The 144179-nt window shown below is 44.6% G+C and overlaps 1 protein-coding gene across 1 annotated transcript; it reads left to right on the forward strand.

The window, feature by feature from the left end:
- Nucleotides 1-50041: 50041 nt before the first annotated feature.
- Nucleotides 50042-95701, forward strand: FAM174B (family with sequence similarity 174 member B). Its single transcript, XM_010593848.3, has 3 exons — nucleotides 50042-50382; nucleotides 83564-83695; nucleotides 93598-95701. Exons 1-3 carry the CDS (start codon nucleotides 50042-50044, stop codon nucleotides 93599-93601), a joined length of 477 nt encoding a protein of 158 aa, XP_010592150.2. The 3' UTR covers nucleotides 93602-95701.
- The last annotated feature ends 48478 nt before the right edge of the window (nucleotides 95702-144179 follow it).

Genomic DNA, 144179 nt, shown 5'->3' on the forward strand with positions numbered 1-144179 from the left:
TATGACTGAGAAGGAGGACAAGGTCAGTCCTGAGAGGCTGTCTCATAACCAGGGGAAGCATTAAGAGGCAGAGGAGTAAAGTGCAAATCAGGACACAATGAACCATGTCAGGAAGAAGATAGTGTAGAGCATCCGACCTTAACAAGGTCTGCCCAGTGGGCTTACAGGCAGTTCCCATTGAATAACTGGACAAGTGGTTACAAGTGCAAATGATTAAGTAGTCAGTTTACATTAAGTCATTGAGAAAATCCAGTAAAATGGAAGCCAATCAATCAAGAAGGTTGTTAATAAATAACTAATATATGTTTAATATGTAGTGCTCTTTCTCACTGATAGCCTGTTTGACTATCTTTTCTTACAAATGTCCAGTGGAAAAATCACATACTCATAAATCATACTCAGTCAAATGAGAATATTTTGTGGTAGGTTCCCCCAGTGATTTTTATTACATAAAAATTTTTCCCTGTTGGACCACATCTCTGAAATGGCAATGGAAGTCAGTGAGAAAATGTGATGGTTTACAAACATTTGTTTTACAAAAAATTTCAACCGATAATCTAAAAAACCCCAGTGATGATGAAGTCAAAAACAAAGCTGAAATGATGATACATTGTTTGTCTTTATAAAGAAAAGTGCCAGCACAGAACAAGACATAACATGACATGGGACCTATGAAGAAGTAGGGCCTTGTGATGGAGAGAATAGAGCAGAGAAGTGAGAGATATAGACAGTAATCCAGACTTATTAAATGAATAACACTACAGTCAGCCCTCTGTATTCATGAATTCTGCACCCATGGATTCAGCCAGCTGAAGACTGAAAATATTCGGGGAAAAAAAAACAAAGTTCCGAAAAGCAAAACTTGAATTTGCCAAACACCAACCACTACGCTAAATACATGTAAATGAAGGGGTGTGTAGGCATCCCCTGCTGTAGACTCCCCATTTCACAAAATCTTCAGTCTCTCTCCAGCACTCCTTGTTTGAGCATTGTTTGCCTCGTGTCTCGTTCCTTCACTACTTGTGCTGTGTACACCCTTTGTTTCTGTGAAAAAATGTCTCCTAAAAAGCAGTGAAGTGGTCAAAGCAATTCCGCCAAGGCTACGTGTGGGGGGTGGGGAGAGCGAGAGGAAGGAGTTTCAGCCTACTAAGGGATGGCTGGCTGGCTAGTTCTGGAAAGTGCTACAGCCTCAAGAACTTCAAGGTCACAGGTGAATCGGCATTGGTGATGCCCAGGCAGCATCAGCGCTCCCAGAAGAGCTCAAGAAACTCATAGAAGAGAAAGGCTACCTTCCAGAGCAAGTCTTCAATCTTGCTGAAACAACTATTTACATAGGACTTATGTTGAATTAGGTATGATAAGTAAGTAACCTAGAGATGATTTAAAGTGTACGGGAAGAAGTGCATAGGTTATATGCAAATACTATGCCATCTTACATAAGGGACTTGAGCATCTACAGACTTTGGTACCCAAGGGCATCCTGGAACCAATCCCCTGCAGGTACTGGGAGACGACTGTGTTTATTTGTTTAAATAAATATCACTAAATATTTCCGTTTTTTCCAGTTTCTCTCAAGTCAACTCTGAGTCCTGGTGACCCCCATGTGTGTCTGAGTAGAACTGTGCTCCACAGGGTTTTCAATGACTGGTTTTTCAGAAGTAGATCGTCAGGTCTTTCTTCTACAGTGCCTCTGGGTGGACTTGAGCCTCCAATCTTTATGTGAGCAGCTGAGTGCATTAACTGATTTCATGTATATTATTTTTACTCTTTAGATGTCAAACCTGCTCAGAGCTCTTACTGAAAGGATAGTGGTGTTGCTGGCCACATTTGTGCACATGACCCATGATATCAACATTTTCTCCTCCAAAATGTTTTTCCTCCCTGTGTTGACCCTCTGGCTGCCTTCCCTTCCTGTTACTACACTGAGCTCTTGAGATGATGATGGTGGAGCTGAACCAGGAGAAGGCCGTGGTCATAGTTGGACTGGTCTCTCCAGTGGGAGGTGGAGGGATGGTGGGCAGGGAACTGTCAAGTCAAAAACAATGACAAACAAAAAGCAAGGACTGTTATGTAATGGGAAGCTCCTGGGAGAAATACCAGCCCACATGCTGACTGGTTACAAAATGCACTAGCCATTAGCACCCATATCCACACCCTCTCGCTCTTTCTTAGTTTTTGGAGTTACCATTGATGGGCTTTGAGGAGTGGGAGCCCCTTGAAGATGTACCAGTAGACAGCTGGTGTTTGCCTCTTAGGGGATGTGCTAAGGACAGAAATATCTCCACAGAGATGTGCCTGCCTCTCTGTCTCCCCTTGTCCCACTAGCCACAAAGTTGCAACATGCCTTTATTAATAAGCTACAGGAAAATGAGATAAAAGGTAACCATTATTACAGCATTTGAGTCAAACATTCTGCAAAGGAAGGTGCATGTGTTAAGAGACAGAGCTTTACATGGGCATTACCCCAATGCTACAAAACCAGAAGTCCTAAGGAGCCAACCCCAGCTGGTCTTGGCTACGGACCAGTGGCCTTCTGGGGCTAGTGGCCGGTGGGACACATGGTAACTAAATTGCACATCTGCTTAACAAAACTTTGCAATACCCAGCAGAGAGATTTCAGTGGTGTATGTCAGGACTTCAGCTCGATTGGCCTCTGAGTTGTAAATTGTATAGTAGTGCTGTCAAGAGTGTGCAAATTTCTCAGAGCTTCTTAGAGGGCTATCCAGTGGTGGCTTCGAAATTTCTGTATTGGAGACAACAATCAGGTTGGAAGGGTTTTGTTTTGAAGCTGTATTTTGTAGGTCTTACAGACTGGGAAAACCTCAGTTTCCCATGTCAAAGTGGTAGTAGTGGGTTGAGGGAGAATAGAGGTGTTTTTGACTAAGGCACTTCCACTTCCCAGACACACTTTGCTTTTCCCAGTAGTCACCCTGGGGAGAGCCCCAATACCTAGATGAAACAAGCAAACAAATAACAAACCATTGCCGTGGAGTTGATTCAGGCTCATAGCGACCTCGTGCGTTACAGAGTAGAATTGTCCCATAGGGTCTTCTTGGCTATAATCTTTATGGAAGTGGATTGCCAAGTGTTTTCTTCCATGTTACCACTGGGTGGGCTCAAACTGCCAACCTTTCGGTTAGTAGTTGAGTGCAAACTATTTGTGCTGCCCAGAAAATTTACGTTCAGATGTAAACCCCTTACCCATTGCTGTCAAGTAGATTCCGAACTCAAAGCGACCCAATAGGACAGGGTAGAACTGACCCCATGGTATTTCCTAGACTGTAAATCTTTACTGAAGCAGACTGCCACATCTTTCTCCCGCTGAGTGGCTGGTGAATTCGAACCGCCCACTTTTTGGTTAGCAGTTCAAGAGCAAGTTTCAGAGTCTCTTCTAACATTCACTTTGTCTTTTTCTTTCCTTCCTGTCTTTTTAATGACCTTTTACTTTCTTCAGGTATAATGCCTTTGATGCCTTCCACAACTCTCTTGGTCTTTGGTTATTAATGTTCAATGCCTCAAATCTGTTCTTGAGGCGGTCTCTAAATTCAGGTGGGATATACTTAAGGATGTATTTTGGCTCTCGTGGACTTGCTCTAATTTTCTTCAGCTTCAACTTGAACTTGCATAGGAACAATTGATGGTCTGTTCGGCAGTTGGCCCCTGGACTTGTTCTGACTGATGATATTGAGCTTCTCTGTCGTCTCTTTCCACAGATGTAGTCTATTTGATTCCTTTGCAGTCCATCTGGCGAGGTCCACGTTTATGTTGTTGAAAAAAGGTATTTGCAACGAATAAGTTGTTGGTCTTGCGAAATTCTGTCATGCAATTTCCGACATCGCTTCTACCACCAAGGCTGTATTTTCCAATTACTGATCCTTCCTCTTTGTTTCCAGTGAAGCTGGACATAGGGATGGGAAAAACTCCTGATTACCTGAGGGAGGATTATGGCCAGTGTGCTGCCTCATATTAAAAAGAGTTCTGCCTCAAAGTTTTCTCTGTTTGCTCTCTTCTTTAGCACTACATTCTTTGGGAGGTGTGCCCTTGTATGATTAGGGTTGTCCGTTCTCCCAGATTTTTACTATAATCTGGCCAATGGTATTTTTCTAATTCTCTTCACACAAGAACAATACTGATGACTGAGCATGGTCTTCAGCCAACTTTTGTCACTATCCTTGTGTCTTCAGCCACTGTGCGGGCACTCACCCTGACCCTCAGCATCCTTTGTAATTAAGCCCTCTGACCAATTACATTGAGTTTTATATTAGTTTCCTAGGGCTGTCGTGGTTCCTTCTGAGGCTTTGAAGGATAATTTTTCTATGCCTCTCTCCTAGCTTCTGGTGACAGCTGACAATGTTTGATGATCCTTGGTTGCAGATCCAATCTCTGCCAGTGTCTTCACATGGCCGTTTTCCCTCTGTCTCTTTCTGTGTCTCTTCTCTTTTATAAGGACACGAGTAATGTTAGATTAGGACCCACCCTACTCTAGTATGATCTCCTGTTAACCTAACTCTTAACATCTTTAAAGACTATTTCCAAACAAGTTCATATTCACAAGTACTGGGGGTTAGTACTTCAACACAACGTTCTGGGAGACACAATTCAATCCTTAACAGGTTTATAATCAATACTTACACCAATAGCATTTGTTCTTGCCGGAGACACTTACAGTTGGCAAATTCTCATCAAGTTCGACTTTCTCATTGTAAGGGAGGAAGCTGATTCTCAGGTGGGTGAAGTGACTTTCTCTCTGAAGCAGTCATTTAGGGAGGACATCCGTTTATATTAACCCCACAGGTCATGGGAATGTACTCTGGGGCCTCATTATTCTCCATTGCGTGGAATTTGCTGAGGTGGTAAACTGGGTGTCTGTTTGCCCACCCAACTTCCTTCCCCCTTCTTTTGGTAATGGTGCCCAGATTGCCTTTGGGGGGACTTCCTTTTTCCCCAGTGAGTGCTGGATTCTTGGGGCTGTCAGTCAAAATGCTCCACCCAATCCTGGACAAGGGGTAGGTGGGCACGTGCCCCAGGTTGGGCAATCAAATACTCTCTCTGGGAACCTTGAATTTTAGTGGCAGTGACACATGATAGGGAAATGGTTGGGGGCACTGCAGAGGTGGGACCCTGATGAGGCTCTTAGCCCCAGCTCCTCAGATCCCTAAAGAGGCTCTGGTCCCGACCTTTCTGAGATTTATTTTTCAGCTCTACTTTGTACCCAGGAGTCCCTGGATGGTGCAAACGGTTAAGCACTTGACTACTAGCTGGAAGGTTGCCTGTTCAAATCCAACCAGAGATGCCTTGGAAGAAAGGACTGGCCATCTGTTTCTGAAAGTTCAGTCTGGAAAACTCCATAGAGCACAGTTCTACTCTGTACACGTGGGGTCACCATGAGTCAGAGGCAATATGACACCAACTAATAACAACAACAACTTCTATCTTATGAGCCATCCCATATCTTTTCAACAGATTCCCATTTTGCTTAAGAGAGGCAATTTTGTTTGCTTGCAACCAAATACCTTAACTGGTGCGGTGGTTATTGTTAGTAAAGGACTTTTAAAGCAATAGTTTTCCCTGGGTTATGCTTCATCATGGCGTTCAAGGGTAAGATGGCCGAGAGCGGGTGATAGAAAGGTTTGTGGTCTGTGTCATACACACATGCTACCAAAACCAAAACCAAACTTGTTGCCGTTGAGTTAATTCTGACTCATAGTGACCCCAGAGGACAGAGTAGAACTGCCCTGTAGGGTTTCCAAGGAGCACCTGGTAGATTTGAACAGCCGACCTTATGGTTAGCAGCCATAGCTCTTAACCTAAATCCCGTCAGCGTTCACCTTCTCCAGAGACTGCTCCACCCAGGAGTCTAAGCCTCTTTTAGCTTACGCAGAGCCCTTGATACATGAAAAATACTTAAATTAACATTCTTAGCATCTGCCCTCCGCTTTCTCAGATTGAGTCCAGCTCCTTTTGCTTTTAAATTCAAATTTCAGCTTTTATTTTGTTTGCTTCTAACCTTTTCTGGTCAGTTTGGTTAGGCAACTCAATCACTTAGGGCTGAAAGCCTTCATTTACTTGCTCAGAAGGCTTGGCATGAGGACAGAGAAGGATGAGTGCAGGAACAGGTTGTGACAGATATGAGACCTTTGTGCTGCTGATTCTGACATCGTTCCCAGCAACACAAATGTGGCAGAGTGCTCCAGACGCAGCAGAATCTGATCTGAAACCACCGGAGGGAGGATTAATGACTCTGAATGTAGTCACGGTTTGGCTGGTATAAGGAAAAGCTTCTAGCCTGTCTTCCTGGATGACTTTGTCAATTACTTGCTCCTGTCAGTGCTCCTGAAGTTGTTTTGATAATGGGCAGAGGGGCGCCTACTCAAAAGAATACTGGGCTAAAGAAACAAGGAGGTGGGGCGGGAACTTCACCTAGCTTCCCACCCGCAATGTAGAGACTCCCACACGCCACCTCGACTCCTCACTCAGCTTTCTAACACGTGAGGGATCTGCCGAGGGTAGACAGCTGGCTCCTGTCCCTGAGTGGTGGTGGGCTGAGCCAGAGGGCAGGTGAGTTGTGGGGGTCCCAGATTGCTACAACGATGGGCTGAAACATACCAGTGATTGTCAGCAATATTTTGTTACGCATGAGGTCGCTAAGAGTTGGAGCTGACTCCATGGCAACTTACAACAAGAACAACAAGTTGCTACCTTGGAGGGATCAGACGGAAAAGAGAGCACCAAGATTTGCTGCTGGAGAAGGATTCTGTGAAGGCAGCGGCATTCGGGCTGGGCCTGAATGACAGACAGAATTCAGACCTGTGATAAAGGTGGGAAAAGTTATTCCAGACAGAGGTGGTTGCCAGGCGGTTGTATCGTTACTTAGATGTACTGTTGTACATTGTCCTATAGAATTTTTTTTTTAATTTAAAATATTTTAATGGTTGATCTTTGTTGTTGAGAATACACACAGCCAAAACACACACCAATTCAACAGTTTCTACATGTATAATTCAGTGACACTGATCGCAGTCTTGGGGTTGTGTAGCCATTCTCGCCCTCCTTTTCTGAGTTGTTCCTCCCTCATTAACATAACCTCACTGCCCTCTGAGGTTCCTACCTCATCTTTTGAGTCGCGGTTGTCAATTTGATCCCATATAGATAGATCTTAAAAAAGCACAATGCTCAAGGCAGACATTCTTCATGAGCTCAGCTAAACTATTGTTTGGTTTTAAGAAGCCTTTAGGGGATTGTAGAGCTTCTCTTATCCCTCACAAGATTATTAAAAATATGAAAGCAGGAGTCTCTGAGTGACTCTTTCACAGTGTCTTCTAGCACCGTGATGGACAGATGCGACATGCTAGGTAAAGACTCGTATATTGATCTCTGGGTTTTATTCAAATGATGAAATGTCTTTCTGCTTACAGTTGACCTTAACTCTGACTCGCTGGGGCCAAGCTGTTGCCAGGAACACTCTGACTGATTGCTTTTCACTCCAATAGCTCCTGTGAGATGAACTGGGACCATTTATTACAAATCAAGGTAGAATCCTGCTCCTTTTCCTCTTCAGCCTCTGAGCAGCCGTCAGGCGCCACAGACTCCAGTCAGTTGCTGGGCCTCAAATTTATCAGGTGAGTCATTGGCAAAGTGAACAATTTCCAGGGATCCTAGAACCTGGAATGCAATTTTAAATTAAAAGTTCATATATTTCTTGGAAAGAACATGGCAGTCATGGCTAAAGAGGAAGAGAGGAGGAAATAGTAGAGGTTGCTGTGTGGGGTAGACATGAAGTGGAAATCTTCCCAGCTAGGTGGAAGAGCAAAGCTCAGGACATAAATATTTCACTTTGATGTTCTTCTAAGATTAAGTTGCAACCCAGAGTTCTCTGATTCTGGAGATAAGCTAGCAGGTGGTATGCTTTTTAGTGCTGATATATTTGGTTTAGAAGAAGAGAGATGGAAACAACCCCAAACTGCTATGCTGAAGAGTTGTGGGCTGGCAGGCAGGCCTGAACCCTCCTAAAATCACTCTTGCAGTGGACACTATTGGCCCTGTTAGTGCTCGACTACTAACAGGAAGGTTGGCGGTTTGAACACACCCACAGGGACCTTGGAAGAATGGCCCGGCCACCTAGTTCCAAAAGGTCACACACAGCCTTGAAAACCCCATGGAGTACAATTCTACTCTGCATCACATGGGATCACCACGAGTTGGGATTGACTCAATGGCAACTGGTTTGGTTTTTAATTTTTACTTTCCTTTAAGTGAAACTTTACAAATCAAGTCAGTCTCTCATATAAAAACTTTTACACATCTTGCTATATACTCCTAGTTGCTCTCCACATAAAGAGACAGCACACACCTTCCCTCCACTCTCTGTTTTCGTGTCCATTTGGCCAGCTTTTGAACTTCTCTGCCCTCTCATCTCCCCTCCAGACAGGAGCTGCCCACATAGTCTCATATGTCTACTTGATCCAAGAAGCTCACTCCTCACAAGTATCATTTTCTATCCCATAAAAAAATTTTTTTTTCATAGTGCGGTCCAATCCCTGTCTGAAGAGTTGGCTTTGGGAATGGTTCCTGTCTTGGGCTAACAGAAGGTCTGGGGACCATGACCCTAAGGGTCCTTCTAGTCTCAGTCAGACCATTAAGTCTGTTGTTTTTACCAGAATTTGAGGTCTGCATCCCACTGATTTCCTGCTCCCTGTCAGGGCAGTCATCTGTTGTAGCCGGGCACCATCTAGTTCTTCTGGTCTCAGGATGATGTAGTCTCCGGTTCATGTTGCCCTTTCTGTCTCTTGGGCTCGTAATCGCCTTGTGTCCTTGTTGTTCTTCATTTTCCTTTGATCCAGGTGGGTTGAGACCAATTGATGCATCTTAGATGGCTGCTTGCTACTGTTTAAGACCCCAGATGCCACTCTTCAAAGTGGGATGCAGAATGTTTTCTTAATACATTTTATTTTGCCAATTGACTTAGATGTCCCCTGAAACCATGGCCCCCAACCCCCTGCCCCTGTTACGCTGGCCTTCGAAGCATTCAGTTTATTCAGGAAACTTCTTTGCTTTTGGTTTAGTCCAGTTATGCTGACCTCTCCTGTATTGTGCGTTGTCTTTCTCTTCACCTAAAGTAGTTCTTATCTACTATCTAATTAGTGAAAACTCCTCTCCCTCCCTCCCACTCTCGTAACCATCAACTTCTTATAAAAGTGGTCTCATACAATATTTGTCCTTTTGCAACTGTCTAATTTCACTCAGCATAATGCCTTCCAGATTCCTCCATGTTATGAAATGTTTCAGGAATTCATCATTGTCCTTTATTGATGCGTAGTATTCCATTGTGTGAATATACCATAATTTATTTATCCATTCATCCACTGATGGGCACCTTGGTTGCTTCCATCTTTTTGCTATCATAAACAGTGCTGCAATGAACATGGGTGTCAACATATCTGTTCATGTAAAGGCTCTTATTTCTCTAGGATATATTCCAAGAAGTGGGATTGCTGGATTGTATGGTAGTTCTATTTCTAGTTTTTAAAGGAAGCACCAAATCGATTTCCAAAGTGGTTGTACCATTTTACATTCCCACCAGCAGTGTGTAAGTGTTCCAGTCTCTCCACAATCTCTTCAACATTTATTATTTTGTGTTTTTTGGGTTAATGCCAGCCTTGTTGGAGTGCGATGGAATCTCACTGTAGTTCTGATTTGCATTTCTCTAATGGCTAATGATCGTGAGCATTGCCTCTTGTATCTGTTAGCTACCTGAATGTCTTCTTTAGTGATGCGCCTGTTCATATCCTTTGCCCATTTTTTAATTGGGTTATTTGTCTTTTTGTAGTTGAGTTTTTGTGGCTTTTTACTGAGGAGGTGGAAATTTCAACTGGAGTGCCGGAATTTCATGTATTAGAAATTCATTTCTTTGGTTTAAGTACAGCTTAAATTCTCTGGTAATTCTCTGCTGAGGAGACGGGAGGGTAAAGTTATCAGTGCTTAATACCTTAAAGTGAATTAAGTTATCAGATCACTTTTATTCCTTAATAAGGCTGAAAGACAGTGAAAAGTGGAGGGAATTAACATTTATTGAGGGCCTCTGATGTGAAATGAGCCCTGGTGGAGCAGTGGTTAAAGCACTCAGCTGCTAACAGAAAGGTCAGTGGTTTGAACCCACCAACCACTCTGCAGGAGAAAGATGTGGCAGTTTGCTTCCATAAAGATTTACAGCCTTGGAAACCTTATGAGGCAGTTCCACTCTGTCCTATAGGGTCATTATGAGTTGGAATCAACTCGATGGCATGGTTTTTTTTTTTTTTTGGTTGATGATGTGCCAGGTACTGTGTCAGGGAATGTATCTACATATCTCATTTAATCTTTACAATTCTGTGAAAGAATTTTGACCTCAAAGGAAGAGGGTTGAATTATTAGCAACAGTAATCCCCTAATATCATCAAGTATTCAGCATTTCCCAATTTTCTCAAAAAAATTTTTTTGGCAGTTGTTTCAATAAAAATTCAAGTAAGATTTATACATTGTGATTAGCTGATATATCTCTGAAGTCTCTTTTAACCTATGGGTTTGCTCTCCATTTCTTTTTATCGTGCAATTTATTTATTGAGGACCAGGTCATTTTTCTTCATGGGGTTTTCCATTATGTGGGTTTTGCTGATGACATCCCTGTGGTGTTGTTTAACATGTTCCTCTGGCCTCTATATTTCCTGTTATTTGATAGTTTGGCCTAGAGGCTTGATCACATTCAGGTCAAATTTTTTTTTGCAAGAAATACTTAATAGGTAGTGCCTTGATTTCCATCAAGAGACACCTAATGTCTGGTTGTCTCATTTTGTGATCTTAGTAGCCATTGATGATCAATGCCTAGATCCATTAATTCATTAGGGGTACACAGTGGTGATGAAATAATTCTGTCATTCCTCCTTTATTTATTAGCTGGAATACTTCTATAAACTCTTTGGTTACCTTGAGGTATAACTTGTATAAAAAAGGCAAGATAAGTGTCTGATTCCTTTTATCAATTTTCAAAATAATGAGTTGATTCCTTAGCATCCTCCAAAGATAATCAGTAAGATTTTAAACATAAAACTGTAATCTGATGAATATATTTGATATATTTCAATCTATTTTAATTATTACCCATATTGATGCTCAAATAGACCTATCTTTGGCTGGTGGGAGCGTCTACAAGTTGTTTTTTTAGCCCTTTTGACATCACCCCAGTAGTCTTTGATAGTCTTCTTGCTGCCTGATATCATAAAATATTCCTGGTTCATCTTGTGCATTTCTTGCCCAAGACCTGAAGCCAGCCATTTCTTTAAAGAGCTCTAGTTTGGATTAGTGGGACATGTACTTAGAGGCCACAGCTTGGGGGCTAGGAGCACTATGCTTTTATATTTCACCCATGTTGCTATGTGTACACATAGGCTGCTTTTTCTAAGTGTTGCACAAATCCCTCTCCCACCCTCCCTTCCTCCCCACCTCTCGTAACCGCAAAAGAATGTTTTCTTCTCAATTTAAACTATTTCTCAAGTTCTTATAATAGTGGTCTTATACAATATTTGTCATTTTGCAACTTATTCCACTCAGCATACTGCCTTCCAGGTTCCACTATGTTATGAAATGTTTCACAGATTCCTCACTGTCCTTTATCGATGCGTAGTATTCTGTTGTGTGAACATACCATGATTTATTTATCCATTCATCCGTTGATGGGCACCTTGGTTGCTTCCATCTTTTTGCTATTGTAAACAGTGCTGCAATAAACATGGGTGTGAATATATCTGTTCGTGTAAAGCTCTTATTTCTCTAGGATATATTCCAAGGAGTGGGATTGCTGGGTTGTATGGTAGTTCTATTTCTAGCTTTTTAAGAAAGTGCCAAATCGATTTCCAAAGTGATTGTACCATTTTACACTCCCATCAGCAATGTATAAGTGTTCTAATTTCTCCACAGCGTCTCCAACATTTATTATTTTGTGTTTTTTGGATTAATGCCAGCCTTGTTGGAGTGAGATGAAAGCTCATTGTAGTGTCTATTTGCATTTCTCTAATGGCTAATGATCGTGAACATTTCCTCATGTTTTTGTTAGCTACCTGAATGTCTTCTTTAGTGAAGTGTCTTCATATCTTTTGCCCATTTTTTAATTGGGTTATTTGTGTTTTTGTAGTTGAGTTTTTGCAGTATCATGTAGATTAAAAAAATTTTTTTTATTATTGTACCTTAGGTGAAGGTTTACAGAACAAACTAGCTGCTCGTTAAGCAATTAGTACACGCATTGTTTTGTGACATTGGTTACCAACCCCACAACATGTCAACACTCTTCCTTCTCACCTTGAGTTCCTTATTACCAGCTTTCCTGTCCCCTCCTGCCTTCTAGTCCTTGCCCCTGGGCTGGTGTGGCCCTTTAGTATCATTTGGCTTTATGGGCCCGTCCAGTCTTTGGCTGAAGGGTGAACCCCAGGAGCGACTTCATTACCGAGTCAAAAGGATGTCCGGGGGCCATACTCTTGGGGTTTCTCCAGTCTCTGCCAGACCAGTAAATCTGGTCTTTTTTTGTGAGAGTTTTGTTCTACACTTTTCTCCAGCTCTGTTGGGGATCGTCCACTGTGACCCCCACCAGAACAGTTGGCCGTGGCAGCTGGGCACCACACAGCCGTACTGAACTCAGTCTGGTAGTCTACCAGAACCATCTTGATCATGCGAGCTTATTTAAAAATGTATTGATAACATGTTTGCAGACACATAAATTATGAAATTATTATCAAGCGCTGGGGTGAGCTATGCATCTGCTGCTATTGCTAATTTACTGTGTTTATCCTTAGCTGAGGAGCCCTGGTGGCGCAGGGGTTAAGAGCTATGGCTGCTAACCAAAAGTTGGAATCCACCAGCTGCTCCTTCGAAACCCTATAGGGCAGTTCTACTCTGTCCTACAGAGTTGCTATATGTCGGAATTGACTCGATGGTGACGAGTTTGGTTTTTACTTTTCGTTTGATCCTTGGCTAAAGGAGACTTGGTGGTACAATGGTTAAGTGCTCGGTTGGTAACGGAAAGGTCGGCAGTTCCAATCCATCAGCTGCTCCACCAGTGGCTTTGCCAAAGAAAAGACCTGGCGATCTGCCCCGATTAAGATTACAGCCTAGGAAATTCTATATGGCAGTTTTACTGTCATACAGGGTTGCTATGAGTCGGAATCAACTCGACAGCACACAACAACATCCTTTGCCAATCCTTTTGATGAGCAATGATTTAGAGTTAGCAAGGTCTGAAATCCTTTCCACTAGTCTTATAAATTACCCACTGGGGATTAAACTAATAGTTACCATCCCTCCACTTTAATCTTTTGAGTTGCTGTTACCAATTTGATCCCACATAGATAGTTGTAAAAAGAGCGTGATACTCAAGGTAGACCTTTTTTACTAGTTAACCCTGATGGTGTAGTGGTTAAGCGCTGTGGCTGCTAACCAAAGGGTTGGCAGTTCGAATCCTCCAGGTGCTCCTTAGAAACTCTATGTGGCAGTTCTACTCTGTCCTGTAGGGTCACTATGAGTCGGAATTGACTTGATGGCACTGGGTTTGGTTTTTTTTTTTGGATTGTTCAGTTTTAAGAAGACTTCAGGAGATATTTTTGGTTTAGGATTTAAATATTATCTCAGGGCAATAGTTTCAGGGGTTCATCCACCCTCCATGGCTCCAGAAAGTCTTGAGTCCAGGAGAATGTGTAATTCGGAACTGCATTTCCCCCACTTTGATCAGGATTCTTCTATCGAATCTTTGATCAATATGTTCGGTAATGGTAGCCAGGCACAATCCAGTTCTACTGGCCTCATGGCAAAGGAGATAGTTGTTCCTGGAGGCAATTAGCCACGCATTCCATATCCTCCTCCTATTCCTGACTCTCCTTCCTCTGTTGCTCCAAGAGAATAGAGACCAATTGTGCCTTGGATGGCCACCTGCAAACTTTTAAGACTCCAGGCACTACCCAACGAATTAGGAGGAATTAGAAGAGAAGCACTAAATACATTATCAGGCCAATCAACTGGGGTGTCCCGTGAAACCATGACTCTAAACCTCCCAACCAAGGAACCAAATCCCATTTGGTGTTTGCTTGTACATAATGAGCCTCAGCAGCTAGTCTTTTTTTTTTTTTTTGTCATTGTTGTAAATGTATCTATCACACACAACTTTTGCCAATTAAACTTTTTACAGGTGTACAACTTATTGACAGCAATTACAATAATTGGCTGTGCAACATTACCTTAACGTGATTTTCTCATCACCTTTAATTCCCCTTTTCTCCCTCCTTTCTGCCCCTGGCAACCACAGATAAACTTGGTTCTCCATGCATTTGCCTTTTCTTGTCTTTTCATATAAGCAGGGTCATACAATATTTGTCTTTTTGAGATTGGCTTATTTCACTCAGCATAATGCCTTCAAGCTCCATCCATGCTGGAGCGTGTGTCATGACTTAATTTCTCCTACTGGCTGAGTAGTATTCCATTGTATGTATGTACCACCTTTCGATTATCCATTCATTTGTTGATGGGCGTTTAGGTTGTTACTACCTTTTGGCTATTGTGAATAGTGCTGCAATGAACATTGGTGTACAAGTCTCTGAGTCTCTGCTTTCAGTTCTTTTGGGTATATACCTAGGAGTGAAATTGATGGGTCATATGGTAGTTCTATTTTTATTTTTTTGAGGAACTGCCACACTGTTTTCCACAATGGCTGTACCATTTTGCGTTGCCACCAGCAATAGATAAGAGTTCCGATTTCCCCACATCCTCATCAACATTTGTTATTGTTATTTTTTTATATTAGCCATCCTAGTGGAAGTGAAACGGAATCTCATTGTGGTTTTGGTTTGCATTTCTCTGATGACTAATGATGCTGAGCATCTTTTCATGTGTTTGGTGGTCATTTGAATGTCCTCTTCGGTGAAATGTCTATTCAAGTCCATTGCCCTTTTTATGATTGAGTTGTCTTTTTGTTGTTAAATTGTTGAAGTTTTATAAATATTTTGGTTGTTAAATTCTTGTCACATATATGGTTTCCAAAGATATTCTCCCAGTCAGTAGCTTATCTTTTCACTTTTTTGATAAAAATCTTTTGATGAACAAAAGTTTTTAATTTTTATGAGGTCTTGTTTATTTATTGAAGCCTTGGTGGTGCAGTGGTTAAGAGCTTGGCTGCTAATGAAAGGCTGGCAGTTCAAATCCACCAGCTGCTCCTTGGAGACCCTATTGGGCAGTTCTACTCTGTCCTATACAGTTGCTATGAGTTGGAATTGACTAGATAGCAGCGGGTTTTTATTTATTTATTTTGTCTTTTGCTGTTTGTGCTTTTGTTATTATATTAGATAATCCATTGTTGAAAGCTAGGCCTGATAACGTTGCCCTTGCTTGTTCTTCTAAGAATTTTATGATTTGAGTTTTCAAACCTAGGTCGTTAATCAATTTTGAATTTGTTTTTTCGTATGGTCTAAGGCATAGATCCTATTTCATTTTTCTGCACATGGAAATCCAATTTTCCCAACATTGTAAATTGAAGAGACTCTTCTTTCCCCATTAAATGGTTTTAGCAGTCTTGTCAAAAATCAGTTGACCATAGATGTGTGGGTTCATTTCTGGGATCTCAATTCTATTCCATTGGTCCATGTGTCTATTGTTACACCAGTACCAGGTTGTTTCGGTTATTGTAGCTGTATAGTATGTTTTAAAATCAGAAAGTGTGAGTTCTACTTTGTTCTTGTCTTTCACTAGTGCTTTAGCTGTCTGAGACCTCTTGTCGTTCCAAATAAAGTTGAGGATTAGTTTTTCTATTTCTGTAAAGAAGGCTGTTGGAATTTTGATTGTGTTGAATCTATAGCTCACTTTGGGTAGTGTTGACACCTTAACAATATTAAGTCTTCCAATCCATGAACATGGAACATCTTTCTATTTGTTGAAACCTTCTTTTATCTTTTCCAGAAGTGTTATATAACACTTATTGCACAAGTCCTTCACATCCCTGGTTAGATTTATTCCTAGGTATTCATCCCTCCACTTTAGATATCCTACATATTTTATATAGTACAGCTCCTCATAACAGTGGGAATGGAGTACCAAGGAAATGCGTTGCAAGTTTCTTTACTAGGAGAATTAGCACAACCACATTCTATGATATGAGCACCCACAGCATACCAGAACTTTGGGATTATTATCGCAATCATCAAAACAACCCTATGAGAAATGTATATCCGTCAGGGAAACTAAGACTCAGGGTGGCGAAGAAATGTGCTCAAGGTTTCACAGTTAAGAAGTGCCAGGGTCCGGATTTGAACTGGGGTCAACCTTTCTCCAAAGATCAGACTTGCTCCATACTGCCTTTCAAAACAGTGCAAAGCATTACTGTATCTCTAAGTAAAATTATTATTATTATTATTTTTAATCTAAATCTTTCTTGTAGGGTTTTTGTAAGAATTATATGAGTTAAACAAGAAGTGATTAAAAGAACCTAGTATAGTGCCATAAACATTGGTGGTACAGTGGTAGAATCCTCATCTTCCATGAGAGAGATCCAGGTTACATTCCTGCCAATGTATCTCAGGTGTAGCCACCACCCATCTGTCAGTGGAAGCTTGCATGTTGCTGAAGAGGTTTCGGCAGAGCTTCCAGACTGTGATGGTTAAGGTTGTGTGTCAGTTTGGCTTAGGCCACGATTCCCAACTGTTTGGCAGCTATGATGTAGTTTGGCAGTTAAGCAATATAATGTAATCACCTCCCTGATGTGATCTGATATTATCAGCCAGTCAGTTGTAAAGGGAGTTTCCTTGGGGGTGTGGCCTGCATCCAATGTATTTGTGGATGCTTGGGCAAAGCTTGCTCTTGCTCTGGATCCTGCATCTGGCTTGTCGTCATCTGATCTCTGGTTCTTGGGACTTGAATCAGTTGCCTGCCATATTGCCTGCCAATCTTGGTATTTATCAGCCTCTGCAGTCTGTAAGCCAGCAGCCTGCCATCTTACCTGCTGATCTTGGGTCCGTCAGCCCCTGCAGCTATGTAAGTCAGGAGAAGCCTCCAGCCTGGCACCTGACCCAGGGACTTGGTATTTGCCAGCTTTTACAACCATGTGAGCCATTTCCTTGAGATAAATCTTTCTCTCTATATATGTATATGCTTCACTGATTTTGCTTCTCTAGAGCACCCAGCCTAAGACACAGACTAACACAGCCTAGGACAAAAGGCCTGGTAATCCACTTCTGAATATTTGCTGATGAAAAACCCCGTGGATCATAATGGTCCTATTTGCAACTGACTGTGGGAATGGTGCAGGACCGGGCAGTGTTTTGTTCCATTGTGCATGGGGTCGCCATGATTTGGGGGCCTACTAGACAGCAGGAAACAATAACAATAACAACAGTATAGTGCCAAAACTTGTAGCAGACACTGAAATAAAAAAGAACAAGGCCATTCTATAGGCTTCAGAGTGTGTTGATTTGTACCCTGGCTTCACCATGTCCCAGCTACGTGAGCTTGAGCAAATTGTTTAACTTTTCCCTACCTCGGTTTCCTCTTCTGTAAGTCAGGGATGATAATAACAGTACCCACTTCCTGGGGCTGCTGTCAGAATTAAATGAGATAAAAGTAAAGAGCTTAGAATAGCTCTTTAGCTGCCCCAGAATAGGCTTTTAATGATTAACTATTAAATGTAAAATTATACATAAATTATTAAACATTAAATTATTAAAAGATAATTTAATAAATATTAACTATTATCACCATAAAATTCTTAAAAAAAAATTTCCCTATAAATAAGAATCATAGCATGGCAGGCATTCAGCGATATTTATTAATGGTAGTCATGGTGATGTTCATACCAAAACTGTTGATTTCCTTAAGCTAATTCAAATCAACTCTGCAATTTAAAAAATAATATCAGCTATCATTTATTGGGAAACACTGGTGACATAATGGTTAAGTGCTATGGCTGCTAAGCAAAGGGTCGGCAGTTCGAATCCGCCAGGCGCTCCTTGGAAACTCTATGGGGCAGTTCTAACTCTGTCCTACAGGGTCACTATGAGTCGGAATCGACTCAACGGCACTGGGTTTTTGTTTTTTTTTTTTGGATCATTTATTGAGAGCCTGCTATGTGCTAGGCACATCGTATGCATTTCCGCATTTACTTTTCACAACTCCTGCACTATGAATGATGTGTGGTTATTATCCCCAATTTCAAAATGTGGTTCACAGAGTTTATGGTCTTGTTCAAGGCCACCCAGCTGGCCAGTGACAATGCTGAGATTTGAACCCAGGCCGTCTGGCTTTAAAAGGCCTCTGCTAATTCCAGTGACCATTCCATCCACCTCTCACCATTAACAATTCTTCCCTGCCAGAACGAACACATCCAAATGCATGCTGCCCTGATCTTTAAGGAGGCTCACTCACAGGTCAGCATTGGGACCAAGTGAGGATACACTTCACCTTCTCAAGCCATGCTGAAGCAGCTTTATGAAAGTCCCTGGTGGTATCCTGACTCTGTACTTTGTGTACATGATGACCTGTGATGATTAAGGTTGTGTGTTAACTTGGATGGGCCATGATTCTCAGTGCTTTGGCTGTTATGATGTAGTTTGGCAGCTGTATAATGATGTGTTGTTGTTAGGTGCTGTTGAGTTGGCTCAGACTCATAGTGACCCTATGTACAACAGAATGAAACACTGCCTGGTCCTGTGCCATCCTCATAATCGTTGCTATGCTTGAGCCCCTTGTTGCAGCCATTGTGTCAACCCATCTCATTGAGGGTCTTCCTCTTTTTCGCTGACCCCTTTACCAAGCATGGTGTCCTTCTCCAGGGTCTGGTCTCTCCTGATAACATGTCCAAAGTATGTAAGGATGTAATCATCTCCATAATGAGATCTGATGTGATGTACTCACCTCTATGATAAGATCTGCCATGAGTTGCTGATCAGTTGAAAAGGAGTTTCCTTGGGGGTGTGGGCTGCATTCAATATATGTGGGCTTTCTGGCAAAACTTGCTGGCTTTTGTTTGCTCTGGATCCTGTAGCTGCCTCCTCACTTGACCTCCAGTTCTTGGGACTTGAGCTAGCAACTTGCATGGTGATCTTGAGATTCATTGGCTTCCACAGCCTGTTAGCCAGAGGCCTGCTGTCTGATCTGCCAATCTTGGGTTCACCAGCCCTTCTAGCTTCACGAGTCAGGAGAAGGCTCCAGCCTGACCAAGAGACTTGGGACTTTACAGCCTTTACAACTGCGTGAGCCATTTCCTTGATATAAATCTGTCTCTGTTTGTGTGTGTGTGTGTGTGTGTGTATATATATATATATATATATACATGCTTCACTGATTTTGCTTCTCTAGAGAATCCAGTCTAAGACAGGGCCCATGCTGCCCTAAGTCCTTGTTCTCTGACTATGCTGCCAGCCATGAACTACAAGGGCAATTGCCTTCTAACAAGAGGGTGCCCATCCTGTTCTTGCCACCTTTGTAGCTTTCTGTTGCTTGTATCCCACTCACTGCCAGAGCTAGAACTGATGGGGCCGGGGCCCCTTGTCCTACCACAGCCCCTCAGTGCTACCTGTGAACCACCTTTCTGCAGTAGACTTCTTCTTACCATCTCTTCTTCTCCTCTGGACTTTGACCCTGAAGCTGCTCAGATTCAGGACAGCTCGAGAGGGCTGAGGTGTAGATATTGATATCGGTTGGAGGAGTAAATTGACATTTGCAGTATCTCCTAGGAAACCAACCAAATGCTGCCCAGGAGAAGGCTGGCTGATCCCCAAATCATGGATTTACAAGGGACACAGAGACATGCTGCCCATCTGGAAGCCAAGGACTGGCTGAACTTCCCTTGCCACCAACTGCCCAAAGTTGATAGAGTCTCAAGCCCAACTTAAAACCATGTCAAGTCAAACCAAGCCAATTGTCATCAAGTTGGTACTGACTCATGGTAACGCCTTGTGTTTCAGAGTAAAACTTCACTTCATAGGGTTTTCGATGGTTGTGACCTTTCTGAAGTGCATTGCCAGGTCTTTCTTCTGACATGCCTCTGGGTGGATTCAAACTACCTACCTTTTGGTTAATACTGAGTGCTTAACCGTTTGCACCATCCAGGGTCTCAAAATAATGTTACATATTCTTTAACCTCAGCTTCAAAATTTCAGACTTGGGAGGAAGCTCTGCTTCTGGGTAGGTACTATTTTTCTTAGTTTGAAGAAAATGGAAGCAAAAGCATCATGTTTTAACATTCTCAAGTATGATTTCTAACTATTTGACGCAATAGTTTCATGCTACAGTTTCTTGTCTAGTATCTGTAAAAATCAAAAATGAAACTTGTTGAGTTGATTCCAACTCATAGCAACCCTATAGGACAGAGTAGAGCTGCCCCACAGGGTTTCCAAGGAGCAACTGATGGATTTGAACTGCCAACCTTTTGGTTAGCAGCTAAGCTCCTAACCACTGTGCCACCAGGGCACACACCATTAATATATACGGGTACTTCCTAACTTACAATGGGGTTTTGTTCCAATAACTCCTTTGTAAGTCAGTTCTGATGGAAGTCTAATACCTCTTTTTTTTTTTAGTTTTCTTTATTATTGCCTTTTATCATCAGTATCTCTATCAATTTGATCTTTATTTGTCTTTGGGGGTTGGCACGAGAATGATAATATCAGCAAATTATGTGCTACAACGTTGCATGTAGTACGTGTTACTAGGATAAGATGTACCAAAACAAAACAAACAAACAAATGAACAAACAAACAAACAAAAAATCGATAGTTATGAGTCTGGCTTATTGTAACTCAAATATGTCAGAAGTTGGGGACTACATGTATCTCTAATTTAATATTAATAGTTTTTGGTTTTCCAAGTACTTTCATCTCCTTTGATTCTCACAATTATCCCAGGAAGTAGGCAGTGTCTTTTTTTTTTTTTTTTTAATGTGAGAGAAACTGAGGCCCAGACTGGTGAACTCACTTGCCCTAAGTCACACAGCCAGTAAGTAGCAGAGCCAGAACTTGAAGGCAAGTCTCTCTATTAGAAACGCACTATTATAGTTTATTTGAAATATATTGCTATCTTTGATCTACACAATAAATCTGGGAGGTAGACTCCATTTACAGTCAACAAAATTGAGGCTTAGACAAGGTAAGCAGGAGACGGTTTAGTGAACTTTGGAATCAGACTTAGTCTGATTCTTTATCCTGCCACTTTCTAGCAGGGTTACCTTGACCTTGAGGAAGTTAATTGATTTTTCTGAGCCTTATTTTCAATAACTTTAAAATTGGAGAAAAAAATCTATCTCGCAAGGCCGTAGTGGTAATATAATGCAATAATATTTAGGAATGCAGGGATGGTTTAACATCAGAAAATCTATCATGTGCTTAACTTAATAACCCAGTGTCCTTGAGTCGATGGCTTAACTTAATAGATACAGCAAAAGCAGCTGATGTAATTTGGTACCTCAAAACTCTCAGTACACCAGGAATGGATGGAAACTTCCTTAACTTAACAAAGATTATATGCCAAAAAACAGCAACAAAAATACGATATGAGGACATCTTTAGAGACATTACTTTGTGATACTTCTATTACTGCTACTGTTTATCACAGACTAGAGCTACTGGCTCATGTGAAAAGAGATTTTCACATAAACAATGAATAATTATGTTAAAAATTATTACTTATACTAAAGGCTATTCATTGTTTACCTGAAATTCAAATTTAGCTAGCTATTCCGTATTTTTTATTTTATCTGGCAACCTAAATTTAGAAAAACGTATAAAATAAGTCACATAAAAGCTATTAGTATGGTTGTCTAAGAGTGGCGGGTATGTGTGGGCAAGGGGAGAATGTAAGTAGGGAAAGGAATAAACGGGGAAAAATAAAACAAGGCAAGGTCTTGCACTAATCAGTGATGATTACCAGTTGATTATCAGTTCTGACTCATGGCACCCCTATGTGTTGCACAGTAGAACTGTGCTTCACAAGGCTTTCATGGCTGTGACTTTTCAGAAGCAGATCACCAGGGCTTTCTTCCTCGGTGCCTAGTAGCCAAGTGCTTAATTAACCATTTGCACCACCCAGGGACCTATCAATGTTGTTGTTGTCGTCGTGTGCTGTCGAGTCTATTCTGACTCATAACAGCCCTATAGGACAGAGTAGAACTGCCCCATAAAGTTTCCTAGGCTAAAATCTTTTTTTTTTAAATTGTACTTTAGATAAAGGTCTACAGTACAAACTAGCTTCTCATTAAACAATACATGTACTGTTTTATGACATTGGTTAACACCCCCACAACATGTCAACCCCCTCCTGACTTGACCTTGGTTTCCCTATTACCAGTTTTTCTACTCCCTCCTGCCTTCTAGCCCTTGCCCCTGGGCTGGTGTGCCCCTTTAGTCTTGTTTTGATTTATGGGCTTGTCCAACCTTTGGCTGAAGGGTGAACCTCAGGAGTGACTTCATTACAGAGCTAAAAGGGAGTCTGGGGGGCCACACTCACGGAATTTCTCCAATCTTTGTCAGGCCAGTAAGTCTGCTTTTTTTGTGTGTGTGTGAGTTAGAACTTTGTTCTACATCTTTCACCAGCTCTGTCTGGGACTTTCTATTGTGATCCCTGTCACAGGAGTCAGTGGGTGGTAGCTGGGCACCATCTAGTTGTGCTAGACTCAGTTTGGTGAAGTCTGATGGTAGTTGTGGTCCATTAGTCTTTTGAACTAATCTTTCCCTTGTATCTTTAGTTTTCTTCATTCTCCTTTGCTCCCAAAGGGGTGAGACCAGTAGAGTATCTTACACGGTCACTCACAGGCTTTTAAGACCCCAGACACTACTCACCAAAGTAGAATGTAGAACATTTTCTTTATAAACTATGTTATGCCAATTGAGCTAGATGTTCCCCGAGACCATGGTCCCCACATTAGGCTGAAATCTTAACGAGAGCAGATTGCCGGATCTTTTCTCCTCCAGAGCTGCTGGTTGGTTTAAATAGCCAACCTTTCGGTTAGCAGCTGAGTGCTTAGCACTGTATCAGCGGGGCTCCTTATCAGTCACCATAATTGAGGAGTGTGATGAATTCAACCCCCTATACCTCAGGTCCAACTTTTAAGAGAGTAGCCCAAGAAACTGGCAGCTATTTTTCTAGTTACCAGCTTATGTCTTTGAGGCCAGATGGAAGGAGAAGCACTTTGAGTCAGATGAGTAGGGAACCAACTGCTCTGGAAAGGAGAAGCTCATCAATTTAATTTGTGAGCCAAGAAGTTCCTACAAAAACAATTAGTCCATCAGTCAATTGGACAGAGTGTAAAATTTGAAAGAGCCAGAGGAATTGGGCATGGGAAATGAGAGGAAGGGAGTAAAACTGAAGTTTCTCGATTGTCTACTAAGTGCCAGACATTATTTCATTTACTCCTAACACCAACTGCACAAGGTGCACTTTTTAAAAAATTTTTATTGTGCTTGAGTTGAAAGTTTACAGCTCAGCTAGTTTCTCATTCAAAAATTTATACACATAGTATTTTGTGACACTGATTGCAATCCCCACAATGTGACAGCATGCTGCCCCTTTCCACCCTGGGTTCCTGGGTCCATTTGTCCAAGTTTCCTGTCCCTTCCTGCCTTCTCATCTTGCTTTAGGGCAGAAGTTGCCCGATTGGTCTTGTATATTTGATTAGAACTAAGAAGCACATTCCTCATGTGTGTTATGGTTTGTTTCATAGGCCTGTTTAATCTTAGTCTGAAAAGTGGGCTTTGGGAGTGGTTTCAGTTCCGAGTTGCAGTGTCTGGGGGCCATAGTCTCGGGGGTTCCTCCAGTCTCTGTCAGACCAGTAAGTCTGGTCTGTCTTGTGAATTTGAGTTTTCTTATTTTTCTCCTGCTCTGTCTAGGACCTTCTATTGTAATCCCTATCAGAGCCATCAGTGGTGGTAGCCGCTCACTATCTAGTTCTTCTGGGCTCAGGCTGGTGGAGGCTGTTGTTCATGTGGTTCTTTAGTCCTTTGGACTAATATTTTCCTTGTGTCTTTGGTTTTCTTCATTCTCCTTTGCTTTGGATGGGATGGGACCAATAGATGTGTCTTAGGTGGCCGCTCACAAGCTTTTAAGGCTCCAGACACTACTCACTAAAGTAGGATGTAGAACATTTTCTTTATGAACTGTGTTATGCCAATTGACCCAAATGTCCTCCAAGACTATGGCCCCTGGCTCAGTGCCAGCAACTTGGTCCCTCAAAGTGTTTGGATGTGTAAGGTGCACATTTTTATCCCTATTTTATAAATAAAGAAATTTAGCTTTGGAATGTCTTTATTCATTAGGAATGCTTTTGGCTGCATGCATCAGTGGTTTGAACACATAAGGACATTTCTAATTTAATTAACAAGAAGTCCAGAAGTAGGCGATCTGCAGATTGTTTAGCAGTTCAACAACATCATTAAGGACCAAGGCTATTTCTATCCTTCACTCTTATCCTCAGCATGTGGGCTTTTGTCCCCCGGCTGGTCTCCTGTTGTAGCTTCTAGATATCCCATCCTCACCTGGTAGCCTCCAGAGCAGGGAGGGAAAGAAGAGGTCAAAGAACTTTTTTTCTCACAAGTCCCTGTCTCATTCTGGAGGGGAAACAATCATTCCTAAAAATCCTCAGCAGCTCTTTCCTATGTCTCATTGGCCAGAACTAAGTCTCATGGCCAATTGTAAACCACTTATTGGCAAAGGAGAACATTTGCTATGATCGGTTCACGAACGGCATGTGACCTAAGTTTATCTAATGGATCCAAATGAGGACTTTAAAAAAAAGTTTTTTTTTAATTGTGCTTTAAGTGAAAGTTTACAAATCAAGTCAGCCTCTCATACAGAAATTTAGATACACCTTGCTATATACTCCTAGTTGCTCTCCCCCTAATGAGACAGCACACTCCTTCCCTCCACTCTATTTTTGTGTCTATTTGGCCAGCTTCTGACCCCCTCTGCCCTCTCATCTCCCCTCCAGACAGGAGCTGCCCACATAGTCTTATGTGTCTACTTTATCCAAGAAGCCCACTCCTCACCAGTATCCTTTTCTAGCCCATAGTCCAGTCCAATCCCTGCCTGAGGAGTTGGCTTTGGGAATGGTTCCTGTCTTGGGCTAACAGAAGGTCTGGGGACTATGACCTCCAGGGTCCTTCCAGTCTCAGTCAGACCATCAGGTCTGGTCTTTTTATGAGAATTTGAGGTCTGCGTCCCACTGCTCTTCTGCTCCCTCAGGGGTTCTCTGTTGTGTTCCCTGTCAGGGCAGTCATTGGTTGTAACCGGGCACCATCTAGTTCGTCTGGTCTCAGGCTGATGTAGTCTCTGGTTTATGTGGCCCTTTCTGTCCCTTGGGCTCATAATTATCTTGTGTCTTTCGTGTTCTTCATTCTCCTTTGTTCCAGGTGGGTTGAGACCAATTGATGCATCTTGGATGGCTGCTTGGTAGCGTTTAAGACCCCAGACGCCAGTCTCCAAAGTGGGAAGCAGAATGTTTTCTTAATAGATCTCACTATGCCAACTGACCTAGATGTCCCCTGAAACCATGGCCCCCAACCCCCTGCCCCCGCTACGCTGGCCTTTGAAGCATTTAGTTTATTCAGGAAACTTCTTTGCTTTTGGTTTAGTCCTGTTGTGCTGACCTCCAAATGAGGACCTTATTGGAGCTGTTGGGAGAGAGAATCACTATTTCTACTAGGGTTGGTGAAAGAGTAGGATCTCCCAGCCTGGGGCTGGGGCTCTGCCCACCATCTTGCTACCGTGATGGCAGGGGGAACCTGCCAGAGAGTGAGTCCAGTGGGGAGAAAAGCAGAGCTAGGAGACAGAGCAAGACTGCAATGGTGACATTGTTTGGCCTCCTGGATCCAGATATGTCCAGTCATATTTTCTTCTGGAGTTCCCAGTTGTTTGAGTCAATGAAATCCCTTTGTGCTCAAACCTCCTTGAGGTGAACATCTGCCACCTGCTACGGGACAAGCACTACTACCACTGCTCTAAGTGAGTATCAAGGGTGAAGACCAAGACTGTAAGAACAGGACTTGATGTTTTTGTAAAAGAAAACTTACATCAAAATTGACCCCACACTAACTTAATGATAGTTATTGCAATACCCAGAAGAATTGGAAGTAAATATCTTACACACAAATGGGTAGAACTGACTTGACTTTTATGTGGCATTTCTGAGAGTAGCTGGGAGGAGATGAAAAGGAAATAAAATGGGACCCAGTATCCCAGACTCCTGGATCTCTTGGCTCAGTACTGGGGGTTCAGGTATCAAGAACTCTCTCATTGGCATGGAGGAGGGTTATAGCCTGGGGAGTCTGTGAACCCTGGCTGTCCAAGAAGCCCTGTCTTCCGCACTCCTCAGGTGTTAGGAACCAGGGCTCAGAGAACTCTGGAGCCCGTGGGCTTAGGGCTGGGACAGCCTACTTCTCTCTGATGTGGGACATGTCTCTCTTCATTGAGAATGTTGGAGCAAGGCGCTGCTTTCCTATTGCAAGGCTGAACTTCCCTGGATGAAGGATAAAGTAAATACTGCCCTCCCTGCCCACGTTTTTCCTACATCAGACCTGAAGTCCCATAATTAGTTTCAAATTGGTAAGCAAGCATTACAGATGTGTGTTTGAAACTCTCAGTCACTCATACTTTACTAAGATTAAAACAAAACAAAAAGTTTGCTTAGGGATCCCTGGTGGCTCAGTGGTTAAGTGCTCGGCTGCTAACCGAAAGGTCAGTAGTTGGAACCTACCATTCACTCCATGGGAGAAAAATGTGGCAGTTTGCTTCCATAAAGACTACATACAGCCTCGGGAACCCTATGGGGCTGTTCTGCTGTCTTATAGGGTCACTGTGAGTTGGAATTGACTGGAGGGCAATGGCAATGGGTTAATCACACCTAGCTGAAAATTGCACAGGAAACAGGCACCTCATTTCAGATGGGCCTGGGATGGGTCAAGTACAAACCTTCTTCCTAGTCTGCCCTCTGTGGACCAAGAGGAGTAGCAGCTGCCCTCCCCACCGCCCCAGATTCAGCCTAAGCCCCCATGGGGGTCTCCCCTATCTCCCTTTATTCATAGGGGAGAGGCACCACCTCCTATGCCTGAATGTTAGAAATCAAGGGAAGTTTTGGGAAGACCTCATTTGGGTGAAAGGAGGTTATGGACTGAGGTTAAAAAACAAACCAACAAAAAACAGATACAAAAAGCTGGTCTCCTTCCAGACGGGCACAAGGGCCCCTCCGGGTGACTGGTAGGAGCTCTCACAGAGGCAGCACGGACCATTCACTGAAAACTCACTCCCAGGCATTTCTTCTCTCATCTAATTCACGTAAGCACAGGATGAGAACAGCATTATTTCCTTCATTTTAATTGTGCAGTTAAGGAATACAAGGCTCAGAGAGGCTAATTACTGATCAGAGTTGGCACCAAGGTCTGACCTCAAAGCTTGGCCTGTGCTTTACTCTCCCTCGAGTTACTATCACAGAAGCTGAGAGAATCACAGAACGGTTGAGACTGGGAAACTGAGGACCAGTGGGGGGCGCAGGGGGGAGGGGAGACGGTGGTGAAATGACTTGGCCCGGGGTTCACTGCCATCAGGGGCAGAGTCACCCATCTCCACTGACAAAGTAGACACAGGGAAGTGTACTCTACCCTAAACCCGTGTTTCTCATCTGTGGTTGACCAGGGCCAGCACCTGGGAACCTGCATTTCTGACAGCAACCCACTGATCCTGACCTACAGCCAGAACAAGTGTTTCTGGATCCATTTTTAAGGGAAAAGATAATGGAGGACTGACAACAACAATTTAAATTATTTTTATTCTCTCTTAATTATGGAAAAAGATAAGACGAGGCATCAATCCTTTATACTTATAGCTCTTATGCACCTATGAAAACACACACATACACACACACGCACACCCTAAATTTACAAATTCAAGCAAAAGAAAGTCTATGAGCACAAGATCTAAATAAACAACGTTATTTTGATGGGACTTATGATGGGGCACTACTAAGACTAAATGACCATTGCTGGTTTCATAATGGTAAGATGTAGCCTCGGGTCTAGTTCTATCGTCTGTTTCCGCATTTTGACTTTAATAATGCCAATGCAGAAACTGTCCTCTTCAGACTGAGGCCCAGATGATATTAACCACGTCAAGGCTGTATTTGCTAATGCTGGACAATCAGACACTACACATGATCAAAATGTTATTAGGGCGGCCAGTGAACAATTCCAATTGCTGACTTCAATGAAGTGTCACTTGGTAAATCTATAGATCGTTCATGTTCTCTTGAAGATGAAGTTTGCATTACAGCCTCATTAAAATCTGCTTTAAGTGGCATTTCTCTTCCAATTATTTTTGGAATGGGAAAAGGAAAAGTCTTAAAAGTATATTTACTCCTTGCTGCTAACGAGCTGCTGCAAACGGATACGTACAAAGACAAGGTTTATAAACCGCATTTGATTGTGCAGCTAATTTGACACTAAGGGCTACTTGCTGGTCGTTTTGCATCTGTTTTGCATCTAGTACCCTTCACCACGAGAGGACTTAGTTTCCTCCTTGTTCCTTTTATTTAAACTACTTCAGCTATCTACGAGCACTGTCGCTGCTTTACACGGCCACTCAGACCTCACAAAGGGGCAACCAGATAATGTAGAACAGTCATATTTAGAAATTATCAGCAAATTGAAAATGCAAACAAAAGAATTCTTTGAGAACATGCCTGTGACCCCAGTATGAGAAACACTGGTTAGAAAATGAAACCATTTGGCCCCTTAGGGAAAGTCCTTGAGTGGCACAAACAGCTTGCTCTCGGCTGCTAGCCCAAAGTTAGAACCCACCCAGTGGCACCATGGAAGAAAGGCCCGGTGACCTGCTTCCATAAAGATTACAGCCAAGAAAATCTTATGGAGCTCAGTTCTACTCTTTAACATATGGGGTCTCCATGAGTCAGAATCAGCTCAAAGGCAACAGGCTCAGTTTGGTTTTGGTCCCCTTACGGAAGACACAGATGAACACATGATGTCTTTTTCATTCTGCCAAATTCCTCTGAGACTATCGAGACTCTGAATGGAAAAGAGGAGCTAGGGCCAGTGTAAGGGCTGTTAGGAACTTGGGTGGCAGCCAGGAAGGGTTAAGAGGAGAGATGAGCCCTAGCTCTCCTAAGGTCAGTCTAGAATCCTCCAGTTCTAGCCCTGAAGGCACTTTAGCAGGGTAGAGGGAGTTAAGCACTTGTGTAGGTAACAGCTAGATTAGAGATAACTATTGAGATAAACTCAGTGCAGCAATTAAGAATTAAAGAGCAGCTAACCCAGTGCCCCAAGGCAGAGGTTTCCAACCCCGGTTGCCTATTAGAATTGCCAGGGGAGCTCTTTAAACTGCTGATGCATGGGCCCTTCACCAGAGGTTTGATTTAATTGGCCTGGGGTTGAGCATCAGTGTTTGCAAAAGTTCCCCAGGGGATTCTAATGTGCAGCCAAGGTTGTGGCCCACTGTTCTGAGGGATGCCTTTGCTATGGTAAAATTCCGTCTAAGACCACCTGTATTCGTTTATCTATTGGAGGCAAGGGAACCAACTCACAGTGAACACACGGTAACAATTCTCTGAATAATAATAATGATATAACATAGTCATAGCAGCTGACATTTACTGAAAGCTTGTTAAATGCCAGGTGTTCTGTTAACCATTTTACGTGATTTGGTCCTCACAACATCCTTATGAAGTGGGTATTATTATCTCCACTGTGCAGTTGAGGAAACAGAGGCTCAGTGAGATCAAGAAATTTGCCTTAATCCATTTGTTGTGGTTGGGTGCCAACTCATAGCGACCCCACGTGACAGAGTAGAACTGCTCGCTGGGGCGTTCTAGTCTGTAATCTTTATGAGAGCAGATTGCCAGGTCTTTCTCTTGCAGTGCCACAGAGTGGGTTTGAGCCACCAACCTTTCGGTGAGCAGCCAACCACTTAATCGTTGCGCCACCAGGGCCCCTTTAAATCACTTAAGAGCAAACAAATAAGTATATAAATCAATGTAGGATCTTGCCCAAGGTCATACAGTAAGGGGCACCGAAGTAAAGGAACCAAAGCTTTAGGTCTTCCACTGCCTCATCCCAGCTCATGCGTTCGGCAAGGGATTATTCGGCCTGGGCCAATATATGTGCCTGACATCCTACTAGGTGTCTGGGGCTGTAAAGACCAACCCAACAAAGGTACATGTTTGGCTCTCTAATCTAATCAGAAAGACAGGTGATTCCAAAACAACGTGATAAGTGCTATCAGGGTGACCAACTTCCTGTTTCGCCCAGAGCAATTTCTGTTTATGCACCGTGAGTCCTGCATCCCAGGTGACTCTGCTTCCTGGGCAGGCCAGGACAGTGGGTTGGTCACCCCAGCTGTAATAAAGGCCTGCATGTGGCTGGGGCAGGCTTGCATGGGGCAAGGGTACAGGTGTGTAGAAAAGCTTCACGAAGGAGCTTGTGTCTTATTTGGAGAATGGTTAGTTCATCAGGCAGAAAATGGAGGGGGATGGGCAGGAAAGAGCATTCTTGGAGAAGAAACAGGGAAGGACTTAGGCAAAGGCTTGGAGGAGAGAGATAGCGAGTAGTGCAGGAAGGTTAGAGTTTGGGGTGCCTGGAGGGGTAAAGGTAGATGAAGCTGGAGATGGGGAAGTTGAGGCTCCACTAAGAAATCTGTGCCTCTGTGTGGACTCGAACTCTCAACCTTTTCGCTAACAGCCGAGGGTGTTTTGTTAACTCTTTCCACCACTCAGGGACTTCTATGAGTGGGGTATAGGAGACATCAACAAAGTAGTAAAGACTGGCACTCACATTGTGGTGAATGGGAGAAGGTTCCACCTGGGGCCATCTCAAAACTTACCTTTTCTGTGTCCCAAACCCTCCAAGTCCTGTACTCTGCCTGGGGATTAAAAAAATGAATTCAAACCAATGTGAAATATTTTTCAGGCCTTCCCTGTGAGCATGACGATGCCAGCCATGGGAATCACAGCAGGGACAGGCAGGGGCGGGGGATATTTCTGGACATGGGGTGGCTCCCAGTTGGAAACACAGACCCCGAAACACGTGGAGCCAACAGCTGGTGCATTTTCATCAAGCATGCTGGGGGCCGCCTTGCAATCAGTGTTTGTTTTACAAACAACCATCGGAGGGTGAAACGTCCCGTTTCCCCACCGTCAGCTTTTCTGGGGAGAGCAATCTGTAACAGTGTTTAGTTCTGCCCAGCTGGTGTTTGCCACTCAGAATGCAGCGACTTTGATGTACATGAGAAAAATACTGAACTGCAGGAGGAGCTGTGGACAGATGGTCCGCCTTAGCTCCGAAGTGGCAGCCCCTCCCCACGTTATGCACCTCAGGACTTTGTGTCCTATGGAAATCCCATAACAAGCTTCTCTGTGGGTGGCACTTTTTGCTGCAGCATGATTGGCTGTGAGGGCTCCGTGAGCCAACATTGTGTCATCACTGGCTCTTGGCGGGCTCTCCTAGGGGACACTTGAGAAACTTTGATAGAAATATTTCTCTTTGGCAACAGCCTGCTGTTTCCACTGTTGGACAATACTAGCCAGCTGTAAAGTAGGCCACTAAAGGAGCGGCCTGCCCTAGGGAGAGGAGGCCCCACCACATCCTTGGGTCTAACCCTGAGTAAGCCAGATAACCTAGGTAGGCCTCCACTTCCCAGTCTTCAACGTGGAATGACAATATGGCCCCAATTACCTTTGGGTATTCTGAGCATGAGTGTTAAGAAACCTTCTAGGATCTTGAGTTCTTTTCACAAATAGTTGTAAAGTCCTTTGGAGGACACAGATACATAAAGAGTATTTTAGAAAAGAATGTAATAATAAAGCAGAACTTAAATGTGGTGCTATTAATTTTGCGTAGGTCTAATCCCTGGGTAAGGAGCTCTAGTGGCCCAGTGGTTAAGTGCTTGGCTGCTAGCCAAGAGGTCAGTGATTCAAACCCACCCAGCGTCTCCACGGGAGAAAGGCCTGGCCATCTGCTCCTGTAAAGATTACAGCCTTGGAAACCCTGTTCTGTAGGGTTGCTCTGAGTCGGAATTGACTTGACGGCACACAATAACAACAATCCCTCTAAGGGGGCATAAATGATTTGGACTCTAACTTAAAGGCTGACATGACAGTTCAAACCCACCTGGCGGTGCTGCAGGAGAAAGGCCGGGTGATTTACTTCTGTTAAGTTTACAGGCTTGACGGCAATAGGTTAGGATTTTTTTTGGTTACCTTTTTTTTAGAAATTTATTAAAAGTAAATAGTCCTCTCACAGCACATTTTTAACCTAATTTTAAAAATAGCTAATAAGCTCACGTGATTTAATATCTAAAGTCGTGAAAGGGTAGAATTACTATTCTCTCTCCTGCCCCTGCCCCTGCCTTAACGATCCAGATTCCCTCCCTGTAGGTGGGGTGACCTACATGCCCTGGTTTGCCTGGGACTTCCTGGTTTAACACTAAAGGTTCTGCATCCTAGGATATCCCTCAGTCCTAGCGAACAGGGATGGTTGGTTCCCCTCTGCCATAGCAAACCCAAAACCTGGAAACCGGTGGCTGTCGAGGTGATTCTGAGTCATAGCGACCCTACAGGACAGAGTAGAACTGCCCCATGGGATTTCCAATGCTGTAATGTTTACTGAAGCAGAGTGCCACATCTTTCTCCCTCAGAGTGGCTGGTGGATTTGAACCACTGACCTTTGGGTTAGCAGCCAAGTACTTAACCACTGCGTCACCAGGGCTCCTAGGTTTCTTACTACCCCATAACCAAACCCATGGCCATTAGAGTCAATGCTGACTCATAGCGACCCTATAGGACAGAAGAGAACTGCCCCACAGGGTTTCCAAGGAGCGGCTGGTGGATTCTAACTGCTGACCTTTTGGTTAGCAAACCAAGCTCTTAGAGGTTTCTTAATGGCCATTCTGACTCCTAGCAACCACACAGGATAGAGTGGAACAGCTCCATAGGGTTTCTGATATGTTGTAATCTTTACGGAAGTAGACTGCCACATCATTCTCCCTTGGAGTAGCTAGTGGGTTTGAACCACTGACCTTTTGGTTAGCAGCCAGACACTTAACCACTGCACCACCAGGGCTCTTCCCTATGCTATAACCGACTCTGTTGCCGTCAAGTTGATTCCAATTTATAGCGACCCTATAGGCAACCACTATTATGAATTTGTTTTATGTCCTTCTGGAGGTATTTTGACAATCCCAGCAAAAACCAACTAGTATTTTTAAAATCATCTCAGGGGACGAAATAACTTCACTAAACTATTGTAAAACACCAGTGCCTGATATTTGGGGAGACAGGGTTACGGGGGACCATAATAACACGGAGGCCAAAATCTTACCATCTATCATCAAGGTTTTAAAGCATTTCCATCTAGCTCTGGAACTGCTTATTCCTGTGCAAAAGAAACTCCCCGTCAGACTTGGGAAAAAGGCTTACGTAAATGTTGACAATCCGTGGGCCTGTTTCCCATGGCCACGGATAACCATAGACTTCGTTACCCTTTGTTTATAATTCATTTTTGTGGAGCAAAAAAAAAAAAAAAAAAAATTGTGTATTTGGGCTTCGAATCTCATAAATATAAGTATTTTGCAAGTTGTCTTTTAGGCGTCCCTACGTGGCTCTAACTGATTTGGGAAAGCCCAGTTTCAGAGAAAGCATAACACTGCCCTTATCAAGTGTGAACTGAGAAAGAGTCCGGGTGGCCTTTTCCAGGCTAAAAATAGTTCGAGAACGCAGTGTATTTTAGCTCCAGGACTTTCACAAGCTGTTTGGCAAAGTAGCACATTATTATTTTATGAATAAGGCACCAACGTTCCTTTTAAATGTTCTCGCTGCAGGCTATTTTACTTTCGTGCAAAAGAGGATGAATTATTTATGAAAATGGGCATGAATATCATATGATAATATCCTCATTTCTAGCAGAGCAGAGAGTAAAATGAGCTGCAGCTGGCGCTACGTGCAGGGTCGCTCCGAGAGGGAATCGACTTGACGGCGATGGGTTTGGTTTGGTTTTTGACGGCGATGGGTTTGGTTTGGTTTTTGGTGCTATGTCAGCTCCACAGGTGAGCCGACTGGGGAGCCAGAGAGGGTGGGGCTGGGTCCTTCGGAAGGGGCTGGAATCTGAGATGCACCAGCGGGAGAACGTTTACCTCTCCCCTCTCATGCTCTCTTGCTCTCATACTGTTCCCATCTCTCTATTTCTCTCTCTCTCTGGACAAACTTTAGAAAGCAGAGTATGGAGGCCCTTTATAAACTCAAGTCTGGGCAGAACCTGGTTTTATGGAAGTTTTGTGTGCAAGTTACATAACGTCTTTAAGCCTCAATTTCTTTATCTGTAACGGGAGGGCAATGATCATATTTTCATCCCAGGCCTGTGTTGAGGATTAAATGAGACATACATGCAAACTGCCTGCCACCGAGTGAAAAACCCCAAAGCAAACCAGTTGCCATCAACTTGATTCTGGTTCATGGCGACACCATGTGTTGCAGAGTAGAACTGTGCTACATAGAGTTTTCATGGCTGCAACTGTTCGAAAGCAGACCATCAGGCCTTTCTTCTGAGGTGCCTCTGGGTGAGTTCAAACCACCAAGCTTTCAACATTTTTGGTTAGCAGCCCAGTGCTTAACCAGTTGCCACCCAGGTACTCCTTGACACTGAGTAAATACTCAATAAATACAGTTGTTAGCTACCACTGAGTCAGCCCTCCACTCATGGCTACCCAAACACAATGGCATCGGAGCATTGTTGATCCATAGGGTTTTCATTGGCCGATTTTTGGAAGTAGATCACCAGGCCTTTCTTCCTAGTCTTAGTCTGCAAGCTTTGCTGAAGCTTGTTCATCATTATAGCAACACACAGGTCTCCACTGACAGATGAGGCCCACTGGCTGGGAATCGATCCCAGGTTTCCTTCATGGAAGGGGAGAATTCTACCACTGCACCACGTTGTCCCCAATGAATATTAGCTGTCACTAAAGCCCACCTACTCAGAACACAGAGGGGTGGGGTGGGGCCAGGGCACTGTAGCAGGTGTGCATGTGGCTGAGAAAGGACAAAAGATTATAAAGGCCACGTGTTACCCTAGGGTGGAGAGGTTAGGGAGAGTGAATACCTCATTTTAGTTTGTTGGGGACTACCCCGTATCCTAGGAAATCTTTCAGTCTCAGGCAAACTGGAAGGGTTGGTCACCCTAATGCCAGGTAGAATTTGCCCTCTTTTTCTCGTCTTCTCATCTGAATGCTGTTTGTAGGCTGAGCGTTTCCACATACACGCAGTTCTTTGTCTCCCCTCTGCTCATGTCCCCCCTTTCCAATTTACCTGGCACTCCCAGAAAGGGAAGGCAGAAGTCACCCTAAATATCCTTGAACCAGTTTTGGGTATTATGGATTGAATTGTGAGCCCCAAAAAGATACGTTCAAGTTTTAACCCCTGTACCAGTGAACGTGACCTTATCAGAGGAAATAGGGTTTTTCTTTGCAGGTATTGTCAGTTAAGTTAATGAGGTCATACCAGACTAGGGTGGGTCCTAGTCCTAATCCATTCTGAGTGGTATCTTACAAATGAGGAGAACAGACACAGAGACAGAGTCACACGCGGGAAGACACTATGTGAAGATACATCTACAAGCAGCAAAGAAACGCCAAGGATTGCTGGCAGAGAGAGGCATGGAACAATTCCTCTCTCAAAGCCCTCAGAAGGAATTGATATGGCTGACACTCTGAATTTGGACTGCTAGCTTCCAGAACTGTCAGACAATAAATTTCTGTTCTTTAAAGCCACTTACCTTGTGGTATTTTGTTATGGCATCCCTAAGAAACTGAGACCCAATGTGGCTCTTTTTGCCCACCTGGTGATTTCCTGACAGAGTGTTGCGGCAGAATACCTGTAGAACTTCCCCTACTCTGCTGCCATCACCCCAGTGGGATTACTCTGAGCCTCCCCTCCAACCCAGTAGAAGTGGGAGGAAGTTGCATAAGGACTTAAGAAAAATGAGAGAAATGCAATTCCTTTATTATATGGGTGATTAAAAAAAAATGTGCATTGTTGTTAGGTGCTGTTTGAGTCAATTTCAGTTCATAGCAACCCTATGTACAACAGAACAAAACACTGCCCAGTCCTGTGCCATCCTCACAATCGTTGTTATGCTTGAAGCCACTGTTGAAGCCACTGTGTCAATCCATTTTGTTAAGGATCTTCTTCTTTTTCAATGACCCTCTACCTTATTAAGCATGATATCCTTCTCCAAGGGACTGGTCCTTCCCAATAACATGTTCAAAACACATGAGACAAAGTCTTGCCATCCTCACTTCTAAGGAGTATTCTGGCTGTATTTCTTCCAAGGTAGATTTGTTTGTTCTTCTGGCCGTCCTCAGTATATTCAATATTCTTTGCCAACACCATAATTCAAAGGCATCAATTCTTCTTTGGTCTTCCTTATTCATTATCCAGCTTTTACCTGCATATAAGATGATCGAAAATATAATGGTTTGGGTCAGGTGCACCTTAGTCCCTAAGCAGACATCTTTAAAGAGATCTTTTGCAGCAGATTTGCCCAATGCAATATGGCATTTAATTTCTTGACTGCTGTTTCCATGGGCGTTGATTGTAGATCCAAGTAAAACGAAATCTTTGATAACTTTGGTCTTTTCTCCATTTATCATGATGTTGCTTATTGGTCTAGTTGTGAGGATTTCTGTTTTCTTTACGTTGTGGTGTAATCCATACAGAAGGCTACATCAGTAAGTGTTTCAAGTCCTTTTCACTTTCAGCAAGCAAGGTTGTGTCATCTGCATATCACAGGTTGTTAATGAATCTTCCTCCAAACCTGGTCCTGCATTCGTTTTCATATAGTTCAACTTCTTGGAGTATTCGCTCAGCATTCAGATTGAATAAGTATGGTGAAAGGATACGACCCTGACACACCCCCTTCCTGACTTTAAACCAGGCAGTATCCCTTTGTTCTTTTTGAACAACTGCCTTTTGGTCTATGTACAGGTTCCTCATGAGCACGATTAAGTGTTCTGGAATTCCCACTCTTCACAACATTATCCATGAGTTGTTATGATCCATACAGTCAAATGCCTTTGCATAGTCAATAAAACATAGGTAAACATCCTTCTGGTATTCACTACTTTCAGCCAGGATCCATCTAACATCAGCAGTGATATCCCTGGTTCCATGTCCTCTTCTGAATCCAGCTTGAATTTCTGGCAGTTCCCTGTCGATATCCTGCTACAGATTCTTTTTCCACTTCCAAACCCATGTGTCCTCTCAAGTTCCTAAATTGATGAGCCTCAGTTTCCTCGTCTGTAAAATAGGGATACTAGTGCTGATTTTCCAAAGGTTGGAAGTTTAAGTGTGGTTGTGTATGTAAAGCTCAATAAATAGTGACAGATTTTATCTGGAACTTCTTTGTTTTCTTTAATTCTATCCTTTAAGAACTGTCTCTGTGGGATCAGATTGACAACAGTAACTCAAAGGATTAGATAGGAACTTTAGGGGGCAGTGAGTTTATTTTAATGGAGGAAGAACAATTTGGAAAAGGAGGGTGAAGATGGTTGCACAACTTGAGGAATATAATCAATGGCACTAAATTGCACATGTAGAAATTGTTGAATTGGTGAATTTCCTGTTGTGTATATTCTCAACAACAGCAGCAACAACAACAAAAAAGTGTCGAAGTGTGAGAGGGGAGCCTTGGTGGCACAGTGGTCAAACGCTCAGCTGACCAAAAGGTCAGCGGTTTTAACCCACCAGCCACTTCAAGGGAGAAAGATGTGGCAGTCTGCTTCCATAAAGATTTACAGTCTTGCAAACCCTATGGGGTAGTTCTACTCTCTCCTATTGGGTGGCTACAAGTTAGAATCGACTCAATGGCAATGGGTTTACAGGGTTATGAGGTAGAGCAGGAAGTGAAAGTGTAAGCTTAAAGTGCCCAGTCTGCCTTTCACATTTTCTTTTGAGAACCCAAAGAGCTTTGGCTATGTTGGTTATAGCTATTGATATTTACTGCATTAGAAAGAAAAATGGAGAAATCTTTAAAATATGTATTAATTGATTTAACAACAAATGACCATATTAACATAATTAACATACTGTTATAAAAAATACCTATAAAGCCAACATGGCCCTATAGACAGAAGCACCACCCCATTCCTCTGCAGCAAAAACCCGAAAAACTAAGTAAAACAGAGACAAACGTCAGTGCCATTTGTTTGCTGCTTATATTGCTTTTTTCGGCTTCTTTTTATTTCCTCCCTGCCTCTCACCACCTCCCCCTCCTTTCTCTCGAACACCTGGCTCTGTGTCACAGCTTTGCTTCTTCTTGAAAGGCTGTGAAGTACCGCTCAGCTGGAGAACTGCTTCCCTGGACCATGCCACCACACTGGTGGGATCCCTGGGGCCTTTTTTGTTTTGTTTGTTTCTTTTCTTTTTGAGGCTTGGGAGTGCCTTCTAGCTGAGCTGTACTGCCCAGCTTGGAAGCCACTTCCCTGGTCTGTCCAGTTGCATCACTGGGATCCCTGGGGGCATTTCCTTTTTATTGGTTTTTTTTTCATTTCATGGCTTGGAAGCCCCTTCTAACCAGGCTGTACTATGGGCCTGGGAGCCACTACCCTGGTCTCGTGGCCACACCAGTGGGATCCCTAGAGACGCTTTTTTTTTCCCTCTAGTTTTTATTTATCTTATTATTATTTTTTTCTCTTTTTCCTTTTTGTTTTTCTCCATTTTGTGGTTTCTCATCTCTTCACTCCAATGGCAAGCTCCCTTAGTACTCTTTTTTTGTTTGTTTTTGGCTCCTGTTTCTCACTCCTCTCTCTCTTCTTTCCCATACCCATCTTAACTCTACACATCACAACCTCCCCCCTCCTTCCTGCCTACCTGCACCATGCGCTGAACATCACACCCCTGAGCAACACAGGCTTGGACTACTGGAACCTACCCTGCACTGATATCTGGCTCGACCTATTGGCCCTACTACGTGCCACAAACAACCCACCCCAGCCCTCACCTTCAGCTGGACCTGCTCTGCTGCACCATAGCTGAGTGACTGGCGCTGACCATTGGACAAGGAGGTGAAAACTATCATGACCACTGATGAGCAAACAACAAAGAATGCACAGCCTGCCTGCTCAGACATAACCAAATAAAACAAAAAAGCAGGACAAAACAAATAAATCTACAATCAGTAAATGAAGAAAATACTGAATGTCCTGAAGACAGCAGACAATATTAAACATATTAAAAAACAGGACAGGATGGTACCAGTAGGTGTCCAAAATAAAACACCAGGTGACTTTAGAGTAGAAGAAAAGGCACTAGAACTACCTGATAAAGAACTGAAATCTCAAATATTCAGAGGCATTCAAGAGTTGAAGCAAAAAGCAGACAAAAGAGAGGGAAAAATAAAAAAATTTCAGGGAAAAGGCAGACAAATTCATGGGAAATATAGACAAAAAATGGAATAATTCAGGAAAATAATACAGGAACAAAATGCCAAAATAATTCACAACTAGAAGTCATACAAAAACAACAACTAGAAATCCAAAAGATAAACAACAAGATTTCAGAAATGAACAGTGTCACAGAAGGTCTAAGGAGCAGATTTGAAATGATGGCAGACAGGATCAGTGAAATTGAAGACAAACACTTGGATACGACTCTGAGGAAAAATCAGAAAAAAGAACAAAGAAAAATGAAGGAACCCCAAGAATTATGTGGGATACAATCAAAAGCAAAAACTGGAGAGTGATCAGAGTTCCAGAACAGGGTGAGGGTGGGGGACAGCAAACACAAGGAGGATAATTAAAGAATTGCTGACAGAAAACTTCCCTAAAATCATGAAAGATGGAAAGCTGACCACCCAAAAAGTTCAATGAACCCCACATAGGATAGACCCGAAAAGAGAATCACCAAGGCATATCTCCATAATCACACTTGCTAAAACCAAAGACAATGAAAGAATCCCGAAAGCAGCTCTAGAAAAACAAAAATTCACATACAGAGGGTGAACAATAACACTAAGCTCTGATTATTCGGCAGAAACACTGTAGGCAAGAAGGCAGTGGGATGACATATAAAAAGCCTTGAAAGAAAAAAGTTGCCAACCAAGAGTAATACATCCTGCAAAACTGTCATTCAAATATGATGGTGAAATTAGGACAATTCCAGATAAAGAGAAATTAAGAGAATACGTAAAAACCAAATCAAACTTACAGGAATTATTATAGGGAGTACTTTGGTCTGAGAATAAGCAACGTCAGACCACAGCCTGAATCTAGGATGCAAGGTTGTACTAACCAGATATCAGCCTAGGAAATGAACTCTCAAGGGCTATCCAAAAGCAAAAGAATTACAACAGGGAACTGGAGAGGTTATCTATGAATGACAACAACATCAGAACAATAAAAGAGGGAATAAACAGTGTAGGTATAGAATTCTGTTAGGGAGAGGAAGGCAAGGTGATACCAAGTAATAATAGACTGGTTCAAACCTAGGAAGATAAGGGTAAATTTCAAGGGAACCACAAAGAAAGTTAACAAACCTACTCATGAAAATAAAGAAGAAAAAGATAAAGTCTCAGTAAAAACAAAACCTACAAAAACAAAAGAAATGAAAAAAAAAACCCCACAAACAAAAGGAATTCAGCACAGGAGAGTAAGAGGAACAAAGAAAACATCAGCACCATTAAAAAAAGAAAAAGAAAAGCAGTACAAAATGACAGCAATAAACCCACACCTATCAATAATTACACTGAATTTAAATTGCATAAATGCACTCATAAAGAGACAGAAAGTGACAGAATGGATTAAAAAACAGGATCCATCAATATGCTGTCTACCAGAGATACACCTTAGAAACAAAGACATAAATTTATTAACAATCAAAGGATGGAAAAAAATGTATCAAGCAAACAGCTACCAAAAAAGAGCAGGAGTGGCAATACTAATCTCAGATAAAATAAACTTTGAAACAAAATCCACCATAAAGGACAAAGAAGGGCACTATATAATGATTAAAGGGATGATCCATCATGAAGACATAACCATAATCATCATCCATGCACCAAATGACAGGGCTCCAAAATACGTAAAATAAACTCTAACGGCACTGAAAAGAGAAACGGACGGTTCCATGATACTAGTAGGAGACTTCAAGACACAACTCTCGGTAAAGGACAGAAAATCTAGAAAGAAACTCAACAAAGATACAGAGAGCTAAAGGGCACAATCAGCCAACTTGATCTCACAGACCTATATAGAACATTCTCTGTTCTATAGGGTCACTATGAGTCAGAATTGACTCGAGGGCAATGGGTTTGGATTTTTTTTTGTTTTAAAAATCACTGGGTAATAGAAGAAATCAGAGATGGAGTAAAAAAATTCCTAGCATCAAACGAGAATGGCAACACATCATACCAAAACCTTTGGGACGCAGCAAAGGCAGTCCTCAGAGGTCAATTTATAGGACTAGATGCACACATCAAAAAAGAAGAAAGGGACAAAATCAAAGCATTAGCTATACAACTTGAACAAATAGAAAGAGAACAGCCAAAAAAAAAAAAAAAGCCCAGAGCCACCAGAAGAAAGGAAATAATAAAATCAGAGCAGAAATAAATGGAATAGAAAAACAATAGAAAGAATCAACAAAACCAAAAGTTGGTTCTTTGAAAGGATCAACAAAATCGACAAGCCACTGGCCAAAATGACAAAAGAAAAACAGGAGAGGACACAAATAACTCAAGTAAGAAATGAAATGGGGGACGTTACAAGAGACCCAACTGAAATAAAAAGGATCATAACAGAGTGTTAAGAAAAAACTATACTCCAACAAACTTGAAAATCTAGAGGAAATGGACAAATTTCTAGAAAGACACTCCCTACCCCAAAGAACACAAAATGATGTTGAAAGTTTAAGCAGATCCATAACAAGAGAAGAGATTGAAAAGGTAATAAAAAAAAACGCCCAACAAAAAAAAAGCCCTGGCCCAGATGGCATCACTGGAGAATTCTACCAAACATTCAGAGAAGAACTTACACCACTACTACTCAAACTATTTCAGAACAGAGAAAAGGAAGCGATACTTCCGAATTCATTCTATGAAGCCGGCATAAACCTGATACCAAAACCAGGCAAAGGCACCACAAAAAAAAGAAAATTATAGACCAATATCTCTCATGAATATAGATGCAAAAATTCTCAACAAAATTCTAGCCAATAGAATTCAGCATCATATCAAAAAATAAATAAATAAATAAAACATCATGACCAAGTAGGATTCATACCAAGTATGCAAGGATGATTCAACATTAGAAAAGCAGTCAACGTAACCCACCACATAAATAAAAAGAAAGAAAATAATCACATGATCATCACAATCGACACAGAAAAGGCATTTGACAAAGTCCAACACCCATTCCTGGTAAAAACTCTCAATAAAATAGGTACAGAAGGAAAATTTCTCAACATAATAAAGGGCATCTACACAAACCAACAGCCAACATCATTCTTACTGGAAAAAGGCTGAAAACACTCCCTTTGAGAACAAGAATAAGACAAGGGTGCCCTTTATGAGCACTCCTATTTAACTTTGTGCTGGAAGTTCTAGCTAGAGCAATAAGGCAAGAAAAGGAAATAAAGGGCATCCAAATTGGTAATGAAGAGGTTAAACTCTCCCTATTTGTGGATGATATGATACTGTATATAGAAAACCCACAAGACTCCATGAGAAAACTACTGGAACTAATAGAAAGGTTCAGCAGAGTGGCAGGATACAAGATAAATTTACAAAAATTAGTTGGCTTCCTATACACTAACAAAGAGAACAGAGAAAAGGAAATCAAGAAAACAAATACCATTTATAATAGCCCATAAAAAAAAAAAAAACAACTTAGGGATAAATCTAATCAGTGATGTAAAAGACCTATACAAAGAAAACTACAAAACTCTACTGCAAGAAACCGAGATCTACAAAAACATACCATGCTCTGTATAGGCAGACTCAACATCGTGAAAATAACAATTCTACCCAAAGCAATTTACAAATACAATTCAATCCTGATCCAAATATGAACAAATTCTTTAAAGAAATGGAAAACCTAATCACTGACTTTGTATGGAAAGGAAAGAAGCCCCAGATAAGTAAAGCACTATTGCAGAAGGAGAATAAAGTAGGAGGACTTGCACTACCTCACCTCAGAAGGTATCATACAGCTACAGTAGTCAAAACAGCCTGGTACTGGTACAATGACAGATACATTGACCAATGGAACAGAATTTTGAGAACACAGATGTAAATTCATCCTCCTATGGTCACCTGATCTTCGACAAGGGCCCAAAGTCCAACAAATGGGGAAGATAGTCTTTTTAACAAATAGCGCCAGCAAAACTGGACATCTGACTGCAAAAAATGAAACAGGACCCATACCTCATGCCATACACAAAAACTAATTCAAAATGGATCAAAGACCTAAATATAAAGCCAAAACCTATAAAGCTCATAGAAGAAAAGATAGGATCAATGCTAGAGGCCCTAATACACAGTGATAACAGGATACAAATCATAACCAACAACATACAAGCACCAGAAGATAAGCTAGATAACTGGGATCTTCTAAAAATTAAACACGTATGCTCATCAAAAGAATTCGCCAAAAGAGTAAAAAGAGAACCTACAGACTGGGAAAAAAATTTTGGCTATTACAAATCAGAGGTCTAATCTCGAAAATCTACAGAAAAATCCAACACCTGTACAACAAAAGACAAATAATCCAATAAAAAATGGGCAGAGGAAATGAATACTTCACCAAGGAAGACATTGCAGTGGCCAACAGACACATGAGGAAATGCTCAGGATCACTAGCCACTAGAGAAATGCAAATCAAAACCATAATGAGATACCATCTCATCTTGGCGTTACTGGCAGGAATAAAAAAAAAACAGGAAATAACAAATGTCAGAGAGGCTTTGGCAGATCAGAACTCTTATGTCCTGCTGGTGGGAATGCAAAATGATACAATCATTTTGGAAAACGATATGGCACTCCCTTAGAAAACTAGAAATAGAAAAACCATACGATCCAGCTGTCCCACTCCTAGGAAAATACCCTAGAGAAGTAGCAGTCGTCACATGAATAGACGTATGCACACTCATGTTCTTTGCAGCATTGTTCACAATAGCAAAAAGATGAAAACAACCTAGATACCCATCAACAGATGAATGGATAAACAAATCATGGTACACGCACACAGCGGAGTATTATGAAATGATAAAGAACAATGATGAATCTGTGAAGCATCTCATAACGTCGGTGAATCTGGAGGGCATTATGTGGAGTGAAATAAGTCAATCACAAAAGGAAAAATATTGTATGAGACCACTAGTGTAAAAACTCATGAAAATGTTTACACACAAAAAGAAGCAATTTTTATGGTTACGAGGGAGGGGAGGGGTGGGGATGAAAAAAAACTATATTTTCCAAAACAGAAAAATTAGAAGAGTAGCCTTGTTTAACATTTTTGCAAAATCTCTTTCATGTCTGTCTTAATAGGAAAGAGCTGCATTCTCGTATCTGCTTTTACATTTGTGATTTGTTGCTTTGGTTTAAGTGTATGAGGAAAACTGAGCCTCATCCAGATATGTAACCAGATAATGAAGGAGAATTTTAATTGCATTTTCAGATAACTGTGGCTATTCTTCCTTGATACTATGCCAACACTTGAAAGTGGTAGTTTCCTAAGGGCTAGTTGTAGCGCGGAATTTGAAACCGTATCAGTGGACTGTTTGTTACATCAAAATCCATTGGTGTGTCTTGCACTTAGAGGGACTCTTTTATCTAGGCATAGTTTAGTAACATCATGCATTGGCCAATTGGAAACATTGGTTTGCTCGTTTATGCAGATCTTCCAAATTTTGACATATTTCATTATATAACATCAAAAAACCTACATTTTTAAATATCACCAGCAACCTCATCAGAAAAGCCTTTAAGTACTGGGAAGCTGTTAAGCTCATGGTAGAAAGCATCTTAATTAACAATTCTTATGAAAATTCTAATTTTTACTTGAAGATTTGAATTTTATCACTGGCTACAATACTGTCAGTTGTTATCCTTGAAGTGACGGTCCCATTTCATTCATTTTTGAGAAAATTCATGCCAACGACCAGGTCTGAAGTTTGCCAGTCACTCCTTTGAGTAAAAATGGTGTTCCGTGAAAAAAGTGGCTAGTTCAGCTTGCAACTCTAAGAATTGCACACATACTTTTTCTTAAGACAATTATCATGCTTTGATGTGCAACAAACCAAAACCAAACCCAGTGCCGTCGAGTCGATTCCGACTCATAGCGACCCTATAGGACAGAGTAGAACTGCACCATAGAGTTTCCAAGGAGTGCCTGGTGGATTTGAACTGCTGACCCTTTGGTTAGCAGCTGTAGCACTTAAACACTATACCACCAGGCTTTCTCATTTTATCACACATAATATGAATGTGTCATGTACTCAAGGGTGAAAATTTAATGATTTCATGGCTCCATCAAGGACATTCTAAAGTAAAGTTGGCTTTATTTTTTTTTAGCTGTGAATGCATGGTCTGGAAGAATGCTATTACCACTAGTACAATTTGGTGACCCTGCCTTGATTTGTACTAAGGCACTATCGATGCAAATGTCAATACAGTGAAAAAGGCAAATAACGTTTTAGTAAGGTTTTCATTGGCTAGTTTTTTGGAAGTAGATTGCCAGGCCTTTCTTCATAGTCTATCTTAGTCAGGAAGCTCTACGGAAACCTGTCCACCGTGGGTGACTGTGCTAGTGTTTGAAATACTGGTAGCATAGCTTCCAACATCACGGCAATGCGCAAGTCACCATAGACAAACTGACAGATGGGTGGTGGTGTTGGCAAAGAATATTGAGTATTCCGTGGACTGCCAAAAGAACAAATCAGTCCTAGAAGAAATACAGCCAGAATGTTCCTTAGAAGTGAGAAGGGTGAGATTTCGACCTGCTTACTTTGGACACATCATCGGGAAAGGACACAACGTTTGGTAAAGTAGAGAGCAAATGCAAATGAGGGAAATCTGCAGTGAGAAGGATTAACACAATACCCGCAAGAATCAACTCAGGCATAGCGATGATTATGAAGATGGGGCAGGACCGGCAATGTTTCATTCTGTTGTACATAAGGTCGCCATGATCTGACTCGATGGCAACTAACAACATCATTATGACAGGAGTTTTGTCCTTACAGTTTCACTGAAAGGATCTCAGGGACCTAGGAGTCCATAGATCTTACTTTTAGAACCACTGCTCTACTTTATACTCAGTTTTGGGAGTAACTCAGATGCTTATAATAAACTCCTTTTTTTCTTGGAGTAGCTGGAGTTGGGTTTCTGTTGCCTGTGACCTGTGTTTCGTGTGAGAAAAATATTGGTTGAATTACTGGCTGGTTGAATGAAGTGTTTAAGGAAATCTGTTGTTGTTAGTTGATGTCGGGTCATTTCTGACTCATGATGACATTATGTACAACAGAACAAAAGCAATGCCAGGTCCTGTGGCATCTTCATGATCGTTGGTATGTCTGAGTCCATTGTCGTGGTGATTGTGTCAAACCATGAGGGTTTTCCTCATTTTTGTTGACTGTTTATGTTGTCAAACAATGATGTCCTTTTCTAGCAACTGGAAGGAATTTATAAGTGAGTCCTTTGTCGTGATGACATGCACAGCAAATAACCAGGAAGAGTAAAAGCCTCTGAAGTTTCACTTTACTAAAACAGCAGACATTTATGCTTTCTATTCTTAGAGTTAAGTCAATGTTAAACTATCAAACAAGTCTACTTCAGCCCATGAATTGTGGCAAAAGAAGGAAAAGTACACTGTCTCAGATTCTTAGTATTGCTATAACAGAAATACCACAAGTGGGTGGCTTTAACAAACAGAAATTTATTTCTCACAGTTTAGGAGACTTGTTGTTGTTGTGTGCTGTTGAGTCGATTTCAACCCATAGTGACCCTATATGACAGAGCAGAACTGCCCCATAGGGTTTCCTAGACTATAATCTTTATGGGAGCAGATTGCCAGGGCTTTTCTTCTGCAGAGCTGCTGAGTAGGTTTGAAAATTGCTGATCTATCAATTAGCAGCCAAGTGCTTAACCATTGCACCACGAGGGGTCCTTTAATGTAATATTTTTGACATACCACAAAGTGGTATTTTAGAGTTGGAAGAGATCTAAATTCTGTGATCTGTTCAAATCTCTCAGCACTGCAAGGACTTGAATATCATCACCCTCCTGGGTGATGTCTTCCCCAAATAAAAATGTATCTAACTGTCTGTGGCAGGCAGCTTCTACGATGGTCCCCAATGATCCCTGCTTCCTGGTATGTATGCTCCTGTGTAATCTCCTCCTCTTGAGTGTAGATGGGACCTGTGCCTCCTAACAAATAGAAAATTGCAAAGGCATTCGGATATCATTTCAGGGATGAAGTTCCATAAGACAGTTCTGTCTGGCTAGCAAACTCTCTCTATTGCTTCCTTGGCTTGCATGCTTTGATGAAACATACCATGCTGGTGAGGTGGGAAGGCAAGGAACACAGGCAGCCTCCAGCCAACAGCCAGTGTGGAATGGAAGCCTTCCATCCAGCAGCCTATGATGAATGGAATCCTGCCAACAACCATGTGAATGAGCTTAGAAGAGGCTCCTTCCCCAGTTAAGCCTTCAGATGAGACTCCAGCCCTGGAATGGTCTCTAAGTTCAGGTGTGATGTGTTCAAGATCGTATTTTGGCTCTCATGGTCCTGTTTTAATTTCTTCAACCTCCATTTGAACTTGCATATGAGCAATTAATAGTCTGCTCCAAAGTTGGCCACTGGTCTTATTCTGACAGATGATACTGAAAGGAAGAAATGATGAAGTAAAAGAGCTGAACAGAAGAATTCAAAGGGCAGCTCGGGATGACAAAATATTGTAATGACATGTGCAAAGACCTGGAGTTAGAAAACCAAAAGGGAAGAACGTGCTCAGCATTTCTCAAGGGGAGAGAAGTGAAGAAAAAATTGAAGATTCGAGTTGCAATATTGAACGATTCTATGGGCAAAATACTGAACAATGCAGGAAGCATCAAAAGAAGACGGAAGGAATGCACAGGGTCACTGTACCAGAAAGAATTGACCGATGTTCAACCATTTCAAGAGGGAGCATATGATCAAGTATCAATGGTATTGAAGGACGAAGCTGCACTGAAGTCATTGAGAAAAACAAGGCTCCAGGAACTGATGGAATACCAACTGAGATATTTCAACAAACAGATGCAGCACTAGAGGTGCTCACTCATCTATGCCAGGAAATTTGGAAGACAGCTACCTGGCCAACTGACTGGAAGAGATTCATATTTGTACCTATTCCAAAGAAAGGTGATCCAATTGAACGTGGAAATTATCGAACAATACCATTAGTATTGTATACAACTAACATTATGTTGAAGATAATTCAAAAATGGCAGCAGCAGTACATTGACAACTAACTGCCAGAAATTCAAGTCGAATTCAGAAGAGGACATGGAACAAGGGATATCACTGCTGATGTCAGATGGATCCTGGCTGAAACCAGAAAATACCAGAAGGATGTTTACCTATGTTTTATTGACTACGCAATGACATCCGACTGTGTGGATCATAACAAATTATGGGTAACATTGCTAAGAATGAGATTTCCAGAACACCAATAATTGTGCTCATGAGGAGCCTGTACATACAGCAAGAGGCAGAAGTTTGAACAGCACAAGCCGATACCACGTGGTTTAAAATCAGGAAAGTGCAAGTCAGGGTTGTATCTTTTCACCATACTTGTTCAATCTGTATGCTGAGCAAACAATAGGAGAAGCTGGAGTATATGAAGGAGAACGCAGCATCAGGATTGGAGGAAGGCTCCTTAAGCTTTGATATGCAGACAACACAACCCTCCTTGCTGAAAGCGAAGAAGACTTGAAGCACTTACTGATGAAGATGAAAAACTAATAGCCTTCAGTATAGATACACCTCAATACAAAGAAAACAAAAATCCTCGCAACTGGACCAACAGGCAACATCATGATAAACCGAGAAAAGATCGAAGTTGTCAAAGGAGGCAGCAGTCAAGAAATCAAATGCCGTATTGCACTGGCCAAGTCTGCTGCAAAGGTATTAAAAAGCAAAGATGTCACTTTGAAGACTAAGGTGTGCCTAACCCGAGTCTTTGTATTTTCAATCTCCTCATGTGCATTGGAAAGCTGGACAGTGAATAGGGAAGGCTGAAGAAGAATTGACGCCCTTGAATTATGGTGTTGGTGAAGTATATTGAATACACAATGGACTTCCAGAAGAATGAACAAATCTGTCTTGGAAGAAGTACAGCCAGAATGCTTTTAGAAGCGAAGATGGCCAGGCTGCTCTCACATACTTTGGACGTGTTATCGGTAGGGACCAGTCCCTGGAGAAGAGAGCAAGACCCTCATTGAGATGGATTGACAGGGAGGGTTCCACGATGGTGGCTGCCAGAATGGGCCCAAGCATAACAACAATTGTGAGGATGGCGCAGGACCGTGCAATGTTTCCTTCTGCTGTACACGCTGAGCCAGAACCGACTGGACAGCACCTCAGAACAACAAAGGGGTTGTAGGATTAAATGTGATAATAAAACACGTAAATTGTTCAGCAAGGCGCCTGCACAAAAGTGAGCCTGACGGTCACTACTCCTCCAGGGGGTCCTAGGCCCCGGGGCGGGGGGGGGATCCGGGCCGCCCGCGGGCGGGGCGCAGCCCGGACCTGAGCCTGGTCGCCCGCCCCGCCCACGTGGGGCTGCAGCCCGTCGAATGACTCTGTGCAACGTGTTGGTGGCGGCGGCGGCGCGGGTTCTTCCGGGCGCCACAGCTTCCTGCCAAGCACCGCGCAGCCGCCGCCGCGCGGGAGCCCCGGGTGCAGGCCTCGGCGCTGGTGCGGGACCTGGGTTCCGCCGCGCGTTCCGCCCGGGCCGGCGCGGACAGACGGCACCATGCGCGCCGCGCCGCCATCCGCGCGGCTCCTGCTGCTGCTGCTGCTCGCGCTCCTGGCCGCGCCGGGCCCCCGCGCCAGCAGAGCCGAGTCCGCTCCAGCGCCGCGGCCCGACCCTGAGCCCCAGACGCGCCCGCAGCCCGGCCCCAGCTCCGGGAACGCTACCCGGCCGGGGACCGGGGCGGCGGCGGGCGGCGGCGGCAGCTCCAACAGCAGCGGCGACGCCCTGGTGACCCGTATCTCCAGCCTGCTCCGCGATCTGCCCACCCTAAAGGCGGCCGTAATCGTGGCGTGCGCCTTCAGCGCTATGCTCATCGCCTGCCTGCTGCTGCGCGTCTTCAGGTGGGTCCGCCGCCCTCTGTTTTCCTCGAGGGCAGAGCCGGCGGCATCGCCAACCTGCTGTCACCGCGCTCCCGCTCCGCTGGCGCGCACGAGCGCCCTGGGTGTGCAGCTTCGCTCGGGCCTTCAGCGCCTTGGTGCGCTCCAGCCAGGCGTGTGTCTCCCTGTCTTGCCTGGGAGGGTGGGGGCGCGGGGTGGGCGCCTTTGGTTGTCCTTTAGTACTCAGTTTAGGAATTTTCTCCCCATTCTTTAATAGTCTGTCTCATAAATGTTGCATACCATTTAAATAATTCTCTGTTAATGCTTGACATTAACTATAGCTCTCCCAATTCTGACAACCTTGCAAGGAATTGATTTTTATACCCTTTTCACAGTTGTGAAAACTGTTTTCAGAGAGGTCAGGTGGCTTATTCAAGTAAACTCAGATAGTGGAGCTCGGATTTGAACCCAGGTCCGTCTAACTTTAATCTTACCTTGCCGCTCTTCCACCCCCTTCCCTTCAGTGGCTTCCTTCCACCCCCGCTGTCCTTTTTCCATTTTCCTTTGTTCTGCTACCAAAAGAAGCAGTTCCTAGCATTGGGGAATTGGAACTGGACTTCAGAAAGCTTGGCGACCCTTGGTGGCCTCTCTGACTTTCTTTTAGTGTAGGATGCAGATGACTCTCCTGAGCCGGCGTCTGGCTGAGCTTCCTCCACATATGGTCACAGGAGCCTGAGGTATCTTGGGCAAAAGCTGGTCAGTTCTCTGAGAGGCCTTTGAAGGTTGCCCAAGTTCAGAGAGGACGTGGGGTCCCTGTGGGGACAGTGGGAAATTAGAAAAGATGACCAAGGTCCCTGGAATAGTCAGACCAAGGGGGCCACCGGGGATGTAAGGACAACATTACTCCCTAATTCCTGAGAAATCCTGTTAGAGCAGGAAATGAACCGAACGTGTCCTGTTACTCAGCCCGGCCAGTTGTGTTGAAATCTGGGTGTGTGTGCCAATTATTTTCAGAGCATTCCCTCCCCTTCCGATTGTACACACTATGTTTGATCAGTTGTTGAAGATTTGGGGCCAGAGGCTTGCTCTCCTGGGGGAGCAGAAACCAGTCCTGGGAAAGAAGGTTGTGAGGTTGGCTGGTGTGACTTTGAGTCAGAGTGTCTCCTTGTGGGTCCACAGGATCAAATGTCATTGTTCCTGAGAACACAGATGGGGGGGAACTGTGATCCCACATTCACCCCACCATCCCCTGCCTTTGTTGCCTTGATGTTCTCTGGGCTTTGAATTGGTCCGCTCCTCACCCCACTCTTCGCATTACCCACATCCCTCCTCTGCTTACAAGTTTCAGTGGCTTTCCGTAGCCAGTCCAAACTCGTTGGCTTGACCTTCAAGGCCATACTGTAGTTGCAGTCCTTGGAGCCATCAACCAGCCCTTCTGAGACTCCCCTCTCACCACTTAATTGCTCCTTCCCTGTGTTTTCTGGTTCGGCTTGGCTTTCCTGCTCTTAGTTCCTGGAGCCGAGACTGCCTTCAGCCACCAAGACCCCAGCTCTCATGCTCCTTCCTCTGTGTGTCTTCCCAGACATTCGAGTGCGGCCATTGCTTCCTTCTCTGGCCTCTCCCATCCCTATCTTTAACCAAAAAAAAAAAAAAAAAACCAAACCAAACCCAGTGCCACTGAGTCGATTCCGACTCATAGCGACCCTATAGATCAGAGTAGAGCTGCCCCATAGAGTTTCCAAGGAGCGCCTGGCAGATTCGAACTGCTGACCCTTTGGTTAACAGCTGTAGCACTTAACCACTATGCCACCAGGGTTTCCATCTTTATGCACCCTTTAATATAATCCGTATCATGCTGTGCTGCTGTGCTCAATGCCCAGCTGCCATCCAAAGCAGAGAGCACCTTTGAGGGTGGGAATGTCCAGTTAGTGCATCCTCCTTTCTCCAGTGTCCAACACGGGCCTGGCAGTCAGCAGGCGCACCTCACATTACTGAGTTCCTGAGTGTTCAACTGGAGTAGACGTTAATGCCTAGAGCAACTCTGAGCCTGGAGGTTAGGAACATTTAGCTCAAAATAGACCACCAAGCCCACAAGGACGTGCACTTTTTAAGAAGGTATTTGAACTATTTTGCCAGTCTGCTCTTTATTACCCAGGAGTGGGGGAGAAAAGAAAGCAGCATGGAGCCAGATGTGAGGGGACCGAGCTGCATGTTTGAGTTGGAGAGTCTGCACTCGGGCCTGGGAGGGAGGGGTCCTCATTTGCTTGGGTGTGGAGTGTTGAAAGAAGATTAAGGCTTCATAGGAGAGGGTGGATATGGAAACGCTCAGCCTCCTCTTTCAGGGAAGGCATTCTTGCTAGGGTGAGCCTCTAGGTGCGCAGCTGTCACCCTGGGTTCTCTGTTGACAGGAACCCTTAGAATTTTATAGCCGGGAGGGGCCTTGATGATCCACAGTCCTCACGAGAACCTTTGCACAGAGTGGAATAAGCCATTCCACTAGATCTGAGAACATTCCAGTAGTCTGTGGCCAAGGCAGGGCCAGCGTCTACCTCTGCTATTCAGTGGTCTTGACCGTGACCGCTTTACTTGCCATGCTCCTTTGTGGGCTCGGTGCATCAGGTTTATGAATGCTTGCCAGGCTGGCTGGCACCCTCCTTATCTGCTGCTTCTTCCCTCTCCCTCAGCATGCAGTCACCAAGTCCTGGGCATTCTACCACCCAAGTCTCACAGAGACTCCATCACCTCTGTCCATGCCAATGTCCCCCAACAGAAATTCCCTCCCTCTGCCACTTCTTTCTCCCTGGGCTGCCTCCACACCTTGTCTTTCCTGAGTCAGTGAGATCCTTTAGGCTGGTTTCCTGTCTCCATCCTTGTCATGGCTCCACTCCACCCTCCCTGGTATCATCTTATCTCCTACAAGCACACCCCCAAGTACACACTCCTTAGTGTGCCAGCCAGGCTGGCTCTTCATGGCCAGGCCCTACCTCCCTCTCAGTCCCCCGTTCTGGGCTCTCTCCAGTACTCCTTCGCCTGCTGTGCCAGCCTTGCTGAACATGAGTTGTTCGGCAGAGGTACCATATGGCCTCAGGTCTGAGTGTCTTGCCCCTCTCTGATCCTCTGTGTGGAGTCCCCTCTGCCACCAAGAGACTACCAGAAAAAAAACAAAAACAAAAACCTGTTCCATCGAGTCAGCTCCACCTCTTTGCGATCCCATGTTACAGTGCAGAACTGCTCCGTCCCTACGTTTCTTGGCTGTAATCTTTACAAAAGCAGATCTCCAAGCTTTTCTTCCATGGCACTGCCGGATGGGTTTGACCACCAACCTTTAGGTTAGTAGTCGAGTGCAAACCATTTGTGCCACCAGGGACCTTTTCCCAAGGCTACCAAAAACAAAAGCCAATCTCGTTGCCATCCAGTTGATTCTGACTCATAGTGACGTTATAGGACAGAGTAGAACTGCCCCATAGGGTTTCCAAGAAGCGACTGGTGGATTCGAACTGCAGACTTTTTGGTTAACAGCCAGGCTCTTAACCACTGTGCCACCAGGGCTCCTACTAAGGCTATAGAGCCAGCAAATTGCCACTTGCTCTCCCCTTCCAGGGCCCCTCTGTGCTCCAAAGCAAGCTTGGATCTTTGTATTTGGAGTCAAGAGCGTGGCTGAGCTGTCCTTCGGCCTTCTGTAGGGAGAGCGCCTGAGAGCAGGCCTGGGCCTTCATCTTCTGTGTCTATTACCTATTGTGGTGCCAGGCACACTCTGACATTTAATTAAGGTAATTTTAGCAGGTGAATGTGGAACTCAGAAGTACTGTACATTGCTGACGCCTCTCAGAATGCCCTCTGTGACTAGATGAATAGCTGGTGCTGGGAACTCATGATGTAGGAATATTTTTCAGTGGTGGCCCTTTATTTTTGGAACAATGTTGATAAAGGGGGAAGAGTGTAGTATTTTTGCTTATAAAATGGCAGTCTTAGTCTATTTGTCTGTTTTCTCTGATGGAGCCACACTGCCAGCCAACAGAACAAATATGATTCAAGAAAATTGTCAAAATTAGAAGAAAAGAATAAGCCTCACAGTGAAAGATATCTATACCTTTAACCAAGCAATTCCATTCCTAAGGTGTACACATTTTTCACGGCCATACCTATTCTTTGCTTCTAATTTTAGTAATTAGAAGGGGAAGCAAAGATGTGTATGCACTGATATTCATAGCAGTTCTGTTTCATACTGAAAAGGTTTAAGTAACCTAAGTATCCAACAATTGGGCGTTGGTTAAATAAATTATGGTAATCCTTGTAGTGAAATACTCTGCATTTGTTAAAAATGATGACATTGATAAAATACTATGTATTGTTGCCACCACTGGCCTGTCAGTGAAAGAGCTAAACAGAAGATTTCAAAGGGCAGGAGGAGAAGAAAGTAACGCATTGTAAAGACATGTGCAAAGACCTGGAGTTAGAAAACCAAAAAAAAAAAAAAAAAAAGCATGCTCAGTATTTCTCAAGGTGAAAGAACTGAAGAAAAAAAAATTCAAGTCTTGAGTCACATTATTGAAGGACTCTGTGGGCAAAATATTGAATGACACCGGAAGCATCAAAAGAAGATGGAAGGAATACACGGAGTCACTGTATCAAAAAGAACTGGTCGATGTTCAGCCATTTCAGGAGGTAGCATATGATCAAGAACTAATGGTTCTGAATGAAGAAGTCCAAGGTGCACTGAAGGCATTGGTGAAAAACAAGGTTCTAGGAATTGACAGGATACCAACTGAAATGTTTCAACATATGGAACCTACGCTAGAAGCACTCACTCGTTTATGCCAAGAAATTTGGAAGACAGCTACGTGGCCAGCCGACTGGAAGATATTCATGTTTGCACACATTCCGAAGAATGGTGATCCAACAGAATGTGGAAATTGTTGAACAATATCATTAATATCACACACAAGTAAAAAGCTGGGTTCAGAAGAGGATGTGGAATGAAGGATATCATTGCTGTTGACAGATGGATCTTGGCTGAAGGCAGAGACTACCAGAAAGATGTTTACCTGTGTTTTATTGACTATGCAAAGACATTCGATTGTGTGGATCATAACCAATATGGGTAACATCTCGAAGAATAGTAATCCCAGAACACTTAATTGTGTTCACGAGGAGCCTGTACATAGACCAAGAGGCAGTCGTTCAAATAGAACAAGGGGATACTGATTGGTTTAAAATTGGGAAGGGTGTGCATCAGGGTTGTATCCTTTCACCATGCTCATTCAGTCTGTAGGCTGAGCAAATAGCCCAAGGAGCTGGACTATATGAAGAAGAATGTGGCATCAAGATTGGAGGAAGACCTACGATATGCAGATGACACAACCTTGCTGAAAGAGAACTTGAAGCGCTTACTGATGAAGATCAAAGACTACAGCCCTCAGTATGGATTATGCCTCAACATAATCAAAATCAAAATCCTCACAGCTGGACCAGTGAGTAACATGGAGAAGTAAGTAAGTAAATGGAGAAGATATTGAAGTTGTCAGGAATTTCATTTTACTTGGATCTGTAATCGACACTCATGGAAGCAGCAGTCAAGAAATCAAATAATGTATTGGCAAATCTGCTGCAAAGGACATCTTTAAAGTATTAAAAAACAAAGATGTCACTTTGAGGACTAAGGTGTGCATGACTCAAGCCATGGTATTTTCAGTTGTCTGATATGCATGCGAAAGAATAAGGAAGACAGAGAAGAATTGACACCTTTGAATTATGGTGTTGGTGAAGAATATTGAATATACCATGGACTGCCCGAAGAACGAACAAATCTGTCTTGGAAGAAGTACAGCCAGAATGCTTCTTAGAAGCGAGGATGGTGAGACTTCGTCTTATGTACTTTGGACATGTTATCAGGAGACACCAGTCTTTGGAGCAGGACATCATGCTTGGTAAAGTAGAGGGCCAGCAAAAGTGAGGAAGACCCTCAACAAGATGGACTGACAGTGACTGCAACAATGGGCTCAGACGTAGCGGCAGTTGTGAAGATGGCACAGGACTGGGCAGCGTTTGATTCAGAGCTTCATTCTGTCACTCTGAGTTGGAACTACTCAAGGGCATCTAACAACAACAATATATTGTTGAATGAAACAGGTTACAAAGCAGCATATGTAGTATGAGTTCAATTGAATAAATAAATTATATATATATATATGAATGTGCAAAGATATGTGTACGTGTGTTAATGTGGGTGATTCTTTTCCCGTTGCGTTATTCGTTATTTAGCTCTAGGTTGTCTGAATTTGTTTACAATGAACATGTATTCATTACTTTTTCTCTGTATGTATACCCAGCTCCTTGCTGCATCCTGCATGTCTTTCTGAGGACCTGTACAAGAGTGTCTGGGTGTATGCACCCAGGAGTGAAATTTCTGAGTCACAGGGGCATTCATACCTAATTTCCTTGAGTATGCACCAGCTTACACTCTGTCCATGGTGCCTGACGGTTCTCATATCCCGGCATCATAGCCCACACTTGGTATTATCCGACTTTCTAATTTTTGCCAGTCAAACGGGTATAATTTGGTATCCCATTGCTTTGTTTTGCATTTCTTAATTTCCTACTGAGGATGGACAGCTGTCTCGTTCTCTACCTATTAGTCAATCAGAGTTCTCCTTTTTCTGAAATCATTTTTACATTTATCATATGTTTTGTAATTAAGAGAAACTATTTTTTAAGAGTGGAGTCCTTGGGTGGTGCAAACAGTTAATACACTTGGCTGCTAACCAAAAGGTCGGAGGCTTGAGTCCACCCAGAGGTGCCTTGGAAGAAAGGCCTGGCGATCTACTTCTGAAAAATCAGCCATTGAGAATCCTATGGAGCACAGTTCTACTCTGACACACATGGGGTCGCCATGAGTTGGAGTGAACTCTTTGGCAACTGTTGGTTGTTTGGTTATTTTTAAACGGAAGACAAAATTGGATGGAAGGAAAGCCTGTTGGAGACAGAAAGCCCTCTGGTGAGGGTGGGGTGTGTGAGCAGTCCTGCCAGGCATCAAATGGAGCGGTCCCTCATGGGTCGGCTAGTTGACCTGCTTGTGTAGGGCTTGTGAGAGCTGGAAGGGACTCAGCAAAGAGGCTGTCTAGGAAGTAGAAAACTGTGACTGTTTGATATCAAGAAATGTCTGGTGCGGTTGTGTTTCACAGTAACACACAGAAGCCAGTGGCCACTGTTATCAGTACCTTTTGTCCTGCATGTTCTCTTGTTATCAGTACCTTTTGCCCAGCAGTGTTTTCTTTGAGATCTGGGAGGAATCTGACATTACCGATTGGCATCTTAAGCACTGGGCAGCGGCGAGTTAAAGAAACCACCACCTTGAAACCCTGACTTCCCTGCCTCTGGGGATCCTGCCCCAGCTTTGGCGTGACTCCCAGCTCTCCCATCCATGCCATGTTTCTCCCAGATCTTGTTTGGGTGCATGCCAACCACTTCTTATTTAAAAATCTCTGGAAATCCTCTTATCGGAAATGAGGGTTCTTCTTGTGCTTCCTGGGGAGTTGGGGAGGAAGACAGAGTCCAGATGAACTGACGTTGCCCAACTTCCCCACTGGGATCCATGGCCAAATCCATGATACCGTGGACCTGGGTTCTGTCCTGAAGACACTGGAACCACCCAAGGTGACTCAGTTTATTAAGCCACGTCTTTGAAAAGGAACTCAAGATTTCCTGCTTCTCCTGGATTTTTCATCTTGTGTGTATATTTACATTTGTAATAAAAACTATTTAAAAGACTTTTGGGATTTAGAGATAGTTACCATTCTAAAATTTTGTTTTTTTTTAACTTGCTCATTAACCAAAACCAAAACAGTTGCTATCAAGTTGATTCTGACTCATGGTGACCCCATGTGTGTCAGAGTGGAACTGTGCTCCATAGGGTTTTCAGGGCTGATTTTTTGGAAGTAAATCATCAGGCCTTTCCTTCGAGGAGTCTCTGGGTGGATTCGAACTGTCAACCTTTTGATTAGTAGCTAACCCTTACCAGTTTGCTTCACCCAGAGACTCCCATTACTTGTTAGTATATCAATATTATTTTAATAAAAAAAACTGGAGCTTTAGGTGGAGCCATGGTTAGAAGGTCTGTTGTTGTAAGCTGTCAAGTTGATTACCGCTCACAGCGACCATATAGGACAGAGTAGAAGTGCCCTATACTGTTTCCTAGGCTGTAATTTTAATGGGAGCAGATCGCCAGGTCTTTTCTCTGGCAGAGCTGCTGGTGGGTTTGAACTGTCAACCTTTCGACTAGCAGCTAAGTGCTTAACCATTGCACTACCACCAGGGCTCCTTTAGAAGGTCTAGCCCTTTGTTGTGATACGGAGAGGGAATGCAGAACTTGTTTAGCTCATGACTATTTGACTAAGGTTTGATTTGGAGAAAACAGCTATAGAAGAAAACACATTCACCACCTTTCACATTTCATTTTATATGCCGCAGTGAAGAAAGAATGTTAAATAAATTTAATGTAACAGAAATCCACACTTTTTAAAGAAAGGGTAGGCCCTTGATTCCATTCTCCACCAAGTGAAAAAAATCACGGCACATGGGAAGAATAAAGTCCCTGGAGTGGCCCTCACCTGGGAAGGATTCTTCCCCCCAGGGATCATTTGGCAATATCTGGAGACAGTTTTGATTGTCAGGAGTTGGGGTGTGTGTGCTACTGGCCAAAGATGCTGCTGGACATCCCACAACACTCAGAACAGCCCCCATAGCAGAGAATTATCTAGCCCAGAATGTCAAAGGTGCTGAGGCTGAGAAACCCTGAGACTCTCGGCCGGGGCCCCTGCTCGGTGTCTGATTGTTGGCAGCCTGCAGAACTTTCCCGAACTTCCGTTTCCCATCGTTAATTAGAGCACAGGCTTCTATTGGGATGTTTAGCATGAGATTGTGCCAACCCTGCCCCTGACTCCTCTTTCAGCAGCCAAAGGTCCTGTTGCATTCAAAAACATGATTCTGAATACAGCAGTTTACACCTAACCTTCTGGTCTTGCTTCTACCCATAAACGAGATTACAGCATATGGCAAAAATAAGCAGGCAGGTGCGTCTGTCTATGAGCCTCTTTAAAATGAAATTGTTGGCTCTTTAAGCCAAGTGAGCCTCCCTTCACCCCCAGGACTCCTCCACTGACTACTAAATTCCCCCAGTGAAGGTGATGCCTCACGACTGCCCTTATTAACAGCCCTGTGACGACCCGGTACCTGCCTCTGAGTCCTGTCAGATTGGAAAGGGAGGAAAAGCCCTCTTTAATTTAGCCCTGAGCCTCTGGCTTATGTGGCTTTACCTGTATACTCTCCTGCCTATGGGCCCTTTGTGTTTGGGGGTCTTTGCATATACAGGTCCTTCTTGAGCTGCGAGGCACATCTGGGGTACAGCGGTAGGGGACAGCATCCTGAGGGAGACTTTCAACAGAGAAGGTGTCTTAGTCTCTGAATGCTGCCTTAGCAGAGATACCACGTGCCAGTGGCTTAAAGAGCAGAGATTTATTTTCTCTCAGTTCTGAAGGCTGAATGTCCAAATTAGGATCTTGGCCGTGTCGATTCCTTCCTTGTCGGCAGCCGTGGGCGTTTCTTGGTTCCTTGGTGTTCCTTGGCTTGAAGACAGCCCTTGCATGGCTTCTGTCTTCCTCCACATGTGAATATCTCTGTCTAATCTGCTCTTTTTATAACTCAGAAATGATTAGATCTGAACCTTCCCCACTTAGGTATGATCTAATTAACATAACAAAGAAAACCCTATTCCAAACAGGATTGCATCTACAGGTATAATGGTTAGGACTTCAACATGTTTTATGGGGGGTCTGGGGAGGGGATACAATTTAATCCATATGAGAAGGCTCGATGGATTGTGTCAGGTACTTGAGTTTCATGGCTGATGTTTTGGGTTTAACCGCTGGCAAAGGAAAGTCCTGAAACCATGAAGAGAGAATCGTATTATGGTTTCACTTCAAAAATATATATTTAATCTGAGTGCAGTCCTCCAGGAATGGAGCCTGGAGCTTCATCTTTCAGAGGGTGCAAGGAGGAGGAAATCCACACCCATTGGCAGATGTGGAGCAGAGGAAGGGCTGTGGCAAAGGGCATGGGTGGGAGGCAGGCAGGACTGTGGAGATGCAGCACACATTGCCTGAGTGTAGAATTTCTTCACATTCAGAGCTCCTCTGATCTACCCTGTCCCCATTGTACAGATCAGGAAACTGAGGGCTTTGCTAAGATCACCTGGTGAATTTGTAGGAAAAGTAGGACTTAAGCCTAGGTGTTTTCTGATGCTCAGCTTGGCCTTTTCTGGGCTTCCAAAAATTGGGGGCTGGGCTTTGGCCTTTTTCAGATGGGTCTCTCCAACAGTGAGCCAAAGACCCTGCAGACAGCACAGTTGAGTGGACGGAGCATTCTGTCCAGTGTGTCTAAAGAGCACCTACTGTGAACATGGAGCCTTCCATGCTAGGTGCCATGGGAATACATCAGAGGCCAAGGAGCTTTTGGTTCAGTCTAGGCATAGGAAGGATAATGCCCTTGGATAATTCTAGTTGGCAGACAAAAAGCAATTCAGTTCAATGGGGAAGTCATGTTCCAAAAGCAACATGTGATGAACTGTGAAGAATGGCCACAGTGGGTTTGCCCCAGGGACAGAGTGGCCTGTGAAGGCTGCATGAGGAGTAGAAAGGTTAGGACTTGGAAGAAGGGCGGGAAGAACAGGTTTTTCTAGGGTCAGATGGGCAAAGCAGGTGTTGCTGCATGTGGGCTTTGTGAAAATGACCTTTTGTAAATCATAATGATGGTAATAATGATAGCACTAATATTTATGAAGGGGCTCTGGTGGCACAGTGGTTAAGACCCATGGTGTGATATGGCTGTGAACCAAAAAGGTTGGCAGTCCAGATCCACCAGCTGCTCCTTGGAAACCCTATGGAGCAGTTCTACTCTGTCCTATAGGGTTGCTATGAGTCGCAATTGAAACCCTTACTGCGTACTAGTGCTAAGCATTTTATATGTGTTTCCTTGTGCCTGTGAGGGGTGCACTCTTGTGGTCCCTATTTTGCAGATGAGGAAACCAAGGCGCAGAGTGCTGAAGTATCTTGCTCAAGGCTGCACATCTGGTGAAGGGGAGGAGTCTGACTCCCAGTCTGCTTTCTTTTCCCTAGCCCTGTTGTGGCTGGATTTTGGAAGGCACAGATCCCAGATGGAGGAGTTTGGAATTTGTAGTGGTTCAGAGGGGCGAATGGAGAATTTGATGCCAGGAGTGAAATCGTCCGAGGGTTGCTTTAGAATTGCTGGTGCTTAATAAGTGTTTGCTGAATGAATGGGTGAATAGCCACATGGCTGTGGTGGAGGCATGGGATGATTGGGGAGACCTGTAGAAGGTGCTAGAAGAACCAGTCAGGAGGACTGGAGGCCCAAGGGGATGTAGAGGAGGAGGAAGAACAAAGAGTCAGGATGACCTGAAGGGCCTGGAGAAGGGGTACCATGAGGGGATTGGTCAGGCAGGGAGATAGCGTGTGGAAATACCAGCCACAAACTGGATATCAGGCTTGAGGTGGAGGGGGTCGGGGGTATTTGCTGAGCAGTGACGGGGCTAACATAAAGCGTTGGTGGGAGGTGATGAGGACTGACATTTCCATGTTTCCCCTGTCGTGGGGCCACTTGTGACATGTGTCCCAAGCACAGCACAGGATGACCTCAGAGTTTTCAGGCTGTGTTCAGGTCCCCTGGGTCCACCAAAGAGTCCCCCGTGGGTGTTTGCTGCTGCCCCTGAGCCAACAGAACTGCCCCTACAGGCTGCCTGCCTTCCTTGCTTTCCATCTCCCTTCCCTCACCTGGCACCTCATTTCAAATGCAGCGGACCCAGCCCTTTGCAAACACACTTGAGAGCTGGAGGAACAGGTCCTGGGGCATTCGCTGTTGCTATTTCTTATGGCTCCTCAAACAGGGTAAAGCTGGGGTTTGCTTATTTTGTCTCGGAAGAATGAGAGTTGGCTCTATCCCTCAGGAAGTGAGAGAGGGAAAGAGAAACAAGGGTAGGGAGCAGATGGAGGTGAAGAAGAACCGTAAGACTTGAAATTGAGTTCTTTGGGTTTTTTTGGCCCATGTTGCGTAATTCTACGTGAAGCGTAAGCCCTCAGAGCAACCAAACTACATGCGTGTTGGATGCAGGATGCAGGCATTGGCAGAGGGTGGGGTACACAGTGGTGAGGAGAACCTATCCTTTGCCACTCTGCAGCTGTGTGGCTGCAGGTGTAACATCCGGACCTCACTTGCTTCATCTGTAAAATAGTGAGAGTGGCAGGACCTTCCTTAGAGACTTACGAGACGATTCAGTGAGATAAAATATAGATGGCACTGGCAACAGTGTAGGCATTCCACTAAGTCAGGGATTTACCAAGTGGCGGGCCCTCCCGTTTTTAACCTCTGGGCTTCACTGTGCACTGTTTTCATCAGAACGTAAGAAGTAATTAAGCCTCCTGTAGAAAACTGGAGCCTTGGTGGTGCAGTGGTTAAGAACTCACGCTGCTAACGAAAAGATCGGCAGTTTGCATCCACCAGCTGCTCCTGGTGGGGCAGTTCTACTCTGTTGTATAGGGTCACTATGAGTTGGAATCAACTTGACAGCAATGGGTTTGTTTTTGGTTTCCTAGAAAGCCAAGTAAACCAAGAAAGGTAGAACACGATTCCAGAACCCACTTTCCAGCCTGGCCTCTGCCCCACTGTGCAGGGAAGTAGGTGCTGTGGGCAGTGACAAAAATGCTGGGTCCCCTGAGGAGTCATTGATGCCCTCAAGAGTAGCCTGGGCCTTGGGCCAGACTGCCAGGGGCATAGTTGCCCATCGCCTGCCCCCCCCCTCCACTTACCTCAACCCAGCATCTGTCTCTTAAAATGGTTTCAACAAGTAATAGAGAGGCAAACGCCAGTGCCATAGGAATCTCAGCTTATTCCAATTTGGACGGGCCCAGTCGTACCCTAGGGTTGGTGTCACCCAGTGTGGTAGCTTATGGTGCCACCCGCCCATCATGGACCTCCTCCCATACCAGATTGTGCAGAATTCTTAGTAATGTTTTTTGTACTAAAGTTACTCATAAATTGTAATCCTCGTGCATCATTGAATGTAATGACAGTAGTAGCTATATAAACAACCAGTAAAACTAAAATCACACCTCTAAATTACAGTATATGCACAGCCTAAATGTGTTTACATTTACATAGTTTCATTTGGTTAAAGTGGAAATTTAGTAAGAAAACATTAGAATTTGAAGTAAAAATCTTTAAGAACTACATCAAAATTATGTTTAACATTTAACTTTACCATTGCATGAAATACATTAATGGATTAGATTTGCGTAATCAATAGCAGCCCAAATAACGGAAAAGTTGTAGACAAATCCATGTGGAAATATATTCATAAATGAAATAACACCATAAAAGTAAACAGGAACAAATATAACATAAGCGTTGCAGCTCCTAGTGAACATCTCGACTAAATCAGAACTTCCCTCTCATGGCCTTCAAAGCTACGAACTTGTGAATGACTTCACGAAAATCAATGCCTTTTGATAACTCACTTTTTTTTTTTTTTTTGGTTGTACCATTTTTTTTTTTTTTTAAATTTTTATTAAGCTTCAAGTGAACATTTACCATTCCAATCAGTCTGTCACATGTAGGTTTACATACATCTTACTCCCTTCTCCCACTTGCTCTCCCCCTATTGAGTCAGCCCTTACAGTCTCTTGTTTCGTGCCAATTTTACCTTCTTCCCTCTCTCTCTATCTTCCCATCCCCCCTCCAGTCAAGAGTTGCCAACACACTCTCCCGTGTCCACCTGATTTAATTAGCTCACTCTTCATCAGTATCTCTCTCCCCCCCACTGACCAGTCCTTTTCATGCCTGATGATTTGTCTTCGGGGTTGGTTCCTGTCCTGTGCCATCAGAAGTTCTGGGGAGCATTGTCTCTGGGATTCCTCTAGTCGCAATCATACCATTAGGTGTGGTCTTTTAATGAGAATTTGGGGAACTCACTTTTTAATATGTCACTATTTTTTGAAACCATAATTCAAATTTAAACCCTGAAAGGTCCATTAAAGTCAGATATGCATTTGCAAGACAGTGATGTTTCTAAAGAAAATTAAAAAGACTAAAATTAAAAAAAACTGAATTTAAGATTTAAGTTATATTTCTAAACATATGTCAAGAAACAAAGCATTTCCTCTACTTCATGTTTTAGACTGTCAGTTTCTATAGTTAGCAAAGGGTTTTATAATCAATATTGTTACACATGTAAGTTTATTATCAATTTTAATCATAGACTAATATGTGATATAGTTGTGAATTGCTTAAATGTAATATTTCTTCCTCCATGGGTGACCCTGCTGGTATCTGAATACTGGTGGCATAGCTTCCGGCATCACAGCAACACGCAAGCTCCCACAGTACGACAAACGGAGAGACATGTGGGGGTCATCCGTGGAGGACAGGTTTCAGCTGAGCTTCCAGACTAAGACAGACTAAGACGAAGGACCCGGCAGCCTACTTCTGAAAAGCATTAGCCAGTGAAAACCTTCTCTGATATAGTGCTGGAAGATGAGCCCCCCAGGTTGGAAGGCACTCAAAAGATGACTGGGGAAGAGCTGCCTCCTCAAAGTAAAGTTGACCTTAATGACGTGGATGGAGTAAAGCTTTCGGGACCTTCATCTGCTGATGTGGCATGACTCAAAATGAGAAGAAACAGCTGCAAACATCCATAAATAATCGGAACCTGGAATGTATGAAGAATAAATCTAGGAAAATTGGAAACCATCAAAAATGAAATGGAACGCATAAATATCAATATCCTAGGCATTAGTGAGCTGAAATGGACTGGTATCGGCCATTTTGAATCGGACAATCATATAGTCTACTATGTGGGAAGAATGACAACTTGAAGAGGAATGGTGTTGCCTTCATTGTCAAAAAGAACATTTCAAGATATATCCTGAAGTACAACACTGTCAGTGATAGGATATATATCCATATGCTTACAAGGAAGACCAGTTAAGACGACTATTATTCAAATTTACGCACCGACCACTAGGGCCAAAGATGAAGAAATAGAAGAATTTTATCAGCTGCTGCAGTCTGAAATTGATCGAACATGCAATCAAGATGCATTGATAATTACTGGCGATTGGAATGCGAAAGTTGGAAACAAAGAAGAAGGATCAGTAGTTGGAAAATATGGCCTTGGTGATAGAAACAATGCTGGAGATCAAATGATAGAATTTTGCAAGACCAACGACTTCTTCATTGCACATACCTTCTTTCACCAACATAAACGGCGACTATACTCATGGAACTCACCAGATGGGACACACAGAAATCAAATTGACTACATTTGTGGAAAGAGATGATGGAAAAGCTCAATGTCAGTCAGAACAAGGCCAAGGGCCGACTGTGGAACAGACCATCAATTGCTCATATGCAAGTTCAAGCTGAAACTGAACAAAATAAGAGCAAGTCCATGAGAGCCAAAATATGACCTTGAGTATATCCCACCTGAATTTAGAGACCATCTGAAGAAGAGATTTGACTCATTGAACACTAGTGACTGAAGGCCAGATGAGTTGTGGAATGACATCAAGGACGTCATCCATGAAGAAAGCAAGAAGTCATTGAAAAGACAGGAAAGAAAGAAAAGACCAAGATGGTTGTCAGAAGAGACCCTGAAACTTGCTCTTGAGCATCGAACAGCTAAAGCAAAAGGAAAAACTGATGAAGTAAAAGAACGGAACAGAAGATTTCAAAGGGCGTCTCGAGAAGACAAAGTAAAGTATTGTAATGACATGTGCAAAGAGCTGAAGATGGAAAACCAAAAGGGAAGAACACGCTCGGTGTTTCTCAAGCTGAAAGAACTGAAGAAAAAATTCAAGCCTCAAGTTGCAATAGTGAAGGATTCTATGGGGGAAAATATTAAACAATGTGGGAAGCATCAAAAGAAGATGGAAGGAATACACAAAGCCATTATACCAAAAAGAATTGGTCGATGTTCAGCCATTTCAAGAGGTGGCATATGATCAGGAACCGATGGTACTGAAGGAAGAAGTCCAAGCTGCTCTGAAGGCACTGGCGAAAAACAAGGCTCCGGGAATTGATGGAATGTCAACTGAGATGTTTCAACAAACGGAGGCAGCACTGGAGGTGCTCACTCGTCTGTGCCAAGTAATATGGAAGACAGCTTCCTGGCCAGCTGACTGGAAGGGATCCATGTTTATGCCAAGAAAGGTGATCCCAAGAAAGGTGATCTAACCGAATGTGGAAATTATAGAACAATATCATTAATATCACACACAAGCAAAATTTTGCTGAAGATCAGTCAGAAACGGCTGCAGCAGTATATCGACAGGGAACTGCCAGAAGTTCAGGCCAGTTTCAGAAGAGGACGTGGAACCAGGGATATCATTGCTGATGTCAGATGGATCCTGGCTGAAAGCAGAGAATACCAGAAGGATGTTTACCTGTGTTTTATTGACTATGCAAAGGCATTCGACTGTGTGGATCATAACAAACTATGGATAACATTGCAAAGAATGGGAATTCCAGAACACTTAATTGTACTCATGAGGAACCTTTACATAGGTCAAGAGGTAGTTGTTCAGACAGAACAAGGGGATACTGATTGGTTTAAAGTCAGGAAAGGTGTGTGTCAGGGTTGTATTCTTTCACCATACCTATTCAATCTGTATGCTGAGCAAATAATTTGAGAAGCTAGACTGTATGAAGAAGAACGGGACATCAGGATTGGAGGAAGACTTATTAACAACCTGCATTATGCAGATGACACAACCTTGCTTGCTGAAAGTGAAAAGGACTTGAAGCACTTACTAATGAAGATCAAACACCACAGCCCTCAGTGTGGATTACACCTCAGCATAAAGAAAACAGAAATCTTCACAACTGGACCAATGAACAACATTATGATAGATGGAGAAAAGATTGAAGTTGTCAAGAATTTCATTTTACTTGGACCCATGGAAGCAGCAGTCAGGAAATCAAAAGATGCATTGCATTGGGCAAATCTGCTGCAAAGGACCTCTTCAAAGTGTTGAAGAGCAAAGATGTCACCCTGAAGATTAAGGTGTGCCTGACCCAAACCATGGTATTTTCAATTGCCTCAAATGCATGTGAAAGCTGGACAATGAATAAGGAAAACCATAGAAGAATTGACGCCTTTGAATTGTGGCGTTGGCGAAGAATGTTGCATATACCATGGACTGCCAAAAGAACCAACAAATCTGTCTTAGAAGAGGTACAACCAGAATGCTCCTTAGAAGCAAGGATGGCGAGACTGTGTCTTACATACTTTGGACATGTTGTCAGGAGGGATCAGTCCCCGGAGAAGGACATCATGGTTGGCAAAGTACAGGGTCAGCGGAAAAGAGGAAGACCCTCAAGGAGGTGAATTGACATCGTGGCTGCAACAATAAGCCCAAGCATAACAACGATTGTAAGGATGGCTCAGGACTGGGCAGTGTTTCGTTCTGTTGTGCATAGGGTTGCTATGAGTCAGAACCGACTCGATGGTACCTGACAACAACGACAACAATATTTCTTCAATTATATGAATACTAACAACAAAATTGTTTTGTAAAATCTTTCTACATTGAATTGCAACATTATTAGTGATGGTTAAGAGCTCGGCTGCTAACAAAAGGTCGGCAGTTCGAATCCACCAGTTGCTCCTTGGAAACCCTGTGGGGCAGTTCTACTCTGTCGTATAGAGTCACTATGAGTTGAAATTGACTTGACGGTAACGGGTTTGGGTTTTTTTTTTTTTTTGGTAAAAGGAAGCCATAGCGCGTGCTTGTAGCTTGTGCAGATGAGACCATATGATTCGAAGCATCATTGTAATTGGTTAATAATGACAACTCTGGCCGGAACGCATTAGATGTTTCAAAAAGTAAATTAGCATAGAGTTTTTTTAGCCTTGCCAAGTGTATTGATACGTGTAATCTGGGCTTATGAAAAAAATTTTTGTTGTTATAACTAACTGCAGGAATATTTTTATAAAAAATAATAAATTTCTCGTGAAACACTGCATGAAAATTATATAGACAGTCATTTTGGTGTCACCCCCTCTGACAGTGTCACCCCATGCGGTCCGCACCCCCTCCCTTGCACCCTGCTAATGACGCCACTAGCCGGGCAGCCCTAGGCAAACAATAAGTCACCTGAGACAGAAGCATTTCCTCTAGTGCGACCGAGAGCTTCAAGCACCAGCAACACAGCCTTGCCCTTCTGAACCCGGGTGTTTGAGAGCCTTCCAGATGTACTTCTTCCCCAACTGGAAGCATCACCAAGCCATACCCGGGCCCTGGGCTGCCCCTTCCCCACCACACTTATGCCTCTGTCCAGCACCCAGCACCCAGCAGCCCACTTTGCCAGCACACGGCACCCCAGCCAAGTGAAATGGCTCAAAGCACCAGGTCAAAAAGTCAAATGCCCTAAAGCCCTGTAGGCACAGGAATCATGAAGCGAAGGGCCTGGTGTAACGTAAATACATGACATGTGGTGGCCAACACTGTCTTCCAATCAAGGAGGCAGAAGAGTTGTGCTCACGTGCCTTCCCTAGACGGCGCAGCCGCTACCCAGCTCCCACCCAGGAGCGGAGGGGAAGCAGCTAAGTTATGTAAATAATGATTGAGCTGCCCCTTAACTGTGATTGAGCTGCTGGTGAACAGAAATAAGAAAGACCCAAGTTGAACATGCATATCCTTAGATCTCCCTGGGCTCATGATTTTCAGCTGAATTATTATGCATCGCTCACACTTGGCACCTATAACCAGATAAACCATGGCTGGAAACTAAGCCAGAGGTTGCAAACTGGTGGCTCGTGAGCTGAATCTAATTTATGGACATTGTTCTTGGTTTTCTTTTTTGTTCTGCACAGTGTTTTTAAAAACAGAGATAGTTGAGAACATTTAATATATTCATAGAGTTGTGTAACAATCGCCCCAATCAATTTTAGAATATATTCATCACCTCTCAAAGAAACCCAGTAGACTGGCTAATTTCACTTAGCAAACAGCTTTCAAGGTTCATCCATGGTGTATCATGTCTCAGTACTTCATTTCTTTTTATTGCCAAATAATACCCCATTGTATGGATATATCGTATTTTATTTTTTCATTCATCCATTGATAAACATTGAGTTGTTTCTACCTTTTGCATGTAATCAATAATGCTGCTATTAACATTTGTTTACAAATTGCGTATATGCCTAAGTGTGGAATTGCTGAGTTATATGGTAGCTTTATGTTTAACCTTTTGAGAAACTGTTTTTAAAGTGGCTGTACTGTTTTATATCCCACTAGCAATGTTGCTATGAGCCAGCATTGATTTGAAAGCAATGGGTTTGGTTTTTGGAGGAATGTATGAGGGTTCCAATTTCTCCACATCCTTGTCAGCACTTATTATTATCTGTCTTTTTGATTTGTAGCCATCCTCGTAGGTTTGAAGTGGTATCTCATGGATGTTTTGATTTGCATTTCCTTAGTGGCTAATGATGTTGAGCATCTTTTCTTGTACTTACTGGCCATTTGTTTATCTTCTTTTGAGAAATGTCCATTCAGATTTTTTGTTCATTTTTTACCTTTTCGTTATTGAGTTGTAAGAGTTCTTTATATATTCCAGATACAAGTCCATTATCAGAGATGATTTACAAATATTTACTCCCATTCTATGGGTTGTCTTTTCACTTTCTTAATGGTGTCCTTTGAGGCACAAGTTTTTTAATTTTGATAAAGTCCAGTTTGTTTATTTTTCTTTTGTTGCTTTTGCTTTTGATGTCACCTCTAAGAAATCATCCCCTAATCCAAGGTCACGAAGACTTACGTCTATGTTTTCTTCTAAGAAGAATCCCTGGTTTTGCAGTGGTTAAGCGTCTGGATGCTAATCGGAAGGTCAGCAGTTTGAACTCACCAGCTGCTCTATGGGAGAAAAGACCTGGTGATCTGTTCCCATAAAGATTACAGCTTAGGAAACCCTATGGGGCAATTCTTGCTCTGTGCTAAAGGGTTGCTATGAGTTGCAATCAACTCGGCAGCAACATTTTTTTTTTTCCCCTAAGAGTTTTATAGTTTTAACTTTTACATGTATATCTTTGTTTCATTTTGAGTTAGTTTTTGTATATGGTATAAGGTAAGGAGTCCAACTTTGTTCTTTTACATGTGGGTATTGTCCCTATTTTATACCTGTGCTATGTTTTTCATCTTGCTTTTTTTATGTGCATATCTGAGAAATTATTCCTTGTCAGTATAAAAAGCTGCTCTTTTTGTTTATATGGCAGTTTAGTATTCATTATGTGGATGTATGATTATTTAAATCAGTCTGTTATTAATGGACTTGTTGGTGTCATTTCACACATGTAGAAATATATCTATAGGACACATTTCTAGAAATAAAACTGCAGATCAAGACCTGTACATTTGTAACTGTTGTATATTGCCAACCTACTACCTTTACGATCATTCAAAAACGGCTGCAGCAGTATATCGACAGGGAACTGCTAGAAATTCAGGCCAGTTTCAGAAGAGGATGTGGAACCAGGGATATCATTGCTGATGTCAGGTGGATCGTGGCTGAAAGCAGAGAATACCAGAAGGATGTTTACCTGTGTTTTATTGACTATGCAAAGGCATTCGACTGTGTGGATCATAACAAACTATGGATAACATTGCAAAGAATGGGAATTCCAGAACACTTAATTGTGCTCATGAGGAACCTTTACAAAGATCAAGAGGTAGTTGTTCAGACAGAACAAGGGGATACTGATTGGTTTAAAGTCAGGAAAGGTGTGTGTCAGGGTTGTATTCTTTCACCATACCTATTCAATCTGTATGCTGAACAAATAATACAAGAAGTGGACTATATGAAGAAGAACAGGGCATCAGGATTGGAGGAAGACTCATTAACAACCTGCATTATGCAGATGACACAACCTTGCTTGCTGAAAGTGAAAAGAACTTGAAGCACTTACTAATGAAGATCAAAGACCACAGCCTTCAGTATGGATTACACCTCAACATAAAGAAAACAAAAATCCTCACAACTGGACCAATGAGCAACATTATGATAAATGGAGAAAAGATTGAAGTTGTCAAGGATATCATTTTACTTGGATCCACAATCAACAGCCATGGAAGCAGCAGTCAAGAAATCAAAAGACACCTTGCATTGGGCAAATCTGCTGCAAAGGACCTCTTCAAAGTGTTAAAGAGCAAAGATGTCACCCTGAAGATTAAGGTGCACCGATCCAAGCCGTTGTATTTTCAATTGCCTCAAATGCATGTGAAAGCTGGACAATGAATAAGGAAAACCGGAGAAGAATTGACGCCTTTGAATTGTGGCGTTGGCGAAGAATATTGCATATACCATGGACTGCCAAAAGAACGAACAAATCTGTCTTGGAAGAAGGGCGGCCAGAATGCTCCTTAGAGGCAAGGATGGTGGGACTGCGCCTTACATACTTTGGACATGTTGTCAGGAGGGATCAGTCCCTGGAGAAGGACATCATGCTTGGCAGAGTACAGGGTCAGGGGAAAAGAGGAAGACCCTCAACGAGGTGGATTGACACAGTGGCAGCAACAATGAGCTGAAGCATAACAATGATTGTAAGGATGATGCAGGACCGGGCAGTGTTTCATTCTGTTGTGCACAGGGTCGCTGTCAGTTGGAACCGACTCGACGGCACCCTAACAACAACAACAACAACAACAACAACAACAACAACAACAACAACTCCCTTTATAAATCCCAAAAAACCCATGCTGTCGAGTTGATTCCAACTCATAGCGACACTACAGATCATAAATTTGTGCTTCCATAAGCAATTAATGAGAGAGTCTTTTCCCCCACATCCTTGGCAACAGGATGTTTTCAGATATTTTGATTTTCAGTAAATTTATAGGTGAAAAAGAGGATCTCTGTGAAGATTAAATTTGCGTTTCTCTTACCGTGTTTGAGACTGGGCATTTTTTAATGGTTAAAAGCCATTTGTAGCTCCTATGTGTGTGTGTGTGTGTGAACTGCCTATTTTATGTCCTTTGCCCATTTTTCAATTAGATCGTTGGTCTTTTTAAAAAGAATTAATTTTATTTATTTTTTGATGATAGACTGTTGGTCTTTTTTTTTTTCTTTTTTACTGATTAGTAGGAATTCTTTAACATGGTAAAAGAGGCTAGTTCTTCATCTGTAATGTGAGTTAGAAGCATTTTCCCGAGTGTATCGTTTGTGTTTTCACTTAAAAATTTTTTTTTTATGTGTTTCAATTCAGTATCCTTTTTATGGTTTTTTGGACTTTGCCTATGTTTTCTTCTAGTACTTTTATGGTGTTATTTTCTACATTTAAATCATTGATTCATCTAATTTATTCTGGCGTAAAGTATGAGATATGAATGGCTACCAACACAGCATATTGAATGGGTTACCTTTTTCTTTACTCGTTTGAAGTGCCGTCTTTATTCTATACCAGATTCTAGTCATACTTGGGTTTACTTCGGACCTTTCTATTTTGCTACAATATCTGTTGATATAGCAGCACCACTGTGTTCAGTTACTGTGGTTTTAAGCATATTTTACTATTTGGTAAGGCCACTTTCCCTTCTTTACTCCTCTTTTTCAGAATTTTTCTGGTTATTCTCTATGCTATTTTTTCTTCTTCTTTTTCTTCTATGAACTTTGGAATCAGCTTGTCTAGATCACCAACAAAAATCTATCAGTATTTTACTGAATTTCATTAAGCTTATAAATTAATTTAGGAGGCCTGACAGCTTCACAAAGTTGAAACTTTCTAGTCAAAAGCATGGTGTGATTTTCTTTTGTTGACACAACCTTCTTGTTGGTTGCTTTTTGTCATGGCCGTCAGTGGCTGGCAACCAAAGGAACTTGCAGTTGTCTGTCTAGGTACCTGAGCAGTATCTGTTGAGAGTCTCCTTAGTGTGTGGGAACATCCAGATGTCTGAGCTGAGTTTTCTGCCCTCATTTTGATAGACCTGGGTTTGAGTACCACTCGCTGGGGCAGGTCACACTGTGCCTGCTGGCCTTGGTTTCTTTAACTCAATAATGGGTATAATCCCTGTGTGACAGGTTGGAGGCTGCAATGAGATAATGAGTGAAATACCTGGTACTAAATGGTTGCCCATCGTGGTGGCTGCTGTTACTGTCATGCCCAGTGGAGCAGATGATACAGGAAGGCCACACATGCTACCAGGGTCACATGAAGACCTGCCCAGCAGCAATGATGGTGCCCGTGGATGGAGATGATGGGGCTTTAGGAGTCCGAAGAAGGGTGTTGTGGATTAAATTATTATCTCCCAAAGAAGATATGTTGAAGTTCTAATCCCTGTACCCCTGAATGGGACCTTATTTGGAAATAAGGTCTTTGCGATGAAGTTAGATTAACATGGGGTCATACTGGAATAGGGTGGGTCTTAATCCTATATGATTGGTGCCCTTATAAAAGGGAAGAGACCCAGAGACAGAGGAAGGATACCTTGTGATCCTGTAGCTACAATCCAAGGAATACCTGGAGCTACCAGAATCTGGGAGACAGGCATGCAACAGGTTCTCCCTCAAAGCCTCAGAATGAATCGACAGGGCTGACTGCATAACTCAGATTCCCAGTCTCCAGGACTGAGACAATAAATTTCTGTTGTTTAAAGCCACCCTCTTCGTGGTGCTTTGTTATGGCAGCCTTTGGTAACTAGTACAAAGGGGACAACCTGGCCTGGTAAAGGTGTCTGAGGAAGGCCTTGTTGGGGGAAACAGGGAAGCTTATGGTTCTACAGAATAAGTAAGGGGGGAAGGCTCCTTGAGGGCCCTCACCAGCACCCCAACTACACAGGCAAGGAGAAGCAACAGATGATGAAGTTAGGCTCAGTGGGAGTGACTTACCCAAAGGCATATAGACCAGGGAACTGCAAAACTGAGACTTGAACCTCAATGTCTGGACTCCCCATTTATGGTTCTGCCTGCCACACCTTAAAACTGAACTTCTAATAATAAACTAACCCTTAAGTGTTTTTTTTTTGTTTGCTTTTGGAAACAGGCCAAGAAAGGAAGGACTCTTTCCAAGTTGGTTGGCGGAGCCATGTTTCTCTGCTTGCCCCGCCTCCTTGTTTGTAAAGGCCGTGCCTTGAGTACTGACTGGGAAACCTGTTTCTGACCATCTGCTGAAAGGTCCTTTGAGTAAACAAACCCTCTGGCTCCAGGATCACATTTCAGAGTAAAAGCATTTTGAACTTCTCTGTTTTGTTAAAAACATGTGTTTTGGTTAAAAACAAAAGGTGCTTTGTCTCTTCCAAAAAAAAAAAAAAAAATTTTTATTTTTATTGCCGCAAGTATATATATATATATATCACAAAACATTTTCCATTTCAGCATTTTTTACATGTACAATCCAGTGACATTAATTACATTGATCACCCATCACCACCATCAGTTTCCAAATTTTTTCTATCACCCGTAACAGAAACTCGGTGCTCCCTAAGCAGTGACTTCCTTCTGCCCCCCCCAAACTTCTCCGACCTTGCCTATTCCTGTGGAGCGTGACAGGGAAATTTACTGAAAGATTATCATTTGCTGTCTGTATTAGTAGTTCCTAGAGCTGGGCTGCCAAAGGGTAACTTTGAACAACAGAAGTTTATTCTCTCCCAGTTCTGGAGGCCGAAACTCTAAAATCCAGGTATTGGCAGGGCTGTGCTCCCTCTGAAGGCTCTAGGGAAGAACTGGTTCCAAGCCTCACTCCAGCTGCTGGTGGGTGCCAGCGGTCCTTGGTATTCTTTGGGTTGTAGCTCCCTCACTCCGATTTCTGCCTTCCCCTTCGCATGGTTGTCTTCCTTCTGTGTATCTCTGTCTTTTTGCTTCTTTTGAGGACACCAATCATTGAATTAGAGCCCATCCTATTCCAATATGACCTCATCTTGATTTGATTACAGTTGCAAAGACCCTATTCCCAAATAAGGTCACATTCACAGGTACCAGGAGTTAAGTCTTCACCATATCTTTTTGGAGGACACAATTCAACCCACCAGACCATATTTTCCTTAGGGCCACCTGGGTTAATGGGATCCTGCACCAGAAAAGAAACAAGTGTAGCAAGGGGGCTGTGCTGTTGAGACTGGGATGGCAATACCTTCCCCTTCTCTGTGTCCTGAATCTTCTTCTTCAGGGAGAAGCGCTGAGATTGGACGTTCTCACGTGTTTTTGTCCTACCCGCCCCCATCCCTACGTCCCTCTGTGTTGTTGTTGTTGTGTGCCATCGAGTCGATTTTTGACTCATAGCCACCCCGTGTGACAGAGTAGAACTGCCCAGTACAATTCCTAGGCTGTAATCTTTGTGCCAGCAGGTCACCAGGTCTTTATGCTGTGGAGCTGCTGGGTCGGTTTGAACTGCCAACCCTTCAGTTATCCGCCAAGTGCTTAACTGTTGCATCACCTGTATAGACAGCTGAGAAAACAAGCTCCGTAAGCAGAAACACTGGGTCATGAACCCAACTCTGACCTTAAACCTGGGCTTTTTCTAGGTGCTGTGTCCTCAAGCTGTGTGCGTCTCTGGGTGAGATGGGGCCTCGGTCCACAGGCTGACCCCTTGTCTTAGTCATCTAGCGCTGCTATAACAGAAATACAAGTGGATGGCTTTAACAAAGAGAAATTTACTTCTTCACAGTAAAGTAGGCTAAAAGTCCAAATTCAGGGTGTCAGCTCCAGTGGAAGGCTTTCTTTTTCTGTCGGCTCTGGAGGAAGGTCCTTGTCCTCAATTTTCCCCTGGTAAGGAGCTTTTCAGGTGCAGGGACCCCGGGTCCAAAGGACGCGCTCTGTTCCTGGTACTGCTTTTTTGGTGATATGAGGTCCCCAACTCTCTGCTTGCTTCCCTTTACTTTTATCTCTTTAGAGATAAAAGGTAGTACAGGCCACACCCCAGGGAAACTCCCTTTACCTTGGTGGTGCGGAGTGGGGGTACGGAGTGGGCTTGCAGTTAGGAGTGAGTAGAGAATAGCAAGGAATAGCAAGGAAGGCCTCCAGGTCTTGCCTCTTGGCAAGCATGATAGAGTTCAAGGTGACCTGCCAGGGAGGTCAGTGCTGGGGCAGCCCTTGGCCCTCTTGAGCAAAACAGGGAGGATATGCACTTACGATGCCCTTTGATTTGAGGTTTCTAAATGAACTCCAGAGTCTATGCTCTTAAGCGTCATGCCCTCCTGCCTTCATGTCACATTTAAAGCAACGAGTGGCTGTAACACTGCCACTGTTGCCGACCACGGAGGCGTGGCAGCAGACCACGGGGTGTAGAGTGCAAGCCTGCTAGTCTCCAGGTTGCCTTAGGTCAAACTCCAGCTCTGCCACTTCTTAGCTATATGGCCGTGGCAAGTTAACCTCTCTGATCCTCAGCTTCCTCAGTCATAAGAGAAGGATAACAGCATGTGCCTTAAAAAACAAAAAACCAGTCACTATTGAGCTGACCCCATCTCATGGTGACCCATGTGTGTCAGAGTAGAACTGTGTTCCATGGGCCTCTCAGCGGTTGACTTTGCAGAAGCAGATTGCCTGGCCTTTCTTCCGAGGTGCCTCTGGGTGGACTTGAACCACCAACCTTTTGATGAGCAGCTGAGCACATTAACTGTTTGCACCACCCAGGCACTCCATGTACCTTTTAGGGTTATCTGTAAGTTAACAGGAGGCCTGGTAGTACAGTGGTTAAGTGCTTGGCTGATAACCGAAAGGGAGAAATATGTGACAGTCTGCCTCCGTAAGGATTACAGCCTTGGAAACCCTATGGGACAGCTCTGCTCTGTGCTAGAGGATCGCTGTGAGTCAGAATCGACTCGAGGACAGTGCGTTTTTGGTTTGTAAGCTTCATGTGAGATCATGCATGCAGATTGCTTAGTCGGCCCCTAGGAAGCACTCAACTACTATGGGGCATTATTCATATAAAAAGGCACGTTATAGCATCCCCATTCAGAGAAGAGAGAGTGCGGACTCAGGGAGGATCTTTAGGCTTGGAGCGCCCTCTGTTTTCCCTTTATCTCATGCTCTCCCTGAGGCAGGGAGGCATTTCTCTCTGATCCCAGTAGACTCAGGCTCCAGGATCCGATGGTCTGCTGGAAGCGCTGACTGACTCTGCTCATCTGTTCCCTGCTTCTGAGTGGCACACAGCGAGTGCAGGAAGGGCAGGCCTATTCATTTGAGAAAAATGTGCAAAGATCCCCTCACCCCGCTCCACCTGACTCCTTTGTACAGGGCTCTCGTTAGTGCAGCTGGATTTTTCCATCCCTTGCTAGGCGTCTTCTCCAGGGTAACTCTGCTTAGAACGTTCCTGAGTGTCTTTGAACTTCTCAAACATCTCAGTTTTCTCTTGTTCACATGCCCAGCGGCGAAACAGCATAAATTGCTTTTCTTTTGTGAAGGGTGTTGTGTCTCAGAGAGTTGATTGTTTGAGGTGTAATTTCTTCAGCTCATAACGTCAAACCTGCCATTGGAAGCATGCATGAGGGCCCTGGCTAATGGCCTTTACCATGATTGCAGGGTTTCAAATTATTTTCTGGAGTCATGTGTTTGGAAAGGCTGGCCAGCCTTGATAGGCATTGAAGCATTGTAGGCCCCAGCAGTGTAGAAGTTAGTGTTTATTTCCAGCTTCTTCCCTGGGTAAGTGTTTTTAAGTGCTTATCTGTCAGTTTGTCCTACTGTGGTGGCTTGCGTGTTGCTATGATGCTAGAAACTATGCCAGACTAGATGCTAGAAGCTTCCAGACTAAAATCGGCTGGGAAGAAGGGCCTGGCGATCTACTGTGAGAATCAGCCAATGAAAACCTTACGGATAACAACAGAACATTGTCTGATATAGTTCTGGAAGATGAGCCTGTAGGCCGAAAGCACTACACGATAGCCGCAACAATGGACTCGAGCATTCCAATGATCATGAAGATGGCACAGGAGTGGGCCATGTTTTGTTGTTAGACGTAAGGTCACCACGAGTCAGAGCTGACACCGGAGCAATTCACAATGTCAATGACTTTAGCCCAATCAGTTAGTGATAAGATCATAAGATTCTATAAACAATCAGGAAGAAGGAAGATGATTTCCTAGGTGTGATGGAGATTTACTCCCATGAGGCTGAGCTGAAGTCGGAGCCTCTGGAACCTTCCCCCAGAGTCAGCAGTCAGTTCCTGCCTCAGGGCCAATGACTGACTGAAACTTCATGCTAAAAGTGTACAAGGAGGTTGACCAATCAGATTTTGCGTTTTCCAGGCTTCATGATACCCGAAAACGAAACTCCTCACAACTGGACCAGTAAGCAACATCATGATAAAAGGAGAAAAGATTGAAGTTGTCAAGGGTTTCGTTTTACTAGGATCAATGCCTATGAAAGCACTAGCCAAGACATCAAATGACATATTGCGTTGGGCAAATCTGCTGCAAAAGAGCTCTTTCAATCCTTAAAAAGCAAAGATGTCGCTTTGAGGACTAAGGTGCACCTGACCCAAGCCATGGTATTTTCAGTCGTCTCATACACATGCGAAAGCTAGGCAATGAGTCAGGAAGACCAAAGAAGAATTGACGCCTTTGAATTCTGCTGTTGTTGGAGAATATTGACTACACTATGGACTGCCAAAAGAACGAACAAATCTGTCTCGGGAGAAGTTCAGCCAGACTGCTCCTTAGAAGCGATAATGGCGACACTTTGTCTCACTTACTTTGGACGTGCTATCAGGAGGGACCAGTCCCTGGAGAAGGACATCATGCTTGGTAAATTAGAGGGTCATCGAAAGTGAGGAAGACCCTCAATGAGATGGATTGACACATTGGCTGCAACAACGGGCTCAAGCGTAACAAAGATTGTGAGGATGGCGTAGGACTGGGCAGTGTTTTTTTGTATCATACATAGGGTCGCTGTGGATCGGAACCAACTCGGTGGCACCTAACGACAACAGCAATGATGTACAAAAAAGAGTTACAAACACATCCAACTCCTTGACCTGAAACCATCTGGACATCGGACTGTTGACATGTCCATAGGAGGTTCCTAAGGCCCTCAGGCTCATGGGACATCGCCTTTTCTAACGCCCTTTGTGCTTGTTCAGGTGTGTCCTGGTAGTGGGCATCCCAGACACAGGGCATGGTAATCAGAGGGGCAAGCCCTGCTCCTTTTCAAAGCCAAGCGCCCTCTCCAAATGGCAGTGTATTATCTGAGCGGGACGTGGGGCTGTTTTCCTGCGAAAGCTGTGGGGCACATCAGGGGTTTGACCCTAGTCACCATGGCTTGAGAATGGGTGTGATTTGTGGCTTTGTCTTGGATTGCTTATGGCATTTAGAGCCATTTCTGGACTGAAATTCCCCCCATGCAATACTGAAGATGGCATTGGTCAGGGATTGTAGGTGGAGTCCTTGGGTAGCGCAAATGGTTAAGCACTCGATTACTAGCCAGAAGGTTGGTGGTTCGAACCCACCCAGAGGCGCTTCGGAAGACAGGCCTGGTGATGTACTTCTGAAAGGTCACAGCCTTGAAAACCCTATGGAACAGTTCTACTGTGCACCCACGGGGCCTCCACGAGTTGGAATCAACTCGATGACAACAGGGCAGAAGGCAAAGATTTATTTTACTCCTTTGGTGGGAGGTAGAGAGAAGAATCTGTTAAGCGAATGTGGGCCCAATGGTGTTTATAAGGTTAACATTTAAGTACCCATTTAAAGCTTGTTTCCAAAACAATGCTGTCTTAGGGCCATTGGCTAGGTGACACTGGCCATACCCTCTTGGTTTAGCCTCTTACCACTAGGCTTGGCTTTGTCACTGTGCTTCATCCTATGCTCAGGACCCAAGCAGACTCATACCTGTACTAATGTGTGCGTGTATGTGTGTGTGTGTACCTGTGATGAAAGCGGGGAGGAAAAAGTACTTTTTGAGGAGGGTTGGGGATCATCGAACCCTCAATCTTGCCTCTACCTGTCCCTCAAAGTCTTACCCATTTTCTCTACCCAAAAAGAACCCCGAAGAGCATGCAGTACAGGCCATATAGGCAGTATAGTTTGCTATATGTCAGACAGCCACTGAGGTTTTTTTTTTTAAATGACACTTTGGTACATCAGATTTTTGGTAAGTCACACTACATGGGACAAAGCAAGTTGCTATTGCTAAGACATTTTTAGGAAGTCTGAAGGGGGGACTTCTGTTTTCACTCATTTTGCAAATTTATTGAAGAGTTTCTCTGTGCTGGGGACAAGGGAATCTCGAGTGTGTCCTTGATGTGGTCTGTACCCGGGAACAGCTTACAGTCTGCGGGAAGAATGTTTAGAGAATATGATCCTTCCGTGTTCCCATTTATGATTTTTTGGGGGTGACTAGTTTCTCATATAAATTTATATATTTAAATTTATATTTATAAAAAGTTGTTGTTGGGTGCCATCGAGTCGGTTCCAACTTACAGGGACCCCGTGTACAACGAACGAATCACTGCCCAGTCCTGCGTCATCCTCACAGTTGTTGTTATGCTTGAGCCCATTGTTGTAGCCATAGTGTTAATCCGTCTCGTTTCGGTTTGGGTTTTTGTTTGTTTTATAAAAATATAAGCATATTAAAAAAAAAGAGGGATACCAGAGAATACAAAGCATTTGGGAAGAAGTTCAAGGTAGTGGAGAAATAAAAGCAACAGTAGTTGTAATGTGAGCAGCATTCCCGGGTGGTATCATAAACTTTCAGCCTTGCTCTGATAAATATTGCATTCTTAGTGCAGAGCTATGTACGCCCATGACTAAGGCAGCCTACCTCAGCACCTCCCCTGTGACCCATAGTGACCCTCTGCTATCCCGAAGGTAAAAGTTGATTGTCATAACTCCCTATCCTCAGAAATCCTCGTGATGAAAATATTGACTCATTTTTACAAGTCTTTGCCATACAAAAGAGAACACACACATTTAACTTCTATTTGAGTGGCACCAGCAATTTGTGCTATCCTACTAACCTGAAGGTTGGTGTTTCAAACCCACCTCATGGCACCGTGGAGGAAAGTCCAGGTGATCTGCTTCCATAACGATTACAGCCAAGAAAACTCTATGGAGCAGTTCTGCTCTGTAACATGTGGGGCTGCCATGAGTCAGAATTGACTCGATGGCAACAGGTTTGGGGTTTTTTCTGGTTTCTTGTTATTACTAAGAGTGAAACCTAACTTGTGCTGAGCGCCTGTTGTGTACAGGCTTGTTAAGTGCATCATCTCAGATTCCCCTTGCCTGTGAGGGACAGTCCTATTATCATCCCATCTTATTTATTTATTATTTTAAAGAGAAACATGAAATACTTATTGAGGAGTACCCCGTACACCCCAGAATTACACAGGGCTGGTGACACTGATGAATGTTCAGTGGCGGCACAGAGAGATGGCGAGATTTGAATGTACAAAATACTGATTGCTCGATGATTCCCACCAGCTTGTTTCCTGCAGTTGCTTGCAACATGGGGCGAGAGGAAAATAACACATAAAAATTTGTAGGCTACGTCGCATGCAAAATGGGGCGGGCGATGGGCTAAATGAATGAGGTGTCTCCTTCTTCCATTCATAAATGTGAGAGCTGCTTAATGAAGTCATCTGTTTGAAACCAGGACCGTGACTATAGCATGCCATTATTAAAAATGCCAGGATTTTCAGTTCAACTTTCACACTAGCCATTCTATTTGGTTTTCATTTAAGATCTCAAGGGCAGTGCCACCCACTAGGATTTTTCTCTATAACAGTATTCAAAGTGTATAAAATAGAGATCCCTTAAGTAAATCAGAGGAAAAGATTGCCCAATTTGAAACGACTTAATGCTATTTAAGGTTTCAAAGTTTCTCTGTAAATGAGTGCCTTAGAGACTATATTAAATTTCATTTACTCCCCTGAACGTTATCGTCACATTTTCTTTATTGCTTAGCATCGGATTTTAATTTTATATTGTTATTGTTAGCTGCCTTCGTGTTGATCCCTGACACACGGTGACTCAATGTACAACAGAACTGAACGATGCCGTCCTGCACCACTGCCACAATCGGTTGTAAATTGGACCATTGTGATCCATAGGGTTTTCATTTGATTTTTGAAAGTAGATCACCGGGCCTTTCTTGCTAGTCCATCTTAGCCTGGAAGCTCCGCTGAAACCTGTTCAGCATCGTAGCGGTAGCCAAGTCTCCACCGACAGATGGGTGGTGGCTACGCGTGAGGTGCATTGGCCAGAATTAAATCCAGGTCTCCTTCGTGGAAGGTCAGAATTCTACCACTGAACCATCAATGCTTCGTTACTTTTTTCTTTCTAAATTTTACTTATTTTGTTGTTTATTCCATTTTATTGATGAGGAAGCTGAGACATTGGGAGATTAATGAGCTCGTCCATGATCCCACAGGTAGAGTGAACCAGGCTCTGACTCAGAGCCAACCAGGCTGGCACACAGAGCAGCAGTCTCAACACCAGGTTGTGCTGGCTGTGCTGGGGGGCAGTGACCCCTACAACACGACACGGCCAGGGCAGGGGTCGGGGGACAAGGTGAGCCGTGCAAGTGCAGACCTCGATACTACCCTCATTTAGCGTTTTGATGTTCCGTTCGTCATAGATTTTTTATTTCCATTAATTTTGACTTTTAAAAATATTGCCAAACCCATTGTGGTTGAGCCTAATTCTGACTCATAGTGACCCTATAGGACAGGGCAGAATTGCCCTGTAGGGTTTCCAAGGCTGTAAATCTTTACAGAAGCAGACTGTCATATCTTTCTCCCACAGAGCAGCTGGTGGGCTTGAACCGCGAACCTTTCAGTTAGCAGCCGAGTGCTTAACCACTGCCCGACCAGGGCTCCAAAAATATTGCATTGAGATATTACTTGTCTTGATTACTGAGTATCTTTGCCCCAGGGAAGGTGTAATCATGTCTGTTGCGTGCGTGAAGATCACAAAGGCTTAGTGTAGTCAGCACCTTGCCTGTGGTCCCATGGCTGGTATTAACCAGGTCGGTCTCCTGTGAGAAGCCTCGGTTGCTGAGCAAAGGTAGCAGCGTGGCTTACCTTCAGTGGGGTCCTCAAACTCAGATGGGAGGAAGGGACCCTAACTCAGCACTGGCCGCCTGTGCCAGGTCCTCCCTGGCGAGGGCTGGGGCTGGCCCCTTCTCTCCAAGCTGTATTCTCATGACTGGGCTTCTCCTCTTCCAGGTCGGGAAAGAGGTTAAAGAAGACCCGGAAATATGACATTATCACCACTCCAGCTGAGCGGGTGGAAATGGCCCCGCTGAATGAAGAGGATGATGAAGATGAAGACTCCACAGTATTTGATATCAAATACAGGTATGGGGTAGGCTTATGGGCGGGGGGCTGATGGGATGGCTCACCTTTGCAGACACCACCAGGCCAGGTGTGTTGTCCTTGTGTTCTGGTTCTTTGGTTAAGTGCTCAGCCTTGGGGGGTTCCGCGGATGGAAGGGATCTGCTCTGACCCCTTCCTAGAAATGCACTGCAGCCAGAAGCCAGCAGAGAGGCGCTTATTCCCAACTTTCCCCAACCTGACAGCACTTAGAAGTCAGATTTACAGGACGAAAAGTGGGACTGAAGTTCAGATAATGAGGCTGTCACGCACTGGCTCTGGGGGAATCTCAGCCAAGTGGCCGCATGCCTGTCACATAACGCGCACAGAAACGGAACTTGGAGCCTTGCAGAAGTCGACAGCTGAGGGCTTATGGGGGACTTCTGCTTGGAGTGAAAATCACTGATGGGCTCCAAAGACAGGTGTGTTTCCTAAAAATAGTCTGTAGCAGAGTCAGAATGACTTTGTGGCTTCAGGATTGTGGTGTGGGTTTTCGGATCCTTTTGGGATGTACTTTGAATATGTTGATTCTACAGTGTAAGAACTGGGGTGAGTGTAATGTAGAGATCAGGGCTTGAAGACCCAGAGAGTGGGGACGTTGCTTGTCTAAGGTCCCAGCTGGTTAGCAGCAACCTACCCAAGCCCATTGCCTTTGAGTTGATTCTGATTCATGTGCCCCTTGTGTTACAGAGTGGAACTGCTCCACAGGAGCGGTTCAAGTCTACCAGCTGCTCCTTGGCAACCCTATGGGGCAGTTCTACACTGTCGTATAGGGTTGCTGTGAGTTGGAATTGACTCAAGGGCCACAGGTTTGGAAGCCCTGGTGGCATAGTGGTTAAGTGCTAACCAAGGGGTGGGCAACTTGAATCCGCCAGGCGCCCCTTGGAAACTCTGTGGGGCAGTTCTATTGTGTCCCCTGGGGTTGCTATGAGTTGGAATCGACTCAGTGGCCCTGGGTTTGGTTTTGGTTAGTCTTTATAGAAGCAGATCACCGTATGGCACCGCTGGGTGGGTTCAAACTGCCAACTTTTAGGTTAGTAGTTGAGAGCAAACTATTTGTGCCACCCAGGGACCTTAGTTAGTATCAAGGGTGGGACAGAAATCCAGGCTGTTTCCAATCCTGAGCTTTTCCTACTTTTCTGCTGCCTGTCCACACCTGGTAAGGCAAGCCCTCTTTTCTGTACCTCCCTGACTTGTTCCTCCTCAGCACTGCCTTGACTCTATTCTTGGCTGTTTGCTCTTCTAGATAAATCAACTTGTCAGATGCAACAAAACAACTCTTGCGATTCTGATTGGAACCGCTGTGACTGTGTAGATCAGTTTAGGGAGAGTCAACACTGGGCTGTGCAGTCAGTTTGCATTTGGCCACTAATGAAAAGATTGGTGGTTCAAGTTCACACAGCAGTGCCTTGGAAGAAAGGCCTGGTGATCTACCTCTGAAAGGTTATACCACTGAAAACCCTGTGGAGCTCAGATCTACTCTGAGTTGGAATCAACTTGATTGTGATGTTTTGTTTTGTTTTTTTTCTTAACACAGTTATGATGTTGGAAAAAGATCTCTGATGGCACAGTGGTTAAGTGCTTGGCAACTAACTGAAAGGTCGGTGGTGTGAACCCACCCAGAGGCTCTGCAGGAAAGACCTGGTGATGTGGGTCCATACAGATTACAGGCAAGAAAACTCCATGGGGCAGTTCTACTCTGTCATACGGGGTCGCTATGAGTCAGAATTGACTTAACAGCCCCTAATGACAACAACATGATGTGGGATCTTCCAGTCCATGAACTTGGAATGGCTTTACATTTATTTAGTATTTTTAAAATGTCTTTCAGTATCTTTAATCATTTCTCCATAAATGTTTTGTAAATTTTTTAAAGATATATTCCAGGTGTTTTATATTTTGATATCTTTTTCAAAATATCATTTTCTAACTTTTGTTTATGGCATCTAGAAATGCAGTTGACTGTTTAAAGTACTGGTTTTGTATCCAGCACCTTTGCTAAATTCTAGTAATGTAAATGCTGGTTCTTTTGGGATTTCTATGTATATGTAGGAAACCCTGGTAGCATAGTGGTTAAGAGCTACAGCTGCTAACCAAAAGGTCCGTGATTCAAATCTACCAGGCGCTCCTTGGAAACTGTATGGGGCAGTTCTACGCTGTCCTATAGGGTCGCTATGAGTCAGAGTCGACTCAACGGCAACGGGTTTGGTTTTTTTTTTTTTTAATGTATATATGTAATCTGAGACTAAAAAGAGCTTTTATTCCCCTCAGTCCTTTAACACTTTATTTTAGTCTTTTTGTACTCTTGGCCTCTAAGCCATTGTTAAATAGAAGTAGTGATAATAGGCACTCTGTCTTGTTCTTGATTTTAAAGGTGTACTTTCAGCATTTGACAGCCAAGAGTTGGGTTTGCTGTAGGGTTTTGTTAGATTTTTTTTTTTTTCCAGGAAGTTTCCTTCTATTCATGGTGTGCTAAGAGTTTCGTTTTGTTTTTTTTTAAATCATATAGTTAGTTGTCATGGACTCGTGGAGACCTTAGGTATAACAGAGCGCAGTGTAGCCTGGTTCTATGCCATCCTCGTGATCATTGGTATGTTTGAGTCCATTGTTGTGGTTTTATGTCAGCCTGTTTCACTGAAGGTTTCCCTTGTTTTTGCTGACCCTCAACTTTACCAAACATGATGTCCTTTTCTAGCTACTGGTCTTAACTGGTGATGTGTTCAGGGTGAGCAAGTTGAAGTCTCGCCATTCTTGTTTCTAAGGAGGGTCATGGTTGTATTCCTTCTAAGGTTGATTTGTTCGTTCTTTTGGCAGTCCATGGTATATTCATGAATAATGTCAGATTTTATTAAGTGCTTTTCTAGCTCTGTTCAGAAGATCATATTTTTCCCTTTAACCTATAAGGTGATACATTTGTATTTATTGATTTTCTAATGTTAGACCAACTTTGCATGCCTGGAATAGAACCAGTGTGGTCACCTTATCTTTTTATACCCATTGTTATATTCAGTTTGCTAATATTTTCTTTAGGACTTCCCTGTCTCCAGTAATGACTAAAATTGGCCTATCATTTTTCTATTTTGTAATATCCTTGTCAGCCTTTGGTAACAGTTTTATCAGCCTCATAAAATGAATTGGGGCATATTCTTTATTTTCCTTTTCTCTGGAATAGTTTGCATTAGATTGGAATTATTTGTCCTTTAAATGTTTGGTAGAACTTGCTAAAACAGACTGGGCCTGATGCTTTCCTTATGTGAAAAATCTTTTAAAACTATTGATGTTCACTTTTTTTTTTTAAATAATTATGTGACTTTTTAGGCTTTCTCTATTTCTTCTTGGGTCAGTTTTGATGGGTTATATCTTCCTAGGATTTTGTTCATCTTATCCAAGTTTTCAAATGTATTGGCCTAAAGTTGTTCATAACATTTCTCTTATTATCTTTTAATCTTGGCAACATGTGCAGTCACGGTCCCTTCATCATTTTTAATATTGCTTATTTTTGCCTTTTTTCCCCTTAGTAAATCTTACCAGAAGCTTGTTAATTTTATTAGTCTACACAAAGAACCAGACTTTGGCTTGTTTAATTCTCTCCATTATTATTTTCAATTTTACAGATTTCTGTGTTCTTTCCTTAATCTTTTGTTTTTCTAACATCGTATATTCACGCTTTTAGCTCGTTCATTTCCAACCTTCTCTTCTGGTATAAGTGTTTATTCTCTAACTTCATCTACTTTTACTGTCTCCTACCAACTTTCATTATGATTGTCAGGTACTCTGTGTTTGTTTTGAAGAACTGAATTTCCAGTAGCAATTAGGAGCCCCAGTGGCACGGTGGTTAAGCACTTGACTGTGGTCTGAACTCACGAGCCGCTCTGCAGGAGACAGATGTGGCAGTCTGCTTCTGTAAAGATTTACAGGCTAGAAAACCTTATGGGGCATATGTAAGTATTGCTATGAGTCGATTTGACTTGATGGCCATGGGTTTTTTCATAGTGGAAGTTGGTGCTGTTAGTGGTTGAGATAAAGTCAGGACGTATGTAAACCTGGAGGTGAGGCATTCCGTACAGGAACACCCTGATTCTTAGGCACAGAAAACCCGAACATTTAGAAATAGCTTTTCTTGTTACAGCTGTAAGGTATGCCCTAGAAACTACAGATAAGGAAGAGGGAAATCAAAATTACGTATCATCTCACTACTTAGCAGTAGCCACTAGAGTCTGCACGAGTACTTATCTGTGGAATTTTTTTTTTTTTTTTAATAAGGGTCCTTGTTATACATGCTGTCCTGTAGCTCTTTTCTCCATTTGAACAGCATATTCAAATAACTTTTCAGGTCCATAAGTAAGGAGGAACAAGAATGTTAAGGACAATTTTATGTTCAGATTAGTGTTTTTGAGAACTTCCCGCTCTGTACAGTGATAACAGTGACAACGCAGATGCTGTTTTTTCCTATTTAGATACAGCTCATCTACATTTTTGTTTCCTCTGGGAAACAGACTAGATTTGAATCGGATGTGGCTGGACTGTGACCTAGGGTTATTTCGTGTTTGAGTGGAAAGAGGAAAATCGTGTTTTGGGCACCAGGGCTGTAACCTGCCTCTTGTTATCACGCCTGTGATTCTCTGATAATGTCTCGTGACTTAGAGGCTGTACCTATCAGTCAGGCTCTTTTTCCAGCCAGGGAGGAAATTTAGAGAAAGGAGAAGATGGGAAGGGCTAGGCTTTTGTTGACAGCCTTCTTTTTATGATCCTATCCAACAGGGATGTTTTAATATCTGTGAGACAAGCCCTCCAGTATTTAGGGCCAGATGTGAATTAAAAGAAAAGAAGAAAAGAAGTCTGTAGAAATGAGTTTCCAACTCTGTACTTAAAAAGGCTAATTAGAAGGGAGAAATGATGGCTAAATGGAGTGCAGAGAACCCTGGGGTTTTGAAATGATTCCATGTTTCAAAAGGCGTTTGAATTTTTGTTCTATTTGTTCTGAGCTTGGTTGGCCTAGCGTGCAGTTTGTGGCTGATGTTTTGGGCCTCAGCATATCCTTGGTTTATTATGGGAGACTTTTGTTATACCCTCTAGGCGTTTCCCAAGGCGAGGCAGATGCCAGCACTTCCGTTTATCTGGCAGGCGGCACTGGCAGCTGTGACAAGTGCAGCCCAAAGGGACGCTGCTGGAAATAGAGCCACTCCTGCCAGCCCTGCCTCCTGCACTGGGAGGGACGGCTGTGTTCTGGGTTTCTTATGTTTGGAAAAGATGTGGCCCTGTGGGGTTGTGGACATGCAGTTTAGAAATGCCTGCCTCCCATCCTGTTGTGGATAGAGCTTCCTGCGGGAATATAATTAGAAACCCATGAGATTTCTGCTGCAACGCTGGGGACTATGCCTGGTGTCTTGTGTTTGGAACAAGGGGCATTCCAAGGCTGTTTGCAACAAGAGGCCCCTGAAGGGTAGGCTGGGAGTAGGAGAAAACAGACCTCGCTTGCTTATCCTAAACTCAGGCACAGGTCAGAGTCACCCATTTGAACCCTGTGGCAGCTGCTAAACACAGGGCATTGGGGACGTTGATGGTTCAGTGGTTGAATTCTTGACCCAGGTTCCATTTCCAGCCAGTGAGTGCACCTCATGCACAGCCGCCACCCTTCTGTCGGTGGAACCTTGTGTGTTGCTGTGATGCTGAACAGGTTTCAGCAGAGCTTCCAGACTAAGATGGACTAGGAAGAAAGGCCTGGCGATCTACTTCTGAAAATCAGCCAATGAAACCCTATGGATCATAATGACCCAGTCACAGCCAATCATGGGGATGGCGCAGGATTTTGTTCCATTGTCCATGGGGTCACCAGGAGTTGGAGCCACCTTGAAGGCAGCTAATGATAACAGCAACAAACACAAGGCAGTGACTTCTTGAGGCTGCTTCTTTTTACTAAGGACCTATGAATGGTTGGGCTAGGAGGGCCCTTCTGCCCACCCCGTGCTTCACACGGGTTCTGAGTGGTTGACTTGTTAGGAGCATCGGCGTGTGGACTGCTCCATGAGCAGTGGATGTGCGGACATTGGGTGTCATGCGCTTCTGAGGGCTGGAAGGAATCAGAGAGGAGCTGGTGACCAGCAGGCACCCCATGGATGCTGGGACATGCTATCTGCACGTGGGGCAGCATCGGAAGTCTTCCTCTGCTAGTGTGAACAAAGATCCACCAGCCCTTTTCCTTGTAAGATGCATAACATCTGTGCTAACAGGGGCATCTCATGTCACATTATGGGTTCTTTGAAAAGCACTATTGGCAATATTGGACAGTTCTCAGTTAAAGTATCATGTTCTAAGTTGTTGTTGTTGGGTGCCATCAAGTCGATTTTTGACTCTTAGTGACCCCAAATGACAGTAGAACTGTCCTGTAGGGTTTTCTAGGCTATAATCTTTATGGGAGCAGGTTGCCAGGTCTTTTCTCCTGTGGAGCGGCTGAGCAGATTCAAACTGCCAACTTTTGGTTGGCAGCCGAGCGCTTAACTGTTGTGCCACCAGGACTCCTTTGTTCTAAGCTAGGGCACCTTGAAACTTTTATGTCTATGAAGATAGAGCATATGTGAACAGGAATTTGTGTGGCCAGAAAAACTTACTGCTAATTTAATCTGATTTATTTAGTTTCTTGCTTCTTTAGGGCTGCATAGTAATCAGCAAATAATTAAAAACAGCAGAGATAATCCTAACTAGCAATGCTTTTGCAAAAGCAAGTTGCTTTTCACATTTGGCAGGCCTGCTGTAGTCTGCTTTGGTTCATATCAGGGCTTTGAGTTGGTTCCAGTCGGTTTACCTATGGCCTCTGGAAACAAGGGCAGCGTATGTGTTGCATAGCAACCAAATCTCTTACACATCGGCTTTTGACCTGAGTAGGAAACAGGCAGCTTTGAATGTGTGCCCATTCTCCATAATCCTGCTAGTAGTCCAATTTCCTGCATTAGGTTCCTGAAAGTTTCCTGGTGTGGGAGACTGGATTATTGGCAGAACTGTGGAGAGTGACATACGTTCAAAATTGCGCGGTTGGCTGCCATCTTTGAGCAGGGCACTGCTGCCTGTTTCCTTCCCATTTTTCTCCACTGCTGTTGAGTCGATTCCGACTCATAACGACCCTATAAGACAGAGTCGAACTGTCCTACAGGATTTCCAAGGCTATATTTACAGAAGCAGGCTGCTCCATCTTTCTTCTGCGGAGCGGCTGGTGGGTTCTAACCACTGACCTTTTGGTTAACAGCTGAGCACTTTAACCACTTCGCCGGATATGGGCAAGAGATTTGGTTGCTGTGCGTGCAGTCAGTTCGCTGCCCTTGTTTTCTCTGGCCGTGACTGAACCATTTAGAACAGGTTTGAAGCCCTGGTTCATAGGTGCGTCTCTTCTGGTGTAGTGCCTGGGAATCAGATCTTGTCATTCTGACCCCATTCTTGGTTTGGTTTTTGAAAGCTACGCCACTCTTTGTCCATCTCCCAACCCTGCCTCCCCAACCTCAGTATTGAACTGGCAGCCTGTTCCAGCGGAAGGCCTGGTTGTGAAATCAGACCTGGTCTTAACATTTGAGGCCCTTAGTCTCTTTCTCTGTGTGATGTGGGTGTTTGGGTTCCATGCGTGTCAGTCACTGGAGGTGGCCACCCATCCCCCGACCCAGAGAAGGTGGCAGTTGGATCCTTTAAAAGAGAAGGCTTTTCACCTGGCTGCTGTGGATTTACGTTTTTCTTCCTCTAGTACGTTGAGTAGGATACCTTTGTGGTCAACGTGAGAATGCATATCCTTATCTGTTTCTTTTTAAAAGTTTTTATTTGGAAATAACTTCAAACTTGGAAAACATTGCAAACATTAATACAGTACAGGAAATGCCCTTATGCCCTTTACCCAGATTTTCCTATTGTTACATTTTATCCCATGTTTTATGATGACTCTGCATGTGTTGTGTGTGTGCACAATTTTTTCTGAACCATTTGAGGGTAAGTTACATATATTGTAAATGCCTTAGTGTATTTCCTAAGAACAGAATATCCATGTTTTTAAATAAATAATTCTGTTGTATGATATTTATATTGGGGTATTATAGTATTATTTTATAAATTCTATTAAATCCTCATTTTTTTGTGTGATTATATGATGCCCATGACCAAGCACCTGTAAATGATGGTGGCAGCTCTCTCTTCTTGGATTTTGCCCTCTAAGTTCCTATAGATGATGTCTCAAATGGATTCAGTGAAAACATGTTTCTTGCACCCTCTACGTTGTCTGACACTGCTCATTTCTGGGCTTGTAAAGGTGAGCAAGCTCAGACAAGGGCCTTGCTCAAAAAGAGCTCCCAGTCTAAGCAAGAGACAGACGCTAATCAGCTAGTGAGAAAGACCAGGGGTTGGGAAACTACAGCCCACAGGTCAAGTCTGTCCACTGCCTGTTCTGTAAGACCTGCGAGCCGAGAATGATTCTTACATTTCTTTAATGGTTAAAAAAGAACCAAAAGAAGAAAAAATATTTCATGATACATAAATATTTCATGATACATGATTCAAGTTTCAGTGTCCACAAATAAAGTTTTATTGGCACACAGCCATGCCCAATCATGAATGTATTGCCTGTGGCTACTTTCACTCCGTAGTGGTGGGATTGAGTAGTTGCCATGGAGACTGTGTGGCCCACGGAGCATAAAATACTCTCTGGCCCTTTATAAGAGGTCCCTGGGTGGTGCAAATGGTTTGAGCTCACCTACTAACTTAAAGGTTGGTGGTTTGAACCCACCCAGTGGCACCGGGGAGGAAAGGGCTGGCAATCTGCTTCTATAAAGAGTGTTGTTTCTGGGTGCTGTCGAGTCAATTTTGACTCATTGAGGGACCCAATGTGACAAAGTAGACCTGCGCCATAGAGTTTTCTTGATTGTAATCCTTATGGAAGCAGATTGCCAGGTCTTTCTCCTGCAGAGCTACTGGGTGGGTTCGAACGGCCAACCTTTCGGTTAGCAGCCGAGCACTAAACTGTTGAACCACCAGGGCTCTTTCTGTAAAGATTATAGCTGAGAAAACCCTATGGAGCAGTTTTATTTTGTAACACATGGGATCACCATGAATTGGAATTGACTGGATGGCAACGGGACTGGCCGTTTACAGTGTTTGCCGACCCCAGGCATAAACACCTGTAGAAGGGCTAGGAAGGAGAGAGACAAAGGGAAAAGAGGCTGTGTCCTAGGGAGTTTGTGGGGGGAGTCAGGTACTGAAGGAAGGGAAAGAGCTCTCTGGGGAAGTGATGGAGGGAGGGAGTGTGGAATTTTCTTTAAAAAAATTTTTTTTTTATTGTGCTGTAAGTGCAAGTTTACAATTCAAGAGTTTCTCATACAAAAACTTACGCACACATTGTTATGTGACCCTAGTCGCTTTCTCTACAATATGACAGCACACTGCTTCTCTCCACCCTGTGATACCTGTGTCCATTCAACCAGCTCCTGTCCCCCTCTGCCTTCTCTTTTCACCTCCAGACAGAAGCTGCGCACATAGTCTTACGTGTCTACTTGAGCTAAGAAGCTCACGACTCACGAGTATCATTTTATGTCTTATAGTCTAGTCTAATCTTTGTCTGAACAGTTGGCTTTGGGAATGGTTTTAGTTTGGGGCTAACAGAGAGTCCAGGGGCCATGTCCTCTGGGGTCCCTCCAGTCTCAGTCAGGGGGTGTGGGATTTTCAAAGGCTGAGAAGATGGCTTTCGGGGCAGGAACACAAGAGGAGGGGAGAAGAGAGCGGCTGGTGAAGGGACAGCAGCACATGTGTGTATGTGTATGTTCTCACAGTGTGGCTGCAGAATGGAGACTGTTAGAGAGGGGCCCAAATGGGGGAGGGGCTTTGCCAGAAGGCACTGACTCTTGTTCTTCCTTTTCTTTTAGGTAAAACCTTATTCCCAACCTGTTGGCATGCTGTGGAAAGCTGGCCAGCCGCAGCCTGGGGTGTGAAGGACCTGGAAGCTGTCTCGTCCATCCGAGGTGTTGAGACCAAAACAAACTATTTATAGAACTCTGGCACCATAGCGTGCACGACCTTCTGCTCAGAATGCCACCGTGGGGCTTCTTGTTTCCAAATCACCACACCAGAGGCACCTCAGCCACCCTTGGGACGTCTCTTCCAAATGCCACTCCTCCTTCTCCCTCTTTGAAGAGGCATTTGCCTTGCTAAGGGGTGAAGGGTAGAAACGTTTTTTTTTTTTTTTTTAAATAAGCAAGTATTGACGAAAGTAAAACAGAACAGGAGGATCAAGAACCTAAAAAAAACCTGTGGGATATTCAGCTGTACAATTAGGGTTTTGGTACTCTGCTCTCCTGGGTCCAGGTTATGGACGTGTGGCCAGTAGTGGTCTGTTGGCTTGGTCAAGTTCTGGCCTTATTTTCATGACGGCTGTGTGAAATGTCAGAGTGAGAGTGGTCAGAGCTGGTCAGTCCCTACCGGAAGTGTACCCATGTTTGTGGCTCCTTTTCTTTCTTTTGTTTTAAAGGGTTTAGCAGACTTAGGCATGACTAGTTCACAAAGAATTTTGAGTATCAGGGAAAAAAGTATGTATGTGTGTGTGTGTGTATGTGTGGTTTGTGTGTGCATGTGTGTTTTTATGTGTATATGCATGTGTGTGTTTGTCTATGTATGTGCATACGCATGTTTGTGGGTATGTGTGTGTATGGATATATGTGTATGTTTGCATGTGTGTGTATATATATGTGTGTATATACACACACACACACACACACACACAGAGATACAGTAATTTCTCTTTCTTTGAAGGGAAAGGAAAGTGCTAGGTGACTTTTCATTGGTGTCATCCTTTGTGCTCTTTTGTATTTTTCTGCCCTGACCCAATTCTTAGAGATATAACTTTAAAAAAATCAGGGTAATAATTTAAATGGATGGGGATTTGGTTGGCTGGAAGAAGCAAGCATGCTGTTAAGGACTCGAGTTAAATTTCATCTAGGCCAGGCTAGACCAGAGACCTTCTGACCCTGGAGACTGCTTGTCACTGTGGGAAGACCCCTTGGCAGGTGTGGGCCGAGGTTCTGGTGGGTGGCTTATTGAGGAGCTAGGGAAGTGAGGACTTGATTGTGACAATTCCCTGAGATCTGTTGGCTTCTGGAAGCAGGGGGCCCTAGGCTGGCTTCTCAGGTGGATAAAGGCTTTTAGCTGTCTTCCCAGGGTTGAGGTTATTTGCGCTTCTGTTTAAAGTCTATTAGCAACTCCTTTCAGGCGCTGGACTTCTGTTCTCTCTGGAAAGGTGTTTTGTTTTTATTTGGTCCCTCTTTTCTTCTCTGGAGCTGCTCCAGGGTTTGTATGTTCCCCTCTTTATTGTCTTACCCCTTGGCTTTGGGTGAAAACTCCAGCCTTTTCCGATAGCTCCTATTTTCAGCTTCTTCAGTTTCCGGAGAAGGGCTATGGTGGTGGGAGTACGTGGGAGGGGCTGTCAGTGTTGTGGGGTCCCCCGCTTCCCGAGGCCCATCGGGGCACTCTGTGGCCCTAGCCTCTTCAGAAGGCACGCTGGCCTCTGCAGAAAAGGGGAGAACCCTCGGCAAGAGCCCTTCTGTGAATAGCTCTTCCTGCTGCAGGGGGTGGACACCTGGCACCTGCTGCTCCGCTGCTATTTTGATTTCACTTCTTTTGTTGACTTTTCTTCTTTCTCCCCGTTTGCCAGAGGGGTGGGGCTGGAAGCAATGGCTGTGGCTGCTTTCTCTGCCCCCTCCACAGTGTACTCACTGGCCCATGTGGTGGCCGAGAGGAGCCCGGGCCACTCAGTCTTCACCTTCTGAACCTTCCAACTGGAACGCTGGCTCGCAGGAGTGTTTTTGACAACTGCAGCGGAAGCACCCGTGGACAAGCTGGATTCTTCTGCCTTCTGTATAAGGCCCCATCTGCCAGGTGCTGGCCGCTGTCCTGTCAGAAGTGGCCCCTAAGAGTGACCTTCTCGGTGGAACTTCAGCACAGGAGGTTACTAAATAAAAACACTTTAGACCTGAATGACGTATGCATTTGGCTTGGTATTTTCTGAGTTGAGGGCCGACGAGGTGCCCCTGAAGGGATGAGCAAGGGAGGCCCAAGGCTTTAGGGAAGGGCTGGACGGGGGGTGGGGCTCTCTGAGAAGTGCCTGGGTCCTGGTGGTTTAGAGGAAATGGTGCAGAGTTGGAGGGGTGGGGGGGGGGGAGGGCATAACACTTTTCCATATACTTTTGTAGGCTCATCTGATCATTTTCTGGAAGCTGCTGTTTCAATGAGAAAAATAAGTTTTTTTTTTCCAGTTGCCATCGAATTGGTTCTGACTCGTGGTGACCTCATGTGTGTCAGAGTAGAACCGTGCTCCACAGGGTTTTCAGTGGTTGGTTTTTCAGAAGTAGATCACCAGGCATTTCTTCTGGGGTGCCTCTGGGTGAACTCGTACCATTCATTTAGCAGCCGAGCATGTTAACTGTTTGCACCACCCAGGGGCTCCTCAGTTGGAAAATACTGAGCCCTAATTGCTTATGGAGAATCTTGGGGGTATCTTCAAAGAATCTTGGGGGTATCTCCGAAGATATAGAACCAATTGAGTCAAAAACTGCTGGCTTGCTAATGGCTAATACCTGGCTTGGCTTTAGCTTTCTGGAAGTGAGAGCAGGATAAGTCCAGAAGTGCTTTCTAAACGTGAAGGCCCGTGTGTGTGTGTGTGTGTGTGTGTGTGTGTGTGTATACACACCTATGTAAGAGCCAGAAGACAGAGCTTGTTTGCTCCCGTTATAGCATGGTGTCCTTGATGGTTATCAAGAAGCTGGTCTACTGTGTTCTTCCATGAGCAGCTTCCCCTGCTCTTAAGCTTCTCTCTCGCTTATCAGTAGGCGAAGTCCTCCAGGGTGGCTGCTTCCCCAAGCTGCCCCACCTCAAGGCAGAGCGTTGGATGATTGTACAACTTGCTTTTTTATTTTGGAGGATTCAGTTGGGGATCAAGCCCCACCCATCCTGCCCCCTTCTGCTCAGAGGAAACACTAGTCCACCAGTGCCCTAAACTGGCTGGTGAGACTTGAGACTTAGCAACTGAAGCCATTGCAAGAGATGGGCACACCTGGGCGACCACTTCCTGGGTTATATTACCTGCAACAGTAAAGGGGATCTTGACTCTGCAAAGAAGAGACTGATAGAAAAGGGTCCTGTGACCACACCACATCAAAGTGAAACCCATGTGAAATTGTTCACTACAGATTAGTAAGCACAAGTAAGCCCGTGCTTACCTTGCTTATTGGCTAACCCGCACCTGCAAGTCCCAGCTGAGACTTCCTCAGCCCCCCTCATTCCCTGCACAACCCTTCCTGGAGCAGCATCACAACTTTGCAAGTCGGATACCTCTTACTTTTTACTACTGACAGCTTCCTGGGGCTACTGTGGGATACCTGGTTGCAGACTTTTCTTATGCAAATTACTGTTTTTTTTTATCCCTTGAAGGCGAGGGCTTTGGAAGCTTTGAGGGCCTGGAGGCGTTTACTTTAGCACGTCCAGTGCAGAAAAGGTCTGTCCCAGTAAGGCCTCTAGGATGCTCTCACCCAGACAGGTGGAAGCCAGCGCTTACCTCCAGCCCTGTGGTGCTGGAATTTCGAAACCTTCCTGTGGTTTTTATCAGAGATTTTAAGAGCACTTAATGTGGATTCTATGTAGCACACAGCTTGTGAAAACAGGGTTTTGCACGTTCTTGGGAACCAGATCAGCATCAGCGGTCCAGGTGGTTGTCATGAGCCACCCCTGGCATTCTGAGTTTTTGGTCCCCATAGTACCTGGGTGTGGCTACTTGTAAAGGTGCTTCAACATCTGCTGTTATTTTGTGTTAGGTCTTCTTGGGGTTTTGCTGGCTTAATTGCAAGCTCCATTTTCCTTCGGGGATTTTTTGTTGTGTTCTTTTGTCTATTGTGGTAAAATAGAAAAAAAAAAACAAACAAACAATTTGAATCATTGAATTTTTTTTTTTTTGGTGGTAAATATGAGAGTCAGAATTGACTTGACGGCCATGGGTTTGGTATAAAAATTTTCGCCATTTCAACATTTTATATATGTACAATTCAGTGACATTACGTCCATTGTGTTGTGCAGCCTTCGCCACTATCTCTTTCCCAGTTTTTCTATTTTCTATCGTCCTCGCTGAGCTTCTGTTTTAAAAAAAAAAAAGCCATTGCCGTTGAGTTGATTCCAACTCATAGCAACCCTATAGGTCGGAGTAGAACTGCCCCACAGAGTTTCCAAGGACTGCCTGGTGGATTTGAACTGCTGACCCTTTGGTTGGCAGCCATAACTCTTAACCACTACACCACCAAGGTCTCCATTAAGGGGATGGGTTTTTTGAAGAGCTGAGTTGATACGCCCAGGAACACCACGAGCTCTTCTGTGTCTGCTGGCAAAGCATGTGGTGTACTCTCTAGGGTTTACATGTTGACCAGAGTGAGGCGTCATGCTCAGATAAGTGTGCGAATGAATTATCACTGGAGTCTAGAGGAAAACTGGACAGTGCTGAGTGGGGAGAAAGAAGAATCGGGATCCAGGCAGATCCGTGTGTGATCCCCGGTCTTGCTGCTTACAAGCTATGTGGTCTTGGACCTGTTCCTTGGCCTCCCCGAGACTCACTTTTCTTATCTGTAACATGGGGGTGAGTTTACTTCTTTTGGTTATTGTGATCATTGAAAGGTATAATTCAGCAGAGTACTAAAAAAAACAAACCAGCTATTGAAAACCCGGCTTTGGAGCACAGTTCTACCCTGACACATGTGAGGTCACCATGAGTTGGAACTGACTCGAAGACAGCTGGTTTACTGGGGCTTTTGCATACATGTCCTTATTTAGTCCTTAAGTCCTTTAGGTAGGTGTCTCTATTCCTGGAATGGGCTTGGAGTTCTGTGATCATTTCCACAGTAGATTCTCAATTCAGATTCAGGCCCAGAACTGTCACCACTCAACCACATTTTTCCTTTCCAGGACCCAACCCACTCCCATCCCCATAGGAGAATCTACTATTTGCCTAGCACTTTAACATTACCCTAAACCCTACCTGAATCCTATAATGCAGCAAGGCGAGCCATCATCGTCTTCCTTTTGTACATGAAGAAATGGGTCTAGGACATTCCAGTAACTGCACAAAGGCACGTGGTTTCTAAAGGGGCAGGTCTTGGACCTCCTGGTCTCTTTACCACTTTTCCATGAAGGGACTCTCGTGAGACCGTAGAAGCTGCAACTTGGGATAGCATAAGCTTACCTGAGCTCTAGGTCAAGGAGATGTAAGGTCACATGTCCAAGCTCCAGGCTTACACTCCTGTCCTGAGCTCCGTGCTTCTGAGGGCCCCACTCTGGCTGTGGCCCTGCCTACAGGGCAAGGTGTCTGCAGGGCAAAGGGGGTGTGCCCCGTGCAGCTCATACCCTTCCCTTTCTACATCTCACGGCCCAGTGGCTGGAACCCTGCAATTCCCTACCAAGATGTCCCTGAGCTGGTGTCCAGGGCCTGTGCTGGCCTATCCTCCCAAGGACTGCTGTGTGCCTACACCTAGGCTAAGGAGTGGGCAAGTGTGATGGGGATGGAGGTGCAGATGGAGCTGAGATGTCAGGCCCCTGTAATGTGGACCAGACAGGAATGGGAAGAGAAGGGGGAATGGGTTGAAGGCCAAGGGGTTCTCCCCCCGTTGAAATCTTGACCTGGGCCCAGCAGATATCAGGAACAGGGCAACGAACCTGGGATACGGCTTAGGCCATGCATTGGGGAAAAGAATGTGTTTGGTTACGGTGTTCGTCCTAATTTCATCAACATCATAATACACCGTTAAAACCAAGATGGGTGAGTAAGCAGAAACACACGGAGGGGCCGGCTCCAGGTGCCTGTCATTGCTATGTTATGACGGGCCATTCTCTGAATTGCAGTGTGGTTCTGTGAGGACTTCCCATGTCCCCTCTTTTTCTTCTCACAGATGTGGAAATGTACTTTGAGATTTCCATTGTTCCAAGACCACACTGCTTTTCCTTGGTAATGATTCTGTTTCCCATATTATAAAGGTTTTGAGACCATTGTTGATCCAATTGGCCTTGACATCAACTCCCATTATTTGATGTTCCCTCTCTCCCACCCAGTCCCCTTCTTCCCAGCTCCCTCTGGGAAGCGGCAGTGTGCTTTTTTCTCTTTACTTTAGTTGGAATCACTATCCATGGAAAATAATTACTGGAAATTGTTCTGGAATAGAAAGTGAAGAACAACAGAGTTGTGTAAGCACCACATCAAGCAACTAATGGAATGGAATAATCTCCTTTTCATTTTAACACTCCCCCAGGGGCACATTGTACCGCCTCTGAATCCCTCTCCCGTAGCCCCGCTGGCCCCATGCTTGTGGAGAGGCGGTAAGCTCAAGATGCCTGGCATCGAGACCCCAGCTCAGGCACCTCGTGGCTGTGGCCCTTTGGCCAAGACCAGATTTTCAGCTTGCCGCAAGGTGGACTGAATGAGATAAGGCTCACACAGTGGGGGCTCCGTAAACAGCAGGTCGTTTTATTATATATCCAGCGGGTACTCTGGGAACCCAGAGGCATGTATATGCTGGGGCCTGTTGGGCTATCAATGAGCACCAGACAGGCCCATTTCCATCTTTAAAAACTTTTGCAATAGGAAGATAAAGTTTGTATGGTGTCCTTGGGTGCTGCAAATGGTTAATGTGCTCGTCTGCTAACCAGAAGGCTGGAGGTTCAAGTTCACCCAGAGGTGCCTCGGAAGAAAGACTTGAAAAAAATTAACAGTTGAAAACCCTATGGAGGACAGCTCTACACTTACACACGTGGGGCTGCCATGAGTCAGAGCTGATGGCAACGGATTTAAGGCTTGTACATAGAGCCCCATGGTGGCTGTCACCAGCTTTACAACAGCCTGGGCAGCCCAGCAACAGTGAGAGCACCTGCTACTATTTATTGAGCTTTTAGTATGTTCCAGGCACTGTGGTAAGAGCTTCACATGAATTGTGAAGAGACTTTTTAGTGTAGTAATAAGAGCTTGGACTTTGAAGCCTGACTCCTTGGGCTTGAATCCTGGTTCTGAGATCTACCACCTGTGTGACCTTGGGCAAAACTCTTAACCTCTCTGTGATCCCTCTCCTCATCTGCAAAAAGGGAGTAATAGTAGCACTTACCTCTTGGGGAGTGTTGTAATTTGGATGCGGTAGTATCTCTAAAGTACTTGGAATACCGCCAGGCACACAGCACTAATGTGTTCATGGGAACACCGTTACGGTAAAGCAGCTTCTGTTATCATTTCTACTTTATAAGTGAGGAAACCAAGGCTTGGAGGGGCTTTAGAAGTTGACTTGCCCCGCTTCTGCCCCCATGCTAGCTGTGCTCCACCTGCTGTGCCCGGGGAAAAGGCACGGTGCTAAGTCACCCCCGAGTACTGGGACCCATCCAAGATCAGGGGCTCTGATCCCAACCCAGGTCCTCTGCCGTCAGAGAGGTACAAGCTTGTGTGGCATTCTAGAGGTGTAGAAGGAGTGTGGAGGAGTAGGGATTCCACCTGGGGCAGTTCTCTTTTTGTGAGGCAGAGGAAGGGGGTGATGATTGGAGCTTCTGGGGAGAGTGGAGTCCATGGATTTAGGCCCTAGGCAGAGGGGAGAAGGAACTGGGATGGGAAGAGGAGACTGCTAAAGTCCTTCGGCTTACCTGGAGTACCCAGCTCCTCCTTCAGGAAGACAATATCCATTCCTTAAAAGCAGAATGAGTTCAGCCTCAGGGAAGCCAACTGGACTGAAAGGATATTATACCTGGGTAACATTCTCCCTTTCCATCCTTATCATGACCATGTTCCATGTGGGCAGCCCACCTTGTTGGAGGCGAAACAGGTCAACTGTCTGACGGAGTGTTGCTATCTTCTTCACCGGGTGCAGCTGTGTGCCTTAGACATGGGTGCCTTGCTCAGATTTGCAGGGCACCCCAATTTCAAATACTCTATTCCGTTTCTTTTATAAGCGTTCAGGAATCTGACAGCTCGTGTGTGTGCCAATGCTGAGTTTAACACAAACTACTTTCAGTGTCATCTGGATGCATTAAGTTAAAAATAGGAATGGAAGCTGCGAGAAAACATTTCAGGCTCATTTAAAGTAACTAGAATTTTGATAAAGAATGGATTTATTATAAAAACGATATTTTCACTGCTGGAAATTAGCAAGACAGATAATTATAAAGAAGATAAAATAAGTTATCCAGATAATAATAACCCTTAGTTACATTCTCCTGGTGGACCTGGTAGTGGTTAAGTCCTTAGCTGCTAACCAAAAGATAGGTGGTTTGAACTCACCAGCCACTCCACAGGAGAAAGATGTGGCACTCACTTCCATAAAGGTTATAGCCTTGGAAACCCTTTGGGGGCAATTCTACTCTTCCTCCAGGGTCACTATGAGTTGGACTCAACTCCACAGCACCGGGTTTGGTTTTTGGTGTTTCCCTCTGAACTTTTTTATTTCTTTCTTTTCTTCTTCTTCCCTCACTCTATCCCTTCCTTCCTTCCTTTCATCCTTCCTTCTGTCTATCATTTCTTCACTCCATTAGGAAACATTTTTTGCATGTCCACTTATGCCAAGCACTCTGCTAATTGGAAACTCACACAGTTGAGTCTTGGAGAGGACCAGACATGTGACAGCCAGGGACAAGACAGAATGAAGTTTGGAAACAGGACCATGCAAGGCCACAGAAGTCCTGACCAAGGAGGCACCAGCTCTGTATGGATGAGTGACCTCTGGACTTATAAATGCCATTCTGTGTTTTTTGCAAAATTGGGTCATATCATCTTTCTCCCCCACTTAATATTATAAGCATTTTTCCATGTCCATCATAATATAGTTTTTGTAAAAAAAAAAAAGCCTTAGACTTGTATTTTCTAGGATTGCACCACTGAGGGACTCTAACCTTTATTGGCAAAAACTATGGATGACAGAGGCCACAGGGCGAAATGGAAACAGTGAGGTCTCTGGGGTCAGAACTGGATCGAAATAAGAGCTCAGTAAGCTTGGTTTTCCTTCCTCCTTCTCAGTCCTCCCCTGGGCCCCTCTTTACAGAGTTCAATCTGAGCTGCTTTCCCACTGAGGTCAATTTACCATGATTCCGTCATCACCCCTGCTCCATACTGGCTGGCCTCAGCAATTAGGGCCCAGCTGTCTGCACCTCCAACCCTCTGTTCCCCAGCTCCCGGCAGCGAGCAGCTCAGTGACCCACCTCAAGTAATTTCAGGGGAACCCGTGGAAGGCACCAGCTGCCTGTCTGGAGCCTTTCAGCTGTGGACTTGGTGGGCCCAGTGAGTTGAAGCTCCTCATCCACAATCAACCCAAAAAGACACCCCCAGGTTTCACCCAACAACTGCAGGCATCACAGCTTTCAAAGCCCCCCATGATTCTGATGTGCAACAGTGAGGGTCCAGAACCCTGGTTTTCCTCAGGCGCTGTCCTCTCAGTAGCCCTCATGTCAGGTATGGTTTATCTGTTCCCAGAGGTCTCTCCAGTTGTCCCAATACCACTTATGTGAGGCAGCCCCTGCATCAAAGACTAAACTCTGTATCTGATTTTTTCCTTAAAGCTTTGGAATCTCTTCTATAAGGTATTAATCATTATTCTTGGTCTGGGCCCCAGAGCCTGCAAAGGTCCAGTCTGGGTGTCAACCTGAGGACTGAACCAGCCCTGGTCTTCACACAATGAAGCCGAGGGGACTTGGGGGTTGGAGGTTCAGGCTGGAAGGGTGCTTGGACAGCATGGAGCCCAGTATCCTCATTCGACATTTGAGGAAATTGGGCTCCTCGAGTTTGTGTGAATTCCAACTACTTCCTGGCCAGAACCACTTCTCTGAGCCTGGACCACCTAGACCCAGAGCTGTAAGCGAGCCTCAGCTGAGGCCAATGGTTATTCTTCCTCCAGTTCCTCCTTTCCTCCTTCGATACCTGCGCCTCATCGCTTTCCTATCTCACCTCAGAGGGGCGTGCACCTCACCCATGTTCAGACTGTGAAGGGAGCGGCCACTCATTCCTGGAGCATAGAGAGTAGATTTGGACCACCCATGAAACACCCTCTGATTCACAAAGGATTGCCTTTGAAGGAAGGCACCAGGAGTATTTTCCTAAAAACACTGAGCTCAGTGACCAAGGGACGCAGGAGTCTGAAAACCTTGAACTTCAACCTGAGGGGGTACTGGGAAGCACTGCATGGAGGTTTCAGGCATATATTTTCAGTCTGGAGTCCTTGCAGAAGCACATCGTGGCCCAGGGAAGGAGGCTCAGGCGTTGGGTGTCCTGGTGTTCTGGTAGGCGATACTGGGTGTTAGGTGCCTGGCACCGAGTACCAGGGGCCCTGCTTGGAGTGACTGGAAACTGAGCCCAGTCACACCAATAGCCAGCCTAGCAGGGCCAACAAGAGGTCCCTGTCTGGGTCACGGCAAGGCCTGCTGTGGCCAAGGCAATGGAACATAAGGATGCATGTGAACTCACCACAGGAGCCCGGAAAGATCACAGCGATTTTCAGATTTCCCTGGGTTGTGGCCCGAGATTCTGCATTTCCAACAAGCTCCCAGGAGAGGCCCGTGTTGCAGGTTCATGAACTACATTTTGAGGAGCAAGATTTTGGGTTGCTTTCTTTCTACACCCTGCTTCATCGCTACTCCTTGGCTTTCCATATTCCAGCCTTGGAGGTTTAAGCCACTCCCCCGTGGTTACCCCATGCCCGGGGACCACCGCTCCCCCCTCTCTCTCCTGCTGCAGCCCTCAGATGCTGTGCTGCCTCCTGGGTTAAGATCACTGAAACAGCCACCCTGGCTGGAAGGCCCTGCCCACTGACTCCAGAGAGCATCCCAGACGGGGCATTTCTGTGTGGTCTGTTTCTCTGTCTAAAGACAGAGGCCAGAGGCCAGGATGAGGGAGGACCACTTTGTTGGGAGGAACAGCATTTCTAGGGTGGCAGGGTATGGGAAAGATGGTCCTGACTTCTGAGGATGGGTCACCTAGCCCCAAGCGACAGCAAGTGGCAACCCACATGGATGTTTGGCGAGGTCTTTCTGGTGAGCAGAAAAGACTTCAGAAAGTACTACAGAGTTTCCTGTCCTTCTCAGCAGCCTACAGGTGAAAAAAAAGAAAATTCCAATTCTGGAAGACAGGGCCTGGGGAAGAGCAAGTGTCTGTGGGGTGCCCTCCTGGAACTGCAGGGCAGGTTTTTAGGGGCTAGCTTGCCATGGCGTTCATCTCAATTCCTGGTCCCCTCTAGGGGTAACACTAGGTAGGTCCCAGAGAAGATGGGCCACGGCTAGGGTCCCCAGTACAGCATGAATGGGGGGAAGCTGCTGGAAAAGTTAAACTAAAAGAGACGCTGCAAACTCTAGAATTTACGGTGTGAGAGTTCAGTTTTGGCCTAGAGAAAGACAGGATATGGTATAATTGTAGGGATTTAGATAAAATAATCACTATAATTCCAGGGGAATGATGATCACGGAGATGAGGAGCAAGGAGAAGTATTTGGAACCTAGCCAAACAGTGACACGAATAGGCCCGAGGAAGAATTAGATGAAGAGGAGAGAAAATTACTTGGAAACCTTCAATTATAGTATGTAGAAAGCTACGAGTTTAAAACTTTGAAAGTTTGAGGTAAAAAATAATGAAACTAGCCCAAGAAGATGGTCAAACATAGTGGTGAGTGGGATATTTTAAGTGCTGTAAAGAATTTCAAACTTTTGCCCATGGAATATTTCAAATAAATAAGGGCTTCTTTCATAGGCGAGGGAAGGGAGGGGGTCCTACACAGTGTTGCAAGCGAGAAAGTAAACAGGTTCAGCAGTGGCTGTGTGGATTCTGAAAGGAGTCAGGACAGCAGATGGGCCTTGGTCTGGCTCCTGGGAACAGCAGGAGGGCACCACCCAGCTTAGGTTCGCTAGCAAATGCTCTCAGTCAGGGTGTGTGAGGAACTCCTGAGTGTTTGTCAAATGGGGGCATAGGTCTCTCTTAGCTTAAGGCAGGATGAGCAGAACCTCGGTGGACTTGAGGAGACAGAGGGAGAGAGTGAGAAAAGCAGTGTGAAGCTCAAGAAATTCTCCCACCTCTCTCCCCTGAAATGAGCTTCTTTGGTTGAATTCCAGACAGACACAACCCAAGCTTCCCTGCTTCTCTCCAGGGTGCCCCAGTCCTGACAGTGGCCCCATCATCCTCCCAGGCACCTGCGCGGGCCACATCCACATCACCTTTGATTTAGCAGCTTGCCTGTCTTCCCCCAACCAGCTGTACCTCCGTTCTTATCTCCTCTCCAACCATCCCAACTCCCTCCCAGTCCTCTGTTTCTGCCCACAGCCCTGGTTCACATACAGGTCTTCATGGCAGCCTGAACTCCTAGTTTCCTAACTGGTCTCTCAGCCTCTAGGCTCCTCCCCCAAACCTGTCCACCCCAGTGTCCCTCACACACCACTCTCAGGGGGCTTTTTCTCAAGCACTCTTTCACCCAGTTTCTCCATTGCTCCCCATTGCCAACAGATTAAAAGTCCAAACTCTTTAACTTAGGTTAGAAGGCTCTGCACAGCCTGCTGCCAGCTTTTCCTGCCTTTCCCTCTGCTGATTTCCCTGTACATCTCTTTTGTTTCTGTCCAGTCAGTCTCCTCAATTGCTCCTGAACATGCCACATGCTCCTCCGCTCTGGCAGGGACCTCTCCAGACAAGATCCAGTTCAAGTTCCACTTTCAAGGTGATGGCCTCACCCATGTAGGCCATGGAGACCTCCAGCATTTTCTAAGGAAAATAGAACTGTCCATTTTCCTCTGAGGAAACTAGAGTTACCCAGCATTTTCTTCTAAGAATACTCTAAATACCTGCAAAGGATTCAGGCATCTGCAAAGTCTTGTGCAGAGACAAAAGAAGAGGAAAATGAAGCGATACAAATCTAGGAACTTCCAGCATTCCGGAAGGAGGGGAAGAGCCTGGCACTGCAGTAAAAGCAGGGGTGATTCCCAGAGCTGGCTGTCTCGGGTCTCTGGGCTTCATAGGAAATGCTGAGATTCCATTCGTTCACTCAAAAACAGTGACTGAATCTTCCCTACTCTGTGCCAGGCGCTGTTCTAGGAACTGGGAATACTGGAGTGAACCAAACATACGTGGTTTTGTTTTCATGGAATTTATACTAAACAAAAGACAGACACTAAGCAAATAAATATCCTGTCATTGTGCTGAGAGCTTCGCGGGATGATGGAGTGGCTACTTCCTGCCCAGTGTAGACCACAAAAGCCTAGGCTGTGCTCAGCCCTGGGCCTAATTCCAAGGCACAAGAAGGGGGTGGGCAGGACTAGGGAGGACCAGGAGCAGGACTCAGGAGAGATGGCCAAGAGGTAGAATGTATCCCAAGTCAATCACACAGAGCCTGGAGCCGACTTTCCAGTCATCAGATACCCACACCTCAGTAGGTCTATCGATTCTTAAGAGATCTTTATGGCTCTTGCAAAGAAAAATGTTGGAGAAGAGGGGTTTAATGGTTCTAATTTGAATTTTTTATTCAGTTTGCATAGCAAGAAGAGGCCTCCAGAGATCCTGCAGCCAGGTCCAGGTTCATCCCAGAAAAGGGCACGGTGAGGGCCAAATGCAGCTTGGGGAGCAACTGGGTTTGTTCCTGCTCCATGGATCAGACAGCATCTACAGCATCCTGTAGACCTGAGTGGGCGGCCTCCATGGAGCTTTTTAGAGGGAGGGACTGGCTCTTTTTTTTTTCCTGGTGGGGAGGGACTTACAACGAGGCTCTTTTTTTTTTCCCTTTAAACATTTTACTTGAATCAAAACATAAATATACGTGCATTTATTAATCTTTTTAAAAACTTTTTACAGGTGTACATTTTATTGACAGCAATTACAATAATTGGTTGTGCAGCACTACCCTTAATCGTGGTGATACTTTCATCATCAGGCAGGCTCTTCGCAGGAATCATTTGAGACCCAGAATGAAGAAGGTATTTTCCTCCAGAAAGGATTTCTCTCTGTTCTGATGGGTGCCTGGTGCAGAGCCAGGCCGGGACCCCTGTTGTCCAAGTTCACAACGTGAGGCTCCCTGGATCACCCAGATGACATGAAGCTGAGCAGTCCGCCCATAGAAGGCTGGCTTAATTAGGGTCCACTTTTACCCTGAGGGAAGCTTAAAGTGAAGTGGAGGATGAATTAAGAGTCCCCAGCTTCGGAGGGTGTTGGACTGTAGAGCTTTTGGCTACATAGCTGTGGGAAGCACAGCTTAGCTTCTAAGTGGATTCATCTCCATCCACCAGTGCCCTTAAGGCAAAATCAAGCTTTGAGAGCTGGGTTTACTGTTCTGGGTTCTCTGCCACTTTGCCCACTAAGTCCTTACTATCTTGTTATCTCTTTGATGTTTTTAAGAATAATTTTTTTTTTTTAAGAGTCCACCCTTCTTTTATAACTCTCCTCAGTGAAGGGGTTCAATGTCTGAGTGTGCCATTTTTGAAAACAGGTGTTCCTGATTTCCTTTGGCCCTTTCTTGCCATGGGGCTTCCTGTCTGCTGATGAGATGTGAAGGCAGGAAAGAGGGAGTCCAGCAGAGCTTGGGGGAAAGGGGTGGAGGGGAGGCTGGTTTGTCCCTGTTGTGAAGGTGGAGATTGGTACATCTGAACCTTTGGTGGAAGAAGAATTCACAGGGTCAGCCTCAAGTTAGAGAGGCCCCCACTCCCAAGATTCAGAGCGGCCAGCACCTGGGCCACCCAAGAGAGCCTCCAGAGCTGGCACCCTCACTCGCATGCTGCCATGTCCATATTTTTCAGAGGAGCTTTGGGTACCGGAACAGCCCAGAGGGAGAGAGGAGTAGCCAGGAGTGTTGGAGGGGTCTGCAGACCTCAGAGGATCAGAGAGGAGGGTTCAAGTGACCTCCAGACATAAACAGCTGAGATACTTCTCAGGGCGGGGGGGCATCCTACATAACTCCTTAAGATGTTCTATTATTTTCTGAAATCAGGCAATGTTACAGAAAAAAAGACTCCAGTGAAAACCAAATTACACTGACATTCTTTTAATTCACTCCAATTCCTTTTTCACATATTTACATATGTATATTTCTCTGATAGCTGTCAGCTTGTACCATCTGAAGTGTGGTCTGCTTCTATCATGTCTCACAGGTCCCTGGGCCATTTCCCTTTATTTGGCACAGGACACATTCTATTTTGATGTCTCTTTTTTTAAGTATCTAATAAAAAAGGAGGGAAGAGGCAATGAAGGACAATGAATCCAGAGGATTTAGACTACAGCTGGGTGCTCAGGAGGCTAGAGTCAAGCCCAATCAGACACCAGGACACCAGGATGAAGCATGAGTACAGGACATTTTTCTTTTCTCAGTAAAATGCTATATGTTCTCTGCAATGTAAGTCATCTCTGTAAACTCCTAGATTTCTTGCAAATTTGCACAATCCTTGTTAGTTTGGTTTGACTGAATCTGAGGTTCCTGTGATCTCTTGGTCCTATAATGTTGCTGAGGGAATTGATGAATTTCCTAATGGATGTATCCTCATCTCTCTGAGTGTGTTGCCCTATTGTGGGGAGTTTATGTGGTTTCCAGTTTTTCATTGTTACAATGAATGTTTTGATAAATACCCTTTTAGAGGCATCTCTGGTTGCCATCTCATGTTACTTCCTAAGGATAGATTTCTGGAAATGAGATTACTGGGGCAAAGGCTCTTGGGATACATAACCTTTGCTTCTTTTTTCACTAAGTAGTTTGTACCAGATTGCACTCCAAGAAGCCACATATGATTATATGAGTCTCACCCAAATGCCCCCATGATTGTGCCTTGTCCTGATACCACACTTCCCAATCCTAATGTAAACTCCGGGTATGCCTTGCCTTCAGGGAGGTATAGGGCAACCCATGCTGATGGTCCCTGAGACCAAAGCCCTGCTCTTTCCTAATGATTACCTTGACCTTTGTATTTCATCCATTTTCCATGTCAAGGAAAACCAGGCTTCTGAGCTTGCAAACATTGGCAGCCAGACCTGAATGGGGGTCCTTGTGCCTCCTTTGATCATCCTTTGGCTTCTAGGGAGAAGCATGCCCTTTGGAAGACAACCAGCCTTGGGCAACTCAGTATGAGTGCTCTTCAACTTCATAATTCCCACAGATCTACTTTTTTCTTATAAGGAACCCATCTTGATCTATTCATTCATTCATTCATTTCACAAATATTTACTGAGCACCTACTCTGAGCCAAGTCCTATTTTGGGCACTGGGGATACAAGATACAACAGCCTACAAAATAGAAACAAACAAACAAACAAACCCTGCCTATGGAGATTTCAGAATCTTGGGGATGTTTTCCTGCAGAAGATATGTTTAGTAATCTTTCATTCTCCTAAATAATCAGGGTAGGATTTCCCTCTCTTTGTGCTACAGAACCCTTCACCCCTCCTGCCCTCCCTCCCCTAGATTTATTTGTCCTTGAACAAGGATAGTCCTCTCTCCAGGATCCATATTTGCTAAGAGCTAGGGTGTATGAAGTGTTTTTAGCTTTGTAAAGGAGAAGTTCATGAAGCCTTTTTTGACCAAGACTAAATTCTTGAATTAAACTCAGTTTTTCCTGAAGTAAACTGATCCTTTTACTTGCCTGTCTGTGACTCTTCACAGACTTTCCACAGGCAGCTGTCATTTGGCTCCTTAATTGCTAGTAGCTTTTTTTTTATGGTGACTGAGGGAGTGTTTCTCTCTGTGGTCAAGCCACGATGTGAAAGAAATACACTCTGAGGAAGAGAATCTTGACACAGGTGTCTTTTTGCTTAAAGTGGGCCTAAGAAATGATTCTTTATGACAAGGATGTAATAAAAAGAAAAAAAAAAAAAAACCAATTTGTTTTGAAAGGGTCCTGGATCCAGCCTTAGCTAAAGTTTCCCAGATAAGTTAAAAGAATTGAGGTCCTGGTAACAAATGGTTATCAAAAACCCTGATACATCTGGTCAGAACTGTTTAACATCAATAAGTGATGTTTTTATGACCTCTTCTGAAGAGTGTGTAACTATGATTGAGAACATCTGTAATTAGCCTTTGAAATCTATCACTATAAGCCTCCGTACCCAATTATCAAATAGAAACCCATGCCTGCATTCTAACCATCCTTCTTGTGACCTCACCTAAAGACTACCCAATCAAATGGTTGTATTATAATTTCTTTTTTCCTTGGACTATATTTGTTCCTGTTAGAATCTCTCTTGTTGGTGTCATTAGTTCTCACTTATGGGAACTGGTGCCTTTCTGCATTCCAATGTACATTTTTTTTCCTGACTAAGCCCTCCTAAGCTTCTCTCAAGGACTGAGTGGCTTTGTCCTCTACAACAGCTTCTATCACTAGCTTTTTGGGGATGGGCAGACACCTCTGTAATGTTGCACATCAAACCACAGCTCAGTGCCTGAGCATCTGTAGGCTTTCCTCAAGCAAACTAGACAGTTGGATGCAGGATATATTTCTGTGATCGCAGCCCAGATGTCAGCTAAGAGAGCTACAGCAGAAGTGCACTTAGCTGGGATACTGAGGACCTCAGACCAGGTAGTGATATTGCTGGGGTTTAGATGTCCAACACCAGAAAAGTATAGGGATTGACAAAACACTTGGTCCAGCCACAGCAGCTTCTGGATTCATTTGTTTGCATCTTCTTTCCATTACATGGATTAAGAAATGGGGTGTATGTTGGCAGGATTTCAATTTAGCACTTCTCAAACTGTGCAGGTCACTGAGCTCTGATGAGATGTGTGCGTTTCTGGCAAGGCTGTAGTACAGGATAGGATGGTCCACAGGATGGACTGTGACAGAGTGGGGCTGCCTGATCCAAGGCTCAGCAGATTGTGTCCTTACCAATGCTCTAGGCCAAAACACTCCCTCTTTTGGGTTTCTGGAAAGGGGCTTTTCACTGTCCCTGGCCTTGGACTTCTGTGTTTTATCCCATGTTAACAAACATGCAATGTAGCCCCTTCATTATTTTCCCCAGACAAGCCAATCACTGGAGACATGTTTTGGTCTCTACTGTAGACTTGGGTGCTTCAGAGAGGGGGTCACATTGGGCTGCTTGCAATCTTCAGAAACACCAACTAGCACCCTCTCCCACCTTCATACCATTCCTACTTCTCATCCCTCCCCTTCTGTTACTAGGAGAACTTCTCCCTCTGTTAGGTAGAAAAATACAGCTTCTCACACTTGCCATGTCTAAGCTTGAAATCTGAATCCCCCAATGGTGCTGAGCAAAGCAAAGGGCTCTTCATTCACCAAGTCTGCCCTCCTGAGAGGGTAATGGAGGTTATGATTATTAGCACTTTGGTGGTGAGGAGATAAGGCTGCCAGGGTGTTCTTTTGCCTGCCCCTGCATGCCTGGAATACTTTCCCCAGGATGTAATATGCCTGTGCCTCTTTACCTGCTATACCAGGCTATGAGCGCACCAGGAGTTACTCCCTCTGAATTGACATAGATAGATGGCTCTGGTGAGGGCAAGGCTGGGGTATGATTCTGACCCTCTCAGAAATTGGTTTCCAAGAAGTAGGGAGTATCCAACTCAAGTCTGGTGGAGCTCCTGTGTCCCAGAGTAAGGGGTAGGCAGGTGAGGCAAGGAACAATTTCATGCCTCCCTTGAGGCAAAACGCCCTCTTCTAGATCAGAGGATGGGCAGTTTGTCTGTCTCGATGGGCATGCCAATATGACAGTTAGTGAGGGCTGCCTCAGCATGGGAGTATTGAGGGATGTTTTAACAGGAGTTGGGGAGAGGGTATATATCAGGTTCTGCAGTGTGCAACATGCCAGCACATATCTAACATGTGTTTTAAAATGTAAGCAAGCTCTGGAAATATCCTAGAGGGTTCACAAGGACATCTCAGCAACTGCCCTACAACCCAGGTACCCCCAGCATTTCTGCCAGTTGTGGATGGTCCTGTGCTGACAACAGTAGTTTTCTTCCTAAAACGCCATTTCCCCTGTAAAAAGGGAATTCTAAGAGTAAAGGAAAAGTACCATGCATCCTTCCAGAACCACTGGGGTTTTCCCCTTTTATACACCAATTTAGCAACATGTCCATATTATCCACACCCAGGAGAAGGAGCGTGGCAGGAAAGAACTGGCTTGGTGACTTTATCTGATTATGTTTTAGAGCCAATAAAGACTACTGTTGTTTCTAGGAGATACTTGGAAGGTACATATGGCCCTCTGATAGCCATCACATCAAAATGGGTGTGAAACTGGGCCTCTGGGTACTACGAGGCCCAGCCCACTGTTGTGGAAAGCTTCAGTCAGAATCAGACAAGAGGCACCCAGAGGTAAGAGATGGCGGGGCCAAGCTGGAAGAAAGGGCAGAGTCCTACAATAAACTGCTGATACTTATCTCTCTCTCTCTAAAACAAAAAATCTCTACAAGATGGCAAATTCATTAGGGCAAGAACTGGGTTCTTCTTCCATTTTTTGTCCTCTTAGTCTACCTAGGAGACTCTCAGGAGATGTTTGTTGAATTGAAAACAACTCTCCTGTTAGATACCTCTTTTGAATGAATTTTCAAACCTGCCTTCAAGTTCAAGTAGGGATACACAAAGCCAAGGCTAGCATCTTCAAAAGATTTTAGAGGAAGTTTATGAATGTGTAACCCTAATTTTCCTAGGTTTTTGTCAACACCCAGAATTGTAAGCAATCAAGTACATAGTCACTTAATTGACTGATGAAGGAAAACTCATATCTTTGAGATTATGTTAGGGTAGGCCAAAATGGTATAACCAATAGACCCAAAAGGTAATGGCTCAAACACAGTAGAGGTTTTTTTTTTCTCACATAACAATTGAGGACAGATGTTCCAGATTGATGGCAGTGAGGGAGGGGGCATAGGGCTTTGCCCTTTATGGTCCATCAGGGACCCAGGCAGATAGTAGTTCTGCTACCCTCAGCTATTGTCTTCTAAAGTTATTATCTTCATTGCCATTATCTTTCCAGCTGAAGGAAAGAGGGAAATAAATGGAGGAAAACACCTGCAAGTGCTTACATTGGAAAGAGTTCAGTCACAAGGCCACATCTAACATCATGACTGGGAAACAAAATAGTAGCTAGGCAACCATCTAACAATCTTAAAAACAGAGGATGGACTACACAGTGGGAATAGAGAGAAGTGTGGATTTTGTATTTGGAAAAGATCTTAGATGTTTCTTCTTCCAACAGTCAACCCAGTGCAAGCACTAATCTTCCTGCTCAACGTGGTCCCTGTCCCCAGTACATATCTAAGCCCAACTTCCATTCTATGGCCTGGAGAAATACTAAACACCAGTCTATGGTAAGACAACAGGAAGGGTCTCTTTCTTCAAACATATTTGCTTCCACGTGACAAAAAAGATAACACAGAGGAGGGAGAAAATAAATCCAGAGAAGCTACCTGCATGGGGGAAACCATGTTTTGTGGCCCTGGGAGGCCAAGATTGTGTCGTGGCCACGCTTTAGTTCTCCTGGGGCCCGTGGAAATGCTATATCACTATGAGGTCGCAGGATGTCTGGAAACCCTACTATCTGTTCGAATCCTAACTGCCGCTTCTGGCTGGCTGTGATTGTGTTTCTGGAAGGATAACTATATTTTTTGTGATTCTGGATAAACGGTAACATCAACCCACAGGTCACATTAGAAGGTTTTGCTATATTCTAATTGCCAACCTCATGAGTAATCTTTTTCTTTATCTTGGTTGACATAACTTTCTCACCTCCTATTAACTTTCTTACACAAACCCTCTAGTCCTGGCCTAGTGGTATCTTGAATTGTTCTTGGATATGCATGTTTCTGCTTCTGCCCTTGAGCCCACATTCCACCTCCCAGTTATCCCAGCCAACTCTCACTCCTTAGACTCCTATCTGAGCAACTTGTGTGCACTTATACATTGCTTGGATTATTGTATTTCTCAATATTACTCATGTCTTCCCAGGGACACTGTAAGCTCCTTGAAATTTGCTTGGTCTTTTGTTGATTCCTTGGGCCTGAGCATGGTATAGTGAGCATAGTGAGCATTCTGTAAATGTTTGTGGTTGATGGCGATGGTGTGAGAACTTGATAGACTCTGCAGAGAATTGAGCCTGAGATGTAGATAAATGTAACCCTTGGATGGCAGGAATTGATAAAACCTCTCTACTGAGCCAGCCCCTAGTGGCTTAGGAGAAGAAGAGGAGACCTGGCAAGAGGAAAGGCAAAGGGGAAGAGTCCCCAGCTTCAGTCACCAACAGTGAACCCAGCTCAAGCAAGATCAATGCTAGTGTGCAGTGCCCTGGGATCCTGGAGTACCTGGGAAATGCCAAGATGCTGGCAATTCAAAGGATATTGCTGGAGGCTGACAATGATGTGAGTAGAAATATTCAGCTCAATGGGTACGACAACAGCTTCCCAAAGAGATGAGGAAAGCAAGGCAAAGCAAGGAAGATGAGAATGGGGTACTGCCAAGAGAACTGGCTTTCAGATAGAGTTTTGGGCCACTTTACTTCCCTTTCTCCTTGAGTCCCCCAGGGACATTGCAGACCACAGGTCTTGCCCTGAGAGAGTAAAGGGTGGGCAGGGAGGGGAAGGATCATCTATTTCTTGTGTCAGAAATGAAAAAGTCTCCATGTCAGACAAGTTCAGTCTCACCCTCTTCAAGCTGGAATTTAAAGGAGTCCCAGCTGCCCCTAAGTTTCAGTCATTCAGTACGCTTGTCTCTATTTGAAACTCAGGGTCAGGGAGCCCAGTATTCCCCAACGGATTGTCCCATGGTGTGAAAATGTTTCTGCAGCAGGGAGGAGGGAACATGCATGGCATCCGAAAATGGAAAAGGATTTCACATATGGTCCTGCTGGGCAAATCGACCTCTGGCCTTTGTCTGGAACGAGAAAACTATCCACATACCTACTGGCAGGTTCCCTGGAAGCTTCTCTCCTCTCCCACTGTCCTTCCTAGAAGCCCCAGCCCCTGCCCCTTACCCAAAGGCCATGAGCTTTTGCCTCTCCAACCTAAAAAGTGACAGGAAGTAAGAAGGAGTGAGCACTGCAGAAATATGAGTGAGATTCGGGAAAGACATCCAGAGGACGGACTCTCTGCTGAAACTATTTTCTATAGTCCAGGTTCCAGGAGCAAATATTTCAGTGTCAGGCTCCTCTTCCCTGGCAGGTCGGCCAGGGTCCCAGGTGTTGACTATGACACAACAAAGAAACAGGGAAGGGGGAAGGCATCACCAGTTAGTTCTAATTCTGTGCCTCTCTCTGTAACACCTAAGAGGATGTTGCCACGGTGCCCGGGAGCCCAGGGGTGCACCACCTATCTCCTAGGATGGTGCTTTTTAAACTGCCTATTGCCACCCAAAAGTGAGCTGTGAAATAATTTAGTGGGTCTTGAACCACACTAAAAAAATAATAGGCTAGAAAACATCAGAGAGCACTGAACATACTAGGGAAAGTATTGTTTTGTTTTGGTGGACTGGGTACCTAAGTAAGATGTATTTCTTACTGTGGATCTGGTTTTAAAATATATCTGAAAGATTCTGTTACCCAGAATCGGGGTGGGGAAGCAGGAAAGTCCCAAAGAAGCAGTTGGTTGAGCCTTTCATCTGCCTCATGGACTAGCTATAGATAGCCTGGTTGGGCCCCTCAGGGCCCAAGGTCCTTCGACCTGTCTTTCTGGGCCTGGGAGAGCACCATGAGCCTGGTTGAACCCTGGTCAGTTTTTGGATCAAGTCCCTGACAAGAGTACCTGGGTAGGAAGGGTTGCCCTCTGGAAATTAAATTAAAAGGGATTCAGCAGTTAGCTGTAAAAGTGTAAATGATGTTTCCAGGGTTTCTTCATCCCTAGAGGCTCCCTGTGAGTTTCTGAGATGCACAGACTGGAAGAAGAGGCCCTGCTGCCCTGGAAGGAAGGAGGACTGGGGTACTGGAACAGGCAGCCTTTGGCAGTGGTAGGAGGTCGTAGAATCTGGGACCCTCCTCCTAGTAGGTCAGACACCTGGTGAGGTGGAGAACAGTGTTTCTGGAGTGGGGGAGAGGTTCCCCAGACCAGAGGTCTGGTCACATGGCCTCAATGTTTGCCAAAAGGTGGGGAGAGGGAAAATGTCCTTAGCCAAGCTGCCCTTGGATTCCCTGCAAGGTGACAGGGAGAAGAACTGATTGGGAGGGATGGGTCCCTGATCCACTGGCCCATTTGAGAGAGAATGACATATGCTTGTACCAGATAGACCTGCCCCAGAGATTAGGACCTCAGGGATGCCTCTGTACAGTGCTCTGGTGGTCATGACCTCCCACCTTCAAAATACGTCTGAGGGCTACTACACCTACAGAATGGAACACCTCACCCGCATCCCTGGATGTGTGGAGTGTTCAGAGTCACATTCTTGGAATGAGCGACCACCGCATAATCTAAGCTAATGGGAGTCCTCTCAAACATCTATTTCAACTGAAAAACAGGTTAAAGAAAAGAGAAGAGAACTAATCCAGAGAATAGCTTCTTCAAGGGAAGCCCATCCTCCGTGGATGCAGAATATACGAGACCTCTGCTATCACATTTCCATTTCCCCTTGGCCCATGGCTGCCTGGGATCTCTCCCAGATTGGTACCATCAGATTTGGTGGAAGTATGTGTGACCATTAAGGTCCTAACTATTTCTGGCTGTTTAGGGGTGTAAACATTTCTTCTGGGTGAACATTTTAATTTGAGGATTCAGAGGAAAGTTAGCAAGAAAACATCAGTCAACTGGTGATGCCAAAAAACCTTCAGTGGTTCCCATGGACTCGTTTGGCACTGAAGACCCTTTGCTGTTCTGCCTTGAACATTTCTCACAAGCTGCCTTCCCACTGATCATTCAAGTCCTGCCTTGTGCACGTCCACTTCTTCCCTGTGGTCACGGCCTGTTTGGTCATCTGAATGCCACCCTTACCATCCAGCCCAGGCCAGGGCCTTATTGTACCTCCCAGACCATGGCAGCATTTTTTTTGTTTTGTTTTTGCCCACTTTGGGCTCCAGTGCTAGTGCTAGCTCTAGCCTACGTTTTAATCCTTTTTTTTTTTTTTTAGCCACATTTACTGATTATAAAATCATTTGTGCATTTCACATAAAATATGAAAAACACATAAAAAGATAAAGAGTAAAACCACTCCTAATTCCATCCTCAGAGATAGCCGTTAGGTATCTCTTGATGGACTTTCTGCCTGCCTTTTTTCATTTATAGAATAGATATGCTGACAGAACCAACTCCAGCACGAGAGCCAGCACCAGCACCAGACGTAAAGCTAGCTCCAGGGCTAGAGCCAGCCCCACTGTCAGCTCTACCTCCAGCACCAGAGCTCGAACCAGCTTCAGTGCTGGATCCATATCTACAGCCACGTCTACAGTCATACCGTCAGCTCCAGGACCTCCTCCAGCACCAAGCCCTGAGCAACAGCCTGCATTAGCTCAGCACCAGAACCATTCTGACTCTCACCTAAGGGGGTATCTCTCTCTCTCTTTTTGGTAGTGTTCTTCTTCTTTCCATATACTTCATGGTTTAGTCTATTTTAGGAGTCACATAAAATTAAATTTCATTGTAAATGTTGAAATAAAATTGATATGCTGTTGATACAGTTTTGGCTCTCACTTTCTTCACGTAAGATGGTAACACAAGGGCTTCCCAATCAGGGCTCTTCCCAAACCTGATATGTAGGTGTTGACCCCATATGTTCTATCAAATGGGGGAGTATTGCAATTCAATCATGTAGTTTCTAAAAGGTTGGGCTAATTTACATTTCTAATAGCGGTGTAGTACATGGTGTCTATGTCACACCATGTGGCAGTTTGGTGTCTGAGAAGCAGACACTATGATGGATTTAGGGGGGGAAATGCCAGTGAAGGGAGTGAGAGGGAACAGGGTAGGGAGGGCAAACCTTCAGACTGCAACTGGTGTAGGCAAGAAGGATTGGGAATAGGAGTTTCAGGCCACCATGCCTGTGCCCGTTCTAAGAAAGTTTGGGGCAGTGGTTGAGTTATCACCAAAGTAAAAGTCCCTCGGAAGAGGAACTCCTTGTTTGACAGGATTGGGTTGGCCTTAGCTAGGGACGGCATAGAAAGTGTGGCCTCAGCATTCAGGGGGCAGGCAGCTGGAGCTGTCAGTCAACTCTGCTTCCCTAAGTCTTGAAGGAGACTTAAGCAGTGCCCCCACACCCAGGGCTGCCCCATTTCACCTGTTCAACAGTGTTTCAATAATTAAAACATATAATTATTAACTGCAAAAATGCTCTCACGCTGCTGTTTTACGTTTCTTTGTTTAACCTCGAGATTAAACCCAAGCATTTCTCATTAATTCAGCTACTTACTGTATTTCTCCTAAGAATTGCATGCCTGGGTGCTCTGTTTCTCCACGATTGCTTTCCTTACTGGTCTGTAAGAGTGCTTGCTATGCCGTATTGAGACTATTAGATCTGTGCTCATTTTTTTTTAATTGATTTATCAATTTCCTTTGTATTTTATGTAGGATGGTTTTGACATGTTAGTGTTTTAAATAACTCGCTGTTATGATCGTCTCCTTTACTTCATGTGCAGAAAACTCTTGCTCGCCCAGAGTTCAGTTAAATAGACACCAATATTTTCTTCTAGGTATTTTTGGGTTTATTCTTTGCAGTTAATACACTGAGATTTTATTTGGGGTATGGTGTAAGAAGGGGATCAGATTTGATTCCCAGCCCTCCTCCCACCCCCACTAGCCACAGTTTCCAATTTGGCTTTTAAACAACCTAACCACTAACTGGAAACGCTGGTGGCCTAGTGGATAAGTGCTACAGCTGCTAGCCAAAAGGTCAGCAGTTCAAAACCACCAGGTGCTCCTTGGAAACTCTATGGGGCAGTTCTACTCTGTTCTATAGGGTCACTATGAGTCGGAATCGACTTGATGGCAACAGGCTTGGTCTTTTGTTGTTTTTAACCACTAACCACTGGTTTCTGGTGATTTCTTTTTCAGGTTTTAAATTTTTCAAAAATATATAATAGATTTCAGGATTTTTTGATTCTCTTCATTGACAGGCTTGCAGAGTCTTGTGTATCCAGAGCACACTATTTTAAATTCTGTACGAACAATCATAACAGTTAAATACCTCAAAAAAGAAAGTATTTCCTTGAAATTGTTTAAACAACTCTGCGATCTATTATCTTTTTTTTTCCTTCCAAATGAACTGCAGAATAACTTTATCAAGCCCCACCCTCCCCTGCCCTGCCCAAATACCACTGGGATTTTAGTTAGGATTGCATTTCACCTAAAAATTATCTTGGCAAGGACTAACAGCGTTGATATATCCAGGATTTCAATCCAAGGTATGCCTCTCCACTAACTTTTCTCCTTTGTAAATATCTGTAAAAAGCTTGTATTTTTCACATAGATCCCAGACATTTCACATTAGTCTTATTTCTAAAATTTTTAAAACACTGTTATGAATACGTGTTTCTCTTTATATCTTCTGCTTGTTGAACAGAATTCCCTCTGTTTCAGGACAGTTGCCGTACCCTTCTCAAATGAGTGAGTATTTAAACCAAAACCAAGCCCATTGCTGTTGAATCGATTCCAATTCATTGCGACGCTGCAGGGTAAGTAATATTCCCTGAAGAATCCCACCCAGTGCCGTCAAGTTGATTCCGACCCATAGCAAATCCCAGGAGTATGGTTATTGCCTGATTGCTGGCTAGGTGCTTTAGCAGGCGGTACAACTGGAGTAGGACTGAGATCCTCCAAAAAGTTGAGAAACCCAGCAAGGCCGTGGGTTGGAAGAACGTGGTGTTGAGAAAGCATACACAGGCAGGTAGGACCATAATATCCCCTCAAACAAGCTGACCAACAAACCAGCAACCCTAAGCAAACCCTTTCAGAACTTTTCAAAGTCCTAGTCATACTGCCATTAATCACGTGTTCTAGAAGACATCTCCCAACTGTTGGTTCATGAACCCTGAGAGGAACATGACGGTACTAAAGGAGGTAAATGCCTAATTTAAAAAAGCTATAAGTAAGTATTTTTAAGCAATTCCTCTTTAAAGCTAAGTGTGAGTGCTCTGCGTATGTATTGATTGCACCTGTATGGTTGTTCAGGGAAACTATACAAGCATCTTAGAACTCAAGTCATTCAGTGCTTTAGCTTTCAATTCATCACTACTAGCTGCCATAATTCTTCTTGACCAAGAAATACTTTGCCATCTTTTCCTTAGTCCTCTGTTATTTGCCTTAGACCCACAACGGACTTGTTAGTTAAAAACAGTAAGCAGAGGGAATCCTGATGTTGAAATACAAGTAAGTTAATGTGGAGCACAAACACGAAAATAACAATATAGATTTGCTGCAAGATAACCTTTGCTTGATCTCTAAATTGCATTCATCTCTTCAAGATCCTTAGTTTGAAGAGGATTTTGAAGAACTCTTACATAAAGAGGTCTCTGGTACCTCAAAAACCAATGTTCAAAAGGAAAATGAAATTTGCCTTTGCATTTCAGGGAGGTGAGAATAGAACTTTTCCTTAGTTGCAGGGTGTTGTATGTGGAGAAGTCCTTGAAAATAGCAGATTTAGTCTTCTCTCTTATCATTTAGAAGCAAAACATAAAAATTATGAAAATAAAGCAAGATTTTTAGTGCCCAAGTTCATGAAATTAAAAAAAAAAATCACATCGTGAAAGCAGCTTTGATCTATTTTTGAGGCTATAACAAGTAGTTACATTTCAATCTATGTTTTAGTTTCCATTTGGTTCTCCCACGCCAAACACAGCATGCAATTTTAAAACATATATGATGGTGCTTTTTATTCTAGTCTGAATCATTCTAAAAACAGACAAAACCAAATGCCCTCTTAAAGCCTATAAACACATTCCTGAAAACCACAATAGCATGCTTCATTAGCTTTGAAAGCAAAGTAGTTCCCTGTATCCCCCATAAACACTGTTTGCAAAATGTCACCCCAGTGACTAAAAGCATTTATTTGTTGTATGGGGCTATTAGTCAGATTATGGGGGTAAGTTTGTAATAGCTTATTGGAAGTAGGGCCAGTTGTCTAACAAGGTATATATCAATTCATGACAATGAAATCATGTTATCTGCATAGAAGACAACTTTGCTTCCCATTAGAGTGGAGGACTTGCACCTAGTTCATCCAAAAATGGTCTCAAGTTACTAATAAATATGAATTGATAGCAGAACACATTCCTTCTTACATGCACTAGAAATTCTTATCTAATAAAAGAGTTTCTATGTGTCCATTTTGATGTTAAAGTACAAACTTCATAATGCATCAATACAAGAAACAGAATTGATCTATTTAGTGTATGTAAAAGCAGTTTTTTATCAGTGGATCCAAAACTCAATACAAACTACAGCGTTATGTTATGGTTAAAAGGTTCCTCCTTAAGGTGATAAACAGTAAGTCAATTGTCTCTAGACCACTATACTGAAATTCCTCTTTCTCACGTACGTTAGTCTAAGACACCTATACTTTGATTTAATCGAGAAAGAACCGGCATTTATTAAAAAAAATTTAACCAGAATTAGTAAAGCATTAAAAGAAATGCTTATGGTAAAAATGCCAAATAAGATGAAAGTATCTGTAAAAAAAAAATTGGCAGATCTAATTTACCTGCTCTGTACTTTCTTCTCCCTAATACAACTCCCCTCCCTGGATCTTATGGACAAACTCTTAGTCTTCTATCAAGCATTTATTTTGTCTGAGAGATTTTTTAAGGCAAAGAGAAACTTATAATAATATTAAATATAATATTATTTATAATAATATTTGATGATGAGATAGATGTAGTCTCTAAGTAGGATGAACTGGCTGATGGTTGGTACTCAATAGTTCTTATGAAACCAGTTGTAAGACGTTTAGTTAGAAGGAGCAACCACTTGAGAGACAGGGAGGGAAGAAATCTCTCTCTGTAGGTGTTTAATGGAGAGAGCTTTTGAGGGTCTTCTACAAAGCAACACATAGCCAATACAGCCTGGGATATTTAAGTTTCTAATTATCCCAACTAAATGTCTCAAATGATTAAGAATGATCAGTGGGGCCAAATGCGATAATCTGTGATGTTGGCCCCGGACTACAAATGTGGTTAGTTTCTTTCAGATTTATTCAACACTATCAATATATATATATATTTTTATCAATACACTCAGAGCTCTGGTGGTGCAGTGGTTAAGAGTTCGGCTGCTAACCCAAACATTGACAGTACGAATCTGCCAGCTCCTTGAAAACCCTATGGGGCAGTTCTACTCTGTCCTATAGGGTTGCTATGAGTTGGAATTGACTCAAACGGCAAGGGGTTTGGTTTTGCTTTGGTACCGATATGTTCAACACTATCAGGTGCTATTTATAAATAACTGTGTTGTGGAATATTCTGTTTAGATTAACAATCTGTTTTAGGAGAACAACCTGTGGGAAATTATTCTCCTTTCCAGTTCCAAGTAGACAGGGCCCATTGTCTATGCTAAAAAGCCTTAGAGTTTAGGTTTAGAGTAGGTTTGAATAATTAACTTTAGAGTGGAATATACAGAATAAATAGAGATGCCCAAAAGAGTGGCCCTATTACCCAAACTGACAGAATGGACCAAATACACAGAAGAAATGTAAATGTAGCTGGCTTCGATTTTTTAAAATTGAGAGAAGATGATCTCTCCCTTTTAAAAAAGTCACTTGAGCATCCCTCTTAGTTATACAGAAACAGTAAGAGTAGGTACTCATTTTTATGGGTTTAGAGTGTTACAGAACATTCTGTGGCTTTCCCTGAAACTCTTGAATGCAAAGCTAGTTACACAAGGAGGTGGGTCTGTTTCTGTAGGAGCTAAGTGTCTCCTGGGCAAAATTCTAACCCTTAATTCCTGATACTCAAAGTTCTGAGGTCGTTTGGGGTGGACAAGGGTAGACCTAACTGAGGTATGAAATATAACTTTGAGATAAAACTGGAGACTCAGGCTCAATATAAGCAAGGATCAAGGAGAGTGTGAGTTGGGAGAAAGGGTGAGTTTCTAGCACAACAGAAGCAACCCTGACCCAGCCATGCAAGGACAACTGGGTGTGCTTTGGAAACAGCAACTGAATGTGTGTGCTCAAGAGTGGAGCACCCTAGATTGAATTTAACACCAAAGAAGTGAGGGTCCATCTCTCCTTTAAGGACCCTATGGGGTCCACAAGGGCCTCATCACTGCAGTGCTCTAGCAGAGGTCTGGCAAACTGTGCTGGGTGAGTGTTCAACAGCGACACCATGTGGCAGTGAGACCCAGTAGCAAGAGAGAACCTATCAAGACTCTGGTTGTCTTTTTCGATGATATTCTAAAGAGCCAACACAATCCTCACATAGGACGATCCCAATGAGCCAGAGAAGGGCAAACCATAGTGGGGCTTGTTGATTCAATTCCTGGAAGTCAAAGTAATTCCTGGAATCAAATTTTCTGGTCAGTCGAATGCAGAGCTTCTCAAGGACTGTCAGGGAAGAAAGGGTGTTGAGCAAGACAGGAGGACAGTCTTCAGACATGTTAACTCTGTGCATTCTCAGAAGCCAGCTAATTGGGTCCCAGGCTGGCTGCATGGCAGATTCAGCTGAGGATTATTTGGGAGCAAATGCCCACGCTGGTCGACCCCAGAGAGAACAAAGGTCCTACTGTAAATTAATCTACGATCAGAAGCAAAGAGATTGGACTCATTCAGTTAGTTGTGCAGCCACAGGTAGGAGGTACAGGCTATAAGCTGAATGCTAAAATGGAACTTAACTCTAGAGTGGTTTCTGAGCACCTCCTACTTGGAGAGGAAGGACTGGGAGGAAGACCACTCCGCACCCCCCATAAGCCAGCAGGGTCTCCCCCAGGGGTGAAATCACCAGGGGCAGCTAAAGCGTGAGCTAAGTTTCCATTTTTGAAATGAGGCTCAAAGTCATCTAGGCCTTTTCAAAAACAAATGATAAAAATGTAGAACAGAAATGAGCCAAAAATAAAAATCCAGGGACCCAGCTGTCTTGCACCTGCAAGGTTGTTGGTGGTTCTTGTCCTGTGGTTCCTGTGTTTCTGTTCAGCCTGGGGCCCACAGAGCTAGGTCCTTGAGGAGGTCTCAGACCCCTGGAAGCCCCAGTAACCATTCAGACTGTAACCAGGTGCTTCTGGCTGGTAGTAAATGTAAAAGTTATCTGCAGGACAGCCCCTTCACTGGGCCTTTTGGAAGGAAGCTGGAAAGAAACCATCACCAACCAACTGGACAAATTCCCCTGGGAAAAGAGAGGACTGGGATTCTCCTAAAGCCTCTCCCCATTTCCCCTTCACTGTTCTTGGGCCACCCTGGGCATTATCTTCACAGCAGCTGTCATAATTGCATGTATGAATTTGGGTGATTATTTGATTAATGTCTGTCTCATCTCTCCAGGCTGTTAGTTTCATGAAGGCAGAAGTCCTGTGTGTCCACTCATCACTTCACCCTCATGAACTCACAGGAGGCCAAAGTGCCTGCATTCTATTTTGGGGACAGAGCCACCTGTCTTCAGGTGCAAAGTGGGAAGGAGGTATTTTCAAAGGTCAGAGAGCCAGGCAGGGAGAGGGTCTGGTTCCCTTGGGGAGGGTGGTATAGGGGCCCTGATGGTAGCAGTTGACATGGAGGGGCTGGGAGCTGCCTGAGGCCGTTTTGTTTCCTGTTAATGGGGCTGATCAGAGAAGGCCTAAGTGCCACAACAGGTTCAAAGTTTTCAGCCAGCACACAAATGCCTTTGTGTATTGAGGGACTGGTGCATGCAGTTGGGAGAGAAGGAAGGTAGGGCCTCCCTTGGCCCCAGGAAAGTGAGGACAAGTTGGCGTGCAGTTGTCATGGCTTAAAACTGTCACCCAAACAGATGGGTTTGGTGTCTGGTTTGGTGGGAAGCTGGTTGAAGAGGAGGAGAGCAAAGAAAACCAGAGAAGCTGGCACACTCTTGGGAGGCACCGGCCTGGGGGTTAGCACTGATGGGTGGACAGTTTCCACCCTTGTTGGTCAGATCCCGCCATCATTGATGCTCTCAGGGAAGTGCCAGCAGACAAGGCTGCCCTCTTGCCAGGTGCCAATGGCCCTCAAGAAACGGGCTGGGGCTGCCAACCCTCTGCATTTGATTTCAGGAAGGATGAATAAGCGTGTATTAGCCAAAATTATAGTTAAAAAAAAATTAAAAGATTCCAATCATCTCCAAACAAAAAAACAAAGAAAACACCAAAGCAAAATAGAAAATAGGACGCAGGTGCTAATCAAGCTGAACTGGTAGGAGTGTTAATATCTTCCTCTCTCCGCTCCTGGACTCAAAAATCCAGCCTCTCAAGTGAGCTTGGGAAAAGGCAGGGCAATGGGTCTGGCTAGACCCATTGGTAACGGCTGTATAGTTTAGACGGCTGCCTCTTTGCCTGCGTCTCCCGTTGATCTATGAGCTTCCGGAGGAAGGCACTTTGGCTTGCTCTCTGTGCACCCCAGGGCTGGTGCAGGGGACACCCCAGAAGTGTTTGACAAATGCTCAGGATCTCAAAGTTTATGGTGGGGTCTTTCAAGCGCTGTCACCTCATTTCTCTCCAGGTAGGTGCTAATACATTCACAACATTGCAATCATCAGGAGGATATGGAGCTAGCTGTGTGGACTCCTATTCCTGTCCTCAGCATTTAGGAGGCAGGAAATATTGAGTTGGGGTGAAGAAGAAAAAGGCAACAGAATTTCAGAAGATGGCGGCATGCTAGTACTGGAGGATCACTCACACTCTACCGAGTCCAAAGACCTCGTTTTACACCTGAGGCCTGAGGGCTGTGTGAGCTTTGTTTTCTTTGCAGCAGGCTTTCAGAGGCTGGATTGAGTGTGCATCCACACCTAGTGGAGCCTGCATGAATAATCCTAGGCCTGCTGGCCACAGTCTATAGTAGCTTCTACAGACGGGTTGCTGCCTTGCTTGCCTGTAACGGACATGCATGGCGTGGAGCAAAGGAGGGCTTCAGTTGTGAGGTTCCCACGTAAGGAACTGGAGCCCTGTGTCAGCAGCAGACAGCTCATTTGTGATGGCATGAGGACCACCATGAGGACCAAAGTACAGAGGGAAAGACACAGGAAGGCTCACTCCAGAATACTTTACTCTCCAAAGAACAAGCCCTGGACTGGAGGAAAAGCCCACAGAGGCAAACCTGGGCCTCTTCCCTCTGATTATCTTCCCTGAGGGCTCTTCGTTCTACTGGAACAACCTCTATCTGCTCCCACCCCTGATGACCACCCTGAAGTCTGCTCCCCTCCAATGTAGGTGGTATTAGGGACCAGAATGCAGGTAGGAGTCATAAATACTGACCATAGGTCTATTCCAGAGGCAGAGCCAGAGAGCCTTGGAATGCTCTGGCAATATCAAAGAGGAGAGGAGAGCAAGGACCTCCTAACACATTGAGCTTGAGTTCAATTTTGGGATAGAAATGACATCTTGGAGTCAACAGCCAGATATGGGCACCAAGATCAGTGCCTTAACCTCTGGGTTAGACTTGACTTTGTGCATTATGAGGAAAAAGAGTAGATGGATGGTCAGACCACGGTGAAACAGGGCTGGCTTTATCCCTGGGCATAGCCCAGTTCTTCTGCAGAGAACCAGCAGCCTACTGGTCAGGATGGAAGGTCTGGACCACCAGGAAGTAGAATCAGTAAGGCTCTGGCCCACTCCATGGAGCCAAGAGAAAGAGAACTGTCACTATTGTTTCCCAAGGACAAGCCAGAAGTTTGAGGGCCCAGCAGAGCTCCTAGTAACACCCCTCTTGGAGCTGCCAGGCCCGCTACATGGAAGATGGGACCTAGCCTCTGCCTGGGATGGTAGATGGGGCAGGTATGATAGGTGGGGCAATTGGTCGGAAAAGTGTCAACTGACAAACGCTAGTATTGCTCAGGGCAGAAGGACACCCAGGCCTAAGGAGAAGATTCTCTGATGCCTAAAAGAATAGGAGGGATAGTTGAGAGGGGGAAAACAAGATGGGTAGAAAATAATAGACAACTGACTCTGATGGCATTTCTAGGATCTTGCATTAAGAATGCAGTGTTTCTCTAGAGCCCTACCACCAGTGTTCCTGAAAATGAGCCCTTTTAACTGTGCTTTCCAATAATGGCTGATCCTCCATTGTGTGATGGCACCCTGTTCTCCCAAACTGGAGACCAAGGCATTACCTTTGACTCCAACACAACCAGTCAACAAACCATGCAACTTTCCTCCCCACACCCTTCCAAGTGACAGTCATACATTCATGGGAACCTACAGAACATGAATGTACACAGATAGCTTCCAAGTTAGTCTCCATCTTCCCAGTCCAGCCAGCTGGCAGCCAAAACTTCTGCAGTTTCCTAACTGATCTCCCAGCCTCCAGGCTCAGATCTTCCAGTCCTTTTCCTGCACCACTGACAGGTCATTCTCCTCACAAACTGTTGAGAACACATAATTTTCCTGCACTCAAAATCTTCAAACACTTCCCATTGCCCACAGATTAAAGTCCAAACTCTTTAACATGGTGTGGGAAGACAAGACCCTCCACGGCTCTCTCCTCCCTCTCTTGCTTTGTGTCTCACTGTTCTTCTGCAGATACCTTCCAGCCCTCAGCTGCTTCTGAACACTTCTTGCATGCTCCCACCCGCCCTTACCTGTGGGCAATGCTCTCCCCATTGAGAGAGCCAGATTTCAAGAGCTAGCCTCAATGCCCCCTCTAGATTAAGGCCAGCTCTTGCCAACTGGGGACAGAGAATTTCCACCCTGTCCTTTTTAGGAATATTATAAACTGACTTGTTTCCTTCTACTACCTTGTGTGGCTAACTATATTTGTATGTCTTTCTCTCCAAAGACACTGTAAATTCCTTGAGAGCACAGATTGTGGTCTATGGTCTTGAAGACTGCTGTTGGCTTGTGGATTTAGGGTCTTCCTAGGTCCTCAGGAAGAGGTTTAGGGGGATTTTAACACATAGTTGGACAGAGGGATTCATTTTCTAAACACATTGGACTGGAAGAAACCTGGGCTGAGATGAAATGAGTGGGGAGAAATAGAGAGGTGAGGGGAGAGTTAGGGAGTTGGCTCCTGGCCACTGAGGGAAAGAGAAACTCTTTGTACCCATCAATAGGGGATCCCAGTGCCACCCTGGCCCCAGAGTGTCCTGTCCAGGGGCCACTGTCCAGGGTGTCCTGTCCAGGGCCACATGGGTAACATGTCTAGGGACTAAATCTCTGGCTGTGGCTAGTGGGGAAGATGGTGGGGATGAATGTAGAGTAATGAACACAACAAATACCATCCTTTTAGGTAGAATGAACATCACAAACCAACACTCAGTGCCTGCCTGCACCTAGAGAGCAATGGAGAAAAGATTGTGAGTGAGGACGTGTATGGTTGTTGGGTGGCCTTGGGCTGAGGCAGCAAAGGCATCTTTCCCTTTCCAGCTCTGGCGGCTGGGTCTTGGGGAGTAGTGAGAGTGTGGAAAGGGCCAGAAAGGCTGTAGTTTTCTTCCCTCAAAACTGAAAGACTCTGACAAGTGATTTCCAGGGTCTTCCCCTGTTCAAGCTGGAATTAAATGCCATCTCAGACATCGCCAAACCCGAGCCATTTGGGATATGGTGACAGCCCACTATCCCCTGTGCTCCCAGGGTCAGGGATGGCCTCTGCTATGGAGTGTTTTCTGGGTGGAGAAAAGGGGAGTGGGCTCTGAAAGATGGTCTTCTGCCTGGGCAGGGGGGAGGGTGTGCAAAGGCTGGTGCCTAGGTCAGTGTGGGTTGCCATGCCCACCAGCCATCAATCATCCTGGGAAGGGGACAGAGCCATCCCACCCAGGAGAAGGTCCTGACCTTCCATTCCTCTACCACGTGCCCACTTCTTCTTGACTGCCTCTCTGACCCAGAGCTGCCGCAGGCATCCCAGGCCCAGCCACAGTCCACCCACCCTCTTGTCAGCTACAGGGAAGAGAAGAGGTGAGGAGGGAGGGCCAGAAATGCAGTTCAGGGGAGACAGCCATAGAGAGGGATGCAGGCTGAGTCCTGCTCACCTCCAGCCTGCCCTCCCATAGACCTTGCTGTGAGCAGAGATTTCTGTGAAGCGCTGCCGCCAGACCCCTGCAAAACTCCCCTGAGAGGAAGGTGGGTGGAAGGGGGCTGCCGGGATCCATTCAAATCTGAATTTTTTCTCTGCACTCCTTGAGAATAAAAGGCTACGAGGGTGCAGGGCAGAATAAGACCCATCACCCATCTCATACAGCAGTGTTTTTCCTACTGAGGGTCGCAAACTGTTAGTGGGTTGTGAAATCAATTTAGTGGTTTGTAGCCAGCATTTTAAAACAATAGATTTTCAAAAAAGATTATCAAAGTTCTCAGTACAAAGCACTTATAGAAATGGTCAAGTGTTTTATTGAATTATATCTATCCATACCTATACTATATATATTTGTACTGGGTGGTGATGAAGAATTTCTTTCTTTCCGTGGTTTGTGGTTAAAAAAGTTTGAAGAATGTTGGCCTCAACTAGAACGTTGTTGCGAGGGCTAGCTGGTCCTGGAGTAGCACAGTGAGTAGCACTAATCCTGTGGAGAGAAAAGTCAGAACTGCAGTGCAAGGCCTATTTTGGCCTCTTGGACCTGATAGCCAGACCCCTTTGGGGCCCTTCCAGGAATTAGGTGGCCACCTAGCTCAGTCCTGTCTTTCCTTGGCAGGAGAACATGCCAGGGGCCCAGGATGGGAAGAGCTGCTACACGGAAGCCTCCTTTAGAGGACCGTAAATTTATCGCTAGCTGTCTAATGCTTCATGGAAGCGCTTCATGGCTTTGGGGCTTCATGTTAGCTTCTGAGATGTGATGACCAGAAAAAGAGAGCCCTTTTTTATGTAACTTAAAGGGATTGGATAACGGTGAGGCTGAATGGGAAAAGAGGGATTCGTCAGGACATGTCAGAAGGCTTCTGGGACATGCCAATATTGAACTTCAGGGATGGGCAGGACAAGTGCTTCTGTTTGCCAAAGCGTGAAATTCAAGATTTCTAGGGAGAGTTGGAGGTGCCAGGGTTGGGGGCCTTCTTGCTGATAGATTAGACTTGAAGTGTCTAACTGGGGACCACTCGAGAAGCACAGGGGAGTCTGTGCTGGATTTCTCAGTCAAAGCAGCTATGTCTGGTAGCTACAAGCTGCATTAGAGAAAAAGAAAGGACCAGGATTTTGATCGTTCACTGCAGAAGGCTTCCCAAATTACGAGGATTGGAGAATAGGGCCCAGAATGCTGAGAGGGAGGAGAAAGAGACTATGAGTGTGTGTGCGAACGTGGGGCTCCCTCGTGGCTTCTAGTAGTGACAGCAGTTGGCCAGGAAGATACACTGGGGCATTCCAGAAATCAGGGTCATAGGAACACTGCGCAGACGGACAGCCCATTTTACTAAGGAAAAAATTATATCTAGCACATTGCCTTGGATTTACTACAGGCTTAATTTAGTTAGAGAGATAATTATATCAAAGTTTTCAGAATTTGTTAAGCTTGTTAACCACTTTGGAAGAGGGTAGGTTAAAGACATCTGTCCCCGTGATGTGGACTGCAAGCAGACATGGCTGAAATTGGGATTCTAGCGTTGAATGAGAACTCCAGCTTTTGAAGCTTACAGTGTTCATTATTCTTTGCTTCTTTCAAAATCTCTCTTTCTTCTCAACTAATGAAGAACCTTCACCTATTTCCCACCCTCTCCCTTTGCTACCTCGTGATATTTCCCCCAATTATAGGGCTACCCATTTCTTTGGCTTTCATTACACCATGAAGAGGGTAGAAAAATTAACTGGACAAAGAGAAAGTATGGATTCCAGTGTCAACTCTGGAGTCTCAACTGATTCCAGCCTCAGTTTATACCCATTTGAAAAGAACAAGAAAGGATCCTAACTGGCTCAGAGATGAACCCCTGAGCTCAGGCAGGAGATAGCTAAGGCCACCTATAGGGTATTTGCCTCACATTGTCATTTTTGTTGTCTCTGAGGACACTCCTTAAGCTGCAGTGACTGCCCAGCAGTGGCCATTGCTCACAACTACTTTCACAAGCGCTTGTTTGTGACATTTTGTTGGCCAGCACTGCTCAGGGAATCTAAGAAGGATTCAGACCAGAACCTTTGTCCTCTAGAAGGCTCTAGTCTTGTGGGGGAAGGCATGGACACAGACACATGAAACAGGCTATTGTCAGCTAGGATGAGCTCAAGAACACAATCGTCCACAACAGAATTGGCCTACTTTCATTGATTAAAATCGGGGTGCAGTTTCTAGATTAAACTTCTTTGTTAACAGGAAAAAATCTTCTAGACCCTTTGAAGTGCCCTTCTAGATGATGCAGCTTTCATAGTGGGGACAAACATTTCTGAGAATACTATACCATACTGACAACATGGTGCCTCTTTTAAAAAGAAATTTTCTTTTCTATCAATTTCACACAAACCCACCAACCATCTCTCATTCTGGTGGTAGTTCCTGATGGACTCAACCAGGATTCCTAATCAGTGGCTTGGGTCTGTGGTTCCCAAATTCTGGGTCAAGGTACCACAAGGCACTGTAGCAAACTCACAGGAAAGCCATCAAACATTTTTAAATTTTCAAAGCAAGCACAGTGACATCTGTCAGACCTTAGTACTTTCTAATGGAACTGGCAGGTCTTTCTCTTAGCCTCGCGCCACAGTGAAGAATTACTGAGACACTCAGGGCCCGTGAACTGAAGGTGTTCAGCTATCTCTTCTGGCAGCCTGTCAGTACGTCCACTATCTGCTGCCTGCTTACAGACATCTCTTCTACATGTCCCCTGCTCGGTCTTGCTATTGGCCAGACCCTTCCAACTTGCTGTTGCTGGTTGGTTTCCGTAAAAAAAATTGTATGGACTTTATTCTGATTCCCAGTATCCACCTAGGTTTCAGCACCAGTTCAGCTACAGCACCAGTTCAAGTACAGAGGTGGCCAGGTCTCCTGCCTTTTGGGCTAAGAGAGATCTTGTCAATTCAGTGGCTGTGGCAGAGGCTTCAGGTTTTTGCCTTCGGGGCAGGCCCCCAAACAGAGACACCAGATGGCATAGCTTGCTTGCAGGGCCATCAGGTGACAGGTGCCCTGGCTTCCTCCTTCAGGACCTTGTCCCCTTCCTTGCAGGCCCCCAGCCCAGATTTCTGTCTATTCCTTTTCTCCAGCCAGCGTTTCCCTACAGGCCTCTCCCTCAGTGGTGCCCCTCCCAGGACTGTGAATTCTGCTGCCCTTGGACTACACTTGACAGTTGTCTTCAACTGCCATTGGAATATTCTCTCATTAAAATTCTCAGGGGTTGGTGCCCTCGTTCTGTAGCCAGGTGGACTACACTGTCCCAAGGACAGAGCTCAGATCTGTGGGGACTCAGCAGCCTGGACACTGGAAATGTCCAGTACACATGGGATGAATCCATTTAATAACCTAATACCCAGTGGGTTTTTTTGGCTGTCATGGCAGCATGTGAGGCTCTCTAGTCCCTGCTTTATCATTTTCCAGGGGCTCTCCCTGCCTTAAAGAAAAGCTAGAGATGGGAACCTTGGCAGGCCCAGCAGGGGGCGCTGTGGCTGAAGAATTTCAGCCCCCCCCATCCTGCCCTTCTTCTGCCCTGGGTTGTGCTACTTCTTTGCCAGGGTTCTTGTGTGCCAGGCAGGTGGCTGAGTTCACACAGCCCACAAAGATGGGGCAGGCTGCATGGGGACTTCTGTGCTGGATTAATCAACCTCTTCCCTTCTCAGGATAGCAGGGAGAGGACACAGGTCTTTAAGGCTGAGCACCCCGATCCTACCATATCTCTGGGTGCCCTGGCTCTGTCTCCCTGGCTAGGTGCTGGCGTGGGGCTGGTGTTGTGCAGGACAGGTCCGGGCCTAAGGGAGCGCTGGAGAAGCGGCTGTCCCTGCCTCTGACACCCCCAGTCTCCTCAGACACAGTTGTCACCCACCCCGTATTGGCACTGACAGGGACCTTTTAGAAGCGGAAAGAGGCTATGGATTCATGTTTTGAGTACCTTGAATATTAAAGACGACAACGTAAAGGAAGAAAATTGCCAAATATTGTTATAAAAATGGTATGCGGTGTATTCTAAGTGCTTAAAAAATGATTTTTTAAAAAGAAAATTTTCATACACAGAGTATAAAGTTTGCCATTTAAACTATTTTTAAGTGTATAATTCAGTGGCAAAATGAATGATTTTTAGCACACACCAGTAGGATGGCTAGGTATAACCTCGTTTGGAGATAAGATTCAAAGCCTATGTTGGGGGCCCTTTGTGAATGAGGTTCAGGACACACGGCCCTCCTGGTGCTTTGCTCCCTCTCACCCCCCACATTGGGCCCGGGCAGCTTTGGGGGTCACCTGCCAGAGTCCCACTCTCCTTGGGGAGCAGTGTGGTGCCTCTGTGAATGAGAGTGGAGTCCTTAGGCCAACCTGAGCCCCCAGGCCTGCAGAGGGGAGGCCTCCTGCTGGCACCAGCTGAGCAGCCAGCAAAGGCCCAGACCTGGGAGCAGGCCTGGCAGCACCTAGGGCCCAGGCTCCCCTCTGCTGTGTGCCTCCTTCCTCCCTGCTGGGACCCATCCCTGGGGTATCAGGGCCCTGATTACAACCTCTCCAAATGGCCTCCACTAGGGCCTACCTGGTTTTAGCTCTGAGAAACAGCTCATTCCCACCAACTGAATCAACTTTCTGCTGGCTTCCTTCTTTGATGGTAGTGGCCATTGGTTCCCTTTATGAAGTGCCTACATTGGCCAGGTGCTCTGTTCAGAACTGAATCCAGCATGGCTTTCTCTGGATTCTCTCCAAGCCTCCCTCCTCAGCCCCCTCCGGGGAGGACTGATTGATTTTTTTCAAAATGTCTGCCCTAGAGGGGCTGATGGTTGACTTGAGAGCAAAGCACGAGGTACCTCTGTCCTTCAGTATAATGAAGCGAGCACCATGCTCTGGCCGGGATAGACTCATGGACATGCCATGAGGGGTGGTGGCTAGTGTTCCCGAGAAGGCTCTGGAAGAGGGGAGCCTGAGCTGAATCCTGATGAAGAAAGGACTTAGCCAGGCCAGGAGAGGGTGCTGAGAGAATTGGCAAAGGCACAGGGGTGGGACACAACAGGTGTGGGGAAGTTGGAGAGTTCAGTATTGAGGAACCCAGGGGAAGGGAGTTTGGAGAAGGGATGCGGTTGGGGCAGGGATGATGGCTAGGCAGTGTCCTGGATTTTATCCCATAGAGTCTGCAGAGCGGCAGGGCAGGGACAGAGCCCAGTGGGGATTTTGGATAGAGCTCTCTGGCTGCAGTCGGCAGAGTGCAGGTCTAAGTGAGGTCAAGAGCCAGGGCAAGAGAGGAGAGGAGCCCGCTGCCACAGACAATAGACGAACTTGTGAAAGAGGAGGGGGGAGCAGAGGTGGGTGGGGACATGAGCAACTGGATGTGTTGGGGGGCCCCGCGTAAAGGCTGGTGCCTCCAACTAGGAAAGGAACCAGTTGGGAGGTGGGGACACTAATAGTACTGAGGCCTCTTGTGGCCTTAGGGGCAGTGGAAGTGGAGGCATCTGCTGCAATGCCCAATCAGAGTGTTGGACAACAGCACTCATTGGAGGCTCCAAAACTATAGTTCAGGAGCATGAGAGGAGCAGTGGGTGACGGCAGACCTCAGAAGACAGAAGTATCAAGGGCAGGCAGAGGAGGCTGGGAAGGGAGGCTTGGAAGAGAATCCAGAGAGAGCGATGCTGGGTTAGAAAAGGAGGGTTCAGAATCTCTGAGGTGGAGAGGTGGGCTGACACACCAGTGCCCCTGGCCTGTGGGTCTCTGGGCCCTTGGTCCAGTTCTTGTTCTCTCCCACCAGCCCGTGAGTTCCTTGAGGGCAGTGCCTTAAAGGGTTGGTATCTCTCCACAGTGCCTAACACCATGTCTGACGCACAATAGGTTCTAGATGAACGTTTGTTGAATCTATTTAACACAAATACAGCACAGAGGCCAGTAATGAGAGGACTGAAAACATCAATGGATTTGGCAATTGCCGGGGGAGGAGGGTGACATTTGCCAGACCAATCTCCCGGGAGAGACAGTTTTTTTGGGTGAAGAGTTGGGTAGGGTGAGGGTGAGGAAGTAGAAGACAGCGACTCTCTAACCCTTCTAGAAATTTAATCACGACAGGGAGGCAAGATTGCAGGGCTTGTAGCTGGAGCATGTTTTAAAAAATTAGAAATTTTTATTGCCTTTTTTTTTTTTTAACCAAACACTACACGTTTACAGTAGAAAAATTAGAAAATACATATAGTAAGAAGAAAATAAAAATCACCTGTAATTCCACCAATTAGAAATGTATACTGTTAACACCTTGGAGTAATTTCCTTCCAGGCTTTTTTGGTTATTTTTAGTAGAAATGGTATCAGGCGGTATCTTACTACTTTGCAATGTCCTATTTCTTGAACCCCTTTCTCTGTCATTAACTATCCTTCTAAAATGTCCTTTAAATTATTCTCTAATACCTAAGATTCACACGGTTCAAAATGCAACAGGTTTAAAAGAGTATTCCTGACAGTTGCCCTTTTATTTCCTGTCTCTGAGCCACCTAGTTCCTCTCCCTGGAGGCAACTGATAATACCTGACAACATCAAATCTAGTGGTCGGAAAATTCCATAGCGGCAATGCTCCAGGGCTTGTTTCAATAACACTCCCCCTCCCCATCTTGGATATTTGTTGCCCTTTAGTTTTATTTTGCTGTGCTGGCTATCTTCCTAGTTCAATCTTTACACAGACATACCTTATATTCTCCGAACAAATTTCCAGAAGGGGAATTTCTGGGTCAGAAGGTAGAGCAGTTTTAAAATAAAAAAAATTTTTTTTTTCCAAACCTGATTTTAACTCCGAGAAAATGTATCCGTTGACACGCCCACAGCCGTGTATCCCAGCAACCCTGTCCCTGCCTGTGGCACTGCATGTGCTATTTAAAAGAGCTTCCTGAACTTAAAGGGTGATAGAGGCTCAAGGGTGCCTCTAGCCCTCCTGCGAGCTGCATTTTAGGGGAAGGAAATGGCATCTTGAGGAAAACAGGAGACTGGTTGTTGGCTCTCGGAAGGGCAGCTCTGTGCTCCAGGGGAGGGCTGGTTTGGCTGAAGAGTGGAGTGGATGGCCAAGCCCAAGTGCCTTGCCCTGCTCTGTCTGCCAGCACAAAACCCCACAACACGTTCCCCCATTTTCAGAAAGGCACGAGCAGACGGGGTGAGGGGGCAGGCCATGAGAAGCACACAGGGTCAAGAAAGAATCGGAACTGTTGGGCCAGGTTCAGGGATGATTGGCTTGCAGGCTGGACTTCTGTTGGTTTGCTTTTCTTCTGTTAAGAGACAATGCTGTGGGCTCTTTTTCTGACAACTTCTTGATGCTCTGGGAGGACTCCCAGGAGCAGTGTGGAAGGAGAGGGAAGGGCACGAAAGTGCTCAGCTGAGCAAAATTCAACCCTGTCCCTAGACTTTGCCCCAGGTCCAGGCTTTGAGGTGGGGGCCATGTCCTTGTGCTCCCAGGCAGGGCTGCACGACCCCTGGTTGCGGAAGGGAGACAAAGGGCCTCCGGCGACACGCGCTATGTGTAGACGGAAGGCAAGGGGACGCTGAGGGAACTTGCTGCTCCCATACTGAAAAGCCTCCGCTTGTGTGAAGTTGGCCCTGAAGGATGAGCCTTGATGTTAGGAGAAGCAGCTGGACCTGGAAGCCAGGATTTCCACCTCCACATTCACACCCCTCCAGGAACCTCTCAAAAATTTTTGCTTTGCAGGACTGGTCTCTAGGCTACGTAAAGAGGTTTTTATTTTTTCCTTCACCAATATGGGACAAAAAAAAATTTTTGGTTTACACTATGCAGTTACTTGTCTTTGGGTTAGGATTGCGGGGTGAGGGTGGAGGGGGGTCTCCCTACATTGCTTCCAGCCTGTTTCCAAGTTTGGGAGGCCAGATTTTACCCCTGCCACCTGAGCATCTTCAAGGAGTGTAACCTTGCTTGAAATTCATACCCTTAACAGTACTGGCCCAAGAGCAAAACGGGAGTTGCCACTCCCTGTGAACTTGGAGTTGCAGCATGCTGCTACACCTTGCCTGTTCTCAGTTATCAATTCTCAGTGATTTTCCTTTGGAATGTTGTTTTTTTCCAAGACCTTACTTTTGTCTGGAGAGTCATTTCTAAAGCCTGAACTCCAATTAGATTTCTTATTGTTGTCTGTGAGTATCCTGTGGCTGCTGTCACAAATCACCACAAACTGGGTGGATTAAAACAACAGAAATGTATTGTCTCAGTTCTGGAGGCCAGAAACCTGAAATCAAGGTGTCTGTAGGGGTGGTTCCTTCTGGAGGCTCTGAGGGAGAATCTGTTGCATATCTTTCTCCAGCTTTATGTGGTTGCTGGCAGTCCTTGGCTTCTCTTGGCTTGTAGACACATCACTCCAGCCTCTAACTTCATTGTCACATGGTGTTCTTCTCTTTGTGTGTCCTCACTTCTTATTAGGATGCCAGTCATTGAATTTAGGGCCCACCTGCATCCTCTTAACTAATTACATCTGTAAAGAACTAGTTTTCAAATAAGGTCACATTCTGGGTTCTGGGTGAACATGAATTTTGGGGGACACTATTCAACTCAGTACAGAAGTCGCTGCGTTCAGGCCCTTCCATCCACTAATCCATTCCATGTACCTTGTCAGAGTGATTCTTCTCAAACCTCGCTTAGCAGGAGCACCTCGCCCTTGCTCAAAAGCCCTTCAATGACTTCCCAATGCCAACAGAATAAAGTCCTATCTCTTTAGCTCAGCTTTAGAAGACTCAACCACTGTCTGGTCCCAACAGCTCTTTTCTACATTCTCTTTCTCCACTTTCTACACACACCCTCCAATCACATTTGAAAGGTCTCCTACTTGTTCCTGAACACGTTATAGGCACTTTCATCTCCTGCATTCTCTGCCCCTTGCCTAGGTGCTCTCCTTCTGGAACACCCATATCCTATCATATCCTTCCTCTCTCATGAGAGCATTTCCGGGTAGCCTGGCTTGAAGGGCTCTCCTTTGCTCACAGAGCAACTCTACCCCACACTCTGCACCACTCCTCCGTCTAGAGTGACCTTGTCTTCTACTGAATTGAGTTTTTACCCAAGGCTGAGCCTGTGTTATTTCTTTGGACTCTTGAATTTGAACACGGCATTTTGAATCATGTGGCTTCGTGGTAAATGACTGTGGATGTAGCTGCTGGCGTTAGGATGCTAAGGGGTTCTTCACTTTGACCTAAAGTGCTTAGGGTGATCACAATTGATTGTAGGACTGGATTAGTCCATACCCACAGCCCCACGGTGTCTAAAGCTGACAAAAAGCCCTGGGCTGAGATGAAATGAGGGGGAAGGAGAGAAATGTTGCTGCCTTGAGATACAAGGACAATGACCTTTCAAAGGAAGTGTGACTTGGCAATATCACTGGCTGTGGGAAGAGGGCATCCTTTGATGCTGGATGCTGGGGGGTACTGGGCTTAATGAGCAAAGCTGTAACGGTATGCTGGGAGGACCCCTGCCTCCTCGCCCCAAGGGACAATTGGTGAGCAACATGGCTGGCAAAGGGTATGGATGGAGTGGAAGGAAAAGACAATATAAAGTATAGTATATATAGTGCAATGAGCAGGATGGATACCAATGCTTCCCCCCACCCCAAAGCTGATCAAATTAGGGACCATGTAAGGCACCCTGAGGCAGTCTGTGTCGGTTGCCTTTCACTTTGGACTGAAACTTTCCACATTCTGAAAACAACCTCTGTTATTTTTGCAGCTGCTCCTGTCATAGCATTTATGGGAAATACTTGAATCTCATTACTCTAAGCAGTTTGTAGTAATCACTGCTAGAGACAAGCTCACCACTTATTAAGCCTTTGACTCTTCTATGACGGGCTAACCTTCCTGAGGTTAAACAGAATGCAGGCTCAGTTCCAGGTGTTGCTGGAATAAGGTTCTTGCCTGTCACTGGTCAAGAATGAGCAGGTAAGGCACATAGTTTTCCACACGAGCAAAGCTTTATTGAAGAGGCTTGCAAGCAGAGATGAGGAGGGCCTAGAGCAACGCTTACCCTCATCTCACAGAGCAAAAGCCTGAGTTTTTAAAAAATTTTTAAAAATTCATGGGCGGGAAAAGATTCATGTTTATTCATAGACACATGAAAGGATATGTTACCTAAGGGGTGTGCACAGCAGCTTTCCAAGATGGCTCCTGTCCTGGAGGCCTCTGGGATTTGTAGCAGGACTTATTATGGGGTGCTGTGCCTGCGCAGTCTCTTGGTCCCTGGGTTCGATTCCCCTGCCGGGGCTGTAACCCCTCACTGCCCCTGATGGAAGGTCACACAGCGGTCACAAGTGGATGTTCTGTGCATGTCCCTGTGCCTGATTTTCTCCAGCTGCTTCTGAAAGGCAACTTTAAAGAAGTTTGCAGGCTATTTTTAGATACCCTGCCCCATTGCTCTGGGGAAGAGCTTTGTTTCTGCACCCTGGCCCATTTCTTACTTTGTTTGCAGGTTTGGGGGCCCTCTGTTCCTTGTCTTACTAAGTCTCTAGGTTCCACACTCAACCCCCATTACTTCCCTAATAGTGTAGTCTATTTCTCTCTTACTTGTTTCTCCTCTAACCGCACCAGCCTCTTCGCTATTTCTTAAACAGGCACTTGCTCCCTGTCTTACAACAAGTGAATTCTTGAGGGTTTGATCTGTTCTTTGAATCACCTCCATGTGCTAGAATGTCTCTGGTTCCTGATCTAACATCTTACAACCTGCTTCGGGCACCAGAGGAATCAGCACAACTCTAGCACACGTGTTGAGGCACGTAACATGCAGGGTCAATTGGGTGCTGTGCATGCAAGTCCTGAGTTTGGATGTCTGAACTAGGGGAACCAGGGCAAGTATTGCATAGGCATTAGCCCGTTTGAGGGTGGTGTTGGGGACTGCTGTATGAGGCTCAGAAGCGGTGGCCTTGTTCAAAGGTTCTTTGTGGGGTCCCCCTTTCTTTGAAGTCTTGTTCCTCAGCGCCTTCTTTGAAGTATCAAGGAAGGTTTTACTCTAATGATTGTTATTAGTGTATTTGTGCTTGCCTCTCCTAAGTGGCAGTGGTTGACCATTGGCAATTGGCTCTTCAAACCCCATGTCAAAGCATTGTTTCTCTATAGGGGACACATGTAGATGTTAGTTCACCTGGAATTAAATTTCCTCTAAACTTTCTTGCCTCATATACCTCTGCCCTTTCTCTCTGATTGTGCCTCAGCTGCATCAAGAGCCCCATAGGCATTGCCCTTTGGGATCAAGAAGTGGTCCTTCCAAGAAAGAAGAGTAGAGTGAGAAAGAATCAGGGCAGGTGCTCAAGGTGTGGGATTAGGGCTAACTCCAATGACATGTGACATTCCATGTCCAAGGTTCAGGTGCCAGGACAAGCTTCCAAAGTCAAAATCTTTGAAGCCACCAGGGCCCTTTCTTGCTGGGTCTTGGCAATATACCTTCATGCGATAGGCATGGAAACTCAGGCTCAAGAAAGCAACCGGGTAAGATTGGCAGGCTCTGGGGCAGCTTGCAATGGCTGCTCTGGTCCTTGCCAGTCTGAGTGATAACTCTATTTGCATGGTCCCTTCTGGTTGGATTTAGAAACTACCTTATTATAATAACAAGTAACCCTCAACCCCATGAAAAAACTATAGTTTCTTACACATTCCATAAGAAATGTCTGCCAGTTTGCCTCTGATAAATTGCCATCTTGGCCATTTCATCCAATATTCAACACAAGAGGAGGGATTGAGACCACTCTCCTTTTTTAGTAAGTCTTCTGTGCAAAAAAGTTATTTATAGGTTCTAATGATAATTCTGCTGAAGTTTCTCCCACCCCCCTACCCCCACAAAAAAAAGTTAGAACAACTCAAGTTTGAGGTCTGTCCATCTACATAAAAAATATACCTTGGTTTAAAATGTTTTGAGAATCAGGAAGAGAAGAGAGGAGACCTGAGGCAAAGAATGCATTGCTCATTGTTCTGCTGTTCAGTGGTGATCATCTCTATCACTCCCCATTACTAGAATTTAAAACCCACCTCTAACAAAAGTACAAAAAAAAAAAAAAATTGATCACAAAGTAGACTATGAAAAGATCTACCAGCGGTCCAGTGTCCTGGCTGTGACTCGCAATGATTCTTTTTTTTAAAATACCTATGCCCAGGTAGGCTCCATGGTCGAGTCCGACACTATTGCTCCAATGTTTGGAGGCTGATGTTGGCAATTCATACCATTCCCCTTGCCATTTGAGAGGCCGGATTAATTGAACTTCAATCTAACTCTTGAAATACCAAGATTTTAGGTAGTTGTTCCTGTGCTTCTTTTTCCAACTAGACAGTGAATTCCTTGAGGGAAAGGATTGTTTTCATTTGGCTTTGCATGCCAAGACTGAGTAATTCAGTAACTGGCATACAGCACACTCTGATAAATGTTTTCATCGATGGATGGTGACTTAAATGCAGCAAGTTCCTCTGTAAATAAAAGGCCTTATACTTCTGTTTTTCTTTGGAGCATAGCTTTGTTATGAGGTTGAACCAGGATTGGGATTCTGACTCCACAGCCAAACTGGTACCTGGGGCTCTGTGACGTTAAAGACAGGGGAGATTGAACCCTGGTGAGGAGGAGGAAACCAATGGGAAATTGTGGTTTGGATGGTAGGGGTTGGGGGTTAAATGGTCTCCTATGACTATTGTAGTATATTACCACCCTCAATGACTTAAAACAACACAAAATAATTCTCTTACAGTTCCTGGAAGTCAGAAGCCTGAAGTGGGTCTCCCTGGGCTAAAACCAAGGTGTCAGCAGGGTTGCATTTCTTCTGGAGCTCTAGGGGTCCAGCGTCTAGAAGCTACCTACATTCCTTGGTTCATGGTCCCTTCCTCCTCTTTCAGTCCTGCAGCGTAGCATCTTCAAATCTCTCATAGACTCTGACGCTTACGCTCCTGCCTCCCTCTTTCACTTATAAGAACCCTGGTGACTACCCTGGGCCCACCCATTTCAAGGCCAGCCAAGTATTATGACATGGTCCAAAAGTTCTGGGGAGTAGGATGTGGACATCTTTCTGCCTACCACAGAGGGGCACTTGGACAGCATGGAGCCCACTGACCTCACTCTACATATGAAGAAATTGGGCTCAATGAGTTTATGTGAATTCCAACTACTTCCTGCCCAGCAGGGGGAGATATGCCCTCTGAGCCTAGACCACCTGGACCCAGAGCCCTAAGCAAGCCTCAGCTGAGGAGGGTGGCTTCCTTTTCCTCCAGTTCTTCCTCCTACACCTGTGCTCCATCACTCTCCCATCTCACCTAAGGGGGACGCTCTGGGGTGTGCTGGGTGGATGTACCTCACCCATGTTCAAAATGAAGGGAGAGTGGCCACTGCATGGGATCACAATGGATTGAACCCATTGACAAAGAACTTCTTGTTTGGTGGAAGGATAAGTTTTTTGAAGTACAGCTGCCAGGGGCCTGTACACCAAGGTCAGTGACCAAGGGCCCCTGGAGCATGAAAGCCTGGAATTGCTCCCCTAGGACGTCCCTGAAGGGGAGCTAGAGGGTGAGCTCTAGCTGGCCTGTGAGTTTTCTCAGTCTGGAGACCCTGTTGGACCATAACTGGCCCCTGGCAAAAGAGGGTTTCAGCTACCTGTATTCTGGTGATTCTGGTATCAGAGCTCATGTTGAAGGCACAGGTGCTCCAAGAGGCCCAACAAGAGGTGGGGTCCATTGCCAAGGTCAAGGCCAGAGAAGAAGACACAGGAGGACTTACTGCATGAGTTTTTTTAACCTGGAAAGAGGAAACCATGATCTGGTATGCAGATGCTGCAGGGAGGGGTCATGTCTTATTCATAATGTTACCTCCTTCCAAGTCACTTCATTCTGCACAGCTGCCCAGTCCTTCACCCTCATGACTGTGCCTAGAGCTGGAAGCCGACAAGACTTTGCTGAGCTCGGTCCCTGAGCCAAGGGAGGGCTGGCACAAGTGAACTCCTCAGAACTCCAAAATGGAACCCATCTTGGGAGGAAGATGAGGGGGTGAGAAGGAATCGTTAGAGTAACTGGAGAAGGTAATCCCGATCTCCAGAGAAGGCCTGCTTGGCTCTGCAATGTACCAGGACTCACAGCCCATGGTTGGGTCATGGAAATGTCACGTCGGTGTAGTACTACAGAGTTCCCCTTCGTCCCCAGCAACCGACAGGTGAAAAACAGAACGTTGAGCTGCAGGAGTGAACAAAGAATAGCAAAGTGTGGTGTCTACCATGCAGGTGAGAGCCCAGGTCTCATGGCTGAGGGCCTGGGGGAATTGGGGCTCACCCAAAGTGAGTTCTTTTAGGGAGAGAAAGCCTTTTGTGCAGCATCCCTGACTAGTACCTGATGTCCTGTGACAGAGGCTGAGCTTGTAACCCTGAAAAGGCAAAGGGGACTTCGTAGGAAAATGTGTGTGGATAAAACAGTAAAGAGCATGCTGGCATAGCCTGGGGATTTAGCTGAGGCAAAAGACTGTTCCTCAGCTGGT

The sequence above is a fragment of the Loxodonta africana genome, chromosome 13 (assembly GCF_030014295.1).
Source record: "Loxodonta africana isolate mLoxAfr1 chromosome 13, mLoxAfr1.hap2, whole genome shotgun sequence".
In the NCBI taxonomy this organism is placed as follows: domain Eukaryota; kingdom Metazoa; phylum Chordata; class Mammalia; order Proboscidea; family Elephantidae; genus Loxodonta; species Loxodonta africana.

Bases quoted from the DNA above. Each gene is read 5' to 3' on its own strand.
- FAM174B (XM_010593848.3), top strand. From the start codon at position 50,042: ATGCGCGCCGCGCCGCCATCCGCGCGGCTCCTGCTGCTGCTGCTGCTC. The intron at 50,383-83,563 runs GTGGGTCCGCCG...CTCCTCTTCCAG, and splicing joins CTGCTGCTGCGCGTCTTCAG to GTCGGGAAAGAGGTTAAAGA.